A 144,179-nucleotide genomic window follows, 5' to 3' on the forward strand; every position below is an offset into this window, starting at 1 on the left:
ACAGACAAAGTAACACATGAAAGAAGGGCAAATTATATTTAAAAAAATAGGACACATGTACACGACAAAACCTAGATTGTTTATCTAGAAGGCATAATAATATGGATGATCAAGCAGTATATATACAGGCTAAGAGCTTTACAACAGAGGCAATAAATTGGTAGACAGTGAAAACAGCTGTCTTCCATACAAACTTTTTTTTAATGTCTGAGATAAAGCGTGTCAAGTTGGGGAAAAAAGTCTACATATAGACCTATGCATGTGTGTGTGTGCGCGCGGGCGCGGGCGCCCGCACGCACACACACAAACATATCTAGTCATTACATTAATAGGCTAGTGAATGTTTTGGAGAGCATCCTATTGCTGGAAGAGATACACACAGCAAGCCATAGAAGAAAAGCACAATTCTGTTTTCATAAACAGATACACATGCTAGGATCTTAAAGCTGGGAATTAAGAACATTATTAGCATTCATGAGAAATATTACAATTCATTGACTGTTAATATCTAGCATAGGAATAGGCTTGTACATGTATATGGTCTCATGGGCCTAAATGTAACTGTTTTTTTCTTAGCAATTCATTTAAGATTTAGACTTTTCTTCAAAATTCTTAGCTCATTTCCTACTTGCTTTGCTATGGCTAAACCCAGATCTTACTTAGGTTTTAAGGACCTCTAAAAAATTAAAGTGATAAAATATCAATGCAATATAAATTACAATACATTCACAGGAGGTGGTATTACAAAAAAAAAGCAAAGTATAAATGGGGAGGGAGGGAGTCCAGATATAAAAGTAAAAATACTGTCTTCCAAACTTTTATTTTCACACTTATTAAAATAATTTGCATGCAAACAGAAAACAATCTGTTTGTTTTGTAATAAATGATAACTATGCTCATCTAACATACCCTGGTGACTAACTTTAAATCCTAATAACTGAAATCAATATTACAGCAAAATGCTGTTCACTAGTATTTTCACAGTATCTCACTACATATAAAATATGCTTAAAAATGTCTTCAGCCTTATTATTCTAATTATCTAAACCTATAAAATCTTGACGTTTGGGAAATAAATGTGCCATTTTTATTTTTCAAAATAAATTATAAATAAAGCTTGAGATAGCTAAATCACACAAATGGCAATTCTTCTACATTTCAAGAGGTCGGCTCTTCATAGAAGAATGTCAAAAAATTTTTTTCACACTAAAACGATACACATGATACACATTTGAGTATATCCATGAATTTAAGTAACTATGTTACTTTGAATAGGGTAGGCCAAAGTGTTATCGATTCCAGGAAAACACAGGCACAAATTTAGTCTAAATGTCTAAGATATGAATAACTAAAATAGTACATTTTAGTAAAAATCAAATGTAGAGTTTTAAACATGAATGTTTTTGAATCTATATTATGGTTAAAAGTGGCAGCTGAGTTACAACCAGAAGTAATTTTGGTTTAGTGAAAAGTAGACTACAACAACAAAAAAAATCAGCTTGATCTACTGTCCAGTAACAGAAGTTAGTTCCATTAATAATTCACAATACTTTCTTAAAGCCTGAACATCATTTCTACTGCAAGTGAAAATTGCTTAAAGATGTTACTCCGAGAATACCCCCCACCCAACCCAACCAAAAAAGCAAAGTTATGTGTGTACTCCTTCCTCTGCACTTAAGGATTTTCAGACGCATGAAATGATTGAAAGCATGAGACAAATACATTAGCTTAGGAAATATCCTGGGATTACTAAGCATACATTAAAACGTTTCTTTTATCCCACAAGTCTGATCTATGCACAACAAATCGGTTGTTACAAAAACAGAGATCAATATTATCCTTCTCACCTCAAAAATCTAAGAATCTAATGAATTAGCAAATTTGCAATCTCTTAAATTTGAGGAGTAAAATTGATCTTGGAACTCAAGCTCACTTATGGAACCATGTGCACTCTACTTCTGTAAACAAGACCATACGGTTTAAAGTTTTTTTAATCTATAAAATAATGACTCAAAATATCAGTGTGCAGTGCAACCAGGTTCTATTCTGAAAGATTATCACAGAAGAACCCTTTGGAATGGTATAAGCAGAACCCTATTAAAGTTGATTCAAAATATTAGCTAGCCAAAACATTCCAACTCAAACTAGGTGCTGTGTTACATTTTAAAATTCAAAACTAGTCACTCACAGCTGTTAAATAGTAAGTGGTAGCAGAGATATATAAGTAGTAGATCAAGTCTACTTATACAAATATGTTCTTAGAAAAGCCTAATAAGGTAGAGCATACTAAAGAAAGTTTGTTAATTAAAACTATTAATTTGAGAGCCAATACAATTATTAACAACCTCTCAGCTTATAACTTATGAGTATTCATTCCTACCAAGCTTGTTCTATTTCTCCTTAGTAATGAATAACAGCATCTATTTTTCTTAATGTTTCCAGTAGTTGTAGTTAATAGAGGTAGCTGAGCTACTATTAAGTTATTCTTTGTGGATGAGGATTTTTCAAATGTTTAAGTTATTTTTTAAGCTACACAAGTTCTATTAATGCAATAAAATATAATAGGAAAAAGAAAATGGATGCAAGAAACTTTTGCATTTGGCACCTTGTCTAGATTGATACCTCAAGTATTCTTTTTTTAATAAAGTTAATGCACACATCAGGACACACCACAAAGATTTGCTACATATTTACAAGGCACCAACCCTTTCTCACCTTTAACATGAATTAAGCAAATCAATGAAAAGCATATTAAGAACCCCCCACCCCCCAAAAAAAACTGTAGTATAAATATATACTTCAGTTCAGTACAATTCATGAAAGTTTGGCCTGGGAAGAGTAAAATAATCCAGATCGTTCTTACAATATAGAAACTGTAAACATTTAATAGCTGCCTTTAGGATTGGTGTATTGTGCAAAAGTTATTATTACTGGTACAGGAATCAAAATGGCAAAAACAAACTATATAAAACTCTGTAAGAAGGTGCTATACTTCTGTGATACAAAAGCAAAAGAGGGATATTCCATTGAGATAAAAATGTCATGCTACTCTTAAGAAGCTGAATGCTCCCTTCATGTAGTAAATCTGTAGTGTGTCTGTGGTGTGTGTGTATGTATGTGTGTGTGTGTGTGTGTGTGTGTGTGTAGAATTTTTTAAAATTTAAGGCCTAATGAGTAAGGCTTGTTTGAACAAATGAAGTGTGGAGATCAAAAGTCTTGAAACAAATGTATACTGGCATAATGGAAAAGCACCAATGTGAAAGGAAGCAGAAGTCCCCACACAACTTGCTTTGTAGATTTCCTGGTAAATTCCCTGCAGTAGAAGGCCATTAAATTTTTAAAATTATTCTAAATTTATTAACTGTTAATAATTCCATCCCATGAGATGGCTAACCCTGGCTTTTTCTGTCATTTTACGGACTCTGCCTGATCTGGATGTACCAAGATTTAGAGGATCTTCAGTGGACACAAAATTGTCATTATCAGAATCATCATTATATAAAACAGTCCTCCTGCCTTGGTTTCTTGTTTTAATTCGAGGCAGTCTACTGAAACGTCCTGAAAACATAGTATCAAATTCATCATCTGCAACACGTGCACGTTTGGCTCTGGTGGCTCCTCTAGAAGCACCTCTTCCTCCTCTCCCTCTCCCTCTCCCTCTCGTGCCACCTCCACCTCTTCCTCGACTGCCTCGTCCCCTGCCTCCTCTTCCTCTGCCTCCTCTACTCCATCTACCCCATCTGCCCCATCTGCCTCTTCCTCCCGTGCCTCTCGTCTTCCAGTTTCTTTTTCCATTGGCATATTGCTTTCTGAGTTTTCTTTTAGGCCTAGTTTGTATGAATTTGCTATAGTCATGGTCTCCATCTACATAATCTTGATCTGTTCTGGAAGTTGATTCAGAGTCAGAATCAGAACCACAGGTACTTTCTGAACTTAAACTGGATCCTAACTCTCCACTCTCTGAGGAAGATAAATGTGATTTCTCTTTTGTTTCTTTTTTCTCTTTCTCTTCTCTTCCCATGCTCTCATCTTCTTCTGATGCACTAAGTAGTTTTCTCTTGATTCCTGCCCGGGGCTCTCTGCCATCACCATTTGTAAGGGGTCCATCAAGGGAGTGATCTAAATCAAGATGAATAATTTTTTAAAGTTAAGCTTTGACATTGATAAGATGGTTATTTAGGTTCAAAAGTAAAATAAAAAGTCTATCAAAATATATTTGGTGCCCAAAGATAGATGGGGTAAAATCATGGAGAGTGCTGGAGTATGAATTTAAATCTGTTTGAAATGAAAGATACTAAGGTTTTAATTTTTATCTGATTGCTTTTTGCAGGGGATGGGGGGAGTGTGGAGGGATGATGGGTGGTGAGGTAGCTAGGTAGAAATTTTAAGGGCTTGAACTCTAGAAGGAATAATCTGGGAACATGTATCAGAATAATTTTATTCATTCATTCAACAAATATTATTGATTACCTACTATCTGCCAGGCATTGTATGGATTTTGGAATATGGCAATGATGAGACAAAGTCCTTGATCTTTGAATTTATATTTTAGTGTGGAAACCCTGATAGACTATGAAGTAAACAAATAGATAATATAACTTCAAGTACTAATATGGGTTATAAAGAAAAAGAAAAGTGGTTAAAAAAAAGAGTGTGAATGTATGTATAGGGGGTATATTAGATAGGGAAGACTTTTCTGCTGAGGCAGTATTTGAGAAAAGAACTGAATGAAGTGAGATCTGGGGAAAGAACATTCCACTGAAGGAAACAGGAACCCAGTATAATTAGAGTAGAAGAGAAAAATAAGAGGTAGTAGGAGATGACTGCCAGTGGAGAGTTTTAAAGCTAGAGAATGACAGGATCTGATTTACATTTGTAAGAGTGCTATGGTTGCTGTATAGAGAATGGAATATAGGAGGGGCAAGATTGAAAGCAGAGATCAGTTGGGAGTACATTGCAAGTGGTCTAGGTAAGAGATGATGAGAGATGTATCAATAGAGGTGATGATAAGTGATTAGATTTAGAATATCTCCTTCTGGGGGAGCTACCAGAACCAACCTTTAAAGTTCAAACTGACAGGAATTGCTGATGGATTGGATGTCAAGTGTTAAGCACAAAATGAAGATCAACTCCTAGGTTTTATGCGTGAGTTAACTTGGTGAATGGTAGAGATATTTTGCTAGGTTAGAGAACAATGAAGGAGAATAGGTTTGGGCAATCTGGTGGAAAGAAAAAATCAAGATTCAAGATAGAAATACTACTAGAAATCCAAGTCAAGACATTTTAAAAAGAAAAAGAAAAAAAGCAAGTGGATATACCAGTCCAGAACTCAGGGGAGACTTGGATAGAGTTGGAGATATAATTTTGGAAATTTTCAGTAATGAGATAACATTTAGGGTAAAGAGAAATAAGAAAGCTCACGAGAGAGCAAGTAAAGAGAGAGAAGGTGGCTGAGGACTGAGACTTGGTATATTCCAACATTTAAAGATAAAGAACAATGGCAAAGATAAGCGAGGTAGGAGGAAAACAGGAGAGCGGACTGGAAAAATTGGAGAGAGCAGAGTAGGGTTGTATGGTAACCACAATTACAAGATTAGTCTAATAGTCTAGGTGTCATGGACTGAATTTTGTGTGCCCACTCCCCCCCCGCCAAATACATATGTTGAAGCCCTAACCCCCAATATGACTGTATGTAGAGCCTTTAAGGAAGTAATTAAAATTAAATGAAATCATAAGGGTAGGTGGGCCCTAATGCACCAGGACTTGCCTGTGTCCTTATAAGAGAAAGACACACCAGTGCTCACTTGCTCTCCCTGTCTGTGTATGCAAAGCAAAAACTCACACGAGGACACAAGGAGAAGGTAGCCATGAGCAAGCCAGGAAGAAAGCCCTTACCAGACACCAACCCTGCTGGCACCTTGATCTTGGATTTTGAGCCTCCAGAACTGTGAGAAAATAAATGTCTGTTGTAGGTATATGAAAAGGTGCTCAACATCTCTAATCATCAGGGAAATGTAAATCAAAACCACAATCAGATATCACCTCACACCTGTTAGGGTGGCTAATATCAAAAAGATAAAAGATAACAAGTGTTGGCGACGATGTGGAGAAAAGGGAACCCTTGTACACTGTTGGTGAGAAAGTAAATTAGTACAGCCATTATGGAGGAGGTACGGTACAGTACGGAGGTTCCCTAAAAAAACTAAAAATAGAACTACCATTTGATCCAGCAAACCCACTTCTGGATATATACCCAAAGAAATTGAAATCAGCATCTTGAAGAGATATCTGTATTCCCATGTTCAGTGTAGCATTATTCACAACAGCCAAGACATGGAAACAACCTGTATGTCTTTCTACAGATGAATGGATAAAAGAAGGAAATATTGCCATTTATGACAACATGCATGGAGCTGGAGGACATTATGCTAAGCAAAATATGCAAGATACAGAAAGAGAAATATTGCATGATATCACTTATATCTATAATCTAAAATAGTCATTCTCATAGAGGGAGAGAGTAGGATGGAGGTTGCCAGGGGCTGGAGGGAGGAAAAATGGGGAGGTGTTGGTTAAAAGTACAAAGATTCAGTTATTCTGGATATCAAATGTACAGCATGGTGACTACAGTTAACAATACTGTATTGTATACCTGAAATTTGCTAAGAGGATAGACCTTAAATCTCCTCAACACACACACACATACACACAAACTCGGTAACTATGTAGAGGTGATGGATATGTTAATTAGTTTGATTGTGGTGACCATTTCATGGTGTATACGTATATCAATATATCAAATTGTACACTTTAAATATATACGATTTTTATATGTCAAATGGTATCTCAATATGGCTGCTAAAAAATGAATATCTGTTGTTTAAGCCAATCTGTGGTATCTTGCTGTGACAGCCCATGTTGACTACTATACTAGGCTAGAGACTATGGGGATAGCAATACAAACTGTAGCAAGAGATTTGAGTGATACTAAAAAGTTGTAGAATTCACAAAACTTAGCAACTGACACTTATGAGGGATAAAAGGTGAGTCAAAGAACACTGTAAGATTTTAAGTTGGATGACTCAGAAGATGATGGTGCCATTAACTAAAATAGTGAGTGCAAAAAAAGAAGCAAGCTTGAAACATAAAAATGGATGATAAGCACTCAAGGGAAATTTTTTTAAGAAGTACTGGAAATGAGACTGGTAGAATAAAGAGATGTTAGGGCTAGATATATGAATTTGGAGTCATCAGCATAAAGATGATAGATGTAGTTATTAAATTCCTTTATTTGTAGAAGACAAAAAAGTGAGAAACTTCAAATAGGAGGCATGAAAGGCCAAAGAAAAGACAAAATATAGAAATATAGGAGAAACAGAGATATAGGATCAGTAGAGTATAGAATCCAGGCAGTGGAGTTCCTAGAGGGGGTAGTCAATAGCATGCAACGATATAGAGAGATCGAGGAGATGGGGACTAAGAAAAGGACACTGGTTGGTCACTGGAGATTACTGGTGATTCTGGGGAGAAAAGCTTTTGGAGAGTGGTATGGGCAGAGGCCAGACTACAAAGCATAAAGGAATGTTTAGATGGAAAGAAAATAGAAGTAGGAAGTATAAGCTATTCTTTCTAAAAGCTTGACAGTGAAGGAAAGGGCAAAAAGAGAAGTGGCATTAGTATGCAATGTGCAGCAGGATCAGAGGAGAGGGTAAAGATATAAACTGGAAAAATAAAGGCACTAATTATTTTAAAGTAATCTGAAGTTTCAATATTTCTCACATAACTGATATAAAATATATCTTTAGAACATCTATTTTTAAGTTATTTGATACTTCAATAACAATGGATAAGCTACTTAATCTTTCATTAAAAATGTATATAAAATAGAAATATATATTCCAATAAAGATATTTATAAGAGCATATTAATCATTCTTCACAAAATTCAAATAGATGAACATATTAGAACTTTCTTTGAACATGCTCAGGGTCCATAACATAGGACTAAGTATAAGAAGAAAGTCTGCATAGCAACAATAACCTTCCAGTATTTATAACTGATGCCCTCAGACATGGTCCAAAATGGATGTACCTGATAATGAATTATTAGGTCAGTGATTTCTTTTTAAGCAGTGAAAATTAGTCTTCAAATAAAAGTTATATGAAAGCTCATCACACGAAATAAAAAACAGAGTTGTTCTGGTTGAAAGGAGAAAGCTCTTCTGAGTATTTCTAAAGTACCTCTTTGGATTACCCAGAAATAGGTAGAACAGTCTGAAAACCCCTGAATTATTGAGACAGCAGGCCCCCGAAGGAAGAGAATATCTGAGTAACATAACTGGAAAACCAAAGGAAGGTTTTAGAAGTGGATGTTGACTGAAAGAAGGCTCACTTTTCAACACAAGCCCTTTTGTAAAATTGGGGTAGCCCTTAAAAATATGAGGCCTATTTAAAGGTGATTTTGGATTTTTTTTCCTTTCTTATTAATATGGTTTAACAATATGAAAAACCCTAAATGTGTCAAACAGCCTAGTTTTTATGTGCTTGGGGAAAGATCTTTTCATTTAGTTTTTTCTCCCTACTCATTTTAAATTTTATTTTAAAAGACTAAGATATGTTTGGAAATCTGCATATGAAATCCTATCTGACTCCAGTCTGACAATATTGAAATCCTCATTAACTATAAGAACATGCTAATTTTTACTACTTAAATACATCAGCTTTTAAATGATTTGTCTGCCATCATAAAGGAACAAAGAATAAATTCCCTGTCCATATTTATTTCTTACCTTGTTTAATCGGCAAAACTTTATTTCGAAATGATTTGGCTTTCCCTGGGTCATGGCTATTTCCACTTCGGCTATATCCACTGAAGCTTGATGAAGAAAATGGTCCATCCAGTTCATCATCAAGTAAATACAGTGACAGCCCTTCAGCAGCATCTGAAACTTACATTTAAAAAGATTGTAATGTTAACATAATTATGTTTTCAGAAAAATTAAACAGGCTCTTTTTAAAACTATATCTCAGTTATTTCACTCTAACATAAAAATTACAAATTGTTTAAAGAAAATATGAATATTTTGAGAACAAATGTTTTATTACATCATTAAGCTTTCAAGCACAGTTCGTCAGAAAAACTTGTCCAAGGAAACCACCTCCCCACATTATGAATCTTCAATTCTTAGGTTGGCAAATATATTATAGATGAGTGGTCTGAGATATTACAGATGTTAAAAATCATAAAGTCATATAATTTTAAAACTAAGTGACTTTAAAATTCATCTAGTCTTAACACCCTCACTTTAAAAATGAAGAAACTAAGTCCTATGACCTAATGTCTTACCCAGGGCCGCAGAGAACTGGGGATAAAATGCAACTTTTCTATTGATACATCCAAATCCACTGCTCCTTGCATTATAAACCATATTGCTTCTTCTATATTCTTTAGTTAAACTAAAATACAGAACACCAAAAACAAAAGGCATATTTACCAGGAGATGAGAAAGGAGAGCTAGTCCTGGCATAAGACACTGAGGTATTCTGGTCATTTTTAGGCTGTAACTTCATTTGTTTCTGTTTCCCTTTTGGACTATAAGTAAAAATATATAATAATGAACAAATTTTTCTATTAGCAATATATTATGATAGACAGTATGATACAAAATGCTTAAGCTAAGCAAAGAAGAAATGCAATATAATTTAAGTGAAATAATTCAAATTGGTAATAAGACAAAGTTAAATTTCAATCATTAAAATATAAAAAAAAAAAGGTTTTGGTATAGTAAAAGCCATATAAGCAAAGCTTTGGGTTACCAGCTCCACCTTTACACAGGTATAAGAGTTCTAACAACAACAACAAAAATCTCCAGCTTCCCCGGTGGCGCAGTGGTTGAGAATCTGCCTGCCAATGCAAGGGACACGGGGTCGAGCCCTGGTCTGGGAAGATCCCACATGCCGCGGAGCAACTAGGCCCGTGAGCCACAACTACTGAGCCTGCGCGTCTGGAGCCTGTGCTCCGCAACAAGAGAGGCCGCGATAGTGAGAGGCCTGCGCACCGTGATGAAGAGTGGCCCCTGCTTGCCACAACTAGAGAAGGCCCTCGCACAGAAACGAAGACCCAACACAGCCAAAAATAAATAATAAATAAAAATAAATAAATTAAAAAAAAAAGAATTTCTAAAAAAAACCAAAAAAAATCTCTTGGATTCCCTCAAAGTAGTCAATAAACTTTAAGAAGTGAGGTAATACATACAAGATGCTTTGAAAACTAAACTGCTATGTCAATGTAATATACCTAGGAGCTCTGCTACTAGATAATGAACTGCTGCTGCTTCTTAGACGTTTTCTGTACCGTGGCCTTCTCCTCTTCTGACTCTGGATTGCTGACTTATATTCAGAGATGATATTTTTAATATGACTTTCAAATAAGGCAGATAATCGCAATGTCATGCTATAGATCTGAAAAGGTAGAAATTAGTCTTGTTTTACCAACTACTTTAATTATATAAAAATAACAGGTTATAAACATGCCTGAACAATATCAATATCATCCTTTCAGACATAATATATGTGCTTCTTACACTTGAAAAATTCTTCCTGAAGAATTAAAACAAAATACCATTTTCACCTACAAATTAATAAAGATTTTTAAAAGATAATATCCAATGTTGGTAAGGGAAGGAAAAAACATTCTTATACATTGCCAGTGGGTATTTTAATCTGAGCAACATTCTAAGGACAATCTGCAATATTTGCCAAAAACCTTAAAATATATACATCCTTTGGCTAATAATTTCATCTTTAGGAATTTATCCTAAGGAAATATCAGAGAATTACACACACGAAATAATTATGTTCAAGGATGTTAAAGATGTTAGCCACAGCATCATCCATTTAAAGTGAAAAACTAAAAACAACCTAAATCTCTAGCACCAGGACGCTGGTTAAACAACACAAAACCACCTACACAAAACCACCTACTCTTCTGTTTTCAAAGAGTAATAATAAGATGGAAAAATGTTCATAATATATATTTTTAAAAAGGCTTCAAAATATAAAACCTACTGTTTAAAGATTATACAAACATTTATCAGTACACATGTAAATGTAGAAATAAATCAAGTGTGAAAAATTATGTGTACAGAAATCAGTGAAAATTCATTTCATATGAGGTGGAAGTGAGCATGTATATACCTACTGTGCAATTGATTTAAAAGTTAATCAGATACTAGTGATTAGAAAACACAAAAATTATTACTTTTTTGTTCTCAAGATGTTTAAGTACTGACAAAACACAGAGAAAGTATTAAATGTGAGTATGAATAAACAGTTATAATTTCCCAATATAGTTCACTAATTTGTTATAATAAAGGGAACATAAATATTCAGAGCTAATCTAAATATTTCATATAAATTAATCCTGTCAACCACTTTTATTTATCAAATTATTTATTGGACATATTAAAGAGTACTCAAATTTCTACCACTCCTTTCCTTGACTTCTCTCTGGCAAATATAGGTATTACTTAAGAGTAAAGAAGAGGCAGGTAGGAGAAAGGAAGAAGGGCTTAATTTCAGAATGACTATGCTAAATGTATCTTTAATGCATGCTTAATAAACTGTTTCAGAGAAAGTACTGAGAATCAAACTTTAGAAACTATGTCAGAATGGTAGTACATACTTGTTTAGCAATTTTAAAACTGGTGAAAGAAAATTGCCTGATATATATAACTAAACACTTAGGTAATTAATCCACCTAATATTGGTTTTTTCATACCCTTGACTTTTTATTAGAGGTATAAGCTTTGGAGTTGCTGAATATTTGGCGAACATCCTTATAAAATTCCAGAGGACTACCATAGTTTCCTGCTTCCAAAGTTTCTTTCACAGTGCTGAAGTCCATAGGAGTGTCTATAACATGATAATCCTACAAAGAAGAATGTGTTATTAAACACACAGGCTGGGTAACAACACTACATAATACAATGGGACTGAAATTTGCATCATCATGAAACAAACACACTGCTCTTCAATCTGCCAGTTACCTCTTCCTAGTCCCAAACCATCCATTTAATAGAAGTCTTTTGGTGGCTCAGGGAAACAGCAGGGGTCTGTGGGAGGGTCTTAGCCCTCACCCTTCAATGGAAAACCATATGACTCTCTCAAGGGACAGAATAGAAAATCCACAGCCACTGGCTTCATCTCTACATAGATGGGAATATCTTGGAAATAGGTAGCTAATTTGTGACATGGAACTATTTAATTCTGTGTGAATAATCCCATCTTCTACTTTCATTGAGCAATGTGCCAGGGAGTTGGCATGAGGGCATTCTACCTAAACTGTCATTAGTTGAAGGTCAAAATCAAATTGGTCATGTTTGTGCCTTTCTCCTATCTTTTTGTTTTTTAATAAATGTGACACTTGTGCTTCATCTAAAGTCTTCAGTCTCAGATTCATAATTAGTTTGATTTTTATTAGTTAGGGGTAGGAGAATATTCTTTCTATTTTAACCTAAATCTTTCAAGTCTAGTTAAGATATTCCTAGGGTTATCATATGGAATTATATCTGAAATTTATACTTATGTATACCACAACCACCAATAATAAACATGTTCTGGAGTGAAAACCATAGTCAATATTAGATCCTTCATCCTACTTAGAATCATTAAGAAATAAAAGCACAACATTTCTCTCAAAGGAGAAGCCAAAGGGCCAGATGAAGGGGCAGAAGAAAGGTATTATAAAAAGAGAAAATATTTTTCAAAGTATGAGGAACCACAGTTGATCTTAATGTATCTTCTTAAATTTTTTTGCTTAAATCATAAAAACCAAAGTATATTCCAACATAATATGGCTTATGAAACAAAGATTTTCATAGAGAAAAAATATTGGAACTTCATGTAATACAATGACCAAACTCAAAAGACCCAGTCAGCCTGCTGAATAAAGTCCCACTGGGAACAATCAGCTGCAATTACAGACATAATTATGTTGTGTAATTGATGTTTTCTACTCTGCTACAGTAGCTTTAGGCCTATAGAAACAAACAAACATCTACCCAGATGCTACAAAGAACTCTCCAGAGCATGTGTTGTTTAAAAGACAAAAAATAAACAACCAAAAACTCAAACAAAGGTAAAAAGATAGTGAGCAAAGTTGAAAAATAGCTTTACAAATTATAAAAGGTTTGTTTACAGTATTGGGATTTAAAAAAGTAAAACAACACAAAAACAACCAGAACATATATGCCTTTTAAGAGACTACTAGGCCTACCTCACAAAGAGATGGATCTTGTTGTCGTTCTGGAATAACTGACTCAGAGGATTCGCCCTCTTGCTCTTGATGGCCCTATTAGGGTAAAGAAGATATATTGTATTTCCAGACCACCACAACAAAATATCAAGACTTGCAATGCAATTATGATTTAAAGCTCAAAGATCCATAAATAGGAATTATGTGTTTACTGACTATAATTTAAGATGAAGGAATTCTACATTCACCATTCTCCTCTACCATGAAAAACACAAAACTAATTTATTCTACCTAAATCCCCTACAAAAACAAATCAAGTTTTGTTGAACGTAATTTTGTTCCTTATTTGAATAATATTTTTTCCCAACTGAAAACTGTGTATGCAGAGAATACTGATGTTTACTAATTTCAGAGGATGGTTTGATGTATTTCTGAAATATTGCTGTACCTTTTTTCTGAAAAAGCTAAAACAGATTTGCTATCTATACTAAAAGGTTATTCAACATATAAATAGATATACTCCTAGAAAAGGAATCCTGTAATTTAAGTTCTCATGCTTTTATCTTTGATGAAAAGTAATATGGTATATTGATTACTCTAAGTGATCATATTGAATAACTTATTTATTATAAATTAAATAGGGCTGACATATGTTATCAAGGGTCTCCAGTATGTAGAAGTTTATTAGAAGTTAATAAAATGCATTAAACAAATATGCAAAATAAAAGCAGGAAGGAAATGCAAAGATGTTTAGATTAAAATTTGGTTTACAACTGTGTAATTTACAAAGTATATGTCAGGCATTTTAAAAAGTCATGACTAATCACACTACCCACTTTCACAATTCAAAGATACACAAACAAAGAAGGAAGAAGGAAGGAAGGAAGGAAGAAAGGGGGGAAAGGGCTCTTAACTAGAACTTAGCATGGACATTTATGGGAAATTACGTATTGGTAATTATTTAAATAACTATACTTACTGGGTAGGAAAGAGGATCAGATGGCTGTCGAAATGGCTCTGAGTCTTCACGTTCATAAATGAGGCCCAACAGTTCTGTGCATTGTTTTCTCCAAGCATCAGGATCACACTTTAAAGACAGTCTTTTGCCTCGGCATTTGACCTGTAGATTTTAAAATAATTATATCTAAAAGCTCTTTCCTTAAGTCTTCATTGATTTTCTCCTGTCTTCCTATGTTAATATATATCTATATAAGATAGAGCAGCTGCTATTTAAAAGTTTCTTAGTTTAGATTAAACATCATTCTCCCTGGCAAAAATATAAACAAATAAAAACTGGATATTATATTCTTAGAAACAGCAAGAATTCTAGTATTCTGAATTCTCATTTTAAGAAAATCTACAAGGTCAATAATTTTAATACCTTAGTCTTTGCTGCTAGTTAAGAATATTTGACAATGGCACCATAATTTTCTCAAAATAACACTTGAACAATATATATATTCTTAAGTAAACCCTTTGTGGTCATAATATATTCTTGCCTTTACTATTTGATGCCTTTTTTACACAATCTGTTTCAGTATTTGAAAGGAAACATTTTCCTTATATACAACAAATGTTTGTCTAATTATCATAGAGGAGAAGTGTGCAGAACAGAGTTAACATAACAGACCTGAGGCTATCTTTAGCAGGGCTTGCTTATAAGGTTGGCCCTTGACTGGCGTCTAGGAACTTGATACTTGAACTCTTTCCTAAATAATAAAGGTGGTTTACTGTGCCCACACTGTTTGTACAAAGAATGTCACTTGTGCTGAACATTCACTTTCCTGTACATTTCCTATGCTTTCCTGCTTTCTGGGAGTCTGGAATCTTGGCAGGTGCTAGCTAGATGGGGTCTACATAGCAAGCTCCCAATAAATTCTTTGGGAGCTCAGTCTCTAATCACACACATGTTGCTACATTTTCATTGTGGGGAAAGAATGTACTCTGTGTGGCCCTTCAGAGGAGAGAGAGAACATAAAGAAACCTGCACATGGATTCCTCCAGACTCTGCCTGTATCTTTTTCCCTGTGATCCAGCTGTGTATCCTTACTGTGTCACTGTCATAAACCTTAGCGATGAGTTAACAAGTATATATACTGAGTTCCATTACGTCTTTCTAGCAACTCTCCAAATATGTGGAGTTGGTCTTAGGGATCCCTGACACAGGAAGCCTGAATTTTTTCTTATCAGCAGTTCATTTATTCACTTACCCTTCTTCCAGATGAAGTACCAGGACCATCTGAATCTAAATCAACCATTTCTGTATCCTAAAATTAAAAAGGAAGAGTGGGAGAAGATATTAAGTTATATTCAGTTTTACAAATTAGATAAAATTTACAAAGAAATGGCAAATATAATCAAAATTAACTCGCTCATTGGAGCAGGCAACAGAACAAAGGTGGGAGGGAGACTCACTCCAAACTTCACCTACATGCTACATACAAGTTGGAAAATATACTGGGAGAAGAAGAGTAAATGAGGTTTCTCTTTAAATCAGAATAGGAAATGAGGGGGAAAATGCAATCATTGGTATCTAAAGTTGTACCTAAATGTTAGTATTTTTTAAGAAAACTTATTTTATATGACATGCTAATTTAATATACTATAATCATGAATTACTCATGATTAATCTTTTGCTACTTCAAGAAATACATCTCTTTTCTATAGGGAAAATATGAATGTTTATTAAAACATAAGATTCAGTTAAGTATCCCTCTGAGGGTTAGTTTTTTAATACAAAAAGGCAAGGCCCACACACCACTATTAACTTGGTGATGGTGAAGCACACTGGTAATGCCTCGGAGAATCTAGAAAAAGGCTACAAATGAACTTATCTACAAAACAGAAATAGAGTTACAGATGTAGAAAATAAACTTATGGTTACTAGGTGGGTAAGGGTGGGGGAGGGATAAATTGGAAGATTGGGATTGACATATACACACTACTATATATAAAATAGATAACTAATAAGGACCTACTGTCTAGCACAGGGAACTGTACTCAGTACCCTGTAATGGCCTATATGGGAAAAGAATCTAAAAAAGAGTGGATATATGTATATGTATAACAGATTCACTTTGCTGTACACCTGAAACCAACACAACATTGTAAATCAACTATACCCCAATAAAATTTTTTTTAAAAAAAGAAAGCAAAGTAGCTCATGAGCCATTGGCTTCCCTTTCTAAAATTGCTGAATTACATTTTACTTTAATTTTCTATTCTAACCCAGAGTTCCATTCTGAGGTGAGAAACATCCATCCATGATAAAAACTCCCTGGGGGGTTAACATCCAAAAGATATAACAAAATAGGTATAGATTTTATTTCAACATAATAAAGGCCATATATGACAAACTCACAGCTAACTTCATGGTCAATGGAAAAAACCCAAAAGCTTTTCCTCTAAGATCAGGAACGAGACAAGGATGCCCACTCTTTTATTTTATTTAACATAGTATTGGAAGTCCTAGCTAGAGCAATCAGTCAAGAAAAACAAAGACATCCAAATTAAAAAGGAAGAAGTAATACTGTCTGTTAGCAGATGACATAATATTACATATAGAAAACTCTAAATACTCCACCAAAAAACTGCTAGAACTAATCAACAAATTCAGTAAAGCTGCAGGATACAAAATCAATATACAAAAATAAGTTGTGCTTCTATATACTAATAATGGGCTATCAGAAAGAGAAATTAAGAAAATAATGCCATTTATAATTGCATCAAAAAGAATAAAATACCTAGGAATAAATTTAACCAAGGAGTTGAAAGATCTGGACACTGAAAACTATAAGACCTTGATGAAACAGAAGAATACACAAATGAATGGAAAGATAGTCCATGCTCATGGATTGGAAAAATTAATATCGTTAAAATGTTTGTACTACTCAAAGCAATATACAGATTCAACACAATTTCCAACAGCATTTTTTGTAGAAATAGAAAATAATCTTAAAATTCATATGGAACCACATAAAAGAATTCTAATATCAATCTTGAGAAAGAAGAACAAGCTGGAGGCATCACACCTCCTGATACCAAACTATATTACAAAGATATAGTAATCACAAGAGTATGGTATTGACATAAAACACACAGATCAATGGAACAGAATAGAGCACAGAAATAAACCCATGCATATTGGTCAATTAATTTACAACAGAGGAGCCAAGAATATAAAATAGGGAAAGGATAATTTCTTCAATAAATTGTGCTGGGAAAACTGGATATCCACCTGCAAAAGAATGGAACTGGACACCTATCTTACACCATACATTAAACACAACTCAAAATGGATTAAGGACTTGGATGTAAAACATAAAACCATAAAACTCCTAAGAGAAAACACAGGGGGGTAAGCTGCTTGACATTGGTCTTGACAATGATGTTTTTGGATGTGACAAAATCCAAAGGTAATAAAAGGCAACAAAAGCAAAAATAAACAAGTGGGACTACATCAAACTAAAAAGCTTCTGCACAGTAAAGAAAACCATCTACAAAATGAAAGGCAATGTACCAAATGGGAGAAAATATTTGCAAATCATATATTTGATAGGGGGTTAATATCCAAAAGATATAAACAACTTGATAGCAAAAGAACAAAGAATCCAATTAAAAAATGGGCAGAGAAACTGAATAGACATTTTTCCAAAGGAGACATCCAAACGGCCAACGAGTACATGAAAAGGCACTCAACATCACTAATCATCAGGGAAAAGCAAATGAAAACCACAGTGAAATATCACCTCACACCTGTTAGAATGGTTATTATCAAATAGACAAAGAAATAACAAGTGCTGGCGAGGATGTGGAGAAAAGAGAGTCCTTGTGCACTGTTGGTAGGAATGTAAATCGGTACAGCCACTATGGAAAACAGTATGGAGGTTCCTCAAAAAATTAAAAACAGAACTACCATATGATCCAGCAATCTCACTTCTGGGCATATATCTAAAGGAAATAAAAACAAGATATCAAAGATATAAAGTTGTACTCCCATGTTCATTGCAGTATTATTCACAGTAGCTAAGATATGGAAACAATCTGTCTGTCAACAGATGAATGGACAGAGAAGATATGGTGTATATATATACACAATGGAATATTATTCAGCCTTAAGAAAGAAGGTAATTCTGCCATTTGTGACAATGCAGATGGACCTTGAGGGCATTATGCTAAGTGAAATAAGTCAGACAAAGAAAGACAAATACTGCATGGTATCACTCATATGTAGAATCTTTAAAAAAATAAAGTCAAACTCATAGAAACAGAGTACAGAAAAGTGGTTGGGTGGTGGTCCAGATGGTGGGGGGGAATATGGAGAGGGTGGTAAAAGGATACAAACTCCCAGCTAGAAGATGAATAAGGTCTGAGGATATAAGGATCTAATGTAAACCATGGTGACTATAATTGATAACACTGTATTGTATAACTACAATTTACTTAAAGAGTAGAACTTAAATGTTGAAAGAAAGGAAGGAAGGGAGGGAGGGAGGGAGGAAGAAAGGAAAAATAAGGTTGCTGAATTACATTTTACTTTAATTTCCTATTCTAATCCAAGTAATGCTACTTTGAGGAGGTATTCTTGCTACATCAAATTCTGAATCAAAATGCATTTATATGAAAGGTCAGAGAAAATATCAGGAATAAGAATGATACATTTTTCATTAGTTTCAGGAGGATAATATCTAATTGGCATATCTGAGTTTTCCTTAATATGTAAATAACATTTAACTTCAATAATACTTACAACATTTTATAGTCAAATACATTTTTGTGATTTTTAAAAACACTGGAGATTTACCATTCTGGGAATTAACAGTACAGAAAATATAAACATGTAAAATACCTCTGTACAATAATAGCCACTGCAATAAAATCCAGCATGTTTGAGTCACTCATCCCTGGGATGAATTGTTTTCCATTAAATATTTTTGAATTATCACTTTTCATTACTGTTTAAGCCTCTTATCTTGGTTTTTGCTTCTCTCTATCATAGACTCTAGTCACAAATAGCTTAATGTAAATTAGGGATATGACTGTGTGGGGAAATAAGATACATGAGGGTCTACTGATAATACTAATTCCATTTCATTAAGAAAAACTGGTTTATGTTTGCAAATTTTCATAAAGGAAATCAAATAGCAATTCCATGAAACTACTAAAAATGTAGACTTTCAAGTTTAAAATTATAAAATACTTAAAAATTTTATATATACTGTGTAGAAAATTAATCCCTACTAAAACTTCCATCAACTAACCATTCTTTTAAAACACTGTTTAGTGCCTTGTCCTGTTTTAAAGGGCTGGAAAATAAAGTATTGATTTCTCATCACTGAAACCCACTATGTCAAAAAGGATGACTGACCACCTCTCTCTGACTGTAGCACCACTACATTTTTGGTATATATTATCTACATATAGGTTAGAGTTTAATACAAAAAGATGCAGGTGTTCAGCCAGCTTTCAGAAATCAGCTTCACTGCTCATAGCCAGTTTTAACACTTACATATAATACTTATTGTACTTTAAATGACACAAAAGGAATTCATGCCTACTAATCATGCTGTGATTCTTACCTCCTCTGCATCAGTACTGTTTAGCTCTTCTGCTTTAATTTTATTATAAGTATCCAGTATATCAGTACAGCTCTGATCCCTGAGAAGACAAATAAGTTAAAATACATTTCAATAAATTTTAGAAGTCAGAAGTCAGCCTCTATGGGAGATAAAACTGCTTCTTACCCAATAAATCGAAGTAAGACATCAGTTACAATTTTGGCTGCTTTAACTATAGGACTGTCTGGCTCATTGAAAGTCCTAGCATTATGCTCAATGTAGCGTACTTCCCACATTAATGCTGATATTCTCCTATGAAAGAAAAAATACCCTGTTACTCTTGGTTGATACATTTAAAGTCTATTCTAGGATTAGACAACATAGAACAACTAGGCATTTAATCATGATATGTCAAAGGTGTTCAAATATATGTATGTGACTCAATATATGTGTGTGACTAATGTGCACTAATAAAGGTATACAGTTAGAGTATTTGAATCACAGGCAAGAGTTCAGAACCACTGGACTATAAACTTGGATATGAAAACTTGGAAAAGAACTGACCCACGGCATTGTGGGTAAATAGTGATTTGACCAAGGTCAAAGTAACAAAAACAAACAAATAGTGCTTTGATAAAGTCAACAGAAGAATGTTTCATTTTCAGAGAAAAGCAAAAAACAAAAAGGACAGATTTTTATCTCATTGCTTTTATGATATATACTATTGAATGAAATTATAGGTAAAGATATAAAATACACCCAACTGGTTATATTTATAACCATCTCATGGAATAATTGTGGTTAGGACACAGTAGACTCTAGGGTGAGAGAGGTAGCAAAAGCTGCCCTCCACTGCCTTCCCATAATCACCCCACTCCCAACCAAAACCAAGGAAAAAATAACTTGGCTTTTTCTATACACACTTTGGGGCTGGTAATTAAATCTAATTAACTGCTGCCTAATTCCCCAACAGGGGATTTAAAACATGCTCCAAGTCCCTGGAGCACCATAATCAGGATGAATCCACAAACTACTTAATCTGCCTTTAATAAGCTAAAATTAACTGTAGTTTTTGTTTCATATGTGACTTGTGCTAGTCATAATTTCCTCCCTGTCCATACCCCTTCTTACCCTGGAAGAGTGAAAATCTACTGAATAAAGGGAAATCAGTGTTCCAAATTTTCAGGAGAAATTTTGGAGTGGGTCTTCTGAACGGTTATTTTACACTATGAAAACAAAGATCTCAGTGTATCATTATGCAAAAAGGAAAGCAAAAGATATAAAACTATACAAGCTTTTAGGAAATGATAAAAACTAAACAGACCTGTAAAAGCGATTTTCAAGTCTCCGCCTGATGGTGTTGAGGTCTGTTGGATAAGCAACTACAGTACAATACAAGGGATAGGCACTGAGATCCACTGGAACAGCAAAAGGGCTGGCAAAATCTACAACATTTACAAAATAAAAAAAGACAATTATAAAGAACACTAACATTTCATGTTAACAAACAAAAACACATATAAACAAGAAGGGTGGGCAATATAATACTACATTTCTAAAATGCTGATGATTCAATTATGCAAAAACTAGACCAATACTATTATAATGTTATTCTTTTTATTTGGACATTCTATCTATGAATCAATCATGCATGATACACTGGTTCAAATCAGGTAAAAACAAGACAGAATTAAAGGAGAACTGTGTTTAACTTCAAATTTATGTCTTTTCTGGATAAATGTCAAATGTCTCGTGATATACTTCAGAAAATATAAGTAGTCATGGAGTAAAATATATTACTGCACCCACTGTCTTTACCAAAAAATCGATCCAAAGTTAGGCTCAGGGAATAGCTAGAGAGCCAAAATGACTCAAGAAAGTAAAAGACACCTATATGGCTGCCTTCACTATTACAGCCCCAGAACTGAAAAAGTTTGCCAGTCATTACTTTGGCCAAGCAAATAAAAATGTTATTATTAAAACTAGAATCACCGTGCCTCTTGAGTTAAAAGTATACCGTGAGAAAATGCATTTCCTTTTACAAAACTTATAATTCTGCTGGTTTTCCTTATTCCTTCCCATCTTCCTAATATTCTTTCACATTCACCATACCCAGGGAAAGAAGGTGGTTGATGCCCTGAATAACTCGTTCACATTCCTCATCTCTGGAATGAGCCCCCCACTCTCCTTCCTGAGGTTTGTATAGCAAAGCAGTCAATTCCTCCTGGGACACAGGAACACCAGCACCAACTTCATCTGGAAAGGCAGCTATGCATAAAGTGAAAAATCAGAAATAATTAGTTTCTAGAATCATGATATTGCCATTTTTCTTTTAGAAAAATTATTTCATTTTTTAAAAGCATATTTACTTCCTTCTGGAATTGGCTCCATATCCCAGGGACTCATCTTTTCTCTCTCGTTATTGTCCCAGCTATTAAAAAATAACAAGATACAAATCAAATTCAGATGACACTTTATATACTAGCATCATTTGCATTACTTCTTGGGGGTGAAATTTGTAAAGGGACAATACAGTTTCCTTGAAGTACAACTTTGCTTACACAAAGATAATAATAAGCCTCTAATAGAGAAAACATGGTCCATCAATATGAAAGAGAGTCATAAGCTTACTCTTAGTTCTGCTGGCCCTTTTTTTTTTTAATTCCAACCAAGCATACATTCAATGTTAAGCCAGGGTACGGAATAAAAAGATCTCTTTGGAAAATTCCATTCAGGTTAAAAAAGTCGATTTAATAGATCACTTCTTTCTATGAGATAACCTACTTTATTCTAACAGGTTGAGTATTATAGCTTCTCCAAAAGTTTATTATTCCCTTTTGATCTACAATATGGAGGCTAAAAGTCAATCTTCACGGAATAAACATTTGTTCTATCATTCTTGGGAAGAAAGCTTTATTTATCAGGAATCTTACAACTCTGGTATTTCATGAAGAACAAAAGTAAATTGTAGACAAACAGTATATCCAAACATAATGCAGTCACTCCTGTCTAGAATTCATACCATTAAATAAAAGACTATGTAAATATTTAGTATTATATTCCAGCTGTAACAATTAATTTAAACACTGAATTAATTTCAGTATTCTTCATGAAATAATAATTGTAATTCTTGTCTAAAACAGAAATACTTAAGAGAAAATACAGGAATAAGGGAGGCAGAAATAAGTCTTCAGTTCCTGCTTTGTGTTAGCATGCATACTGGACCAAAAGGTTTATCACCAAATTCCTTCCTTAAAGGTATTATGATTACTTCCTTACAGGTACAAGTCTTATAAGACTAGGTAAGGTAGGGTTTATAGAAAGTCCATGTAGTACTAAAGTATTATATCAGGTGTAAAAGACCATAAATATACTTACTGAACACTGTAACACTGGAAAGAACTATCAGGATACTCTGGTTGAAAAGGCTGCTGACTCTCCACGGTCCCAAACCACCAGGCGTCATCTATTATACTGCGGAATCTATCACCTACAATGTTTTTAGAAATTCTTAAGAGTGCTCTTGAGAATAATCACTCTGTTCCCACTCTAAACTGCTAGTTTTTGTTGAATACAGAAGCAGCATTGTATCCAGCATTATTAGAAGTTTCAATCTGAGTTTTCCATATATGTGAATTTTACATTTTACCCTCTTCAAGGATTTTGATTTCCAAATGCTAATAATTATTCTGAAATAAATCACATATTACCGCATATAATTTAACGTTTATCAATTACTTGGGATCATCATTAGACATACTGCTTTTTGTATTGCACATATGATACTACAGTTGTTTCTTCTATTTTTTGTTTCACCATTTTGTTTTTAAAAATCTCTTCATGCTAGTTTTGTACCTGTAAATGGCTAAGGAATACGAAACCAACCATATGGACAAAAATGTTTCTCCCACATAAGAAAGGAGAATTTAAAAGTACTAATAGCAGATAATAACATAGTGTTTGCTCTGTGTCAGGTACCATTTTATTCATATCGACCTTATAGGTATGTTCTGATGTGATTCCCATTTTACAGATAATGGAATTGAGGCAGAGAGAGGTTAAAATCTTGCCCAAGATTAAACAGCTAGTGAAGGGGGAGGAATAGAGGGGGAGAGAATAAGAAGGGGAAAGAGAGAAAGGGAGAAAAAGGGAGAGGGGGAGAGGGAGAGAGGAGGAGGGCAGAGGGGTAGATGGAAAGAGGTAGAAGAGGATGAAGAGGGAGCGGGAGAGGGGGTGGGGGGGGAGAAAGAGAGAGAGAGAGAGACAAAGGAGAGAGAAACCCACAATCAGTAAAGGTCTGTTAAAAGCCCAAGTGTTAAGTACTCCATTTCATGGCCATTGACATTTCAAGATTTTCTTTTTAATACAGATTTGTATTCTAATAGAGTAGGTATTCACAGAAAAGGTTTTATGCCACATACAATGTTCATAAAATCACCTAAACGTAACCGAAAAGAAAAATTTAATTTAATTTTTCTAATTTGGCTAACAGCTTTTTCAGTCTACCGGTTTCTTTCTGTTAAATCGGTTTAAAAGTTACTTACTCTACTTCAAACAATAATTATTCAGTGAGAATTCTATACTTACCAATCTGCCAGTTCCTTTCTTTGGCTTCATTATAAAACTGATGTAGCACAAGGAAGTCAATGACATCTGGCATGTCATGATACCTGAGGAGAAAGTAAAGTACATATGATTCAGTATACTGATATAACAGTATATGTTACTTTCTAAACATCCAGGAATATATGCTTAATGTGGAGGTATTGAGCAAAATGTTGCAAATCTCAAGGTCCCTGTGAATGCCTTTACTTAAATTAAAGCCCATCTGTTTGATCTGTTCGGCTTAAATATTTACTTATGACATTATTTATATCACTAGCTATATTACTTATTTACTTACTTATTTATTTATTTATTATTTATTTATTTTTGGCTGCCTTGGGTCTTCGTTGCTGTGTGCGGGCTTTCTCTAGTTGCGGTGAGCAGGGGTTACTCTTCAATGTGGTGTGCAGGTTTCTCATTGAGGTGGCTTCTCTTGTTGTGGAGCACAGGCTCTAGGCGCGTGGGCTTCAGTAGTTGTGGCACGCAGGCTCAGTAGTTGTGGCTCACGGGCTCTACAGTGCAGGCTCAGTAGTTGTGGCTCACGGGCTTAGTTGCTCCACGGCATGTGGGATCTTCCCAGGCCAGGGCTGGAACCCATGTCCCCTGCATTGGCAGGTGGATTCTTAACCACTGTGCCATCAGGGAAGCCCTATATCACTATCTATATTACTTTTATCCTGTCTATTTTATAAGATTGTTGTTTCTTACATTACCCAATTGTGTAACCAGGTCTTCAACAAAACTAATGATGCTTAAATGTCTTGAGGCAATTGATCACATACATAGTTCCATATAAAATTAATTGTAATAGCGCAACTCTAGATATGAGAAGAAGCAGCAAGGGAGAATATTTCCTGGATTATAAGAGTCTAGTAAAACAAATGATCCCAAGCCTAATCCAGAAATAGGACATTGAGTGGCCTATCAACAAAGTCCTTGCCTGACCTAAGAATAAGCCTTCGTAATGCCATGGGACAAATGGGTCATGACATTCTTCCCAAACCTTGGTTGAATTTATGACCAACAGGGGCTACTGTAAACAAAAATATGTTGCCTGCCACTCCAGTTCTACAAGGATCAAGTCATTAGCCACTGTAGTTGCTGACCTACAGCACACCCTGAAAGGAATTCAAGATGAAACATTCTGTGTTTTGGATATATGGGCCCCTAGATAGTTAAGATGCATATGTAATGAAGAATTTCAATGACCCCAGATTCTTGCATCTTCCCATATATAGAAAAGCACTAAAATCATTAACTGAGATATCTGATCCTTGTGACTAGCAATAACTAGCAGGATGTATGCTTGACTACATGTATTTCCCAGCCGCCAAAAAATCATATATACGCTGGCTCATTCCCTCCTACCTCTTGAGAGCAGTTTGTCAGAGCTATCTGAGAGGCTGTCTCCTAGACTATAGTCCTCAGTAAGTCCCCAAATAAAAGTGAAACCCACAACTCTCACATTGTACGTTTTTCAGTTGAGATATAGATAGATAGATAGATAGAGAGCTATTAAGTGGAGAAACAAAGCAAGAATTATACAAAGCAAGAATTCAACATTAAACCTTGGTCTTTAAACTCTAAAGCCTGTAGTGCTGTCATGTTTTCTTTCCCATTAAGACTTGTACTCTGCAGAATACATGATAGGGATTAAAATACACACACACACACACACACACACACACACACAAGATCCAAGATAGATACTCACTTAATGGAAAAAGATTCTCCAGTCATTTTGCCTGAAATGGGGTCCAGAAATGCAAGCTTCAAGCAGCATAGTGTAGGTGGTCCAACCTCATATTTGATTCCTACAATCTTAACAAATTCTTGTTCCTATTCATGAGAATACCAATAAATTATTACTTTCAATATAAATAATTGCCTAACATTTGCATATTATTTCATTATTATTTGAACAATTTAAAAATTATCTGAAACAACATTGTAAATCAACTATACTCCAATACAACTTTAAAAATAAAAATAAAAAAAATAAATAAAAATTATCCTAATACCCACCAGATACTAGGCACTCCACTAAGTGTTAAAGGTAATAAGACATGGCTCTTGACCCCTTACTAGCAATTTGTAGTTTAGTGCAGGGCTATAAACCAATGATAAACAGCAGAATCCCCTTGGGAACCTTTTTAAAATTCATGTTCCTAAACCTATTACTATGGAATTGAGTTCACTATGTCTGGGGTAAAGCTCAGTCATACATATTTTGAAAAAACCTCCCCAGGTTTTTCTCTGGGGAGTTAAGAATTGCTCTCCTGGTTAAGAATCACTCCTCTTGTCACTACTTCTCCCCTGAACTCCTTGATAGTCTGTCAGTGGGAGATCTTTGTGGCCGTCCTCTTGCCTCCTCCAGCCCCACAGAACCCTACAAGTCTCAGTCATGCGTGAGTGCATCTCCAGCCATGTTGGCCAGGCTGGTGTCCAGATCAGCAATTTCTGCTGGGAGCTCTACCGCCTGGAACATGGCATCCAGCCCGATGACCAGATGCTAAGTGACAAGACCATTGGGGGAGGAGATGACTCCTTCAGCACCTTCTTCAGTGAGACAGGTGCTGGCAAGCATGTGCCCAGGGCAGCGCTTGTAGACCTGGAACCCACAATCATTGATGAAGTTCGCACTGACACCTACCACCAGCTCTTCCACCCTGAGCAGATCGTCACAGGCAAGGAAGATGCTGCCAATAACTATTCCCAAGGTCACTACACCATTGGCAAGGAGATCATTGACCTTGTCTTGGACCAAATTCGGAAACTGGCTGACCAGTGCACAGGCCTTCAGGGCTTCCTGGTTTTCCACAGCTTTGGTGGGGGACTGGTTCTGGGTTCACCTCCCTGCTGATGGAACGTCTCTCTGTCGATTATGGCAGGAAGTCCAAGCTGGAGTTCTCCATTTACCCAGCCACCCAGGTTTCCACAGCTGTAGTTAAGCCCTACAACTCCATCCTCACCACCCACACCATACTGGAGCACTCTGACTGTGCCTTCGTGGTAGACAATGAGGCCATCTATGACATCTGTTATAGAAACCTTGATATCGAGGGCCCAACCTACACTAATCTTAATCGCCTCATGAGCCAAATAGTGTCCTCCATCACTGCTTCCCTGAGGTGTGATGGAGCCCTGAATGTTGATCTGACAGAAGTCCAGACAAACCTGGTGCCCTATCCCCACATCCACTGACCTCTGGACACATATGCCCCTGTCATTTCTGCTGAGAAAGCCTATCATGAACAGCTTACTGTAGCAGAGATCGCCAATGCTTGCTTTGAGCCAGCCAACCAGATGGTGAAATGTGACACTTGCCATGGTAAATGCATGGCTTTCTGCCTGTTGTACCATGGCGACGTGGTTCCCAAAGATGTCATTGCTGCCATTGCCACCATCAAGACCAAGCGTACCATCCAGTTTGTGGACTGGTGCCCCCCGTCTTCAAAGTTGGCATTAATTCCAGCTTCCCACTGTGGTACCTGGTGGATTCTTGGCCAAAGTACAGTGAGCTGTGTGCATGCTGAGCAGCACCACAGCCATTGCTGAGGCCTGGGCTCACCTGGACCACAAGTTTGACCTGATGTATGTCAAGAGTGCCTTTGTTCACTGGTACGTGGGTGAGGGCATGGAGGAAAGAGAGTTTTCTGAGGCCCGTGAGGACATGGCTGCCCTTGAGAAGGAGTGAGGAGGCTGGAGCAGATAGTGCTGAGGGAGAGGATGAGGGTAAAGAGTATTAACCTGTCTGCTGCAATTTTACACTATTGTCTTGGGACTATCTTATTTGTGTTCTGTGAAGCTGCCCATTGTGGCCCTATCTTGTCAATAAAAGTGATATTTCTATTTAAAAAAAGAAAAGAATCACTCCTCTAGCAGAAATACAGTTTGTAAGTAGGCAGGTGGACATGTTATGTATATGTTTGGGAAAAGGACTTACATTTATGAGTGCCTACAATATTATTTTATAATACCATCCTTATACATTGTTATTAGTCACACTTAACAGATGACAAAACTGAGCCTCATGGGTGCAGTGACTTGTTTCAAGTTATACACTAGTATATAGCAGAGCTGGGATTGAAATTCAGGTCTTATTCCAAAGCCCAGGCTCTTATACCACATATATGCTGCCTCCTAAAATTTCCTATAATCACAGGGTTAGAATTTAAAGTAGGAAATCATATGGTTTATTTATTCCTTTGACTCTAAAAAAAAACAAGAACAAAAACCTCAATTTTCACCTGATTCAGAACAGATGGTAGCACTCCTGTTTCCCAGGAGATGATTATGTAAAGCTCACTTGATAAGAAATTTTAGCACCTTACAACCTTGATACAATTTTTACAAGTGTCAAATCTTTATTTCAATAAATATACACATTCTCTCTTGCATCCTTCCTTTGAAGCATCATTACACAACAACCCTTCATTTACCTGGAAAACTATCATAAAATTGCCCTTTAGTCTCTTGTTCTGAGAGTCGAAAAAACAAAACGACAAAAACAAATGTAAACCTAAGTAGAAATGATGGTGTATGTATCTCTGTGTCTCTTTGTCTGTATTTATATAAGTATGAATGAATGAATGAATATGTATTTAGAGTGAGAAAATCCTTCTCTAAAAAATAAACATATCTGTTTTATTCAATGACATGTAGCTACATAGGTACTATATCAAAAGAAATAATAAATAAAGCACCACAAAGTCATGAGTTTCTTAGGATTTATGATATTTACAATATCCTAAATCTGCCAGAATCTCAAGCGTGTTTGTGGTCCACATATGCAGTCACAGTTTATAGAGCCTCTAGAACATACAAAGCTGCTGAGGAAAATATCCACACCATGGAACTACTGCTTTGCTCCAATTATATCAATAGAATTGTATATACTACAGGACCTGAAGCTTGAAGGAAATTAGGTCAAATAATCAAGACAACAGGTGGCATACAAATTTTGGGAACCATAAAATGTGACCCATAACACTCAGCTGTACAAGAGTATGGTACATCACTTTATCCTGGATGAACAATCAACAGTGAAATATCCAGAAACTGAGAATAAGCCTACAGGCTAATAACTTAATTCCCAAGATACTTCAATTGCATAGCTTATTAATTTGGTGAACTTACCCTGAGATCCATTTTATTCCATGGCTGTTTTTGTAGGTTAACGCTGTATATTTTTGATTTTCTTACAGCCCGTACATAAGCTTCATGTCCTTGCCTAAAATATATAAGCTAAAACAAAAAACATGAGGTATTAAACAGCAGCATACCATTTAACACCTCTATACGTCCCAATATATTCCTACAAATGTCCTCTTCTCTTTACAAAGAATATAAATAATTATAATTTTGAAAAAATTTATACAATAAAGGTACTTATAATCAAATAATGTTCATTCAGTACTCATGCCTATGTAGCTCTGTGTTAAATACTGCATAATAAAAACACACACAGTCCTTCTTCTCCTTAGCACCTTCATAAATTTCTGAAGAAACAGACTAATGACAAATGTACACAAAAGTGGTCATATTTTAAAGTAATATTTTTCAAACTGTAATTGACATTCTAAAGCATCAACATTTTAATAGCCTACACATTATATATATATATATATTTCTAACCACAGGCTACTAAATACAGTAATTTCTAGACAGATTAAAATTTTTCTTTTGTAAGAAATAATATCAGAACTAGCATGGTATGGAAGGAAAATGAATCCAAGTGCTTGATAAAACTGTTCACCTCTTTAAGACAGCATTCACTACCATATTCTGATTCATTAAAAAAAGTTTCTTTCCCACAATAATTTTTTTTCATCCTCACACCATACTGACAGGTTCAAATCACCTCCCAACCACAAAAATCTTAGCCTCCTTTAAGGTTCAGAATACTGGATCTGATTAAACAATCAGCAAACATTTCGAAAGTGAATGCCAACCCTGGATACAGCTTATTGTCCCAAACCTGTGCCCACCAGGGTAGAACAATGCCAGTGTGAATGGCCTTGCAGTAATATTCCCTAAATATCCCTGGGTGCACTCTGTACCTGAGAAGCTTAAGATCAGATTGCAAGTAGAATATGTAAGTAATGCCACCCTTCTTGTACATGTAGCTTCTTCCAAACAGCAGGCCTGCTTTGTAGGCGTTTTTCCCACTCTGCTTCCTTTATTTATTATTAATCCAAATACCCCACAATCATTACACAAAGGCAACCATGGGGACAGGGAAGAAGTCAGGAGACCTGACTGCTGTTGGTGCTACCCTTACAGGCCATGTGACTCTGGCCTTCCACATGCTCACCTGTCAAATGAAGAGGACACTCTGCTGGCAGGGGTGTTCAAAAGATTAATAACAATAACAAAGGACAGAGAGACTAGCATGCATCAGGTACTATCCTAAGTGCCCTACAAATATCCTTTAATTTAATCCTTCCCAGAGCCCTATAAGGTAGATACCTTTATCCCCACTGTGCAGTTGAGGAAACTAGGGCACAGAGAAGTAATTTGTCAAAATCTTATTAGGTTTCATGCACTCCAATGTCCATTGCAGCACTATTTACAATAGCCAGAAGCAACATGGAAGCAACCTAAATGTTCATCAACAGAGGAATGGATAAAGAAGATGTGGTACATATATATAATGGAATATTACTCAGCAATAAAAAAGAACAAAGTAATGCCATTTGCAGCAACATGGATGGACCTAGATTTGTCATACTGAATGAAGTAAGTCAGAAAGAGAAAGACAAATATCATTATGATACCACTTATATGTGGAATCTAAAAAAAAAAAAGGGTACAAATGAACTTATTTACAAAATAGAAGTAGAGTCACGGATGTAGAAAACAAACTTATAGTTATCAGGGAATAAGGGGGGAAGGAATAAATTAGGAGATTGGGATTGACATGTACACACTACTACATATAAAATAGATAACTAATAAGAATCTGCTGTATAGCACAGGGAACTCTACTCAGTACTCTGTAATGGCGTATATGGGAAAAGAATCAAAAAAGAAAAAAAAAAAGAGTGGATATATGTATATGTATCACTGACTCACTTTGCTGTACACCCAAAACTAACACAACATTGTAAATCAACTATACTCCAATAAATTTTTTTTAAAAAAGAAAAAAAAAACATATTTCCAATAATACTTTTAAAGGGGTGGTAGAGATAAATAGAAGAAAGTAACGTAAAAAATACCATACTATGGAGATTTTAAAAATACACTGACATATTCTACCAATCAACACTAAGTCAGAATTTCTAATAGTTAAAAATACAAGTAAAATTTTTTAAAGGTTTAAATATTAGTATATAAACACAACTGTAGTGGTAAAAAAAGTCATTACCATGCTTACCAATAACATGATAAGCATGTTATTCAGATATCCTTTATTATATATTTATTCCTGTACTCAACAAATATTGATCAAATATGTATGTACAAGGCACTGGGTGCTATGGTAACACATCAAAATAAAATCCTTTCCCTCAAGGATATGGACAGACATGTAGCTATATGAGTATGATACAAGGCAGAATATAGTATGTATCATAAGAGAGAAATAATTTAGATGGGAAAGCACATGAAGAAGGAGTGGCAAGCAAATGGTAAGTAGGGATAACATGCAGAAGAAGTTGGCATTTAAGTTAAACCTTGAAAAATGAGCATTTTGAGAGGCAATGACCAGTGGGTAGGGGTATTCCAGGCAAAATAATGAAGGCTTAACACTTAAAAGTAAAAAGTAATGCTGTCATTAAGAGATTGATTATATAAAAGTATGTTTCTGCCTTTATGGGTTCTTTAAAAACATTCTTTAATTCACGTATTTCACTGTCTGATTCACTTATACACCTTTTCCATTACCTGAACAACTGTCATTACCTAATACACATTAGTCTTGAAGCATATAATCATGCACTAAGTTTAACAAAATAAAGGGAAAGGTAAATATGGTCCTATAAAATAGAGAGTAGTCTCAGATCATAGAGTATACAGATCCTTATTCTGTTCTAAGATTTTTTTTTAAAATATTTATTTGCTTATTTATTTATTTATTTATTTTTGGCTGTGTCGGGTCTTAGTTGCAGCACATGGGATCTTTTGCTGTGGCGCATGGGCTTCTCTCTAGTTGCAGTGCATGGGCTCTCTAGTTGTGGTGCACAGGCTCCAGAGCGCATGAGCTCTGTAGTTGCGGCACACGGGCTCTCTAGTTGTGGCATGCGGGCTCAGTAGTTGTGGCAAGCAGGCTTAGTTGCCCCTTGGCATGCAGGATCCTATTTCCCTAACCAGGGATCGAACCTGCGTTCCCTGCATTGGAAGGCGGATTCTTAACCACTGGACCACCAGGAAGTCTCCCTGTTCTAAGATTAATCCAAAATTATTTCTCTTAAGCCTCCATAAAAAAAGGCAATAAATACAAGAAATAGAGATTTTTGGATATACCCCTAAGAAAGCTCTTCTAAGTTTTTTCATACAGCATTCATCCAGAGCATGTTTTACTAAAATAACCACACAAACGAGCATTGCTCAAAAGTCTGACACTTATAAGAAGACACACTTAGGAAAGGAAACATTTTAATAATATCAAAAGATATTATAATAATAAATAATAGCTTAATTGTAAGGCTACTTGGTAGCTATCTCTGGTACAAAATATCTATAGAAGACAATTATAGAAAAGTTTGGTAAAATTTTTATTGGTTCCAAGATTTTTAGAACCATTTCCAAGGTTTTGCTCCTTCTTTATTATGATGATAATATTACATTCCTACTATGGGTCTTAAGTTGAAAACTGTGGGTAAGCATTTAATCATTCAAAAATGAATGATTAGTCAATATGTCAGAGACTATACAAGCCAACTAGGGCTCAAAATATAACAATGCTACCATAATTTTCATAAGAAAATCAAATAAAAATTTTTCACTGTATAGAATTTAAATCAATTTTTGACTGACCAATCATAAATATGGCTGTTATTCAATCATAGGTTCAGTAGGAAGGCCTTGTTTGTGAAATGACTTTCCCGTAAGCATTGAAAGGGGTGATCATCCTCTAGAATATTTTCTATCAGGTTGAGCATGGGCTTCTTTTAAAAAAACAAAACAAAACAAAACAAAAACAGTATTAGGACTTGATTAGGATTCAAAATACCACTCAATTGGGCTTCCCTGGTGGCGCAGTGGTTGAGAATCTGCCTGCTAATGCAGGGGACACGGGTTCAAGCCCTGGTCTGGGAAGATCCCACATGCCGTGGAGCAACTAGGCCCGTGAGCCACAATTACTGAGCCTGCGGGTCTGGAGCCTGTGCTCCGCAACAGGAGAGGCCACAATAGTGAGAGGCCCGTGCACCGTGATGAAGAGTGGCCCCCACTTGCTGCAACTAGAGAAAGCCCTCACACAGAAACGGAGACCTAACACAGCCATAAATAAGTAAATAAAAATTAAAAAAAAAATACCACTCAATTATACTATGTGACAATTAAGATAAAAATAAAGACAATTATTTTCATGGCTTCACAAGCCAATCAATTTATCTCAATGTTCATTGAGCATCTACTATACTAAAGACTCTGTGTCAGGCCCTACAAAGGACACAAAAATTAGTAAGATTCAGTCACCGTCCACAATAAATATATAATTGAGCAGCACAGTTAAGACTGTGAACATATAACTATAATAGAATTGAGACTATAAATGCCCTAAGACTGATATTAAAGTGAGTACTCTTGAGGTTCCAAGAGAAAAACGTTATTTAACAGAAAACACTTACCTCGTCTCCCATCTGTGGGACAAACGGGGAACGTCGTGGTATGGTATCCAAGATCCACTGAGGGGCAAACCATTCTTCATTGGGCTCACCTGCCATAGAAACCAGTCCTCCTTTCTAAAATATAGTTCACAAACATATAAACTATAAATATATGAACAGTTGTAGAAAAAATAGCAGGTAGAAAATGTTAAAAACATCAGGTTATAATAAAACACAAAATATACAAATTTTAAACATTTTCTTTTACCAATTAATTATGCATAACTTTTGTACCAATAAAACAATCAAGTGAGTAACATGTTCAATGTTGGCTGACAGATAATATGACAGTATATACTATCTAAAAACCACAAATTTTACTCTTTATGTCCCTAGTATATCAAAGGAATTCAAATACAAGTAACACAATAACTTTTTGCCAATTAAATGATGACCATCAAGAAGATAATTCTGTCTACTAAAGCAAGAGGTTACAGAATGAATACAGAATCCATTTTTAAATTAATACTCAAGGAACTCTGTGGATTAAGTTTTTACATCATTCAAATGAAATTATAGTGGGAAAAAAAACCCCATCATTGGGATGAAATAAAAACATAAAGAAATAGAAGAAGCCCTACATGATTTATCATATCCTTCCATTTTACAAGTCAAAAAGATATAGAAATTTATGACTGGTGACATGACAAGAATAATCCTTTTATACTACAGTGGCTTATTTAAAAACTCTACTACAGGGGCTTCCCTGGTGGCATAGTGGTTGAGAGTCTGCCTGCTAATGCAGGGGACACGGGTTCGAGCCCTGGTCTGGGAAGATCCCACATGCCGCGGAGCGGCTGGGCCCGTGAGCCACAATTGCTGAGCCTGCGCGTCTGGAGCCTGTGCTCCGCAAGAGAGGCCGCGATAGTGAGAGGCCCGCGCACCGCGATGAAGAGTGGCCCCCGCTTGCCGCAACTGGAGAAAGCCCTCGCACAGAGACGAAGACCCAACACAGCCATAAATAAAAATTAATTAATTAATTAATTAATTAATTAAAAAAAACAAAAAACTCTACTACATTTTAACAAACAACTGTCAAAGTCTTTTTATTTAATGTTAAAATAATAATGAAAATATTCTAGCCTCTACTTTTGACAACAGAAAAATTTCAAAAAATCTTTACATCTTTTATACAATTTTACTTAGTTTCGCAGACAGAATATTATTTTTAGAGAAAAGTGAAGTGTTACTGTTAAGTATTCAAGTATCAAAGGCAAAAACCAAAACCAACAAAAAAAAAAAAAAAAGAAAAACAACCTGTAAACTTACAAACCTTCTTTCTAGTCTGTTTAGGTTTCTTTTGCCGTTCTTCAAGTGACTTCAAATTCTCCTCCTCAGAGCTGCTGCATATTTTCCGTGTTGCCTGTCTCGTTTGCCTTTTTGGAGGTTGCAAATTTATTCCAGCATCTGCTGTCCAATCAGAATATTCACTTGATGAATCACTGTATATAATACATAAGTTCAGAAAAGGAATAGTTTTGCGTCATGATTGAAAGATGATCATTTTGTAATCAAACAGCATTATAAATGACATGGTTTGATTTTCTTCTAACCAAAGATTAAAAAATATCAAATATAGAATTTTGATCATTACCTAAGTGATTTTAGTGAAATGCTTCTTGGATAAAGTATAATGCTTAGTTTCCCATAACAGGATTTAAAATTCAAAATTCCTGTCCAAATCACAAAAGCTTCTTTAAATAAAGATGTTCCTTATCCCTGGAAATGGTTAAATATAGTTGATTTAAACCTGAAATAAATACACATAGCCTGCCAAGGTGTAGAATCTTGGATTTACAAAGAATCTTATTTTACAGATGGAACTAAAGCCCATGATGACATGCGCAAAAAGATATTGGTAGAGCTAGGATAAAACAACAGGTCTCTGGGCTTCCAACTCAGTACTCTTTCTACTATAAAATACTATTTTAACTCTGGCTTTACCAAATTCCTACAAGAACATAATTTCACATTAAAACTGTCAAATTATTTTGACTAAATCAAAACCATTAAAACTACCTGGAGGAACTTTCACTTTGCCATTCAATAACAGGATCCTCTATAGAAGCATCACTTGTGCCAACTGTTTCATCTTCCTGCAACAAAGAGCCAGCAATTGAGATATATGGTTATTATTAACTAGCATATTATTAATTAGCATATATTACCTGTTTTATAACACTTTTTGTATTCCCCCCTCCAAAAAAAAGTTCTAGTTAAAAATGTATGTAATCATTTTTCTATATATACTTGTAACTCATAACTAAGCCTACCAAGTATTTAAAGATTTCTAGCATCTACTATCTTACTGATATGAGACACCTTTTCTTATTTCAAAGACGCAATAGACTCCTTAAGAAACACAAATATAACCCTCTTAAATTTTGTTAAAACCACTGTTTTCTTTTTTTAATTGAAGTATAGTTGATTTACAATGCGGTGTTAGTTTCAGATATACAGCACAGTGATTCGGTTTTTGTTTGTTTTTCTTTGGGGTACAGTTGCTTTACAATGTTGTGTTAGTTTCTGCTGTACAACAAAGTGAATCATCTATACATATATCCCCTCCTTCTTGATTCAGTTTTATATGTATATATATACATAAAAAATATATGAATTTATATGAATATATATATTCTTTTCCAGATTGTTTTCCCTTATAGAAAGCCATTGTTTTAAAAAATACCTACCCAAAAATGATAAAAATACCTATATGCCTCTACCAAGTTAATATAATTACTCTCCATAAAAAAGTTAATCATCTTTTTATTATGTAAGCTCTCAAATGTACCAAGGTAGAGGAAATAGATAACATCCTTGTGTACACAATCTCCAGTTTAGACAATAACTCACTGCCTATCTTGTATATATACCCTTACCAACTGCCTCATACCCCAGGTATTATTGTGAAAAAAAAGCATTTCCACTATAAATATTTATTAAGATTAGGATTCTTTTTTAAAACATAACCACAACACAATTATTACATTAAAAAGATAACAATTCTTTTTTTTTTCTTTTTTAATAACAGCTTTATTGAGATAGAACTCACATACCATAAACTTCACCCCTTCAGAGTATACAGTTCAATGGTTTTTAGTATATTCAGAGCTGTTCAACCATCACCACTAATTTTAGAACACTTTCATCACCCCAAAAAGAATCCCTAAACCCATTAGCAAGGACCCCTCACTCCCCACTACCTCAAGCCCCTGGAAGCCACCAATCTACTTTTGGTCTTGGTACTCTTGTCAAAGTACCCCATACTTTGAACAACAAAATCTGTACCAAGTAATCTTTGTTTTTCTTCTCTCTTCTTCTTTTTCATGTATTTTTAATTTTCTTAACCATCTTAAATTGCTACGTTGCCCTGAATTCCTCCTTGCCTATCTGTCTTAGTGACACTCATGCAACAGGACTCTTTAATCCATCTGCATTCAATGTCTTTTTGTTTTAATTCTTTTAAGTCCATGGCTCAGAGGCAACAGGTTTTTTTTTTTTAATTTTTATTGGGGTATAGTTGCTTTACAATGTTGTGCTAGCCTCTACTGTACAGCAAAGTGAACCAGCCATACACACACACACATCCCCTCCCCTCTGGATTTCCTTCCCATCCAGGTCACCACAGAGCACTGAGTAGAGTTCCCCATGCTATACAGTAGGTCCTCCTTAGCCATCTATTCCATACATATCAATAGTGTTTATATGTCAATCCCAATCTCCCAATTCATCCCACCCCCCCCCTTGTTATCCATACGTTTGTTCACTATGTCTGTCTCTATTTCTGCTTTGTAAATAAGATTGTCGATACCAATTTTTTCAGATTCCACATATATGTGTTAATATACAATATTTGTTTTTCTCTTTCTGACTTACTTCACTCTATATGATAGTCTTGAATACGTGATCATTCTTTTCAGATCAAGATTTTCATGGGTGGGGGGAGAGAAGGAGTGATATTATTGATAAGAGTTAAAGAATTGTGAATGGTGGGAGAAGAATGAGGGTACCATACATTATCAATGCATAATTAAACCCTCATTATTCACTTAAATACTATAGTTATTAAGAGAACAAAAGGAAAGGACTGGAGAAGAGAGGAACATGAGGAAAAGAACTGCTATAGTCTTTATTTCATTACCATGGAAAAGGTAGGTCTGAAAAAAATCATCACTCAGTAATCTCCATGATTGGTAAAGTCAACAATAACAGAAAACATGTATATTATGATTACACAGTCAACAAGTTCTGGAACTGTATAACTAGTTATCTCAGTTAATATTCCATTTCTTTCCATTTCTAGGCAGATTTGCTCTCACTCTCTTTTCTTACTGTCCCAAAGCCAAACTTTTCCTGGCATGTTTGATACCCTCAACGAAGATAATATCTTCGGTACAAATAAGAGAAGATATCTAAAGGAATTCAATATAATGCTCAAATTTGCCTATTAAATGCCTTATTAATAAATAATACTCATAAGAAAGTCATTAAAATAATTTTCTGTTAAATTCACCCTTAAAAGTAAACCCAAAGTTTATCAAATTGCTATTTCTTTCGTGATATGTCGATTTTCAGCCTTTCATAGAAAAAAAGAACTTTGAAAAGGAATCTAGGTATCAGATATGCCTTAACTTCTTTGTGATTTTACAAGGTCTCGGATATTGACCTCATTGACAGTCTCATGTTATTAAACCTAGTTGAAAAATTTAAAAAAAAAAGTAAACCCAAAGTGATGACACTAACTGGGAAACAAAAAATTACATTGAGTAAATAATAGCAGATATCTAACCTCTGAGGAGCTATCTGAGTCTTCCTGTACACCTGAATTTTGACATGATGCTTGTGAATTATGCTCTATGTTGGATCGTGTTTGGTAAGTATGCTGGCGTTTGCGTTGCGTCCTTCGTAAAGACCGCCCACAGCTAGGCGGATAATCATTCTATAAAACAGAAGGAAAATAAATTTTAAAAAATGAAAGGCTCAGTGAATATACACAAAAGAACATATATAAAGCAAATCAATTGGGCTTGATTTGGAGTGAGGGTGGAGGTGAGAGATAGGAATAAAGTCCCAAAAAGAAAACCCAAGATATATTTTTATACTATGTTTTTACATAAAAAATATACTTCATTTTTATATATTTAACCCACTTCCATTAATACAGATTACTTTCCGTATTTTGAAAACTTTGTGATCAAATTAAAGATAGTGCTGAAATTCTAAGCTGCAAGAATCTGCCCACTCAGAATTTACATATACTATATTATCTACAATTTATTACAGGATGAAGCAAGATATCTATATCATATGTATGTGTATATATAATTCTTAATATAACATGTATTTCTTTAGTTCTATAAAAAACTACATTTAGTAAACGAGTCAAAATAAAAATTTAATTTTTAATAACAAAAATGTAAAGTAAAAACTGTTTTATTCTACCCTTTACAAGTATAAAATATTCTTACTGATATACCATATGTCAAAACTATAACCCTAATATGTCATCAGGAGTAAACAAGCTTAAAGGTCTTCTAAATCAGTATCAAGGGCCAGTTTCTTATCTTACATGTAAATGTTTCTCATTTTCAATATAAATAAAAATGTTTACAGATCCAACTACCCTGTTTATTAGTCTCAGACAAGTCTGATGTTTGACAAATCAGCTTAGCAGGAAAAAAGAATATAAATCATGGATGTGAGTCATTCAAAATCTCTAAGAAAATAATCTTATCACAGAACATCATATACGCTAATAAAATCTGAACATAAATTAAGAAAGTGGGTATCAAAATGATCTAAGAATATTTAGAGATATTCATATAATAATTACCTGAAATTGTATTTATCAATACTGAAAAGACACTTAAAATTCAGTACCCATTGCTTATATTTCCTTAATAAGATTAAAATCAACCTAGACTTTCCAATTTACCAAACTCTTCAGGAGTTACAGTTATTAGTTCTGGGAACAAAACTATATTCTTATGCCACTAGTTTGTTCAACCTCAGAGTACTAGTCAGGGGTTTAAAATGCACCTAATGGAGTACAGGAATCTTATTCCCTGATTAGCAGTTTCTACTGGGAATATGAATCTTCCTAATGTATATAGAACAGATTTTGCTCCTGTCTAATTAGGTAGGCCAGAAGTAAGCCTAGGGCAGGGGTCAGCAAACTTTTTCTGTAAAGGGCCAGAGTACAAATATTTTGGCTTTGCAGGTCATATGATCTCTGTGGCAACTACTCAACTCCATAGAGCATGAAAGCAATCATAGACAATATATAAATGAATAGGTATGGCTGTGCTCCAATAAAACTTTATTAATAGGAATAGGCAGTAGACCAGATTTAGTCCATGGGCAGTTTGCCAACCTCTGCCCTAGGGTATCTGAACATTTGTTTTACATTGTGATTAGTGATCCAGCATTAATTTTAAAGTTCTACTTTAACCATATGAAAATGGTATTTTAATACAAATATCTTATACCTACAATGACCATATATCCTAGATTTGGGGGGATAGTTCTAACTTTGTGTAATTTTATCCTTATTAATAATAACCATATATCTCCATTTGGGGTTTCAAAAAAATAGTTTCCCTATATACAGACACCTATCGAAATAATCCCTTAATACATAACTGCCACCTTTCAAAAACCTGGTATCTGCAAATATTTACAAATAGTGTATTGCAAAGTACTGCAAAGCTAAACTTACCCTTTGGGTAGCATAAGATGGCTTCTTCTTCTTTTCGACTGTATAAAGACTGATTTCTAAGTCACCTTTAGCAGTTCGACATTCTTCCTGAACCCTAATAACAAATCAAAGATCAAAGTAACAGAAAATCATCAAAGAGCAAACCAATGGTTTATTTATTATTAGAGAAATGCAAATCAAAACTACAATGAGGTATCACCTCACACCAGTTAGAATGGGCATCATCAGAAAATCTACAAACAACAAATGCTGGAGAGGGTGTGGAGAAAAGAGAACCCTCTTGCACTGTTGGTGGGAATGTAAATTGATACAGCCACTATGGAGAACACTATGGAGGTTTCTTAATAAACTAAAAATAGAATTACCATATGATCCAGCAATCCCACTACTGGGCATATACCCAGAGAAAACCATAATTCAAAAAGACACATGCACCCGAATGCTCATTGCAGCACTATTTACAATAGCCAGGTCATGGAAGCAACCTAAATGCCCATCGACAACGAATGGATAAAGATGTGGTACATATATACAATGGAATATTACTCAGCTATAAAAAGGAACGAAATTGGGTCATTTGTTGAGACATGGATGGATCTAGAGACTGTCATACAGAGTGAAGTAAGTCAGAAAGAGAAAAACAAATATCATATATTAACGCATATATGTAGAACCTAGAAAAATGGTACAGATGAACTGGTTTGCAGGGCAGAAATTGAGACACAGATGTAGGGAACAAACATATGGACACCAAGGGGGGAAGCGGCGGGGGGGTGGGGGGGGGGGTGGTGTGATGAATTGGGAGATTGGGATTGACATGTATACACTGATGTGTATAAAATTGATGACTAATAAGAACTTGCTGTATAAAAAAATAAATAAAATTCAAAAATTCAAAAAAAATAAAAATTAGATAACAAAAACACCTTTAAATATAAAATTGGACATTTTAACCATTTTAGGTATGCAATTGAGTGGTGTTAATGACATTTACAATGTTGTGTAACCATCATCACTATTTCCAAAACTTTTTCATCACTCCAAACATAAACTTTGTAACCATTAAGCAATAACTCTTTATTTCTCCTTTCACCAGTCCCTGCTAACCTCTAATCTACTTTATGTCTCTATGAATTTGCCTACTCTAGATATTTCATATAAGTGTAATTATACCCTATTTGTCCTTTTGTGTCTGGCTGATTTCACTAAGCATTATATTTTCCATGTTTATCCATGTTATAGCAAGTATCAGAAGTTTTTATGGCTGAATTACATTCCAGTGTATGTATATATCACACTTTATTCGTCCATTCATCTGTTGACAGGCACTTGAATTGTTTCTACAATTCAGCTATTATGAATAATGCTACAATAAACATTGGCATACAAGTATCTGAGTCCCTGCTTTCAATTCTACTTCTAACGTTTTGAACAGAGAATTATTTCATATTGTTCTACTGCCAGGGGGTAGCATTCAGTTCATATATTAGCTATGTCCCCCTTTTCTTATTACTGCTAAAGAAAGAAAAGGTGAAACCAAATTAATTTTGCTACTTGTTGGCTCAGCTGGTAAAAAGGTTTCGCTAGGAAGATATCAGGATTTGAATGGATTTTCTATGATCTCTGTCAATGTCCTTTCTCTTTTCCAAATCTATTTCTAGTTGCTGTGCCTCATCTGGAGTCAATATTACAGTAAATGTTAAGGTTTACAAATAAGGATAGGGATTCTAAGTTTGAAATTCATCCTAATGAAATTATTTCATCCAAAGAAGTCTACTTAAATGATATTTCTAAATATACGCTAAGCACTGGGTCTACTACATACCTATACTGCACTCCCAAACTGCTCCAATTCTGAGTTTCCTCAGAACCACTGTTGAATATTGGGTCCATGTATCACTGACATTTAATCACATATGGCCTCATGTTCTTATTTAATAGTATTTTTTCATATCTTCTAACCTAGACTATAAATTCAAAGAAGACAGAGATTATGTTTTTTCATTTTTCAGTATTCCCCAAAACATTTACCACAAAGCTAAGCAAATTTAAGATAATCTTTAAATAGTTGTTATGGAATAAACTAATGAAATAATGTGGAAAAACTAATGCATGGCTCAGCTAAATTAAAGAAAAATACCTTAGTTATTAGCCTAACATAGTACATTTCATTTTTTTTAACATCTTTATTGGAGTATAATTGCTTTACAACGGTGTGTTGGTTTCTGCTTTATAACAAAGTGAATCAGCTATATGTATACATATATCCCCACATCTCCTCCCTCTTGTGTCTCCCTCCCACCCTCCCTATCCCACCCCTCTAGGTGGTCACAAAGCACCCAGCTGATCTCCCTGTGCCATGCGGTTGCTTCCCACTAGCTATCTATTTTACATTTGGTAGTGTATATAAGTCGATGCCACTCTCTCACTTCGTCCCAGCTTACCCGTCCCCCTCCCCATGCCAAGTCCATTCTCTACATCTGTGTCTTTATTCCTGTCTTGCCCCTAGGTCCTTCAGAACAATTTTTGTGGGGTTTTTTTAGATTCCATATATATGTGTTAACATATGGTATTTGTTTTTCTCTTTCTGACTTACTTCACTCTGTATGACAGACTCTAGGTCCATCCACCTCACTACAAATAACTCAGTTTTGTTTCTTTTTATGGCTGAGTAATATTCCATTGTATATATGTGCCACATCTTCTTCATCCATTCATCTGTCGATGGACACTTAGGTTGCTTCCATGTCCTGGCTACTGTAAATAGAGCTGCAATGAACATTGTGGTACATGACTCTTTTTGAATTATGGTTTTCTCAGGGTATATGTCCAGTAGTGGGATTGCTGGGTCATACGGTAGTTCTATTTTTAGTTTTCTAAGGAACCTCCATACTGTTCTCAATAGTGGCTGTATCAATTTACATTCCCACCAACAGTGCAAGAGGGTTCCTTTTTCTCCACACACTCTCCAGCATTTATTGTTTGTAGATTTTTTGATGATGGCCATTCTGACTGGTGTGAGATGATACCTCACTGTAGTTTTGATTTTCGTTTCTCTAATGATTAGTGATGTTCAGCATTCTTTCATGTGTTTGTTGGCAATCTGTATATTTTCTTTGGACAAATGTCTATTTAGGTCTTCTGCCCATTTTTGGATTGGGTTGTTTGTTTTTTTGATATTGAGCTGCATGAGCTGCTTGTAAACTTTGGAGATTAATCCTTTGTCAGTTCCGTCATTTGCAAATATTTTCTCCCATTCTGAGGGTTGTCTTTTCATCTTGTTTATGGTTCCCTTTGCTGTGCAAAAGCTTTTAAGTTTCATTAGGTCCCATTTGTTTATTTTTGGTTTTATTTCCATTTCTCTAGGAGGTGGGTCAAAAAGAGTACATTTTAATTTACTTACTCAGAAAGAACGTTACCATATTGACTCACCTACTAACCCCATTATTTAGTTCATTGACCACCACTCTTCTGCTCCATGCCATGAGATCTCTTTCAGTGGCCATCTGGCTTCTAGGAGCATTGTTATGCATTTGTCGGACACCTTCAATTTGACCACTACGTCGGAGTCCAATGTTTGGGGAAGAAGATATGTCCATATTTGGATTTCTCAGAGCTAAAACAAAAACAAAGGAAGGCACCACTCTCTTAGCAAAGGCACCAAACTCTTCCAGATCAGAGCTCTAAATAAAATAGGAGATTCAAAGACAGTACTGCTGGACAATATTGCTATGCCTTTTTTATACATTTTCTGTACCCCCTTTATGGTTTTTACAGTCTTATAGATAAAGCAGGCACTCAATAAATGTTTACTATCTCTATAGCTCTTTTAATATTTTTCAGAGGATTTTCACAACTGTCATCTACTAAATGCTCAGTAAATACAAAAGGTGTATTTAACATATTTGGTAGATTCATAAATGTTATTAGTACTAGTTCAGAAAGCAGCTTTTTAATCTAAATTCTACCTTTATTTAGCCCATTAAAAGGTTTTTGAATAGAACTCCAATAAAGCTTTCAAAAATAGTAAGAAAAAAATTATTTAAAAAAATTTTTAAACTATCAAAATTTCATTTTCAAAATTGATAAGGAATGAAAGAAAGGGGAAATAAGCAATAGAAATTTTACTTTTGTTTTTAATCCTCCAGTAAGGTCCCTGTTTATTTTTTTTGTAATTGCAAATAAAACAAAAATGGAAACTGAAACATTAAACTGTTAAGATAAGCACCAGGAAAAAAAAAAATGAACATTGCAAAGAGAAGTCAGTGGGGTCCCTTTGACTAACAGCATTTCAAATCTAACCACAGAAACCTAGTATTGAATTGCTGACCTCTAAATCAGGGTTCTAAGAAATTTTTATGTCTTAGGAACAAAAGGCCTGGATATATAGGATTATCAGCCCACTTCTTATCTTGTTCCAGGTTAAGGAAAGCTTATCTGAGCTAGGTGCTCCAAATGACATGAACAAAGAATGTTTTTATTTTAATTTTATGGGATACTAAAGAAATCAGGAAATGAGTAAAAGACCATGTGAATCACCTCAAATTTAAATCACCTTATTCATTTCTGTGGACTCCAAAATGTCACAATACCCAAATAAATGACCTCAATTATGTAAATATAAAAAGAAACACATTTGCCAATATCCCGCATGAGGACTGCATTTTAAACAGAACTAATAGTTCTTGAAAAAAGTAAAACTGACATAGACTAAGATTATATAAAACTCAGATGCATAGACACATTTCATGTAAAGTGAAGGAAGACATACAATAGATTGGAATAATACTGGTAATTAGAATCAAACTTGTCAAAGTCAATTAAAAAGTTGTATCTGTATTCCCTAAGAAGAGGGCTTCTTGTCTTCCAGTATATTTTTGTAAACTCGAGAGACAGATGATATGTTGCTTCCTTTTCAACAAAAGAGGGCAAATTTTTTTTGGTATTAATTTTTAAACTTAAAGTGGCTTTAATTTTGAAAACTTTTAGGTTGGTTCCCCTAGAAGGGGCTGGACTTATTGTAGCACCTTGCTTATTACAACAAAAGTAAAGACTGCAAATACATAACTGAGTTAACAGAAAACAGTACATTAAAATACACCATCTGTGGGCTTCCCTGGTGGCGCAGTGGTTAGGAATCCGCCTGCCAATGCAGGGGACGCGTGTTCGAGCCCTGGTCCAGGAGGATCCCACATGCCATGGAGCAACTAAGCCCACAACTGCTGAGCCGGCGCTCTAGAGCCCGTGAGCCACAGCTGCTGAGGCTGCGTGCCACAACTACTGAGGACCGCGTGCCTAGACCCCGTGCTCCGAAACACAAGAAGCCACCACAGTGAGAAGCCCGCGCACTGCAAAGAAGAGTAGCCCCAGCTCACTGCAACTAGAGAAAACCTGCACGCAGCAACCCAACGCAGCCAAAAATAAATAAATGAAATAAATTTATAAAAACAAAATAAAATAAAATACACCATCTGTATTCCTTAGGAGATGCTAAATCACTTTAGCCCCAAATGATAATGAGATTATGGCACTTTAGTGTATCATATCACAATTGTAAATTAACAAAAATGTTGCTTTTATTTAAAAACCTAAAATGCTCCTCACATGTAATTACTTGGTACAAGTAAAATAATTAAAGTACATTCATCATACCTTTTACAAATATACACATACTTACCACCATTAGCAGAATATGATCTATTAATTGGAAAATGTGGAACATCTCCTTCATTAATTAGCCTCAGATCTTGTTCTCTTTGTAACTCCCTGATTATTCCATCAAGAATGCTCTCATCTTGGTCGTTGGTTTGTTGCCCAATTACCTGTTCTACTACTTCACCATCACCTTAATTAGACCAAAGATATAAAGCCACAAAATTATTTACATTTCAGTGTACCATAAATATAGTAAAATCAAGCTTAATCTATAAGTTTCTAGACAAATAATTTTAAAGGGATTAAAATGAAAATAAAACGTATAGCAAACAAAATATTTTCTAAAGAACTATTACATATGTCAGCTTGTGTGTTTAACTTAACCAATATCCCCAAACTAGACATTATTATGAGAGCCTTCTCACCTTAAAGAAAAATTATTAAGTTATTAACTTAAAAATGAATTTTCTCTATAGAATATTCCAAGCTAAAAGTTGGGAGTAGAGATTTGAGTAAGGTTTTAATAAGTTCAACTGAAAATACCGAAAATGCTTTGCATCTTTCGTGAGAATTTCCTTTCGGAAAGAAATCAATTATGGTCTTTCAAATATTGTCTCTTTTGATAATACCTCAGTATATTGATGAGTATAGAAATTATTTCTTATAATGAAATTCAACGATTACGTCTGAATAAAAACTTATTTACTTCTATGATCTTTTTCTTTCTTAAATACATCTTAGACCTATTTTTCATCTTGTCCTCTAGTCAGATTAAATGGCATCTGGTAGAGTAGCCAAATGATCAGGTCTTATAGGAAGTAAAATATGAATTACAGGTTTTTTTATTCATATGCTTTCAGTTTTATCTCCTATTAATATTCATGCTTTTCCCCCTTATTTAATAAATATGACATCAAAGAAGTAACTATTGGCACATGTGTAACACCATTTCATTGCTCTACAAATCTTTATGAGAGAGAACATAAAAAAGGATATGCAACATTTCATTCTAGAAAGGTCAAGTCTTAATTCCCTAGTAAGGATATAAAATTCCATTTGCAGGAGTTCCCTGGTGGCCTAGTGGTTAGGATTCAGTGCTTTCACTGTGGAGGCCTGGGTTCGACCCCTGGTCAGGGAAACATCCCGCATGCCGCATGGCACAGCCAAAATACAAAAAAAAAAAAGAAAAAAAATTCCATTTGCAAATAAATAACTCATTGCCTCATACTTGGAAGAAAACCTACAAGTAACAAACTAAGGTATGAAGCCATTCTGGTGTGGGAGGTGGTGTGGAGGCAGTATACCTAAGGGAAATGTGCCAACCAGAAGAGTTGCTTTAATAGAGAATAGCTTATTTCAATGTCTTTTTCTACTACGTTCCCATCATGCATCACACTCATCACTGCTTCTTCAATATCCTCCAAGATTGAGTGTTATTTAAACACTCAGTGTCCCCCACCCCAAAACTCAATAATTCTTTACATTTCAAACATGAGGATGGGTAAACAGCCACTTCCCAGTTTGTAGTTCTTGAAATTTCCTCTTCTTCAGTCCATTAACTATGTACTCTCAAATTAAAATACTAATACTATGAGCAGTGGAATTTCACCAATTATAAAAGCTTGACACATTAAAGTTAGTACATTTAATCATCACTAGAAGTCAATACGATAAACAACAGGATCATACATATGTTCAGGGTTCTAAGAAAGCAGGTCAACACATTCTCTGTTTGAGTGTACTCTTGTTTGTCCTAGTCCATTTATCTGTGTCCAGGTGAGATAAACAGTGTAAAAGTACTCTGGTAAGGTAAAAAGTTCTATGCAACTGAAAATTAATAAAGTATTAGGTAAAATATAGTATAACCTACTACAGAGTTTAGCATGGGGATATATTATAGAGAGAACAGGAGCAAGTATAACATTTTGCAAAATGTTTTAAATTTAATTTTGTAGAGAACATACCATTAGCCACATATCCCAGCTGTGGTATAAGCTGTTCATCTTTACAATTTTCCCGTCCTGGTACTAGCCTTTGGAATTTTGTGGGATGAGGATTTCCATCAACATCCACCAAGAATGGGGGAGGCATGAGATGAGGAGCTTGTTGGGTTTGTTCATCCAATACATAGTTGTTGGCATCACGGATAAGAGGTCGATAATCCGTATGGAAGAACATCTGATCTGGAATCTTTATGACAGATTTTTAGTACTTAATATGCACAGGAAATTTATAAATAAGCATTTATTTTCATTCCTAGAGCGCATGTGTTTTTCAAATCAGACAATTTCTGCATTATCTTTATAGTCTTCTATAGTCATATGTTCCCTCTAGGTAGAAGTGAATCACCTAGATCATAATCCTATCTTTTCCCCACAAAACTCTACAATCTATATTACTTTCTGGCCCTCCAATATAGTATTTTTCCAATTAGGATAAGAAGAAGCAAAGCAACAACACAGTAGATAAAGTTAGTTATTTTTTAAGTTGTAAAAAAAAATACAAAATTTTATAACTATTTTTCTTGCTTATTTTTATTCAAATAAGAATAGATGGAGTATAATATAAATGGTGAGGCAGGTAAATATCAATTGCATGAAAGACACTCAAAGGTGATACAAGTATTGAGCTGAACTCAAAGATTCTAAGCTCTTTTCCAACTCCAAGATTCTATAATCTATCCTAAAGTCACAGCTACTAAACTATAAGAAACCAATTAAGTTAGCTTCCAAAGTATTTTAACAAGATCAATAATAGGTAAAGTAGCCAAGAAAGAAAATAAGCATTCAGTCACCAGCTGTTTATTCCCAATTTAGGATAAGTAGAGGATGTAATCTGGTAAAATTGTTCTCTTATTACACCTGAAAGGCAATACAGAGAATATGTTCTAAGCAAAAGGATTTCCTAATGAGTTTTTTTTAAAATTTTTTAAAAAATTTATTTATTTTTGGCTGCGTTGGGTCCTCATTGCTGTGTGCGGGCTTTCTCTAGTTGTGGCAAGCGGGGGCTACTCTTTGTTGCAGTGTGCGGGCTTCTCATTGCGGTGGCTTCTCTCGTTGCGAAGCATGGGCTCTAGGCGCGTGGGCTTCAGTAGTTGTGGTGCACGGGCTTAGTTGCTCCGCGGCATGTGGGATCTTCCCGGACCAGGGTTCGAACCCATGTCCCCTGCATTGGCAGGCGGATTCTTAACCACTGCGCCACCAGGGAAGTCCCTCCTAATGAATTTTTATATCTACATCATCCTATATCTTAATAGTAATTTGAACTGCCAAGCTTTATGTTCTGTCAGTGATGAAAAATTTTACCAAAAAAGGCGACTTTGTTATTTTATATCTATTGACACAGAGTGACCCTTATTAACTGGAATACTTCAAATAAAATTTATGAATGATACAATAAAAAATTGCAATCTACAACAAAAATTAAATATACTAACCTTTTCATAGTATTTACTGCATCCAAATCCAAAAAGCAGCAAATGCCCATGAGAATCAGTACAAGCAAAATGGTTTCCATCTGGTGAAAATTTACAGTCAAACACTGCACCATGGCCTTGACCTTCAATCTAAAATTTAAAAGAGTCACTTTAAGTCATCTTAAGAGGTAATTTTCAAATAATAAGTGGTCAATAGCTTCTGCTTGCTAATATCTTGGATTATGTGATGCATCAACATTCCAATGTACTCTCTGACTTCTGTAGCCAGAACCCTACTGTAATAGTAAAGCTCTAAAAGAAATTAGGGAGAATTTCACATCAAACATTACTAGCAATGTCATATCTGAAGAACTGCATGAATGACTGAGGAGAATAAAAAAGACCTAAACACAACCAAATTGACAAAGGTGCTATCTCAGCAAAGTCAAGATATTATCTTCATATTTAAATTGTAATGCAAGTTTTAAAAGAACCATCCTAAAATTAAAGTACACAAATCAATCTCACTAACACAAGGCAGAGGGTTATTATTAACACCCTGAATCTGTATAAAGCCTATAAAGGGAGCTCAAAGGCCAACAATTTAGAAACGTTTAGTCAGAACTATTCTTCAGAAAGGAACACTAAATATGGTGAATATGAGTATTCCCATCACCACAGGAGGGTGTTCTACTGGAAGAAGAGATGGCTCACCATATTTTTCCATAGTTTGTACGAAATATATCTTAGAAGTATCCATATGTCCAATTCCATGTGTGCCAAACAGCTTTCTGATTACTAACTAAGCTATATGGGGTTTACCAGAGACAGATACAATACAGTCACTGTTGTGATTCATTAATTAGGATTATAGTTTAAACATTAACTTTTTTGTGATTTTGGTTAGTGTTAGCTCCAAATGCTTATTAAATTTGAGTTTCTAGAATTAAGAGCTGGGAACAAGAATTTGGAAACTGCTAACACCACAATAACAGAGACACCCTGAAAGGCATAATTCTCAACTGGCCTTACTCTTGGGTCTTGAGTCATTCTCTAAGTTATTACATGGATTTAAACAGATGACAAGAGGTTCCTTGGCACTAAGTATACTTTAATTACCAAGTTGTCACATAAGAGAAGTCTGTTTTAATATCAACTAAGCATAGATTTCCCTTACCATGTTAAAATAATTCCGAATTTTGGTCCCCCGGTCAAGGTCCCAAATAAAAATGTTCCCATCATGACCTGCCGAAAGTATGATCTTTTGGTCAAATGGATGTGCTTCCAAAACAAATACTTCATCATCATGTCCCTGTGACAAAATCAATATTAAAAATGAAAAGCAACACTGAGTATCTGGCTTATTTGGTTAAAAGATCTCGGGAGTGTGCTATCAAATCTGATTCAGATGAATTCATGTACACAAATTTAACAGCATTTACTACATGCACGCTATAAGAAATAGTTTAGAGTTCCTTATATATTTAAATGCTGATTTCATAAAATATTCAATAGAGAGAAGACCTGAAAAGATGTTTAAAATAAAGACAGTCCAAATCAGTTACAGTTCATTAACCAGGTCCCTGAAGTGGAATTCTTATTTCTAGGACTCTGCTATTAAAAGGTTACAAAATATGTGACAAACAGAATCTTTTATTAACACCCAGTTCTAACACAGTGATAACAGACAAACCTTCATTATTCTTCATCCAGCACTCTCTATCACTGGTATTCATATTGTATTGTGGGAGGCCCCATGGTATATTCAAACAAGCTATAGTTTGTCCTTTTTATCTTTATCTACTTTAAAGTTGAAGGTTTCATCTAATATGCTATCTGAAAAATGGGTTTGCTGCTAAAAAAAAAATAAGTTTGAAAACCAATGCTCATGTTTCCCTGACAATAAATCAAGTAATATCAGTATCTCTATAGACCTTAGATCAGGAGTCTGCAAACTATAAACTTCAAGCCAAATCTAGCCCCCAGATGTTTCTGGACATACAGCCTGAGAGCTAAAAATGGTTTTTACATTTTTTAACAGGTAAAAAATGAAAGAATATGCAACAGAGACCATATGTGGCCTGCAAAGCCTAAAATATTTACTATCTGGCCTCTTAAAGAAAAAGTTTGCCAAAACCTGATTTAGATCATTGTTGATTTTCCTAAACTCCTGACTAGAGAGTACATCATTAACAACAGGCTCAAAGTCTTATAAAAGCATGCAGGACATCCTGAAATTGGATTTCACTTAGGAACACGTCAGCATATTACACATCAGGGGCTTCTAGAAATGATCATATATTGTGAACCTAAAAAGTGCATTTTATCCCAAATCACTGTATACAAAAATAGAGTATCCTACCATATTACCATTATGGACAAAAATTTAAAAGTAACTTTAGAATGGCTCAAAATGAAAAGTGGAAGATGAGGAGGTAAAATCGATTACAATAAATATCATCAGAAAATTTTTTTCCCAATGACTACCAAAAAAATTATTTATTTATCACAACAAAATCTCTTGCTGAATATCTAATTTGATATAGTAAATACTTCCTCAGTTTCCTAACCAGTAAATAATAAAATTACTATGTTAAACTCAAATGATAGTGATACAACTACATTAGTGTACATTAGGAAAGAGAGGCTTTTAAGTAGGGGGTTGCATTTTTGGCCAAAATGACATAGTCACTGGGTCATGGGAAACAAAACCTAGTCAGCTTCAGTAATGTCTTAAGATTTATCATCTGCCCTATTTTTATTTATCAAGCACACCTCTATTTCCACCACTACCACAGAATCCAAATTATCATCATGCCCCATCCTATCACAGAATCCTACAGTATACCCAGAGTCATTCTTATCTCATTCCAATCTATTCTCTCTACTCTATTGCTAGAATTACTGGGTATTTTTCAAAAGCAAAATTCACATGCTATTCCTTTGCTTTTAAACCTTTTCATGGTGTCCTGTTGGTCTCAGGATAGATCCTGCAAGACCTTGTACGGTCAGGCCCCTGTCCATTTCTCCAGTCCTATGGGGTGACACTCTTTCTGCTCTCTGTGCTCTAGCCAAAAATTGGCTTTCTTTCTCCTCCTTTCTACCTCAAGACCTTTGTACATGCTTTTCCCTCTTCTTAGAGGGACCTTTCAACCTTCTCACATATGTAATTTACCAAATATTGACCACACTGAGACAGAAAATAAACAAAAAAATACAATAAGAAAATATCAGATAGTGATAAACACTATGATGAAAATAAAGCAAGACAGTGACTGGGAGGCTACTCTAGATTGTTTGATCAGGGAAGGCCTTGTCAAGGAGGTGACATCTAGGCTGAGAGCTACAAATCTTAACCCAAACTTCACTTCCTCAGGAAGCTTTTTCTGACCCTTCCAGACCAGGTTTGGTCATCCTATTAGAAACTTGCTTTGCACTTTTCTTTCTTAGCATTTATTTATTAAATGCTTGTTTCTTTTTTTTTTTAAATTTATTTATAAGCTGTAAACTCCAGGAGGATGGGGACCCTTTAATTTAACATTTACTCCTAACTCAATGGTTGGCACAGTGGATACTCAGTAAGTATTTGCTGAATGGAAGAACTTTACGCCCTAGTTAAGACCCTGACATACAAATTGTTAACACATAAAATATAAATTCTATACCAAAACTAAGCAGATTTGACTGTTACAAGTACTAAAAATAGTCTGTTCTAAAATTTCTTCATTAAAATTCACTGGAAACAGATGACCCATGAGTCAGCCCATGGGAAGTGTACCACTAAAGAGAACTCTAAATTAAGATATTTATTAAGACAGAATTTTTTAAAACCAATGGCTACAACATGGCCTTTGAAGCTGTGATTTTTAGAGATAAAGACCTGTAGCCACTGGCCACATGTGGCTACTAAGCATCTGAAATGTGGCTAGTGAAAATTGAGATGTTCTATAATTGTAAAATACACACTAGATTTCAAAGATTTAGTATGAAAAAATGTGAACAATTTCATTAATATGTCATATTAATTACATGTTGAAATGTTACTATTTTAGATATACTAGGTTAAATAAAATATATTATTAAAATTAATTTTACCTGTTACATTTTACTTTTTTATTGTGGCTACTAGGAAAATTAATATTATATACATGGCTCATATTATCTTTTTATTGGACTGTGCTGACATAGACAAACATTTCCTAGTAAGTAATAAAGCAAACAGTAAAGGTTTTTCCACACATATTAATAGAAACTTGTATCAAGGAACAGGGAAAGCCAGAATGAGATAAGCATTGATTTAACAGAAAAAAGGAAGAATCTAAAACTCCCCTAACACAGTGTTAGGGTTTTACTTAGGATGGAGGACTTGGGAGGTATATGAAAGATCAACTGCAAATCCTCCCAAAATTAAAAAAATCTTTAGAAATCTCAGAGGCCTTAGAAAAGATTATCTCACATAGGCATCAAATAAGGATGATACTATGGCATACAACAAAGAAATGAGTCATGAGAATTGGTATCTAGTCCCTATCATTTACTACTGTGCAAACCATATGGCAATCTCTTGGCCCTTCTGAAAGTACTTATGAATCGATAATTGAAGCAGATAGGAAATAGGCTTTTAAGTAGAGTTCAACTATGACAAATTCCTTTTTTTAAAAGAAAGAAGGAAAGACACCATTTTCTCCTACTTCTTCCTCTTACCTCTACTTCTTGCATAAACTAATCCCCAAAGGTAGAATACAGGATACCCTTGTTAAAATAAAGTCAGCTCTACCCTTAAAACATTAACAACAAAAAATCCCAACTCATGCTAAAAACAAAATAACTTACATACCCTTGACCACATATGATAACATAATGCATAAATAAATATCAGACTTGGAAAGGATCTTAATAAGTTTTCATACTTGCTTTTAGCAGCTACACCATGTGCCATCCCTATTTTGTAGATATGTCAACAGAGGTACCTTGAATAATTACTTCTCCAAAGGACAGTAAGCCATAGAAAGTAAATTAGAACACTTAAATTTCCTGTCTTCTAGAATAATGCCCTTTTTGACCATTTTAATTATTCCAAAAGTAGAATACTTACAGATAAAGTATGAAGAAGTTGGCCTGTGATAGAATTCCATACTTTCAAAAGGAAATTGTTCACTGCAGTAATAACTGTGGTATCATAGCGATCCCAGGCCACCATAGTCACCTTAAGTTTAGTGACCTTGTCTTCTCCAGATGGCAAATTATTCCTAAACAAAATGATTTCAGGTTCATAAATTTTGAACAAAGGTGCATCTAACATAGCAAATTATGGCAAAAATCTCTCCAGGAGCATGCAACTTTTTAAATTAAAAACTCCTAAACTATACTTTTAACTATTCATGAAATAAAATAATACGAGTAACACATAGGGCAATACCCATAAGCTTATTATAGGGAGGAAAAAAAACACAATATGACAAAAATTTTATTGTTAGTTACATGAGAACAACAACAAAAAAGTAAAATTAGAAAGGAATCTGCAGATACCTTGAAAAATAAAGTACAAGGTTAGATTGGCTACCAGAAAATATGAAGAAAACATATAATGGACACTTTATTCTTAAATATTCATTTTTGAAACTAATAGGTCTTATAAAAAAGCAGTAAGAAATTCAGTAACTTTTGTTTTAATTGAATGACATTATCAGTAGCTATGACCACAAAGTTGGTTCTATATTGTTATTAATGGGAAGATAATTAATTTCCGGGTCATACCCTAAAGGAATTGCAGTATCCTAAAGAGGAATTATATATCTTCCAATGAACAGTGAAGATGATGAAACAGAATTCTGATTAATTGTATTTATAATGTCAAGTAGGAATGTTAGCAATATGAAATATAAAGGTATCCTCAGTAAGTCAGAGAAATATCTAAACATACGATGACACTTAATAGGGACAATCCTCAAAGTAGAAAATAGTATAAATAGATATAAAAAATGACTTAATAGAAAATCAGGGCAGAGAATGATTATATGGGCATTAGTAAAGCACAGAGATCTTTGGATCACAAGAGACCAGAATTTTCAATGAGTCAGCTATGTTCCTATCATCCAATCTGTCCATCAACAGCAAAAGGTAATAGTGCTTAGAGACTATATACAGATGCAAACTTCACATCTACCAATTAACTACAAATTAAAAAGATATTTATTTTCATTATTAAATAGAATTCAATAATGTAAAACATACTATACCATATGAGAACCACTAAAATATCTAACATCCAATCTTACCCAGTCATTTTAGTAGCCATATCTAGCACTATACTCTTCCACTCTTGTTGCTGATATTGCCAGATTCTTGCCGTTCCATCTCTACTTCCACTAACAAATCTTAAACTGCAAAGAAACAGTTAAAATATCCTTATTACCTTCCTCTAAAATGGAAATCACTATTTTTCTAATTATAAAAGTAATACATTCATCCTCATATATTTCTGCGGAGAATAAAAATGGTACACTTTGTAAAACAGTTTGGCAGTTCCTCAAAATGATAAACAGTACCATATGACTCAGCAATTCTACTCCCCCATAAATATACAAGAGCAATGAAAACATAAGTCCACACAAAAACTTGTACACGAATATCCATGACATTATTCATTATACGCCAAAAAGTGGTGACAACCCAAATGTCGATCAACTGATAAATGGATAAACAAATTGTCGTATATCCATACAATCGAATGCTTGACAGCCACAAAAAGGAATCCAATTCTTATACATGCTCCAACATGGATGAATCTTGAAAACATTATAAGTGGAAAAAGTCACAAAAGACCAAATATTGTATGATTCCGTTAATATGAAACATCCAGAATAGGCAAATCTATAAAAACAAAAAAGTGGATTAATGGTTGTTCAGAGCTGAGGGTGGAGGTGTAAAAAGATTGGGGATTGAAAGCTAAAGGGTATGATATGGGAATTCTTTTTAGGGTGATGACAATGTTCTAGGGATATGGATTAAGAGATACAAACTACTATGTATAAAACAGATAAGCAACAAGGATATAGTGTACAGCATGGAGAAATATGGCCATTATTTTATAATAAACTTAAATGGAGTATAATCTATAAAAACATTGAATCACTATGTTGTACACCTGAAACTAATATAGTATTATAAATTAAATATACTTCAATTAAAAAATAATAAAATAAAATTGATCGTAGTGAAGGCTGCACAACCCTGTGAATATACTAAAAACATTGATTTTTATGTGGAATGTATCTCAATAAAACTGTTATAAAAATACATTCATTAACCTATAAATCTATCACTGTTCATAATTTAGTTTCTATTCTTTCAGACTTTATTAAAGACAGATATATATATATATATATATATATATATTTATATATATTTATATATATATTTAGATATTCCCCCTACAGAAAATAGAATTACACTACATATAATGTTTTATAATGTTTTTCTTTAATTTAAGTGTACAGTTTGACCCCTGAACAATGTAGGGATTAGAGGCACCGACCCCCACACTGCCACACAATCAAAACTTTGCGTGTATATTTTGACTCCCCCAAAGTTAAATACTATTAGCCTACTGTTGACCAGAATTACCAATAACATAAACACTTGACTAACACTTATTTTGTGTGTTATATGTGTATCTACATATATTTTATACATTCATGACATACCTTTCTCTTAATTTTTTTGATATTTCTAGGCTACATGGTTTGTCTGAGTTTTTTCAAATTGTCACAAATCTCCAAAACTTTTTCTAATGTATTCATTGAAAAACAATCTGCATAAGTGGACCTGCACAGTTCAAACCTATGCTTTTCAAGGGTCAACTGTATTTTGTAGATATATTTCTATGTTTACAAATATAAAAACTACCATCACTTTCAATAAATGTTCAACAATATGGATATATCAAAATTTATTTAATCAACCTCCTAATGATGAATATTTTTACTGTTTCTAGTCTTCGCCATTATAAATAATGTTGTGATGAATATCTCTATACACATCTTTGTAAAACCTTATATATATCTTTACTGAGTCAAAGGGTAGGCACATTTTTTTTTTAAAGAAAGAAAAGCTTTATTCTGTCTCAGCTTCAGGTTTGGCCACAGATGCACACACTGGGAGCTGTCAAATCAATGACATTTTCCTAGTATAACAGTATAATGGACTCTTTCATGAAGAATTTATACTCTCTTCCTGAATCTTTTCTCCCTTATATTCCCCCTTCAGGGTAGGCACATTTTGAAAGCTTTTGACATACTGCCAAATTATTTCCCTGAAAAGTTTTTTTAAAAACAATTTACAGTATCATCAAGGTTGTGGGGGAGTGTCTATTTTCCCTAAACCCTTGTCAATATTGGGTGTTATCATTTTTCAATATCTTGTCATTCTGAAAGAAAAAAATTGTTACTGTTATTCTAAATTGCATTTCTCTGATTATTAGTAAAATTGGACATCTTTTGATGTATTTACTGGCCACATAACTAATTAAGATAAAATAATATTTCTCATTTAAGGAAAAAGGCAAAGAATTAAAAAATTCATATACTCCTAGAATGAAAGAATAGTAGCTGTACAAACCTTCCAGTGTATAGCTCAGTAGGGTGCAATAAACCAACTTAAAAATTATTTTAAGGATTTTTCATTCCTAATAAAAACATCACTCTTTGTGGACCATCATTATTTACTCTCGCATTTAACAAAGATTAACACATTCATCATAGTAATCACCCAGTGTTTGAAAAGTATTTAATAATAAAACATGGTCACCCACATAAAGTCTTTATAGACAGATAAGGATACAAATTTATGCTAAGTGGTTGAATTTTTAAATCTATTCTAGGTCAATTTGTAGGCCAGGGCAGAAGATTATCACCTTCTGGGGACCAGACATTTGAGAGGGTACATGAATACCTGTATATAATTTCTGAGTTTACAGACATAGGAAATTGTGTATCATATGAGTAGTAGAGACAGTAAGCAATACAGATGCTCAAAGGAAGACAAGACAGCTAATATCTCAAGCAGTCAGGAAAGGCTTCAGGTAGGGTATGAACCTTAAAAGGAAGATAGAACTTAGAGAAGAAAAAGAAACAGGAGGCAGAAGGAAAATAAAAGGAAGGAGAGCAGAAGGGAGAGGGAGGACATAGGCGGTATAGAAAAGGAGTGAAAGGAAGTAGGGTATGATTATTTCTGGTGTGAGGTAAAGTATAAGTGAAAGAATGGATAAGAGAATGTATATGGGATGTAATAATAATGATGACTAAATCAATTGGGCTGGATCTAAGTATTTAAATGGGGAATAGTAGATAAGAAAAGAATGTAGGTATAAGTCAAGTTGAAGAGAATTCTGAATGCCAGGCTAAAACATTTGAATTATAAACAAAGAGAAAACACTAAAGATTTCTGAACAGGGCAATGTTAATCTGACAGAGATGGACTAGATACATTTAGAAGGGAAAAGAAAACTGAAGGTAATGGGTCAAATAATGGAATTCTTGACTAAAATGGGTGATAACAGAAATGGAAAAAGGAAAATCACTAATAAAGGAAGAAGTGATAGACTATGGCTACTACTTGGATGGGAGCTTAGAAGAGCTGGGGTAAGAATGTCATCAAAGACAGACAAGGGCTTTCAGCCTAAGTGACTGGACAGAAAAAAAAATGTAGTAGAAGTAGTGTTTTCTGAAGAAATACAGGTAAAATATGTGAAACATCTGTTTATACAGATATGTACTACATAGTTACCTGTCTCCATTGTTACAGAACTGAACAGCAACAACCTTGTCCTAAAACATAAAACAGATTTTTGGTTAGAATTAATTTATTTTTAAAATGAATAAAGTACTCTTCCTGCCATATTCACATATGAAAATATCATGGAGTAGATATTTTAATGCTATAATTTTCTTTAAAAAAACCCTCTAATTTTCTTTAAAAAATTAATGAAGGCTGAAACAATACATTAACTAAGGAGGAATACTTATCAGCAGTAATTTGAGATAAACCAGACATAAGCAAACCTGTTTCTAAACCATAATCTCAAGAGACAGATAGTTCTGAATAGGTGATAGTTTATTATATCCCCCATAATAAGACAGCACACTAATCTAAAATGCCAACTTAAAATAATTCATTTAATAGTAGTTGAATTAAATTCCTCACTTAACATTTTTTTTTAATTTTAGAAAACAAATCAATGATTTCCTGTTTCTTACATGGTTTATTTAACTATTTTACAATGAATTCATTTGACTGTCTTTAGGTTCTATAATTTAGATACTGTTGTTTGAACCTTTCTTTACAATGACTAAACTATACTTTTACAAATATAATGTGCATTGTAGTCATTATATTATAGTAATGTACCTTCAAATGTTGGAAACATTTTCACAAACCACAATTATTGAACTACATTTGAACGTAATTTTTTAATTAATTTTCTTTTTTTATTTGAACTTAATTTTTAATAAAAAGTTCAGATACTAAATGTCTTCGTATTTAATTATTTTTTCATTTTAAAAACGTATTAAACCGTCTTCATATGTTCAGACGTATCTGTGATTCACACTGTTCCATGATTTCACTGAGTATTTATCTGACAGATTCGGGATTCTCACTGCCAGTTGCAATAACTGGTTTTAGATGTTCTGGAAGGACATCTTACTTTCAATGACTAACAGCCACCACTGATTTCAACAAGGAATGTTTAAGTTTTCTGACTTTTTCTTAGCTAGGCCCTTGCCAAAAAACCCCTACCAATCAGTTTTTCTTCATCTTTTCCCCCCTCAATTATTTCCCATTCATTTATTATCTCCTCCTCTCTCAGCTCTCAATAAATTTGACTGCACTGTATACACACCTTGCTTGGGTGGTAACTGTAAAGATGCCTCCTTTGTGTGCTCTAGCACAAGTGGATTTTTCCCACTGGATAGTCTCAGATTGAGATCTTTATATATTTCCTAAGTTTTTCTCTTTCACAATTTACATAATATTCCAGGATTTTAGTATCTAGGAATAAGTAACAGCAAGGTGAGAGCTCAGCTAGGTTCAGTAACTTTTCATAAGGAGAATATCCAATTATGTTTATATGGTAAGACAAAAGCAGGAGGCTGTTTCCAAAAGCTCAAGGAAAAGGTTTCTAACAGGGGTCTCTTTTACTACAAATTTCGGGAACATGATTGATTCTGGAACTCACAAAGTATCTTTTTTTAAAAGTCATCTTTCAGGGAAATTATGTGTGTTTTATTGATATGTACTAATACTATTCTAAATAAAGTGTCAATAGTAGTAGGAACAGTAACAGTAAGACTTGTAAAGCTGAGTACTTTCAAATGCTGACTATACAGCTTTGACAATGAGGAACATGAGATATACAGTGAGCTGAAACAGAAATACTCCCATATTCAACAGTAAATAATTACCTGGAGAAGGTAAGGAAATAAACAGAAGGAAGAAGTGAAAGGTACACAGGGATATGAATAAACAGTAGTGGCTCCAAGATTCCTGAAAATGTCACAGGAGAGTGGAAAGAGCTTGGGAGGAAAAATGCCAGGCACCAATGGCTGTCACCCCAGCATAAAATTGTAACTAAGTGGGATTAGATTTCAGGAGTCTGATGGCATTCTGAAAATAATCAAACTAAGATCGATGAGCTAAATTCAGTAAAAAGAATTTTTTTCCTAAGACATACTTTAATGTGTCTTTTAATAAGTGTATAGACTTTGAAGTAACAAACACTCATATAATTAATAAAATAAAGCAAGCTAGAAGAGGATTTTTATAAATTATTACTGTAATATATATTTTTCCCTTCCCATACAGTCAGATAAAAATTGTCTTAAATACTACAACCATACTAAATCCAGAATTTCACACTGATCTTCATTACTAAAGAGACATCTTACCATATAGGTTTCAGTACCAATCTATATTAAATTAGGGTAGAGATCAGAAAAGAAATAAAACCAATTTTCCAGGGGTGTTTAAAAAGAAAGAAACATATTTAAGTTTCTCATTTTGTTCTTACCGTATGTGACTCTAATTCAGCAATTTTCTCAGGGATCTCAGAACCCAAATAATATATTCTAATCACATGGTCAGTGCTACCTGTTGTAATGAACATACCACCTAGAGGATTAAAAAACAAACAAACATTGTACCGAAGAATTTTAAAAACCCTCTGATGGCTTCCTTAGTTATACGTTACCTTGTTAATTAAAAAGCCTTCAAAAAACATAAGGTTATTTTCTAACCATTAAAGACATATTAACATTTCTGAGGAAAAGTAAGTAAAATTCAAGAAAAACAAGAGGAATATTTAAAGAACAACTATACCATTCACCCAACAAAAATCCACCAACTATACACTAAATACAGGCCTTTGGATCATAAACATTAAAGGCATTGAGGAATTAATTTCTTCATATTTTATGTAAAAACATAATGTTCCAAAATTATTTATAAAATAACCTATATCTACAATTCTCTGTATAGTGGCTATAGTGGTTGAGTGTGAAAACTCAGCAGCTTTTGGGATGATGAAAAAAATTCTAGAGATGGATGGTGGTAATGTATGTAGAACAATGTGAATATACTTAATGCCACAGAACTGTACACTTAAAAAATGTTCTTAAAATGGTAAATTTCATGTTCTATTTTACCACAACAAAAAAGAAAAGGTTAACCAGCACATAATTCTTAGCAGTAGAAAAGCACTGTTTACATACTGTGAACATGTCTTCTACATGGAGCCACTGTAAATGTTTTCTGAAAAGTCAGGGCAGGATTTTAGTGTTGAATTGTGTATGAGTATTGGGTGAAGGCTTTACTTTTTACCAACTAAATTCTGCATTATATAAAAACATATTAATTGTAAATAAGAAAACAACTCAAAATCTATTACATGTTAATTAGAGTCTACAAAGATCTGTCTATTATAACATATGGTTCGCATTTTTAGTATGCTTCCATTAATTCTCAAACATATGCATTTTTTCTCCACAAAATTAAAAAATATTTTACAATTGAAAAATCTTTTATAACTGGATTATTCAATATTTTAGATACTCAAAACATTCAATTTTTACACATACCAGAACTGAAAGATGAACAAGATATCTGAACTCCAGGTCTAGATCTCTCAGTAAATTTCATGGGGCGATCTCTAAGAGAAAAGTAAGATGTTTTTATTTTTCATCATGGTCATTTAATGTGCAAGAATTTTAGCACACTGCTAGATAGTGACAGATTTATCATCAATATTATAGAAACCACAAAACTGAAGTAGTAAGTACTATTCCCATTATTGAAGTTAAAAATACATTTAAACTTACAAATATACTTTATGCTATCAGTATTATTATGTTAGCTTTACAAACAAATTACCATGTTACTTACTACCATCATGAAGAAAGGTTCAAAGTGTTCTTACCAGAGTAAGAAATGAAACAAATACTCCTTATCAAAATTTTGTGTATAAATTAAATAGTCTCTTCAACATTGGTTTCATAAAAAATTTATTCTAAAATCTCTAACATCAAATTGAAGTAGGTATGGATATGTACATACACACTCATACATATATAAATTTATATACTTACATACATGGACTATCAAGAATCTCTCAAGGTGATAAAGAAAAATTTCTAACCCAATTCTAAACTTACTTAAACTTCATTGTTTTTACATGCCATTGCCAGAAACAGATAGTTCCGTCAGCACCAGTAGAAGTGAGGTATCTGGTTGTGCCTTTAGTTGATGGACAAAACTGGAAAAAAAATTTTAATTAAAATAGAAACCTTTCATGTTCAAGCTTAATTTCAGTTTCAAGAAATTAGTTATTTAAATTTCCTAGATTAATGAATACCTTATAAAAATTCAAAATATCAAAAAACTAGAAAAGTCACTCATTGAATTTAGGATAAAATATTTTAGCTCTAAAGATAATTATTTTAAAATTATTCAACATCATACTTTAATATGATTATTTTCCTACTTTTAATGGAGGAAAAAAACAAAGTCATTACTAGTTAAACCATTACAAATCTGCTGAATACACGCTTATATAGCAACCATATAAAATTTTTATAGTTCACATGAAAAAGGCATGCATCAGAAGTAAGTCTAAAACAGTGATAAGGAAGTTAATGTCTAAGTATTTGGGTTTTAACATTTTACTTTAAACTCTAATTTCAATGAAGTATGATAGAAATTTCACCATTCTTAAATTTAAATCATCTTCATGTGTTTTAATGGATAACATAAAATAGGTCAAATGTATGTATGTATCATTGTGGAAAAAAGAGATTAAAAAAATACACTTGAGTTGCCAATTTAAAGTATGACTACTATCTGATGGTCTTTATCATGTAGGATTCTCAGGCTCTAACTCTCAGTATCTTACAGGTCCTCAGAAGAGAATCAGAGAAGGGAAAAGCCACTAGGCTCCTGATACCTGGGACACAGGAAAAGGCTGAAAATCAAACCAGGGTCTCTAGCATGCTCATGAGCTTTAAAAATCCCAAATAGGGAATTCCCTGGCAGTCCAGTGGTTAGGACTCAGAGCTTTCACTGCCATGGCCCAGGTTCAATTCTTGGTCGGGGAACTAAGATCCTGCAAGCCGCTCAGCATGGCCAAATAAATAAACAAAAATTAAATAAAAAATAAAAAAAAATAAAAATCCCAAATAAACATAATGAATACCTTCCAATGAGATGAAAATTAAGGATCACTGGATTTGAATAAATTCAAATCAAAAGAAAATTATCATTATAGATATTAGAAGTCATTTATTTAGTTTTCTTGTTTGGAAGCACAGAACTTCTAAAGACTACAGAGTTTAAATCAAACAAAAAATATCAATTAATATTATCCATTAATAGTTGATGAATAGTAAAGAAATCAGTACTGAGGTAGCATGCTTATATTTTCATTTCTGACATAGAGAAGTGTGCAATAGAAAGCTTAATCCACAATCTATAGTAGGGGTCTGCAAATTAAGGCCCACACACCAAATCCAGCTTCCTGCCCGTTTCTGTAAATAAAGTTTTATTGGAACACAGTCACCTTACACTGTCTATGGTTGCTTCTGCATTGCAAAGGCAGAGTTAAGTAGCTGCAACAGAGACCATATGGCCTTCAAAGCCTAATATATTTACTATCTGGCCTGTAAATTTGCTGATCTAGGATCTATAGGAATGAGACAATAAAATATGAAATATAATGATTTTATTAAGTTTGAAGAAACACTAAAACCTTTATTATGCTCATATTTAAAATGTTTCAATCACAAAGGGGAATTCAGTACATTAATGTACCTTAACTGGATTGTTTTTAAATGAGAAATCATGTTTAAGATTATAAAAACACATATGTGCATTTCTGAATACAAATTAATACACAGTTATTGAAGAAAAGTTAGAAAATATAGAAAAACAGAAAAAAAGCTATTTATAATTCCACTACCCAGAGGCAACCACTATTAACATCATACCATTTTACCTCAATTTTATTAAAAAAGAAAGAAAGAAAGAAACTGAAAGAATAAAAATACACTATGATGTTAACAGAGACAGTCAATTAGCAAAGAATAAAGCATATAGAATGCATGCTAAATGATGATCATTACTATGAACAAAAATGAAAGAGTGCTGGGGGGGTAATGATTTACAATTTTAGAGTGGTAAGTTTGTCAGAGAAGGTCTCCCTGGAAAAGTGACAGACATTTCCATCACTTAGAAAGTAAGGGAACAAACCATGTGACTATCCAAAGAGGACCAATTCAGAGACATGAAACAGCAAGAGCAAAGACAGGAGTGTAGCTAGAGTGGTCTAAAAAAGCAGCTAAAGCAGAATGAGAACAGGAAATGAGTAGTAGGAGATAAGGTCAAAGAGAGCAAGGGGCTGAGTATGTAAGACCTTGTGGGTCATTGTAAAACCTTCAGCTTTAACTCTGAGTTTGGAGGCTATTAAATGTTCTGAGCACCAGTGACATGATTTAACTTCCTTTTTTTTTAAACTTCCATCTTAAAATCACTCATGCAGCTACGCAGAGGCTAGACTGGGACAGGAAAGAGGGATGGGAAGAAGCAGGAAGATCAGTTAGAAGTCTGTTCCAAAATCTAGGTCACAGATGATAGTAATTTGAAATAGGGTAGTAATGATAGAGGTCATGAGAATTTGTTCAGATTCTGGATGTATTTTGAGGGTAGAGCCAACATGGTTTGCTAACAAGTTAGATATGGGCTATGAGAAACAAAAAGTCAGGGATGACTACTCTGAGCAATTGGAAGGATGAAATTGTCATTTGTTTAGATGGGGAAAGCTTTGGGAGGAGCAAATCTGAAGAAGGAAGACAGGGGTTCAATTTTGAAGATGTTGAGTTTGAGATGCCTCGTAGACATTCATGTGATGATGCCAAGTAGGTAGTTGAATGTACAAGTATGGAGCTAAAAGATAGGCCCCAAGATGGAAATACAAGTTTGGAGTCATCAGCATACAAGATGAAATTTAAAGCCATGAGAGTTGATGAGATCAGTAAGGGAAAAAATGTTATAGAAAAGAGGTCCATACAAAAACAAACCAAAACAAAAAACAAAAACAAAGAGGTCCATGGATCTCTAGGGCACTTACACACATAAATCAAATGAGACAGAAACTAGCAAATGAAACTATGAAGGAGCCAAACAGTTCCATAAACATTTCCAGTATAAACAAATATTCATAGTTTTTTATGTTGTATGAGACTATCTCCAAATTCCAGAAACAGTCTGTCAGACAGGATGGTGGGAACACAAGTAACTAGTAATATCCCAAAACAAAATCCAAAAAATAATTTCAACTAATTAAAACTTTGACATAAAAGTGTTCAAATCTAATATATGTTGAATCCAATTCTTGCTAGGGCCTCATAAACAGGTGATATATTATTTAAATAACACACAAAAAATTGACTGGCATATTTATTAGTGATTAAAGAACAAAGAAAAGTGAATGGGAGTAATTATCTCATCCGCAAAAGTAATCTCCTTGACCAAAATAAAAGACAGTGTCAGAAGGATTCCTCTGTTTTGCTGTCAACACAAAGAAGAGAACAAAGTTCTTTGGGGAGTATCCAGGACTTTCACTACCAACATCTGGTAAAAACACTATATGGACAAATATTTAAAAACTCAATGTATTGCATGTCAAACATCAAGTTGAAATAAGAAATGACTGAAACTAAGAATAAAAATTTTCCTAATATTAAACTATGCATACACACACACACACACACTAAATCTGAACTGATAAACATTTTGCATTAAATATTAACACAAAGTATGCCAATATTCAAATTAGAAGCTACTTACATCCTACCTAAAAGGTACTGGTGTTGTTCCTTAAGGCAATTCCAAGTCTCTTCCCTTCTTCACAAATACAAATGAGATAAAGAAGATGTCTTACACTGCATTTGAAAAACCTTTTCAATGACCTTTTTACTTATTTCTAAAGGGAACAGATTTATATGAAAAGGAAACTTTAAAAAATACCTGTCTGCAAGGTAGGGACAAAGCCCTTAAGAGATCAATATTTTTCTGTTGCCATTCTTTGTATAATCCACACGATGTAACAAAAAACAAGAGAATTCTCATTCTTATTACATATACTAGAGGTATCTTTTTATTTTTCTTACCTGTATGGAAGTAATAGAAGCTGAATGTCCCTGAAGGACTGCAACTGGTGCACAAGTTCGAAGACACCACACTCTTACAACTTTATCACAACTGCCTGCGGCAATGAGAGTGTTTTCATAGTTAACAGCCATGTCAGAAATTTCAGCAGAGTGCCCTCGAAGTGTAGCAAGAAGGCGCCCATCATCTGTTGCCCAAATTTTCACCAAACAGTCATCTGAACCCTATAGCAACACAAAAGGACAGAAGATTTACAATAAAGCAGAAATTCGCTCCCTCCCCGCACAAAAAAAGCAAAAACAAAGGAGAATTTTATTAAGTTACTTCTAAGCCTTTACTTTTTAGTCTCTTTTCTTCATATAACATGGAGTGAGTAGAAAATATAAAATATGTCCAAATGATAGCACTGACAAAGCACTGTCGAAACTGATAATGGCATATGTGAATAATTCCTCAAAACTACTACCAATCCTGACAACTCAAAATATTTTTTACTTTTAAGTGATTTGGCATTAACTGTCTCTGCCATTATTTCTTTCCTTACACCTGACAGCCTTTTTTCTTAATTGCTTGAATATTTTTTTTCTCTACAAATACTTAAAACTTTAACCTAAAATCTACATGCAAACATGAGACTTTGTTAATAATCTCTGGGGAAAATATTATGTGGAACTTCCCACTGAGAATTTCAAAAGAGCTTTAAATAGTAAAAAGCAATTCTACTGTGGTAGATAAGCTATTTAATAATTATCTGTTTATAAAAAGATGAAAATCATCATCCTCATCTTCATCAACACCCATATACTTAGGTGATGCATTTTGGAGTCATGAAAACATCAATGGAAGAGTCTGTAATGAACTCCAAGAAGTCGAACTTCTCAAAATACAAACCACTTCCTTTGTTGTAGCCTAGGAATTTAAAAAGAAAATTATGCCATTACCTACACTTCTACATTAACTTAGTACTGAAACAATAAGACTAAGCCTTTACTTGGAAATATTAGTGTGCTATAATTTTGTACTCAAAAGCACACAATATGATCTGGTTAATAAAAATCCAATTTTAAAAATAATTAGTATTAAATTCAAAGAGAGATATATATAATAACTGTAATCTTCATTACTAAACATGTAGTTCAACTATTCAACTATAAGGATGATGTAATCATTAACTAAGCAGAACTGGCACCAATGGAAAATGCATTTTAATAAATGTTTGCTAAAATGGAATGAAACCAATTGAGTAGATAAACTTGTTTCACATAAATTAACCACCTCTAGAATATAAGGCCTTCTGAAGATTTAATTTTTTTAAATTAGATTTCCCAAATGATAGAGGTCATTATAGTTCATCCATTTACTTATATAGAAAGAGAAAAGATTTTCAATTTCCACTCATCTTTTCTTGCATGCATGCGTCTAAAAAGGAAGAACTGCTTACAAAGCATAATTCAATGCCATGAAGCCTAGCTTCCATTGTTGTAAATCTCTAATATGCTATAGTATCATTAATTTTAAACTCACTGTAAAAATTCTTCTCCCACTTCGGTCAAATGCTACACAGTAGACAGATGACAAGTGCCCCAGAATTCTCTTATGCATCTTAATGTGCTGGTAAGCAGATGAAGGGAAAATATGGCTGAAGCGACTACATCCGGTTAATTGCCTGGCAGAGGTGATATTCACTGAAAAACAGAAAACACGGGATTCACTTCTTAAAACCTAAAAGTGAAAACTACATTTAACATGAAGTTAAATCATCAGTATTATGATGAAACAAAACAGGGTACACACACCACGGCAATTCTACACTGTGAGAAGTCTAAATTCCATCACACATTTCACGATTTTATGAACTCAAGTTCACTACCACAAAGCACTAAGAATACTCTTCTTTCAAATCCCAGAAGTCTGATTTTCTGTTTACCTTACTATGGTTTCCCAAGTACAATCCCCTTTTGCCTTTCTTGGTATACTTCAGACAAAGACACTGTAACTTTAAATATATATAGGTAAATCTTACCATAACATGAAAGAATTTTAGAATAAAAACGGTATTTGGTTAAGTATAATACATCTTAAAATGTATATAGGAAATTTTATGAACTCCTGTCCTACCTCCTCACACCCATCCACCCTGTAAACAGCTGCGCCTAAAAATTCAAGAGTAATACAAGAGATGTATACAGTAAAAAGAGGAAGGAAGCTATAATACCACATAGGTTTTCAGTAACAAACAATCCTTTCTAGACTTGTCTATAGGTTCTCCCCCTTTTTGGTTTCAGAAACTATTGACTCTCCCTCTAATCAATGAACTTTTGAGAATTCATCTCTTATAAGGTCATCTTAGATCCTGTCTCCTTTTTTGTTTGTTTGTTTTGTGTTCTGATTTTCTTAAAAAGCAGCCAGAATAAAGCATAAATCTGCAAAATTCTCCTCCAAATACCACCTGGATTCTACTCACTTCCCTAAAATGAAGATCTTGTTCCCTATGTAAGGATATACAAGCACCTACTTGCTCTGTGACATTCCACCAGTCTTCCCTTATACACTGAAAGTATTCAGCATCCCACATATTATATTTTAATCAAAACATAGAAGCCTTAAAGGTTAAAGTGACCTTGAGGCAAGGCAAAATTTTACCATACTTCATAATAATATAGTATAAATAATAATAGCTTTATGTTGAAACAAGGCAAAATTAAGGCAAGAATTGGGTTGTAGCTAGATTAGTACAATTAGAAGCATGCCACAATCAAAAATAAGAAACCTTTCAACATCTCAATCTTAAGAGCAATGAAGTCTTTTTCAGGCAATGGTCAATCTACTGGCCACCTTAAACTGACAAAATGACAAAAATTGAATGATGAATAGCAAAATCCAACTTTGAATGCAAATCATAAGAACACATTAGAAATCTGAGTATTTATGTCGAGATGCTGAATAAATAATGGTGGAAAATCCATAAGCATCAGTACTAGGTAAGAGGTTTCCTTTTTGGCAGTTGCTTCCCATGCCAACCTCTAGAAATGGCCACAACTCTAAGATGGGAAGAGCAGGCACCGTAACTTTCGTACTTTAGCAATCTTCCCTCTCCAGTCAAACATTTCTTACTGCTCTGAGTTCCTTTAAACAATCAACCATTACTTCTGCTTTGCTTTTTTACATTCATATTCTGTAAATAAATAGAGGAAAAGGTGTGTTACTTTTAAGGAAGGATTTCTCAACCTTGGAACTATTGGCCTTTGGAACTTTGGGACTGAGGATTCTTTGTTGTGGGGGGCTGTCTGTCTACTGTAGAATGTTTAGCAGCATACCTGGCCTCTACCCACCAGATGCTATTAACACCCCACCAACAACAACTTGTGACAAGCAAAAATATCTCCAGACATTGCCAAACATCTCCTGGGGAAAAAAACTGCCCCTGGTTGAAAACCAATTTGAAGTTTAAAAACAAAAAACACCATCAACATGAAGAAAAAAATCAGAGAAGCAGAGATAGAGAAAGAATCAGAATTACAGAATATATGATGGACTATTCTGTAAAAATTAATAATTAAAATATGAAAACTCCATCAATGTGGAACAATTTAGGAACTACAAAGCAAAAAATATAAAATATGAACTTGTAAGTAGGTGATGATTTAAATTATACAAAAAACGCATACATATATGTATAAAGACTAGAAAGAAAAAGAAAAATGAAACCAACTGCTTTGTGATAAAAGTATAGATTTTTTTAAGTTTCACTTAACACTCTTCTAATAATACATTTTTATCTTAAACACAAGTTTTCTATTAGGTTCTCTAGTCCATTAACAGCTATTCAAAAAATTCCTATATAAGGTATATCACATATTCGACAGCAGGATCATCAAATATTCCTTCTTTCCTATCTCAGCGATTTTTGTTTATTCATATAGCACCTGAGATGATAATATTTATACATTTTTCTCAGTCATTTGGTAATGTCAACAGGCCTTAGGCTCTATATACAATAAGGAGTTCTGTCAACACTCTTTTGCATGTATTCTCCATTTAGCCACTATTTTTCAGCACTGATGCTTTTTGCTTTTCTTACATCTCTAAAGAATCCTTTATCAAGAACATTTTCTGAAATTTGTAATGGCTGATAACTGACTATAAAAATACAATTAAAAAGAGTTCACTTTTGACCAATCCTTGAGTATTTTACTAGAAAGTAGATCTCATTCTTCTAGCATAAATATTATATAGCTCCTTCGGGGGAGAGGGATGCTTAGAGTCCTTATTCCTTTCCTCAAAAGTAGTAATAAAATAAAGGGACACACACACACAATTATCACTGTGTTGTATTTAAATATCTCTGTCAAGATTACTATGAAAAACTATATGCCAATAAAGTGGACAACATAGAAGAAATTGACAAATTCCTAGAAATGTACAATCTCCTAAAACTAAACCAGGAAGAAATAGAAAATATGAATAGACCATTGGTAACCAATCTAGTGGTTACCAGTGGGGAAAGGAAAGGGGGAAGGGGCAAGTTAGGGATAGGGGATTAAGAGGTACAAACTACAATGTATAAAATAAATAAGCTACAAGGATATATTGTACAGCAAAGGGAAACATAGCCAATATTTTATAATAACTATAAATGGAGTATAATCTATAAAAATGTTTGAATCAGTTATACACCTGAAACTAATATTGTAAATCAACTATACCTCAATTAAAAAATAAATAAATAAAAATAAAACAGTCAAAAATAAAATAAGGGACTTCCCTGGTGGCGCAGTGGTTAAGAATTCACCTGCCAATGCAGGGGACATGGGTTTGATCCCTGGTCAGGGAAGATCCCACATGCCACGGAGCAACTAAGCCCGTGCACCACAACTACTGAGCCTGTGCTCTAGAGCCTGCGAGCCACAACTACTGAGCCCATGCACCACAATGAAGAGTAGCCCCTGCTCGCCACAACTAGAGAAAGCCTGCACGCAGCAACAAAGACCCAACACAGCAAATAAATAAATAAATAAAATAAAATATATACCCTTTTTAAAAAAAATTTAAAAAATAAATATCTATCAAATGTACTATTTGAATGCATTGTTTCTTCTTCTATTATAAGCAGAATGCAAGATTAGAGATGAGCAATTTAAACTTTCACCCTAACAAAGTAGAATGAAGTATTAATGAGAAACAACTACAAATAAATAAAAAAAGAAAAATCCCACAATCCTATGCCAATATATCCACTATTCATTATTGCATTCTCAATATTAAGCCTTCTAAAATCTACTGTATTTCAAAGGTATGTAATAAGTTTTAGTATATATAATTAATTACCTTGATTACTTATTTAAGTATTTCAAAAACACTATAAAGAGTAAACGTTATCTCAGCTTCAATTTACTAAGGAATGTAGCTCTCAAAGTTACGAAAGTGAAATGACAATACAACCCTCAAAACACTGGTTAGAACGGGGCAATCAATCAACATAATTTTAGTCAGAACAAAATGCCTGCTTCTCCATCCACTGTTGTTAAGGATCTGGCAACCTTGAAAAATAGTACACCTTAATTATGACACCTTTCTATCTGGGGAGCTGATATGGTTATAGTCAGGTTCGAACAATCAACTACAGAGCATTTTCTCTTGAGTACTGATGTGAACATGCCAACCTTGTCTTGAAATACATTAAGAACTTTTGAGAAAAACATCTTTGATGTCACAATAATTTCTTTGTATTTAGCAATGCTGACAAATTCAATTAGTAGATAAATTAGTCAAATATACATACATATAAAATGTATTTAAATACAAAATATTACATTCAGAATCCACTATGTCTCCTAAGTTTTTTCTTTAAATCTTTGTAGGATAAGCTTCCAAACTGTTCTCTAAAAAATGATATATGAACTAACCCAACAAGAGACCAAAATGCTTAAAGATTCAAGTAATAACAAGATAAGACTTATTCAGTGTATTTTATAAACTTTTTAAGTCACAGAGATTAATAAACAGCTACAAATGGAATAATTGCTTTCTCTCTTTAAAAGGTATTTGTTGACAACCTACTATGAGCTAAAGCACTGTGACAAATACTAGAATACAACTTATAAACGAGTCAAACAAGATTCCCATCCTTGTGGAATTTACATTATTCCACTGGGCAAAAGCTTTCATCATGTACTCAATTGCAGGAATGAATAAGATACTTTAATGAAGTGATCTGCAGAAATATATATCTCTCAAAATGTGTTTTTCTAATAAGTTCTGCAAGTGATGCTGATACTGTGCCAAATTTGTGAACTACCAATTCTAGTCCAACTTCCCTCCCCACAAAATTATCCTTTCTATAATGTATCTGGTAGATAGCCATTCAGCCTCTGCCTATCCACTTCTAGTAAAGAGAAGATTATTTCTCAAAAATGAATGATTTATATGTTGAGCTGCTCTAATTTTGCAGAGACTCTACCTTTAACTGAGCTCAATTTCTTTCCCTGCAAGTTCCAGAGAATCATACAGGTTTAGCCCTTGAGAGCTACACTTAAAAAAAAAGTCAAATCCCTTTGTTATATGGTAACCCATGAAATATTTAAATCATTTGTGCCTTAAGTCTTCTCTCAACATGTGAAGTCCCCTCTATATTACTCACAGCCATAATTTACAAACACCTTTCTTTCCTATCATTCCCTATAGAAAAAAACATTCTTTCACCATAAACGTTACTGTGGTTGCTTTTTTCTGGTAAGTCTCTAGTTCATCAATGTCTGAGCCTCTTAAAACAATACGAGGACTTCCCTGATGGTCCAGTGGTTAAGATTTCGCACGTACAATGCAGGGGGTGCGGGTTCAATCCCTGGTCAGGGAACTAAGATCCCACATGCCGCATGGTACGGCCAAAAAAAAAAAAAAACAAACAAACGAACAAAAAAAAAACAACTGAGCAAAATATCCCCAGTGGTCTGATCAGCACAGAGTACAGGGGATTATTTCCAGCTATGCCTCTATAAATGCAATTTAAGATTGCAAAGACTACACTAGTTTTCTAAAACGGCTGCCTTACACTGTCTAATAGTCAGATTAAAGTTAGTTTGACATTCTTTTCTAGTAAATGTATTTAAGGTCCTAGTGATCACCTCCTTCTTTTCTAAAAGTACACAAACCACTTATTAAATAAGCCTGTCTAAAATTTTCTTGGGGTTAAAGCTAAGTTCACCAATCAGTAATTTAAAGATCTGTTCTTTGTTCCCTTATTGTATACTTGTCCATTGGTCATTTCCATTTCTCTTGTCTACTCTGATTTCACAAAGAATACCTGCCAGTGAAAACTAGTTCAGTATACTGTGACCTAATTCATTTGGGACTCTTAAAGCAGCTAGGTACTCATGCATCTTGGGTTTTCTTCTCTTTTAACCATGCTAGCTCTATCCTTTACAGTTTAGAGATCTTCCTCTTTGATAGAGAAGACTAAAGCAAAATATAATTATCCCCAGCACTTACATTTTAGTTATAAATTTATTCCATCTATTCCTTTTTAATAAATCTATAGGTTCCTTCCCCATATGCTAATTAGAACTTTAAAGGTGTTTTGGGGGTATTCTTATATGGATTGAACCATATGAAATTGTTGATATTCAACCATTTTCTACAAATAGAAGTAGTAATTTTAAATGGCTCAACATAATAACTAAATTGGAGTGGGGAGGAATAAAAGGACATTCATTATTAGTTTGATATAGATATCCTGCTTTTTTACCTCTCCATTAGGAAAGCATCATCCATACTGTACAGTCTGTAATATAATCCAATATAAATTTCTCACTCAGTCTCTACACACTGTTTTTCATAGCACAGCCACATTTTGGCCTATGGATTTGTAAATACATTTAACATGCACTGCTACTCCTTACCTTCCTATTAGATATGTTTGTTTAGGACCAAGTATCGCCACTCATCACATTTTAAGAACTAATACCATTACAAGTTTTGAATGTCTTTATGTTAAATTTTCTAGTTCACTTTGTTGCGTTATATCTAATATTTGTAAATATTCTGCCTAACCTGTATGTTTTCTATCATGAATTACTGGTCACTTCCTCCTTTATGGATCTTTTCCCTATGTTATACCTGCTATACTTCATCATATCACTTTTTTTTCTTATGGGTAATTTTACTAGTGCCAGTAACAAACGGTAAAATTAACTTATTTTGGCTTAATTTCCTGTGCTTTCGCCACATCAGTTAGAAGTGGTAATGAACAGTAAAAGGGAGAGAATACAAGGTCACAGTTATCCCACAAGAAGACTCAAATTTTATGAAGAACATATTAAATAATTAATTAAAACTGAATAAAATGCACATAAAGATTCTCCTGAAATCTATTTTTTCTATTAATATTTTAAATGCTATTTAATTACCTTTAGAAATTAATAATACTGAATGGTCTTTGAAAAAAGGAATAGAATAATATCATAATTTGAAGTGTATAATATTCTAGTGTATGTTGGATATTAATGCACCATTTTATGTAATCAAATTCTATTTGTTTCAAAATTACAATATGGAACACTGTGTCCCAAATTAATAAGGTTAGAATCAGACTGACTTTTTTCATCTAGTCTTCAATAACAGCTTTGCCTTCCTCACTTTTTGGCATCCTGAATTATAAGGATGTGCTTCTTTTCTTACGTTACTCTTTTTTTCACTGTCCTCTCCATTAGTTATCTATCCCACCATTTTATAGGAAAAAAAGTAAAATCTACCAATAACCTATAAAATTCTAGTGTTAGAAAAAAGTGTGTGTATTTTAGAACATTTGTTGAGTGTGGCACAAGATATACTATTTATTCTCTTGACTTCAAAGGTTAGCACTAGACCCTCAAATATTGAAGGGTGATTTAAAAAAAAACTTAAAAAAATTAGAAGAATCAATAACAAGGACACTTAACAACAGTACATCCAAATTGAGGACTTATTACAGGGTTGTTGTACCAAAAAAACTGTATTAGTACATCAGCTTATTCCTACAATAGTTCAAAACCACACAGTTTGTTCTCCTAAATTCAGTCAATCACATCAACACACTTAGGTCAGTAAGCAAAAAGAAATAGAAGGATCATTGCAAGTGCATAAATTCTGTGAAAAAATACCTCAAAGCACATTTCCTTCTATTATCTTCATACATGAAAGATAGAACATTATTAGACCAAAAAATGATTAGGAAGCCTATGCTAAAACATACTGAAACAATTATATAACAGGTAGAGGACAAAAACTGTAAAGTAGTAAATAAGTTTAAAATTAGGGAAAGTTGTAATAAAGTATAAAATATTTGTTATTTTATACTAAATTTAAGGTTTTATATTTTATATACTTAATAAAGAAAATGTTGAATTAAAATGAGTATTTCTTATAGAATTTCATACTCCACATGATTTCTTGCTAAGACACAGCTATCAGTAGCAGAATCCAAATTTAAAGTGCATTAGGGGAATGATGTCAGCATCATGACAGTTTAGTTTTTCTTTTTTTCTCTCCCCTCTGATGAACAACTAACTGGGCAATAATAGCTGAGAACATCCCAATCATGGGAAAGGACTTGGACATACAAGTACACGAAGCTAATAGAAAACCTTATTACCGCAACGCAAAAAGACGTTCTGTAAGACACATTAAAATGAAAATTTCAGAAATCAATGATAAAGAATATTAAAGCCAGCAACAGTAAAAGAGAAAGTAACCTACAAAGGAAACCCCATTAGCCTATCAGCAGATTTTTCAGCAGAAATTCTATAGGCCAGGAGAGTGTGGACTGACATATTCCAATTATTGAAAGACAAAAATTGCCAGCCAAGAATACTTTATCTGGCAAAGTTATCCTTCAAAAGTGAAGGAGAAATAAAGGTTTTCTCAGCCAAACGAAAGCTGAGGGAGTTCAGCACCACTAGACTTGCTTTGTAAAGAAACACTAAAAGGAGTTCTCCAACTGAAATGAAAGAACTAAAAAGCAAGATGATGACATATGAAACACTCTGGTAAAGGAGAAAAATGGACAGAATTAGAAAACTGTAATTCCATATTAGAATGGTATGTTAACCACTTAACTTTAGATACAGGTTAAATGGAAAGACTATTAAAAATAACTATAACCACTATAATTTGATAATGAATTCACAGCATAAAAAGAGGTAAATAGTGAAATTGAAAATAGAAAAGTGGAGGAGAAGGACTCCCCTGGTGGTCCAGTGGTTAAGACTCTGTGCTTCCATTGCAGGGGGCATGGGTTCAATCCCTGGTTGGGGAACTAAGATTCCACATGCTGCATGGCACGGCCAAAAAAAAAAAAAAAGAAAGAAAGAAAGAAAGAAAAGTGGAGGAGAAAAGGGGTGGAAATCTTTAAAGGTGAATGAAGATAAGTTGCTATCAGAATAAAATGGACTGTTTTTTCTTATCTTTAAGATGTTTTATGTAAGCCTCATGGTAACCACAAAGCAAAAATCTGGAATAGATGCATTAAACTAAAAATAGGAGAGACAGAGCATTCCACCATGGAAAACCAACAATTTACAAGGCAGGCAGAAACAATGGGAAAAAGAAACAATGGAGACATAAAACAACCACAAGGCAAACAATAAAATGGCAGTTGTGAGGCCTTACATATCAATAATCACTCTAAATGTAAATGGTTGAATTCACCAATCAAATGGCATAGAGTGGTTGGATGGGTAAAAAAACAAGACCCAACTACATGCCATTTACAGGCAACTCGGTTCAGCTCTAAAGACATATAGGCTCAAATTAAAGGGATGGAAGAAGATACTACTGGCAAGTGGAAACCAAAAGAAAGTGGGGATAGCCATATTTATCAGGCAAAGTAAGACCTTCAAGCCAAAAATGATAACAAAGACAAAGACTGTCATTATATAATGATAAAAGGAGTCATTACATCAAGAAGGTATAACAATTGTAAATATATGTGCAGCCAAAATAAGAGCACCTAAATATATTAAGCAAATACTAACAGGTCTGAAGGGAGAAACAGACAACAAAACAACAATACTAGAGGACTTTAATACCCCTCTGTCAGCAATGGATAGATCACCCAGACAGAAAATCAATAAGGAACGGTTGGAATTGAACATACTTTAGATCAAATAGACTTAACAGATATATAGAACATTCCATCCAATGGCAGCAGAATAAACAATCTTCTCAAGTGAACATGAAACATTTTCCTAAATAGATCATATGATAGGACACAAAACAAGTCTTAGCAAATTTAAGACTGAAATCATTCCAACTATCTTTTCTGACCATAATCGTATGAAACTACAAATCAACAACAAGAGGAAACCTGGAAAGTCTACAAATATGTGGAAACTAACCAACACACTTCTGAAAAGCCAATGGTAAAAGATAAAATCAAAAAGGACACAAAAAAACTATCTGAAACAAATGAAAATGGAAACACAACATATCAAATCCTATGAGATGCTGCAAAAGCAGTTCTGAGAGGAAAGTTTATAGTGATAAATTCATGTATTAAAAAAATTAGAAAGACTGGAAATAAACAACATCACTTCAAGAAACTAGAGAGAAGAACAAAGTAAGCCCCAAGTTAACAGAAGGAAGGAAATAATAGATATCAGAGTGAAAATAAATGAAATAGAGACCAGAAAAACAATAGAAAGGTTCAACAAAATTAGGAGCTGGTACTTCAAAAAGATAAACAAAATTGACAACTTTAGCTAGGCTAAGAAAAAAAAAAGTGAAGACTCAAAACAATATTAGAAATGAGAGACATTACAACTGATACTGCAGAAATACACAGGTTCATAAGAAACTACTATGAACTATTATATGCCAACAAATAGATAACCTAGAAGAAATGGATAAATTCCTAGAAACACATAAACTACAAACACTGATGCAGGAAAAAATAGAAAATCTGAACAGATCAATAACAAGTAAAGAGACTAAATCAGTAATCAAACACCTCCCAACACAGAAAACCCCAGGACAGGTGGTTTCACAGGGAAATTCCACCAAAAATTTCAAGAAGAATTAATGACAGTCCTTCTCAAATTCTTTCAAACTGTAGAGGAGGGAACACTTCCAAACTCATTCTATGAGGCCAGCATTACTCTGATACCAAAGGCAGATAAGAGCACCACAGGAAAAAGAAAACTACAGATCAATATCCTTGATGAACACAGATGTAAAAAATTCTCAACAAAATATTAGCAAACGGAACTCAAGAACACATTCAAAGAATCATAGAAAATGACCAGGGCTTCCCTGGTGGCACAGTGGTTAAGAATCCACCTGCCAAGGAAGGGGACATGGGTTTGAGCCCTGGTCCGGGAAGATCCCACATGCTGCGGAGCAGCTAAGCCTGTGCACCACAACTACTGAGCCTATGCTCTAGAGCCTGTGAGCCACAGCTACTGAGCCCGCACGCCACAACTACTGAAGCCTGAGTGCCTAGAGCCTGTGCTCCAAAACAAGAGAAGCCACTGCAATGAGAAGCCCGTGCAGGGCAACAAAGAGTAGCCCCCACTCCCCACAACTAAAGAAAGGAAAGCCCGCATGCAGCAACAAAGACCCAACACAGCCAAAAATAAAACAAATTAATTAATTAATTAAAAAAAGAAAATGACCAAGTGGAATTTATCCCTAGGATGCAAGGATGGTTGAACATACGCAAATCAATAAATATAGTATATAACATTAATAGAATGAAGCATAGAAATCACATAATCATTTCAATAGATGAAGAAAAAGCATTTGACAAAATACAACATCCTTTCATGATAAAAACTTTCAACATATTGGGTATAGAAAGAGCATACCAACATAATAAAGGCCATATGCAACAAACTCATAGCTAACATTATATTCAATGGTGAAAAATCGAAAGCTTTTCCTCTAAGACCAGGAACAAGACAAGGATGCCCACTCTCACCACTCTCATTCAGTTTAGCACTAAAAGTCCTAGATAGAGCAGTTAGGTAAGACAAAGAAATACAAGACATCCAAATCGAGAAGGAAGAAGCATAATTGTTGTTATTAGCAGATGATATGATTTTATATATAGAAAATCCCAAAGACTCAAGTAAAATATGTTATAAGGAATCAACACATTCAGTAAAGTTGCAGGATATAAAATCAACATAAAGATATGAGTTGCATTTCTATACACTAATAATAAAACATCTGAAAACAAAACTATCCCATTCACAATAGCATCAAAAACAATAAAATACCTAGGAGTTAATTTAACCAAGGAAGTAAAAGATCTGTACAAAAATAAATAAATAAATAACTACAAGACTTTGTTGAAAGAAATTGAAGATACAAACAAATGGAAAGAAATCCCATGTTCATGGATGCAAAGATTGTTAAAATGTCCATGCCACCCATATCTATCTGTAGATTCAACACAATCCCTATCAAAATTCCAATGGCATAATTCAAAATAAAATTCAAAATTCAGAAAAAACAATTCCAATGGCATAATTCAAATAAATAGAAAAAGCAATCCTAAAATTTGTATGGAACCACAAAAAAACCCAGAATAGCCAAAGCAATCCTGAGAAAGAACAAAGCCAGATATACCACACTTTCTGATTTCAAACTATACTACAAAGCTATAGTAATTAAAGCAGTATGGTATTGGTATAAACACAGACCCACAGACCAATGGAACATATTGAGAGTCCAGAAATAACCCTCCATATATGGTCAACTAATATTCAAAAACAGAGTCAAGGGAACCAAGAACACTCAATGGGGAAAGGATAGTCTCTTCAACAAATGGTGCTGAGAAAACTAGATAAACACAGGCAAAAAAAATGAAAATGGACCCCTATCTTACACCACTCACAAAAATTAACTCAAAATGTACCAGAGATCTGATACCATAAAACTTCTAAAAGAAAATGTAGGGAAGAAGCTCCTTGACATTGGTCATGGCAATGATTATTCACATATGACACCAGAAGCATAAACAACAAAAGCAAAAATCAACAAGTGGGACATCAAACTTAAAAGCTCCTGCTCAGAAAAAGAATCAAAATGATGAAAAGACAACCTACAGAATGGGAGAATATTTTTGCAAACCATATATCTGATAAGGGGTTAATATCCAACAAATATAAAGAACTCATAAAACTCAATAACAAAAAATCTGATTAAAAAGTGGGCAGGGGCTTCCCTGGTGGCGCAGTGGTTGAGAATCTGCCTGCCAATGCAGGGGACACGGGTTCGAGCCCTGGTCTGGGAGGATCCCACATGCCGCGGAGCAACTAGGCCCGTGAGCCACAATTACTGAGCCTGTGCGTCTGGAGCCTGTGCTCCGCAACAAGAGAGGCCGCGATAGTGAGAGGCCCGCGCGCCGCGATGAGGAGTGGCCCCCACTTGCCGCAACTGGAGAAAGCCCTCGCACAGAAACGAAGACCCAACACAGCCATAAATATAAAAATAAATAAATAAATAAATTAATTAAAAAAAAAAAAAAGTGGGCAGAGGATGAGTATAATTTTTGTGACTTTCTGTCTGAATTAAAAAAAAAAAAATCCCACAAGGACTCAGAGGCAAAGAATATACAAATCAATTTTCACTGCAAAGTAAAGGAGCTGTTACAGTGGAGGATTACTGGACTGAATGTCAATATTATGACATAGTATGAGTGTGTTTCATGTTTGGTAATTGCAATCATTGTTGCTTTTGTTGTGGTCATCCATGTACAATGCTTGGTGTCAGTCTATTTATCTCTTGTAAAAATAAAATACAGTGTGTGTGTGTGTGAAAAAAAAAAAAGAAAATATATAGATGGCAAATAAGCATATGAAAAGATGATCCACATCACATGTGATTAGGGAAATGAAAATTAAAACAGTGAGATACCGCTACATACCTTTTAGAATGGCCAAAATCCGGAACACTGACAACATCAAATGCTGCTGAGGATGTGGATCAATAGGAACTCTCTTATGAAAGACAAATACCATATGATATCACTTATATGTGAAATCTAATTAAAATATGATACAAATGAACTTGTCTATGAAACAGAAACAGATTCACAGATATAGAGAACAGACTTGTGGTTGTCAAGTGGGATGGGGTGGGGAAGGGCTGGATTGGGAGTTTGGGATTAGTGGATGCAAACTATTATACACAGAATGGATAAACTGTATAGCATAGGGAACTATGTTCAATATCCTGTGATAAACCATAATGGAAAATAATATGAAAAATAATGTGTATATATATATATATATATATATATATGTATATATATATATACACATATATATAAAGCTGAATCACTTTGCTGTACAGTAGAAATTAATCAACACAATACTGTAAATCAACTATACTTCAATAAAGTAAATTTAAAAATCAAAAAAAAACAAAAACAAAAACAAAAAAAAACAAAACAAAAAAAAGTGGGCAGAGGAACTAAACAGACATTTCTCCAAAGAAGACATCCAAATGCCCACCAGATAAATGAAAAGATACTCAACATCACTAATTGTCAGGGAAATGCAAAGCAAAGCCACAACGAGATATCACCTCACATCTTTTAGAATGGCTATCATCAAGAAGACAAGAGATAACACACACTGGCAAGGATGAGGAGAAAAGGGAACTGTTGGTGGGAATGTAAGTTGGTTCAGCCACTATGGAAAACAATATGGAGGTTCCTCAATAAATTAAAAATAGACCTACCAGGGAATTCCCTGGCAGTCCAGTGGTTAGGACTCCACGCTTCCACTGCAGGGGTCACGGGTTCAATCCCTGGTTGGGGAACTAAGATCCCACATGCTACATGGCAAAGCCAAAAAAAAAAAAAAAGAAAAGAAAAAAAAAAACTACCATATTACCCAGAAATTCCACTTTTCACTATATACTCAAACGAAATGAAAACAAAATATTGAAGAGATTCACTCTCACTTTTATTCTGGTATTATTCACAATAGCCATGATATGAAAACAACCTACGTACCCATAAGAGATGAATGGATAAAGCAGTTGTGGTATATATATATACAATGGAATATTATTCAGCCATGATAAAGAAGGGCATCTTGCTATTTCTGACAACATGTATGGACCTTGAAGACTTTATGTTAAGTGTGATAAGTCAGACAGAGAAAGACAAGTACTATATAAAGACAGTAAGGTGGTGGTTATCAGGGGCTGGGGACTAGGGGAATAGGACAGATGGTTAAGGGTACAAACTTAGTAAATAGTAAATAAGTCTTTGGGATCTAATGCACAGTATAGTGAATATAGACAACAATACTGTTGTATAATTATCAAACTTGCTGAGATTAGAACTTAATTATTCCAATCACTAAAATGAAATGATGATTACGTAACGTGATAGAGGTGCTATCATTACAATGTCAATCATATTAAAATATGTAAATGTATCAATATGTTGTACACCCTTAAATTTACAGTTATATGTGTAACAAATATATTTCAATTTAAAAATGTGCATTAAAAACGCCCATTTTTGTAAAAAGCATAGGCTCAAATAAGCATTTGATTCAACCACAGGAAGAGACATTTGCCCACAGGTACGATTAGAAATGTAATATTTGTAATAATTTTCTGTCTTATGAAATTTTTCATTGAGATTTACATTTAAAATGTAACTGAGCTTTGTGCTCTTTAATTCTAGACACAGGAAATGCAGGAGATTGGAAAAACAGCTGCCTTTGGCAATAAGAAAATGCAAACCTGCCGTCTATGACAACATGGATGAACCTGGTGGACATTATGCTAAGTGAAATAAACCAGACGGAGAAGGACAAATATTACATGATTTCACTCATATGTAGAATCTTTCTTAAAAAGTTGAATTCATAGTAACAATAAGTAGAATGGTAGTTGCCAGAGGCTGGGGGGAGACGGAGGAGGAGATACTGTTTAAGGAGTACAAACATTCGGTTTTAAGATAAGAAAATTCTCGGGGGCTTCCCTGGTGGTGCAGTGGTTGAGAATCTGCTTGCCAATGCAGGGGATATGGGTTCGAGCCCTGGTCTGGGAAGATCCCACATGCCGCGGAGCAACTAGGCCTGTGAGCCACAACTACTGAGCCTGCACGTCTGGAGCCTGTGCTCCGCAACAAGAGAGGCTGCGACAGTGAGAGGCCCGCACACCGCGATGAAGAGTGGCCCCCGCTCGCCACAACTAGAGAAAGCCCTCGCACAGAAACGAAGACTCAACACAGCCAAAAATAAATAAATAAATAAATTAATTAATTAATTTTTAAAAAATAATGTTAAAAAAAAAGATAAGAAAATTCTGGAGATCTAATATACAGCTTAGTGACTACAGTTAATAATAATCTACTGTATACTTGAAATTTGGTAAGAAAGTAAATCTTAAGAGTTCTCATAACACACACAAAAATGGTAACATGATAGGTAACTGACAGGTTTATTTTTTATTGTGGTAATCATTTCACATGGTAGACATATATCAAAACACCAAGTTGTATAACTTAAATGTATACAATATGTATTTGTCAAAAATAAATAAATAGAAAGGAAAAATGCAAGCCAACACTAGTGAAGATTCTGAGAGGCTAATCACCATTTCTGAGGCCCTAGAAAGTAATCTACACACAACCATGATTTACCTTTCTCTCTTTGAACTAGTGTATGTTATAGAATTGTGCTAGAGCTTGAAGGGACTTTAAAGATTAATTTTTACTCTAATCACTCATTTTACATATAAATAAACTATGATCCAGGTTGATGAAGCAAATTTTCCAAAGTCATACAGGTGATAATTAACAGAGAAGGAGGGTGCTTGAACTTATGTCCAATGTTCTTTTTTCTTATACCACAGCTACCTCTCAGTTAGTGCTTTGTGTTTAAACATATCAGCAATGTTTACCCCCCACCAAATAAAGGATACTGATGGGTCAAAGCAGTGAACTCACCCCCTTGTTTTTCTGGGTACCAAGTCACTATTTAATATAAATGAGGACATGTGTTTGACAGAAAAGGAGAGCGGGGCAAAGGATATATACAGTAGTAATCCTGTGGGAAAATCAAAGAGCCAGGCAAGTAGCTCAACAGGTGTTGGCAGAATGGGTTCTACCAATTCCCCCTATTTTGGCAGAATGATGGAGTAAACAGGCAACATAGTATTGAGAAAAGAACAAGAGGCCTAGCTTCTTCCTTATCTATAAAATCTATAAAACAGGCATAATACCACCTATCTAAGTGACATGAATTTTGTAGAACATCTAGCACAGTAGGCTTAGTTTCTGTGAAACTTAGTTCCTATTCTTCTTCCCTTTCCTTTCCTCTCTAGAATTTCAATGCTCTCACATTCCAAAATGGGTAGGGTGGAGGGAAGAGGGAAACATTTGGTATTAGATTGGTTACTCTAATGATAGTAATCTCTATGATAAAGAAAATAATAAAATATATACAAAAATATTATATTATCCATACTTTGCCAACCAGAGTAGACAAAAAAAATCCCTTGTTATATAATAAAACTTAACATTTATTTAATACTTTTTATGTGCCAGGCACTATTCTAAGCACTTTATATGTTTAACTTATTTAACCCTACAAAGTGAGTACTATTAACATCCCCTTTTTAAAGACATGGAAACTGAGGCATAAAGGGGTTAAATAATTTCTCCAAGATCCCAAGCTGGTAAGTGACAGAGCCAGGATTCAAATCTAGGCAATATGACTTCAGAGGCTGATCTCTTAACCAATATTGTATAACAGTTTTTCTGAAAATGAGAGAAAAAATTTTAAAAATTATCATTTGCACCAATAGGTAAACTGTGTTCCAAACCTTCTAGCCCAAACCAACCCAGATCATAATTACATCTGCCAAATCATCTAATCCCCAAACTATAGTATAAAAAAGCAAGATAGAATATGTTTAAAAAGAGATTGAAAACTCCTAGAAATAATAGGTGGGCTCAGCAAGGTCACAGGAAATAAGATCAACACACACAAATCAAATGCATTTCTATACACTAATAATGAATATGCAGAAACAAAAATTAAAAACACAATACCATCGAAAGGGGTAGGGGATTAAGAGGTACAAACTACTTTGTATAAAATAAATAAGTTACAAGAATATATTGTGCAGCACAGGGAATATAGCCTCTATTTTATAATAACCACAAATGGAGCATAATCTTTAAAAATTGTGAATCACTATGTTCTACACCTGAAACTTACGTAATATTGTAAATCAACTATACCTCGATAAAAAATAATGTGTAAAAAAACCACACACATTTATAATCACTCCAAAAATTAAATACTTGGATATATACTTAACAAAACATGCACAATATCTGTATGCTGTAATTATAAAATGCTGATGAAAGAAATCAAAGGAGACCTCAATAAATAGAGACATACCATGTCCATGGATTGAAGTCTCGACATAGTAAACACGTCAATTCTCCCAAATTGATTTATAGGCTTAATGCAATTCCTTTCAAAAGGCTTTTACAGACATTAATAACCCTGTCCTAAAATTTATATGGAATGGCACCGGCCCTAGAATGTTGAAAACAATCTCGACAAATAATAAAGTGAGAGGGATTACTCTTTCCAACTTTAAGCCTTACTATGTAACTACAGTAATCAAAACAACGCGGTCCTGGTAAAGAGATAAACAGATAGATCAATGGAACAGAATAGAGGACCAAGTAGATCCACACAAATAGTAACTGATGTTTGAAAAAAGTACAAATCAAATTCAATGGAGGAAGGATATCATTTTAAACGAATGGTGCTGGAGCAACTAGACATCCATTGATAAAAAATAATGAATTTCCACCTAAACTTCAAACCTAAACTTCTCCCAGTTTACCAACCCAGCACCTGTGCTTACGCTATTCCCTTAGCCTTATGCCTAACCTCTGCCATTTCAGCTTGTCAATATCCTTCTTATCCTTGGAGGCATAGTCTAAAACCATTCTTTTTCATGAAATCTTTCTCAATCACTTCAGCTAAAACTAAATCCTCCTGTTTCACTTCTTATCCTGGTCCTTGTATTAGTTATCTGTGCATGTCTCTGATCTAAGATTACAAGCACTTTAAGGATAGAGATTAACATCTAATGTATCATGTACTGACCTAGCTCAGTCCCTTGGAAGCAAAAGACCCTCAAGTATTTGCTTAATTAATCTGGTCCCACCTTTCCCAAAATATCCAACTATAATTCATACTCCTCCAGGGCATAAATTTTCCACTTAAAATCAGAGAAGCCTTCTTTTCTGTCCTATGCAGATATCCTCTCATCTGTAATGTTCCACCTTTCAAGTTATAATTAATCCTTCAAAGTTCATCTCAAAAGTCACTTATTCCTTAAAATCTCTCAGTGTTTCTCTTAATCAGTTTCATCTCTCCTTCCTTCCTTAATGCCCATTACTGTATTTCCCTTAAATCACTTAGTCTATGTCTGCTTTAGACAGAACATTTGTGCCTCCTCCACCAAATTCATATATTGAAAACCTAATATCCAATGTGATGGTATTAGGATGTGGTACCTTTGGGGAAGTAAACTAGTGACTTTATATAAGAGGCCTGAGAAAGTTCCCTTGCCCCTTCCTCCATGTGAGGTATCTATGAACCAGAAAGCCAGTTCTAACCTGACACCAAATCTGCTGGTGCCTAATCTTCGACTTCTCAAACTCCAGAACAGTGAGAAATAAATTTTGTTCATAAGCCACCTCGTCTATACTATTTTGTTATATCAGCCCAAAAGGACTGAGACAATGCCTTGTACTATAATCATAGTCCAGTATCTGTCTAAACCTCCCCAAAGAGTAAAATTCTTGACAGCAAGGACTGCCCTGAACATTAGAAAAGGTTTTGCATATATTTGGTGTTCAAGTATTTGCTGAATTGAATAAAAATTATTTTTAGTATTCAACCTTCCAAAACCATTGAGAATATAAATTCCATAGTAAGTTTGATAGGGAATATTGATCAAATCTGCAATTTTCTTCTTATGACTTACAAGATATCATTTCTGATTCTCATTTCAAGATATCATTACTGCCTCTCTAAACCTTGCCTTCTTAGTTTCTTATATTGTTTTTTCTACCCTGACTCACCCTTGATGAAATGCTAACAGTTCACTCAAATTCTATCCTGGGATTTCTTCTCTGTTTTCATGCTGTCCCTGCAATCTTACTTACCCATATACTAATTACTGCCAAATCTTTATCTCTAACTTACGTCTTTCACCTGAGCTCCTGGACCACATTTTCAACTACCTAATGGACATCCTTCCCCTCTACCTAGATGTACCACAGATGGAGAGTTCCCAAATCACATTCATTATCCTTCCATCACAAGTTTTCTATATTCTCCCTCTCCTCAATTTTGTTACTAATAGTTTTACTCTTCCTCTTTTATGCCCCACATCCAACCAAACTGTATTATTCATCTCACCTCCAAAATTTTGCTTGAATCAATCCAGTTATGTCCATTTCTATTGCTACTACCCCCACACTCATCATCTCCTGTCTATACCTACAGTAAGAGCCTTCCCTCTGATTTCCCTGCCTGCCTCCTCCATTCTCTCTCCTCTCCAATTTATCCTATATTCTGCTACCTGAGCTATCTTTTCAAAATAAAAATCCAATCATATAATTTTCCCATTCAAAATTACCCAATGGTTCTTCAGTACCTATAGGATAAAATCTAAATTCATTAGTGTAGAACAGAGGTTGGCTAACTTGGGTTCATAGGCCAAATGCAGCTCACCACCTATTTTTGCAAATACAATTTTATTAGAAAACAACCATGCTCATTCATTTACATATTATCTAGAGCTGTTTTTACACTACCACAGAGTGGAGTAATTGCAACAGAGACCAAATGATCCAGAAGGCCAAAAAAAATTGACTATCTGGCCCTTTATCCAAAAATTTTGCTGACTCCTGGCATGGACAGTTCAGAATAATTGGACCCCAACCTCCCTTTCCAGTTTCATCTCCCACCACAAACTCTAGGCTCATACAAGGGGTTCTATTATGGCAACTAGGAAATATATATTACTTACTTTGCTGAGATGTTTGTGGAAAGGGCACTGGATTTGGAGACAAAGAACAGGTCCTGAAACTTAAGTTTAGATACTAAAAAAGCACCCCACTACAGTTGCATGTGAGTTAGATAATCTTTTTGTGATGATAACTCAAATACCAGATCTTTAATCTATGAGTCATTATTATCACTATCAACATTATTATCAGCATGTGTGATCCAATATCATAATTACAAGTTACATTTGCATAACATTTTAAAGCTTATAAAGTAATTCCAAAGACATCTCATTTGAGTTCACAGTAATCCTGTGAGATCTGAAGGCAAGCATTTTCTTCAATTTGTAAATGAGGAAATTAAAGTCCAAAGAAACTGTCTTGCCTAACATCAATACATAGCAGACCCTTGGTTCAATCCAGGTCTCTTGATTCTAGTTCAACAATCTTACTTTTCAATGCTGTCTATTTAATGACATTATAGAAAATATATAATGAGCCTGAAATAGGAAATAACTATAACATCAAAAATTCTACATTATATTCCTCAATCTTCCCTCTACCTGCAAAAGACACTGAACAAAATCGGCAGGGACTCTGGTATCTACTAAATTGGGTTTTACTGGAAAGTTCACCAAGAATCAAAGAGTTGGTTTGAGATGGCCACATCAGAGTTGTTAAACCACTCTTCTACTCCACTCATTCTCTATTTACAGTGGACAAAAATCTGTTTGTTTTAAAATTATTGTACACTGGCATGGAATTTTGAACTGGTGTTAGAAAATGTTTGTAGACCAAAACAAAAGATTTTCAATTCAACAGACTAAGAACATCCAGAAAAGCCCTTAAACACAATTAATAACAAATTGTTGTAGGTTGACCATGTGTTTTTAAAAGATTTATAAGAACACATGTTGAAAGAATCAAAACCTATCTGGGACTGAAAGAGTAAATATCAGTTAGGACTGAAAAAGAAAAAAGTGGCCCTGCAATTAATCAGGCTGGGAGGACAGACACAGATAAAGCCAGCTGAAAAGTTAACAGGAAACACTGTTTTTCCCAAGGTCATGCAGCAATTGTAAAATATCATAGCGACCCCTTCTTTGGGTGATTACAGCTTTCTTACCAATGATGCTCCCATCCTCACTTTGGCATTTTCATTTATTACTGGAGCGAGATACTCAATTCCTAAACCACCCTGCTTCATGACCGCACCCAACCCTTAGTTAATCCCCACTTCTCTCAATTTACCTCAGAATCAGCCACCAATCCAGAACTAATCCTGGCTTCCTTCAGACACTCCTCAAAATTCTTCAGTGGTAAGCCAAAATTTACTAAAGACACTTCCCTCCTCCCTCTTGCCCAGAGGCCTTCCACGGTGCCTCAGGAGTACACTCCCTCACTATGAGTCAATAAATTTGATTTTGTCAAACTACAGGCTTGTTCCTGGTGGTCTTTGTTTGATGAGACTTGCACAAGGTAAGTTATTTTGAATTACCCTACACATTCAGCAGTTTAGTACCGACCAAAGCCCTCCCCGCTACAAAACAAAAAAAAAAACAAAAACAAAAAACACTTGAACTGGACTTCCCTGGTGGCGCAGTGGTTAAGAATCAGCCTGCCAATTCAGGGGACACGGGTTCCAGCCCTGATCCGGGAAAATCCCACATGCTCCGGAGCAACTAAGCCCGTGCACCACAAGTACTGAAGCCCACGCGCCTAGACCCCGTGCTCCACTACAAGAGAAGCCACTGAAATGAGAAGCCCGTGTACTGCAACAAAGAGTAGCCCCTGCTTGCCACAACTAGAGAAAGCCTGTGCGCAGCAACGAAGAGCCAACGCAGCCAAAAAAAATTAATTAATTAATTAATTAAAAACACAGAAAACACTTGAACCTAAACCAGAAAATCACTAACCACAAGAAACTTTCACTGCCAATAAGGATGAATAACTCACTGATTTCTACTGCTTATATCACAGGAAATATCTGATCAATGATGCTAAGAGATAATAGCATCTACCATATCTTTGTCTGCCAAAGCCAGGAAACTACCATATCTGCTGGGAAAAAGAGTATATCATCGTGCTCGCTTCGGCAGCACATATACTAAAATTGGAAGGATACAGAGAAGATTAGCATGGCCCCTGCACAAGGATGACACGCAGATTCGTGAAGCGTTCCATATTTAAAAAAAAAAGAAAAAGAGTATATCATCAACTTGGCATCAAGCTCCAGATAAAAACCAGATGTGTACAAATTGGTGATATTATTCGATTTTTAACACAAATGAGTCACGTAACTCTTGAGCAATTTTATCTGTCACCTACAATCTAATAATATGCTATACAAAGTGTTCATGAAATCCTTGTGTAATTTGCTAACTTTTAATTTTTAAACTTTAATACAGATTATATAAAAAGTAGAATATTTACAATTCTTCTGCAACTGGCATTGATAGATAAACTGAATTAATTGTTTTAAATATAGGTCAAGCTAACTTCATATCCATAGAAGCCATAAACAACCCAGAGAGTTTAAAGGTGCCTCTTTACCAGTAATGCTTTGGAAATAGCAGGTCTAGCTATTTTAAAGAATAATCTCAACCCCTTTGCTAGGCCAGCCCTATGAGAGGAATGAAGGACAAAGGACATTATTACCAAAAGCATGTTCTAATATGATGCCTATAGCATCAAGAAATGTTTTAAAATCCACTAAAACAACTTCATAATAATAAAGCAAAGTTGTGACCTTCTAAGAAATAGTAGCTACATACCTACCTCAAAGACAAACCTCAGGAATGTGGGGGTAGGGTAGAGGATGAAGCAGGGAGAGGGGTGCTTTCAGCAAAAGCTTAAGACAATCAAAACAGTACCAGGCTCAACCAATAATTGCTAACCAAATAAAAGACTTAAGGCTTTATACACACAAGGCAGAAAGGATTATTGTTCACAGATCAGACTTCTTACACCACACCCATCACCATCAACATCATCTTCAAAAACAGTTTTTCAGGAAACAAGCTGTATTTAAAGAGGGCTAAAATATTCTTGGATTAGTCTTTTCTCTTTTACAAAAAAGTCAATTGATTAACATTTGTAGTTTTATTTTTTAATTTTAATTAAAAAATAGAATAATAGCATATATACGACCTTATGATTGGTTAAAATGCAGTTGAACATACCAATCAGCTCCTATAGGTAGAGAGGACAATAACAGACCAAGAAAATACTCTGTCAAGAACGTTGGAAATTGACTCATGAAATTCAGTGTTAACTCCAGATTTAAAATGACTAGTGTTTTCTGTGTGAAACTTGGTTTGGGATTTCCCAAAATAGCTCTAACAACAAATTAATATAAAGTCTTAAAAGAAGCCAGAAAAAAAGGGCAAAAATGAATTTTAATAAAACCTGAAAACTGTAGTAGAAGCACAACAGAATTATTTCTTTCATGGATTTGATGCTACTATGAATCAAATTATATCTCTGAAACCTTAACCACACAGAGTAACAGCTTCACAGTCTTTAAGGCTGATGTCATTCCCACCCCTTAACACCCATCCACAGTACAATTTAAGTAAACCTAGTAAGTCCTACAGGCTATTGGTATTCATGGTCATTGAATGTCTTATTGCTAGGATAATATCATATAAGATATGGCAAAGAAACAATATTTCTAACTCCATTCAGGCTTTCTGCAAAGTTCACTTAATATAATTTGGGAATAAATATCCTAAATTTTTATTTTACTATCTTCTTCTAAACCATTTAATTTGATTTGGTTATTATACACAGACATTTTAGACTGCCTTTTCCTCCAAATAAACAAATCTAAACTGTTTTACAGCTTCCCTTTGTGAACTATAAAGTTCTATTTCTATAAGGTACTGGGTAAAATGTATAGAACAAATACTAAAAGATCCTTTTAGAATACTCTGGTGCATGTTGAAAGAAAAAGCTAAAGAAATGACAAAGAATAATGAGGAAAGGAAAAAAGTGTTCTTAATAGGATTAAACAGAAATTATTTTTTCATTATATTTTACATGATCATACTAAGACACAACAAAATCTACTTTCTTTCAAATAAAGGAACTAAAATTATTATCCTAATATTAATACAATATTGATTCCAGAAATGGATACAAGGGGCTAGAAACTCATACAAGCTATATAAAACCATAAAAATGCCTTTAAAAGGGATGCTTCTGTTTCCATGTGGCAGCAATCATAGCACTTCCATTCATTTAATATTTAGTGAGCAGTCACAATGTAGCACATACAAAAGACTCTGAGTTTATAGTCCAGTTCTAATTACTTGCAGGTGTGACAAGAATCCCTTGCTCCTCTCCAGATACAAGAAAGTAATAACTTTAGAAGCAACTTGCTTCATGCATAATTATCAAGTACAAAAAGGAGGAAGGTGAAGTGGAGGGAAGCAGGCAACAAAAAGCAAGGCTTGGCCAAAGTGTGATGCATGGGCAAGAGATGAGAACTACATAAAATCAGAGGGAGGATGACAAATATTCCTGGCAGAAACCCAGCCAAACTCAACCAAATAAAGTTTACCTTAGAGTACTTTCTTTCAATTTACATTTACATATTAACAAGAGGTAGATTTCCCACCTCCAAGTGAATTCTGGCTTTAAGTTGACATATAACCATACAATGGCCAATAAGTCAAGAGCCAATCAATGCTAAATGGAAGCTTATGGCAACAGATAAATATTAATTTGGCTACAGAGTTAATACAAGCCTCCTGAGTTATATAAGTTGTAAATTACAGGTCTACTATGTAAATTACAGGACATTGCTATATGTCAATTGTACTAAAGATAAAAGGGGTATAGAAAGGTTTAGAGTCTTACAGCATCATGCCCTTGACTCAGTTTAGAAATACAAGCATGTACATTTGTTCCTTGGGTATAATGTTAAGTCTCAAACTAAAATGAACAAGCCATCTTGCTGCCATTTCTATGGATAATTTTATGAAAATTGTTTAGAATGTGATAATTAGGACAATTTCTGAAACTTTTACCATGATGGGTAATAACTATAATACTAGTTCTTCTAAATATTCATTTCAAACAGACATGAAACAGATTTTTAAAATTATTTCTGTACTGACAAACTCTCAAAGCAGAGTTGTACCTGTATGAAATTATATTTTCAAGTTTTAATGTGACCACTACAAAGTTTCCAAAACAACGACTAATTTTTAAAGGGATGAAGAAATAACAATACGTAGTGATTATAGTGCAAGATCTCAAACAATACTACAAATATTAATTACATATGCCCTAGGATTTCTTTGAGTGGCATTAGGTATTAATACTGTTTTGAAAGAAAAAGACTCACAGACATAGAAAACTTATGGTTACCAAAGGGGATGGTGGGGGGAGGAGGGAAGAAAAATCAGGAGTTTGGGATTAACATATACACAATACTATTTATAAAACAGAAAAACAACAAAGACCTACTGTATAGCACAGGGAGCTATATTCAATATCTTGTAATAACCTATAATGGAAAAGAATCTGAAAAAGAATAGATATACATATATATGTTACTGAATCACTGTGCTGTACACCTGAAACTAACACAACATTGAAAATTAACTATACTTCAGTTTAAAAAAGTTAAAAAAAAGAATAAGACAGGGACTTAATATGAAAAGTACTGTTTTGAATTTAGTTCAATTTTTTTCCTCTGATTTAATTTGACACAATGCAAAACCAACTTGATTAGTCAAGCATACAGCTAATGAGGTGGCATGACTGGAGCTTAGACTTGTAATAATGTAAATATAGGCATTGTTGCTCTTGCCCTATAGGAATTTGGAAATTCATTCCTGGTAAATTTAAGTACACATATATTTAAAGTATTACAGCTGTTAGTCTGGAAAATGTAATCTGGGAATTAACTCCCAAATTCCATTCCCATGCTCCCTCTCCTCCATTTCATTAAATTATTAAATAACATTGCTGATTAACTGCACAAAAGATGGGAACATTTGAATAAATAATCCAATATAGTAGAGAGTCCAGATAAGGTCAGAATTTTATTGGTTTTGGCCAAAGACAATTGTAAAACTTTCATTGGAAAGAAGTGGCACAAAGTGATCTTTAAAGTGAGTTACTAAAATCATAATAGGAAAAGCTAAAGGCAGTTTCTAAGTACAAAAATTGGAAACATTCCAGGTTAAGTATATAAAGTGAATCATTAGGCAATATATTATTACCAAATTATGCACCTATCCAGAGGGCTGCTTACGGATTCCCACACTGGTCTAGATCTGCACTGTCCATTGGCTATATGCAGTTACTGAATGTCAAATTACTTAAAGTTCCATAAAATTAAAAACTTAGACCTCAGATACAATAGCCACATGTGACTAGTGGCTACTGTTTTGGATATCACAGGATAGAACCTTTCCATTATCACTGAAAGTTCTATTGGGTAGCACTATACTATATAAAATACCAGTTAAAATGAGTGCCAAGAAATAACTGGTACAATTCCAACTATACTGACTAAAATTTTAAACGTGGGACATATCTATTTACGATAAAAATTCTACAGAGTAGGGATAGGGACTTCTCTGGTGGTCCAGTGGTTAAGAATCCACCTTCCAATGCAGGGGATGCAGGTTCGATCCCTGGTCGGGGAACTAAGATCCCACATGCTGCGGGGCAACTAAGCCTATGTGCCACAACTACTGAGCCCACGCACCACAATTACAGAGCCCACACGCTTTGGAGCCCGTGCACCGCAACTAGTGAGCCCCTGAGCTCTGCAGCCCGCACACCACAACTAGAGAGAGCCCACGCAATGCAACGAAAGATCCCGCGTGTCACAAATAAGACCCGACGCAACCAAAAATAAAATAAATTTTTTTAAAAAATGGAAGTAGGAATAGAAGGGAACATCCTCAACCTGATAAAGAGCATCTACAATCATACTTAATGGTGAAAGATTGCCTGTTTTCCCCCTAAGATCAGGAATAAGGCAATAACATCCAGTCTTACCACTTCAATTCACCATTGTACTTGAGGTACTAGCAGTTCAAGGCAAAAAAAAAAAAAAAAAAAAGCACTATAAGGCATAAAAGATTACAAAGGATAAAGTGAACCTGTCTTTATTTGTGGACAACATGATCATCCATGTAGAGAATCCCAAAGAATCTCAAAAAAGAAAAAAAAAGGCTATTAGATCTAGTTAGTGAATTCTGGCTTAGCAATATACAAAAAAACCCAAAACTGTTTGTGTTTACTAACAACAACTGGAAACTGAAATTTAAAAATATACAATGTAAAATAGCATCAGAAACCCTTAGGGAAAAATTTCACAAAACATTGCTGTGAGAAATTTAAAAAGACCTAAATAAACGGAGAATTTTACTATGTTAATGGAATGAAAGGCTCAATGTTAAGATATTAATTTTCCCCAAATTGATCTACAGATTCAATGTAATCCTAAACAAAATCTCAGTTGCTTCTTTTTATAGAAATTGAGAAGCTAATTCTAAAATTATACATTGCTAGTAGGAATACAAAATGGGATAGCTACTTTTGAAATAATTTGATAGTGTCTTAAAGTTAAACCTGCACTTACCATATGATCCAACAATACACTACCTAGCTATTTACCCAGAGAAATGAAAACAGATGTTCATGCAACAACCTGTACAAGAATATTTATAGGCCTTTATTTATAATAGCCAAAATCTGGAACAACCCAAATGTCCATCAATAGATGAATGGACAAACAGAATCCAGTGTATCTATACAACAGAATACAACTTGGTGAAATGATATGCATGAATCAAAAAAGAATTAGGTCTAAGTGAAATCAAACAGACACAAAAGGCTACATACTATATAATTTCATTTAGATGACATTCTAAATAAGGCAAAAGTACAGTAATAGATAAGTGGTTTCCAGGGATTGAGGAATAGGGGATTGACTGCAATGAGGCATGAAAGAAATTTAAGGGGTGATAAAAATGTTCCATATTTTTATTGTGTTGGTGGTGGTTATACAAATGTATTCATTTGTCAAAACTCATTGAACTGCACACTTAAAAAGGCAGAACTTGGGAATTCCCTGGCGGTCCAGTGGTTAGGACTCAGGGCTTTCACTGCCAGGACGGGTTCGATCCCTGTTGGGGGAACTAAGATCCCACAAGTCATGTGGCGCGGCCAAAAAAAAATGGGGGGAGAACCTTTTTATGTGAATCATACATACACCATAATATACTTGACTTAAAAAATAAAAGTGATGTGGCTAATCCTTTATCTTTTGAGTTCTAAGTGTAGATCTGTTATAAAAGGAAGTATTGGTAACATCTGACCATGAAATGTTTTTTTTTTTTCCCTTTGGCCGCCCCACACAGCTTGTGGGATTTTAGTTCCCCAACCAGGGATTGAACCTGGGCTCTCAGCAGTGAGAATGTGGAGTCCTAATCACTGGACCGCCAGGGAATTCCCCATGAAATAGTTTAGAAATAGACTGGAAGGCAAGCAGTGTAACGTATGCCAGTCACATACTTCTCTGGGCTTTGGATTTTTCTGCTGTAAACAGGGGTTTGCAACCCAGTTTCCCAAATCTGTTCCCAGGAAACTTTCAGAATGTTACAGGTGTTCTGGGAGAAGGGTTTCCACTGTCAAATTACTTAGATAATGCTCCCCTTAAGGTGATTCACAATGCATTTCAGCGTATGAAAGGATCTGAGCAGTCCTACATGCATTCATTTGTTTCTGTATTTTTTTAAACTCAGTGTTTCCCACATTTACTTGACCAATGAACCCTTTTATCAAGAAATAGTGTTGCTAAAAGTTCTTTCTAGTGCTAAGATTCTTTGATAAAACCTTCAAGACTTACCTTCATGATTAAGTTTTATTTATACAGGGAAACTATAAAACTGATTTTAAAGTAGCTATGGAAAGCTGTACCCCACAATGAGAAAACTGTCTCAAATAACAAATTTTAAAAGATTTTCTACTCATCTTGTTTACTTTCATAGTCAACTCCCCTAAGTTTTTATCAGATTCTGAATTCTAAATATGTTGAACTTAAGTATCTTGACTAGTATATACTACATGAAAATACATCATGATTGAGTTATCTCTATTTCAATAGCTCCTCCCCAAATAACATGGCAGATTTAAGAATGTGAAAGCATCAGTGACAGGGACACTAAAATTCCTAAGCAATTACCATTATGAATAACAAAACGATTAAGTCAGAATGTAAAGCATTTACTGTACAAAACCAACAGAAGTTTGAATGTATATGCATAGTAGAAAGAATTTTTTAAAAGAGAAGGAAAGAGGGACTTCCCTGGTGGTCCAGTGGTTAAGACTCCATGCTCCCAATGCAGGGGGCCTGGGTTCGATCCCTAGTCAGGGAACTAGATCCCACATGCCACAACTAAAGATCCCACAAGCGGCAATGAAGATCCCATGTGCCACAACTAAGACCGGGTGCAGCCAAATAAATAAATATTAAAAAAAAAAGAGAGAAAGAGAAGGAAAGAAAGAATAAAGAAATATTGAAAACCTAATACTCTACAGGCTGTGCTTCACATGTGACCACTGAAGGAAGTATAAAGCATATAAACAATGTTGATAGTACGACTAAGACTATTATATCTTTTGAACATAAATAAATGCATGAAAAATAAAAGCTATCTCAATTTAATTCAATAAATTAATTATGAATAAAGCTAAAGGGAAAAGTGAACACCAGAAAATTCTGGATGGTAAACAAACTGCCCCTGAAAATGAAAAAAAAAAAAAAAAGTTAAAAACACCATGTCCAATTAGACCCAACCCAGTAGTCTACTTTTTCCAGTAATATCCAGGCTATGGAAGAGTAGTGTTAGCAATATATATCAAAGAATCCAATTTATCTTAATAACACTTATGAATCTTTATCAATGACTTCATCTAAATATTTTTAAAAATTATTTCTAGTCTAAATTTATTTAACCTCTTTGGGTAAATAAGTTCTATAAGCTAATTATATAAAATAGTATTTCTTAAAAAAGGTAATCTTATTTTTCAATTTGAATTTAAGGCATATTCTCTAGGCACTAGGCACTATATAAAATAATGTAATTTTTCAGAAGAGTGAGAAAATAGGAAAATAGGAAAAGAGTGGCAGTTACTCATCTAGCTGCTTGGTTCTATACATTCTTTGCAAGAATTAACTTTAGTATAAATGGTTTTGTTAGCTAGATCTCCTCGGGAACCACTACTATTATTTCTTCATAATGGTCTGGCCAGAGATGACCCATGAATAATATGAACGGGACATGTGAATTTCAGTAAACTACAAGTGGGAAGGGTGATTTTTTTTCTTTTAATAAAGACATAAAATTTATTACATCATTATAAGTTTGGCAAGCAGCTATAAGCATAATGTACTTTTGCTTCCTTCTGAAATCTATCTTTACATAGTTCCCTGAAAAATCTTTGAGCTCAGCACAGAAGTATGTAAATAGACATCCATATGGTAAAAAACACCTGAAATATATAAAAAAGGAAATGCTTCTGCTAAGAGGAAAGAAAGAAAGAAAGAAAGAGAGAGAGAGAGAGAGAAGGAGAGAAAGAGAGAAAGAGAGAAGGAGAGGAGAGAAGGAGAGGAAAGGAGAGAAGGAGAGAAAGGAAGAAAGGAAGAAAGAAAGAAAAGAAAGGAAGAAAGAAAGAAAGGAAGGAAGAAAGAGAGAGAGAGAGAAAGAAAGGAAGGAAGGAAGAAAGAAAGGGAGGGAAGACAGGAGAGGAGAGGAGTGGGGGAGAGGGAGGGGAAGGGGAAGGGAGAAAAGGAGGAGGGGAGGAGGAGGGGAGGGGGAGGAGGGGAAGGGGAGGAGGAGAGGAGAGGAGGGGAGGGGAAGGGAAAGAAAGAAAATGAATTTTAAAAAAAGGTTACCTTTTACAAAACCATGATTATATTTGCTTTACATAAAAATGCTTTAAAAAATCTGGACCAACCATGAAACTCTTCAAGAATGTAAGCAGTTTGTTTATTCTTCAAATTTAATTCTGGTACGTATTTTTGGCTGTATAATGAGTTCAGGAAGGAACAAATTAAGTATATGTTTATAACTCATATGGACATTACTCACCCACATTTGGAGGTTTCACATAATTTACAGGTAGTTCTGGAGGTCTGCCTCTATGTAGAGCTGCAAAAGCAGAGCCATTCCATAGTGTACTCTTACAGTCTATACAAAAAGATTCAAAAGTTAGTCAAGGCATAGAACAGTTTTTTTTAACTGTACCCCAGAGGCAAATGTCTGTTTTCAATTTTATTTATTGAAATACATTTTTAACTATTAAAACCACAATAAGAAATAACATGCATATGCTTAAAAGTGTTATAATCTATATTATGATAGGTAAACACCAATGCCTTAATATTATCATCAGGATGTTTTATTTCCATGCTGATATAGAACCAAAGCTTTTATTATACATATATTTGAACCTTATGTAAATATGTCATGGATTAATAAGGTTTTAAGTTTACATTGGTCCCCTTCTTGATCTTTAGGCTTATACACATCTTCTCATATAAAACTGTATAAGCAAGGAAATGAATACAGCACAAGTATGCCAGGTAAAATTCAGAAACATTTATACTTCGTGTATGCTCATGTTATGGAGCGCCTGCCAGCTGTGCCATAACAGGTAACACTGCATATCAGATGATAATTGAGTAAAAATAGTTGTGTTTTTTATCTTTAATGTTTATGTCAAAAAATTCAAGCAAATACAAAATATTCCTAATAATTCAACTTTGAAACAAAAATATTCTACTATTCTCTTGAAAGGTTTCAAATTAACTGAATTGAAGAATTTCCTTAAATTATAAAATGAGATATTTAAAAACTGATATCATTTATGTAACTATTTATATTTGTAAATTAGGATTTTTAAAACATTATGCTAAAAAAACAAAACATAGAAATAAATTGGTTGCTAGACCTGAAGTATTTAATTCACTAAGGCATCCTAAACGCCTAATTTAACATTTTTATGTTCAGAAAATTCTATCTATATAATTTACATATGGTGGTTCCGTGTAAAACTTTGGGAGAAATCTGTAAAAGAATGAAAAATAGTGGAGTAGAGAAACTGTTACTGAACGCTGATGGATTGATTTTTTTTAATATTTTTAATTATAAACATAGTTACATATCATAATTTTCATTTACCTGTTATGAAATACCCAGTGTGATTAGGATGATATCAAGACTCAAAGATTAAGAACATCAAAATGCAATGAAAGAATACTTTATGTATTTATACTGTACTAATCAGAGCAGCGATCTTTTGAGATTTCTATTCCACAGGATTACAAAGAGATTTTATATTCTTTACCTCTACAGTATTCACTGTTTTACAGAAAAGGGCTCCATTTAGGCCTCTAAAAATGTACTTGTACACTAGGAAAATAAAAACAAGATTGGCAAGATAAGAAAAACTAAAAGAAAATTAGTATTTAGAAAAGCATGGGAACATTTAATTAACATAAAAATATACTACTCTCGACTCCTTCCTCTAAAAACTGTAAAAATCTTACCTTTGGCATCCCGTAACAGAGACTGCCGACCAACACCTAGTAATGTCTGTACCCCAGGAACACTCTGAGGGATCTCCTTATCTAGTAAGGGACCAATCCGCTCACAAATTTTAAGGAGGTAGTCTGGAGGAATGTGTGCATTGGCTGCCACCTAAAAAGCATAAGTAAAATACAGGAAAACAAATTTGGTTTAAAAACATTAATCTAGTCCATTACCAAACTGTTCCATCATGGAAAAAAGTACAATTTTAAAACACACAAGGAAAATAACATTTTAAATATTTAATACTTCAACCAAATTTAAGAAACAGCTACAAAAATTAAGCATCATTTAAACAAATGATAACATGTAAATGACATGGCAGTTTAACTTACTTTTTCGTGCCTTGATTAAATCATTTGCTTAGCTGCTAATCTAATGCAATAAGCATTACAAAACAGCAAAAAGGAGCATGCCTAAAAATCAAAGAAGTACAAAGATGATGGGTAAACTCTACTAGTACTTGATCAGCAGTGATCAAGAATCAGAGAATCTAGATTCTATATAAATGATAAGAATGCAAACAAAAGGTATTACTTGCACCAAACTCTCACTTAAGTCCCTTTAGGATTAACAGGACACATTTGCTTAATTAAAGCAGAACTCTTTCTCCTAAAAAAGTTAATTGGTTTTCAAAAGAGTATCAAATTAATGCTTATTTTAAATACCATGTTCTAAACAAGCTATGTACTCAAAATTCATTGAAACATTAACTCATTTTTTTCTCCAAGTGCTTTATTTATTTATTTTAACATTAACTCATTTTTAAAACACAAGTAAATTTCTGAAGATGATTAACAAATGTAGATAGGGATGAGACAATAAAACAACGAAACTGGTTTTCATTTTTTATCTAAGCTAATGTTAAAGTTACTGATGTGTTTCATAAATACCTAATTATTAAAACAGTAAAGAGTAAACTAGAATATTAAAAATCCTTAGATAAAAAGAACATCTACATTCTCATCTTGACAAAAGGCCCTAAAATCTACTTACAGTTACAATGCCAATTTTTATAAGTGCTACAGAGAGAGAAATATATATATACATATATATACCTACCATCACATAGGACACATATCAATATATTACCACCAAGTCAAAAACAATATAACACAAAGGAATAATTTTGTAAATCATCCCTAATGATCACCAGAAGAGATTATGTGTGTTCTTGATAAATACTGGTTCACTGAATCAATGAATGAATAAAAACCAAAGTCTATCTATAAGCAATATCATATGAACTCACAGAGGAAAAATCTTTCTCCTATCAGGGTGCCTTTTTTGTTTTCTTAAGAAACACAGGTCAAATAACTACAATCCAACATGTACTTAGGAATCTGGGAATAAATGATTCTACTGTGATTTTTAAAAATTATTTCCTGCCAATTATCTTTCGTAAGTCCCTGCAAAAACGAATTTTAATCTACCAAAATCACTGGGGCCTGGCAACTGTCATGATGGTCAGGAAGAATGGCAACTTAATGGGACTTCCCTGGCACAGTGATTAAGACTCCATGCTTCCACTGCAGAGGGCACGGGTTCGACCTCTGGTCAGGGAACTAAGATTAAAAAAAAAAAAAAAAAAAAGGAAGAATGGCAACTTAACCTGATCATTTGCATCTACAAGGTTTAGCTTCTGGATTGGGACAAAGGATCAAGCAAATTCTTTCAGTTATTTCACACATGTCTAGTTTTGTTCTCCAAGCAATTAACTACATAGAACTAAAATATACAGGTAATATTAAAGTCAAAGTACGTGATGATTCAATCTAAAAACTTTTTTTTTTTGTTACCTAGAGACACTGATGCCCTAAAATCCTAGTTTGTAATTCATTCTCTCCACAATAGGGCATTCCTAAATAGGCCTACATGCAAATATAGTTAGTACTCCTAAAAACATATATCTCAAAGAAAAAAGCCTTAACATACTGCATATTAACATCTATAATAGTTTGTGCCTTTTTTCCCCCAACACTGTCTTGTATAAACTGGGCTTCTGATATCAGTCATTACTTTTTCACCAAGTAAATGTTATAAGGCTTTACACACAATGGTAGTTAATGTCTTTAGTGGCATTTTCTTTTTTATCAATTTTCTTTTCCTCATTTCATTACCATCTCAAGAGTTATTCACTTGTTACACAAATCTAACTACCCTCAAACTTGCAATATATATATAGAAACATATAATCCAGAAAATGGGGGTTCTCTGATATGAATTTTTAGTATTACCCTCTTAAAGAAACCTGTCAGAATTATATCTTAAACTGAAATCTTAGGCCCCCTGGCTACTTCATTTTATAAAAACAGTGATGTTTGATTTTCAGCTAGTTATATAAATTTTTTATCAATTCCTCAGTAATCATTTAAAAACACAGAATCATTAATTAAGCAACTAAAACAGGGCTCATCTACTCTCAAATTCTCCCCCTTGAAAATTGGTATTATAAACTATTAAAGTTTACAAGTTTGTTTTTCACCCTATGCAATAGAAAATTGCTCAATTTCTAGGCAGTCCCATTCAAAAATCCATTCCTCTAAAATCAATAAAAATTTGATTGTAAAACAGCACTAGAGAAACAGAGAGTCTATCAACACAATGGCAATAACAATACTTTTGAGTTTGAACGTGCTCTTTTCCTTTTAACAATATTTACAGGCTTCCAGACTATATCGGCACAGTTCTGGCAATGATAGTGTCTTCTAAATCAAACTTCAGGACTTATAAGTGGTATTAAACATTTACTTCAATCCATTTGCTTTGCCTAAAGCTGGAATTCCTTTTTTTTTAATTTTTTAAAAAATAGGTATTTATTTATTTATTTGGCTGCGCCTGGTCTTAGTTGTGGCATGCGGGATCTTTAGTTGTGGCATTCAAACTCTTAGTTGGGGCATGTGGGATCTAGTTCCCTGACCAGGGAGATCAAACCGGGCCCCTTGCATTGGGAGCGCAGAGTCTTAGCCACTGGACCACCAGGGAAGTCCCCAAAGCTGGAATTTCTTAAAGGTGATCTTTTTAGGCATAAGAACTCTTATCCACCCTCAGTAATTACATTTCTAAGTTTTTAAAAAATTATTAGAATTACATGATTACATGTGAATATAATGTAATATATAATAAAATGTAATATTAAAAGTATGTATTAAAATATTCTATGAAATTTGTGGCTTATTAAAAGCCACTCTTTTTGATTAAAACTCAAAATATTCTAATTTCAGTTATTTAACCAAATTTCTTTCTGGAATATAATGGCCAAGAAGTAACACAACAAGCACTTTGAAATCTGAAGAAGAAAGGCATTCTCTAAAAACAAAGTTCAAGAGCATAATACAAACTTTTGTATTATTCTGTAAAATAGCTCCAAGGAGTTAAATTATAGAACCTTTGAACTGGAAGGATCCTTATATACAATCAACTTAATTCTGCATCTTACAGTAGGAAAAACAGATCCAGAGAAGTGAAGTCCAATGGTCACAATGAATGGACAGGAATCTGGGTCTCTGTGCCCACTGTTATTTCTATTACTGTCCCATTAAGGCAGCTGGAAAATCATGAAAGTAACACAAAGACTGCAAAAAATTAAAACTATAAATTTGATAAACTGAAAGAAATTAAACGAAGCCTAGATTATAAACCTTCTTGATAGGAACACTGGCTGACCTAAAGAGCAAATCTAACAACTGAAATTACCACACTTGAGAATCATTATGACAACTGAGAAGACTAGAGAGCTCACTGAGATGATCCTACTACTCATAATTAGTTAAAAGGAAGCCAGCTGGGCACTGAATAAAATACAAAAGGTACCTAATCTCAGGGGACCAGACCTGCACCAAGAGCTACATTTGAAATACTAATTTTCAGATAGCCATGATAGCATTCTTACTTTGGCTTTTCGAAATAATAAGATCAGACAATTAACTAAAAAACAAAGAAAATAGAATTGTGTGTTTTGTTTTCTAACTAGAATCACTACACAGGTAAAATGAAGAATGAAACTGAGACCATATGCTGAAGAAGTAAAATGCAACACTTTATCTGAGATTTGAAATTTTTTTGGGGGGGGAGGGATAGAAAATGCACATCCATAAAGTTAGTCACATGACTTTTTGATATTTAGGGACAGGAAACAAAACAGATTTTGAAAAATACACCAAGGCTTTAAATATATCAATATAAGTATAGTAGAGATAAGCACGGTACTTTGAAGTCTAAGAGCCTGGATTACTCAGGCTCTAAAATTTACTAGCTGTTACTCCTTCTGGCAGTATGATACAGTAGAAAAGACTTAGATTTGAACTTTTTCCAGCATCCCCAGGATCCTACTTATATGACCTGCAAAGTTATTCAGTGTCTCTGAGCCTGAGCTTCCTCATCTGCAAAACAGGGAGTAATGATAACCACCTCATATTATTTGTAAAACAAAAACAAAATCATTCACTCATGCATTCATTCATTCAGACATTTGAAGTATAGGGATATAATGGAAAGATTAAACTGCTGCCCTAAGAAAATCCATAATCCCACTGGGGGAAACAAACTAGTAGCTAGAAACAAATCAAATCTACAAGCGCCCAGAGGTTTAGTACAGAGAGCTAAGGAAGCAAAGTACAGAACCTAATTTAGCCTGGGGGTAGGGGTTCCTGTCCAATTTCACACCTGAATTCTAAGTGAAAGTTAACAAGGCAGACAAAAGGAAGGGAAGGCATTCCAGGCAAAGAGAAAGGCACCCCCACCTAGTAAACACACTTTGCACAGTGACTAGTACATGTATCTCCTCAATGTTTAAGATGCTCCTCCACAACATTAAGTTAAAAAAAATAAAAATAAAAAACTCTATCCAGAGTATCATCTGATTTTGAAGAAAAAAAATGTTCATACTTGTACAAAAAAGATGAAAGAAAACATAAAAAATTAAGTTTATTTTCTGCTTGATACTGTTCAGTAAAATATAAATGTCTGCAATAATCCAATATTATCTTTACAATTTAAAATTTGAGTTTTAATGTTTGCTGAATTTGAAGGAGGAGAAACGAAAAACTGGGAAGCAAAGGAAAGAAAATAGGCCTTTCCGTTGTAGTAATACCACTGGTTAACAGGGTGGGCTACAAAGTGTTAAGACTTCCTATCATTTTCTTTTGAAAATATTAATCATTGTTCATAGCATTTCTTTTTATTTTTATTAGTTTTAAGCTTTCCTCAGGAATGAGACAGGCAGAGCAATCCACCTAGGGCTCAAGTATTCTCTGGTTTATACTGCCTCAAGAAAGCACTAAAAGTACTATAACCCTGAGGTCAGATGATATCAAGTCAAGAACAAGGGACCCACCCACAGTCTAGAAGTTTCTCAGTAGAGAAAGGTCCAATAAAAAGAACTCCATACTAGCTAGCAGATTAGTAAGCCTAAAAAATATATATCATGAAAACACTTCTAAGAGCTTCCCTGGTGGCACAGTGGTTGAGAATCTGCCTGCTAATGCAGAGGACACAGGTTCGAGCCCTGGTCTGGGAAGATCCCACATGTCGCGGAGCAACTAGGCCCATGAGCCACAGCTACTGAGCCTGCGCGTCTGGAGCGTGGGCTCCGCAACAAGAGAGGCCGCGACAGTGAGAGGCCCACGCACGGCGATAAAGAGTGGCCCCCGCTTGCCACAACTAGAGAAAGCCCTCGCACAGAAACGAAGACCCAACACAGCCAAAAAATAAATTAATAAATTAATAAATTAAAAAAAAAAGCTACAAACATCTGTGACTTATAAAAAAAAAAAAAGAAAAAAAAAGAAAACACTTCTAAAAAAGTTAAGAAAATTGAACAAGTAATAACTAAGAACCAGCTAATTATAAAGCACCATGGTAGATACTAAAAGGCATAAGAAAACATCTTCAATAAGGTAATTTAAAATACAAGAAATAAATTGTCAATAATGTATAGAAAATAAGATTAGGATAAGAAGAGATCAGTCAGAAGGGTTGAGGATCCCTGCAACAAGACATGGGAAAAACATACCTCCCACTTCTTAAAAATGAGTTAATATTATACCAGTATCATATTGAATTACTTTTCTGTAATTCATAAAAATGCAAATAACACTAAATATCTTTTCACCTAGTGATCATTCCTTGCTTAACACAGACGCACTTCAAAGACACTCATTTTGGGCTCAATTCTGACACTTTTTAAATGCTTTTTTAATGGTACTATTTTATATGCCCCTTACCTTATAAAAAATATTAGGAAAATTGGGTGGTGATAATTAGCCAATTACCAAAGAAAACATAAATTCTGGTGTCATAGTTCTTCAGATTTTAATGCTAACCATTCAAACTCTCTGTCCTATATTTAAAATGTAGTAAAATGTAGTAACCAACTCATTTGCACTCATTTGCATTCTTTCATATTTAACTCATTTGGTCCACACAACAACCTTGCAAAACAGGTAGGGGTTTTTATTTTATAAATGAGGAAACTGAATCTCTGAGAGGTTAAGTAACTTGCCCGGGGTGGCTCAGCGAGTAATGACTATCTCCCGGACTAAATCTTATGGCCTTTTCTACTACCCACAAAATCCTATTTGAGAAATGTCAAACAAAGGCATCTCTAAAATATGACACAAACACTAAGTTGACTTTAAATTACTATTTTGCTCCCTACAAAAAAAGTATTAATCAGTCGATAACCAACATCAGTAAAACTTCAACAAAAACACACAAACTAAACTAATATTCAAATGTCACAAAGGTGCTTTCTGGACAAAATTTTATAAGAAACATTCACCCAATCCAAATTCTTACTCTTCAACAGCAGCTCTCTTCATTTCCTTAATACCATCTTATTTGTACTGAGATACCAGTTTTCCTAGGACTGATGCTAAATCTCCAAAAGGATTTTAATCATTGAAAGTATGTTTCTAGAGCCCAAGTGTGGAAAAAAAAGCCAGTCATCAATCCAGATGAATAGGTAAAACAAACATGTCATAGAAAGCAAGAGCGTACACGTGGCTCAAGCCAACCAGTAGTGAGGAATACCAGTTTCCAGACATTGACTGCTGCCTGCCATAATACCTATCAGTTAGCATTATATCCACACAGGAGTCAAGCAGCACATGCTTTTTGGTTTCCCATGATGCATTCCGTTCCTCCTAACTATGGCTGTGTGTCCACATAACAGTTAATAAATCACACATGCTTAAATTGCTTCCACACTTAGAGATGCAATAACCATGCTACCAACACTCAAAGATCATTCTACAGTTCTAATAGACAATTTAAACTATTACTAGTAACTAGAGAAAAAGAGCTGGGTAAGGTAAGAAAAAAATGCAGGTATGTCTGGAATTCAAATACAGTGTTTTAAAGCAGTTGGTGAGGATCAAATGAGATAATGTGAAAACATTTTTAAACTCAAATATGTTAAATGCAGATGTAAATTCTTATAATGACATATATCACCATAGATGTACTATTTTTAAAGACAGCAGTTAACATACGATCTTGATCAAAGTTTTTTAAATAGCAGAAAACTGCTTCAAGTCTTTTGAATATAAAATGAAGGTAATAAAATTTATGTCACTCCAAATGTAAGCACTAATTGGTGCTTTCAATTCTACAGGTGAAAAATGCTGAATAAATGTAAAAATATATACCACACCTAAAGATAATTATGTCTTTGGTTCAGTCTTATGATAGGAGTACCCATACAGTGATTCAAAAATCTTAAAGCATGCCTTTAAAAAATGTTTCCAACTCACCATTCCAATATATAAAATTTGTATATTAACAAAACTGTTCATTTGTTTACACACACACACACACACACACACATGCCCCTCACTGCTCTGTTTGTCATCCCCAATAAAGCTCCAAGGAGGAAGCAATAAAATAGTCAACAATTCAACAGGGTCACCACAAATGAAAGGACATCTGTATTTATTTATATTATCTACCTTAAGATGTAAGAAGCAAATCTAATTCTATTATGCTGTAAATAACAGTCAAGCAGAAATAAAGAAAAATACTCAGATCAAACTTCAAAAACAATCACCCTGACTTCAAATCTCTCCCTGTATCATTACAAAATTATGAAAATTAATTTAGAATTTTTTTGAATGTCATAATCAAAAACGTTACAGTTCAACATAAACTGACAAACATTTCATGTTCAGACTCATTTTTTTAAAGGCACTTCAGATCTTGACACGTCAATACTTGGCTGCAAGCAGCTTTTACAAAAAAGCACCTTCCCGTGTGTTCCAAATTATAAGTAAAACACTAAATCAGATTTAAGAAAGAAAAATAGGGATTTCTAGGCTATGCAATAGTAACAGTAGTAATGAAGTGTTGAAGAAATCTAAGTTATTATCTTAATATTCTTCTGGATAAATCAAGTTAAGCAGTATAGACAATTCAAATGAAAATATACATATGGACAGAAAGGCAGGATTTTTGTTTCAAGTATGTAGCATACATGACTGTGCAACTTCAATTCAGTATTTTGATATCCTTGTTTATAGTCCTTCACCTCTTCATTATGCGTTTGTCTTCTTTCCTTTTTATATCCCAGTACATCTTCAGTTTGAAGTGCTGCTATAAAATTATACTAATTAATACTTTGCCCTAAATTTCAATCCAAACCATGTAGCTAAATCAAAGACCACACTGTATAAATCCATTGTTCTAATAGCACTTTAAAAAATACTACCCCGGGACTTCCCTGGCGGTCCAGTGGTTAGGACTCTGTGCTTCCACGGCAGGGGCACAAGTTCAATCCCTGGTGGGGAACTAAGACCCTGAACGCCCCTTGGTGTGGCCAACACAACAAAACAGAACAAAACAAACCTACCCCAAGAAAAAAATCCATCTCTCCTACAATGAAGCCACTCAAAATCTCAAGTCAGATTTGAAATAATTTGTATCAACAATACGACTGATGAATCTAGCAATCAAACACTGCACACTCAGTTCTCAGCCACTTCTTTTCCTTCCGTTCAATTCTCAGCCCTGCCTCATCTTCCCTTACAAAGAAATCTATAGGTAGAGAACAGACATATGACTAAAAATAAGACCATACTATCAAAATGTAATATCCCTACAAAAATTGGATCCTGGTGTGGAAAAATAAAAACCTATATGTACAATACAAAAAGTAAATTAAAAACAAAAAAGATAACACTAAACCATAGATAACAGTCAAACAATAGAAGAAATTCTGTATATATAAAAATTAAAAATGTATAAGGAATTATAAAAACAATAAATTAAAAAGATAAAGGTGAAAATCAAGTATATGTAGGGATATACAAATGGATTAATGACAATTAAAAAAATAACTTGTTAAAGTTTAAGCCTCACTAATAATGGGGAAAAGAACCAATTAGGTCAACTGAGTACTATTTTCACCTATTAAAGCCACCAAAAGATTTTTAAATATTTTAAAAATTCATTCTAAGTATCTAGATGGTTACATTATAAATTAGGACAATCTTCTGGAGAGCAATTTTATAATATATAACAACAGCTATAAAATGGATGAGTCCCTTGACCTGATAACTCCACTTCAGAATATAGCCCAGAAAAACAACTGAAAAAAAAAGAAAAGAAAAAAAAGGAAAAAAGCAGAAAGACTACTTAACTATGCAAAGATATTAGTGAAAAACTGGAAGTAACCCAAATGTTCAACTAGCAATTGAGTTCTAATCACAGCAACTTAAAAACAACTGAATCTTTCCTTGCCATTAAAATAACAATGACTATTCAAATATAGATAACTATATGTAAAAGTGTTAAGTAAGAAAATATAAAGCATAAAGTGGACATTGATTACAATTACATGAATATATGCCTTTACAATATAAGGAAAGGAAGTCTAGTAAACTGGGCTTTGTTTTTTTTGTTTTTCTCTGTGTGAGTGTGTGTGTGTGTGTGTGTGTGTGTGTGTGTGGTTAGGAGACTATTTTTAATCATTTTGATGCTCATTTACTTTTTGCCACTGTCAAGTTAATTTTTAAAAAGCTTTTTCCTTTTAAAAAATGTTACTTGCTTAAAATGGTCTACTTAGAAACAAATAAATACAAACAAAAATATTGTCAATACACCTCAGTATAAAACTCTATCTTCAAAACCACATTAGTCATAAAGTATTAAAACATATTGGTAAGCACTGTTGTTTTTGCCCTTTTTTTGAAAGAACTTCAGTCCAACAAAAAGTCTGACTACAAATTAAACTGGTAATACATGCAGTTTTTCAAAAATATTTTTTATCATCGGAGAATTTTTTACCATTAATATTACAGATGCTGGAGTTTATCCTTATCACAATTATTATACCATTTTCTGTGCTTTGCAAAACTAAAAAAATTTAGTCAGTAGATTTGGTGATAATTAGCATGGCCTCATTCTTGTAATTTAATACACAGAAAAATATCAAATGAACACCAAAATAATTTAAATATTGTCCTGTTGAAAGCAAATTTTAAATCATTTTATTTATATTTAGAGTCTACCATACCCCTCCAACTTTCTTTAACTTTGTCTGATTTTCCTCTGTTTGGATCTTACTGGAAGGAAAGATAGCTGAACTTAGATTTTAGTAACATCACCCCTTTCTCCTTTCATTTCCTTCCAATTTACTGTGCCAGTGGCTAACACAAGGGAACATCCTCCCAAAAATAAAAAGGATCACCTTTTTGTGTGTGTCAATGCCGAACAGAAGGTGCATTTACACTATGAATTATATTTGCTGAACAAACAACAGTCAATCCAATGCTTTTGGTCCTTTACTAAAGTATATTCTATTTTAAAATATGACCATTGTTGTTTCCTTGTAAATCCAAAATCGTGTTTCGTCAATTCTCAAAAAGCTCATAATCCACAGTTCTTATTTAGTGAAATTGTTAACTGCATAAACGCGATTTAATAATGATTTGATGAGCTATTTTCTACAATCTGAGATATACAACGATTATGCTTTTATTCCGTAGTCGATTATCTAACCCCCGGCAAATTTTGAAATTAGCTTGATGCTATTATTTTTAATTGTGCCGATTTTCCCTAGTCCCTGGTCCGTCAACTCCCCTCCTGAACCCCGTCTGCCTTGCGGCCCGCCGCCCCCAGACCAAAAAAAAAAAAACAGCCTGGCCTCAGTTCCCGTATTTCAAGCCAGGACCAACCAGAAAGCAGTTTTCTTCCACTAATCCGGAACTCCGGGCTGTTACCAACGCTGTCATTGGCCAGCGTCAGTCCTTGGTACGTGCCCCAAGATAACCCCCTGGTTTCTCTCCCTTTTCCCCCTACAATGGGCCTTTCCCGATGTTTGTAACATATTCATAATCCACAATACGGCATCTCTGATAACCAGTTCACATTCTTCAAAGTTTTCGGGTGGAAACAAACGAGGCCAAGGGGAGGGCAAGATACCCTTTCTCTGACTCGCCGGGAGGGGGGAAGGGACAGTTCTTCGACTCAGCACTGAGCTCCAGAGCCGCGTAGGTTGAAGGGTTGGGGGCGGGCTGGGGGAACAAGGTGGGGAGGGAGTGGAGAAAGAGTTGGGTTAAGTTGAAATGAAAACTTTACTCACCAGATCCTCGAAGCTTCTTCGGTGCTCTCTCCCCTCCCAGTCTAAGCGGCGCGGAATAAGCTGGGGGCCGGCGAAAAGAAAGGGGGGAGGGGGCAACGATAAAGGCCAAGCCTCTACTCTGCATCAACCCGACCCAGTTTGGGTCCGGGTCCTCGACCCTTGGGCGTCTTTATTTCTGTTGGCCTGATAGCTGTTGTCTCAGAGCTAGACGAGTGTGGGGGGAAGGAGGACGAGGGGGAGGAAATCCTGAAAAAACACCTCCCACAGGCATAAAGAGGGGGCGAGTTAAGACCCCAGCGATATCCGCCCCTTTTGAGGGAAGAAGCCGGTTCACCACTGTGACAACAGCTATGAGTGCCCAGATCCAAACCTTCCTCCCGGCCCTAGCCCTCCACCCCTTACTTGCCCTTCCTCCAGTCTCACCCCAACCGTCCCCACCTCTTCCCGAAGGGGCTGCGTACCTGATGCTCCTCGAGCTCCTGCACTAGCACCTGAGCAAAAGGGAAACACGGATATGAGGGCAGCTCGGGCCATCAACCCATTCCTCCCTCCCCAAACTGAACCCAGCCGCTGACGGCAGGGCTACTCAAGGCCGGCCTTTCCCTCACCCACAGCGGAACCGCACACGCCACTGCCTCGATTTCCCCACTGGGACCATTCCCCAAGACTCCCAGATCTCCATCCCCTTCTCACCTGAGCGGATTTGTTGCAGGGTCCGGACTGCAAGAATCTAGCGATCAGGTAATACAGCTCTGAGGAAGAGGGGGGGGAAGAGGTTGAGAGGGAGGCAAAGAAGAAAAAATAGAAGCTTTTTCAAAAGAAACTGACAGCCGTCGCGCTAAGCCCCCATCCTCTTAGCCCCCGGACACAGCTACCCACCGGCTTCGATCTGGGTAGGTGCCGCCGCCATCCTTTTCCCGAGGGGGTTTGGGGGATTTGCTCCAGAGGGGCTGGCGGGGGCGGGTGGGGATGCTGCCTCTATTGTGGTGAAGCCCCCATGCCCAGGAGTCCCGCCGCTTCCGCCGCACTCCTCGTCCCAGTTTCGGTCTCTCTCGGATTCATCGCATCACGTTTCGACCCATAGATATTCTAGCCCAAGAGCTGAGGAGGCGGAGGAGGAAGGAGAGGGAGAGAAGAGGAGGGAGGAGCCGAAGTCGCGGATGGGTGGGCGGGGGCAAAGGGGGTGGGGAGAGGGGAGGGTAAAAACTGTGAGAGGGACCTGCAGCGCTCGTTGCTCACCGCCAGAGGCACTAACGCATCCTCCAGTCCTCAGCTCTCCAATACAGCCGACAGTTACCTAGCTACCGCTCCCGGAAGGAAGGGGAGGTGCTAACTGATGGCAGACGCTCTGGCAGCTACCGTAGAACTCAGTGGTGACGTTCCCTTTGGCGAGTTCCACAGTGGTTACCCTTCCTGTGAGGGTAATCGGGCCCTTTCCTGTTGAGGACCTTTCCCTCTGGCGTGATCGTGAGGAACATGTGAGGAGCCGACTTGATTCAGCTGCTTTCTTCAATTCCCTCCCGGCACCGAGGAGGCTTTGGTTTTTTTGTCTCTCTTCCACCGAAAGGAGGCTAGCCGCTAAAGGATCTCGTGACTGAGAAAGAAAAGGAGCCCCTACTACGTTGTCACTTGTTTCTCTTTAAAATGATTTTTGCACCAGATGAAAATGCTGTGAACTTAGCAGTCCGGAGGGCAGGGCTCATATTGTTATAGAGAAAGAGCAGCTCTCAAAACGTCCCCTGATTCTGATAAATCTTCAGGAAGAATTTGCTGTCAGACATGAAGCATTTTATTTTGTCCCCTTCTGAATGTTTAACACATGCCATATCTGTCCCATTCCTATAGGATAATTTTCAATTGTGTCTTCAAATACTGTCAAAATGTTTTACGTTAACCATGGATTTTTATGTATTATTGCATATCTGTATTCAAGGTAGTTTTCTACAGGTTTGGGGCAACTTTCGTTATTTAATATATAACCCCTAACTCTTAGTACAGTACCAACTTTCAGTAGTTGGTTACTGAAATCTTAAGTGATCAAAGGATTTGTAGAGTAATTGACACACATATAGTAAACAGTCTACTTCCCTACTTTCCCTCACGTAATATATTCCCACCTCAAGCCCTGACCAAAAAGTAATTAATAGAAGCTGAACCTGATGAGACCAGAAATGCTGTTTAAGCTGCATGTACTGTTTACATTGAAATATTCAGATTTGAAGGTTCACCTTTTAAGGTTAGGGCTGGATTCTTAGGAATTTGATTTCCTCACTCAGAGTTCAGCCATTGACCACAGTGTGCCTAGAATTGCATTATACTGGCATAAACTTAGCCTAGGTTGGTTAGTTCTCACTCTGGCCATTATTTTCCCCTCAGAAAGAAAGAACCACACAAGATGTGATATGATAGGTCTGTCTTTGGTCATTATGCTGTAGTACTTGATAAGACAAATGCCATTAACTGAAAAATATTAGATATTGAAAAGATCTATAAGCCCTAGATAACTCATTGCAAGTAGCTTAGCAAACACCAGACTATATTTTACAGATCAAGTATAATATATACAACAGTTACCATTAAGCCATTACAATGTACTAAGCACTTCACATATTTTACCTCATTTAATCTTTATAATGACCCTAGGAGGTAGTTTCTATTGTTATCCACATTTTACAAATTATAAAAATGACTATATGACTTTGGACAACTCACTGAAATTCTGTGAACCTTATTCCTCATCTATAAAATGTAATAGTACTTGCCATGACCACTTCACAGTAATTGCTGTAAAAGTCATGTGAATATATTTGTGTCATATTTCAAACTGTATAGGGCATTGTTATTTCAGTGATTGCTTCAATATCAGTCTGGGTGCAATCAGGAGAGAAAAGGCACACAGTAATTTGAATAGAGAAAGTTTAAGGTACAGAATTATTAACAATAACAGAAGATTGGAGTAATGAGGAATTACCTAGTAAGGGGTAAAGAGAACTCTAAAGAATATAGGAATAGAAGACATAATATATAATATAATAGCAGATAGTAATAGCCACTAACCCTAGAGCTGAGAGTACTCTCAATCCCTATTGCCCACCCAGGGCTAAGATCCAGACCTTATTGGAGAGGACACAGCCAACCAAGGCTCATTCAATGGCAGGAAAGATGCTGTGGTACCTTGCTGAAACTCCAACTTCTGGAACTTTCTAGAAGCCTACCTTCTGGAATCAACCCTCTAGGGTACCTGGGAAATAATGTTCACAGGGAAATGTCTCACCAGAGGCACCTTACTACAAAACCACCAGAGGCAAGGTGCCAGGGGAGGCTGCTGGGTGCTACCAAAAGCATGCACCACAGGAGCCAGGCACTAGAGAAAGCTGCACAAGCTGCAGGAGCAGCCTACTCCATAAGCACTCCAGAAGCAGGACGCAAAACCTTTTCTTCTTATACTGTATTTCCAGTTTGCTCTACTGACGAAGCTTCAGTTCTCACTGACCAAAGGAAAAATATTTAGATAGCCCAGATCCATTTTCGTAGAGCAGTCAGTAATGGAGAATTTGGAGATGATGAGCAACAAATCAATAAACTGGCACAAATTCCCTACTGTTTTCTCGACTGTAAGGACTAGGTTGATAAAAGGAAAGTTATTAAAATGTGTGTGTTAACATAAAAGTGTTCATTTGTTCTTTAGGATAAGCCAAATGCTTTGAATTATTTTGTTGCAATTAAAATCACCAGTCTTAACCCTGTGGCCAAAGGCTTAATTGGGAAGGGAAGGAAATTTTTCTTTTTAATTTTATTTATTTATTTATTTATTTATTTATTTATTTATTTATTTATTTATTTATGGCTGTGTTGGGTCTTCGTTTCTGTGCGAGGGCTTTCTCTAGTTGTGGCAAGTGGGGGCCACTCTTCATCGCAGTGCGCGTGTCTCTCACTATCGCGACCTCTCTTGTTGCGGAGCACAGGCTCCAGACACGCAGGCTCAGCAATTGTGGCTCACGGGCCTAGTCGCTCCGCGGCATGTGGGATCTTCCCAGACCAGGGCTCGCACCCGTGTCCCCTGCATTGGCAGGCAGATTCTCAACCACTGCGCCACCAGGGAAGGCCCGGAAATTTTTATAAGCTAAAGCAAATATGGATTTACATAGAAAATATCAGGAATGTTTACCTGATAGGTATTAGTTTCCTAGGACTGCCATAACAAATTACCACAAACTGGGCGGCTTAAAATAAGGGAAATTTATTTTGTCACAGTTCTGGAGGCCAAAAGTCTGAAATCAAACTGTCGCCAGGCCAGAATTCCTTCAAAATCTCTGGTGGAGAACCCTTCTTCCAGCTTTTGATGGCTCCTGGCATTCCTGGAAATTATGGTAGCCTAACTCAAATCTCTACCTCCAGCTTTACATGGCCTTCTTCCTTGTGTGTCCCTGTGTTAAATCTCCCTCTCCTTTTTCTTACAAGGACAACAGTCATTGGATTTTGGCCCCATCCCAAATCCAGAATGATCTCATCTTGAGAACCTTAACTTAGTTACATCTACAACGACTCTATTTTCAAATAAGGTCATATTCACAGGTACTAGGGGTTAAGGCATGGACATATCTTTTGGAAGATATATAACTAAACCCACTAAATCATTTATTTTATTCTGACTCTTTAAAAATCACATTTTAAGGGAAGATCAAAGTTGAAAATTTAACAGTTCTCCCCAGGATGGCCAGAAAAGAAAGAAAGAAAAAAAATAGGAAATTCTGAGATGGAGGGACAGAAGTAGTAAATAAGAAGATTAAGGGACTTCCCTGGCTGTCCAGTGGCTAGGACTCCGTGCTTTCACTGCCGTGGGCCCGGGTTCAGTCCCGCAAGGGAACTAAGATCCCGCAAGCCACTCAGAGTAGCCAAAAAACAAAAAAACAGTTTAAAAAAAAAAGATTAATATACCAAACTCTGTAAATAAATAGTTGCTCTCTTTTCCTGTCTCGGTTTCTTAAAATAACAAAATTATATAATGTAATTATTAAAATAATGTATTCTTAGATCAAAAATATATCACATACATTATAACATGTTGACATATTTTAATACATTGTATAGGTGTGATATGCATAACAAAAATAGGAAAAAAAAGAAGGAAGAGGGAATAGAACTATATAGGAGTAACATTTGTATATCTCAAAAGAACTGATTTAGTATAAAAGCGAACTACATTCTGTTAAGAGGTATACAATCAACCCTAGATGAACCACTAAGAAAATAACTTTAAAAAGAGTGAAAAAATAATTTAAAAAATTAAAAAGTTCAAAAAACGAAACAAAAAAATTTTAAAGTTCCACTAAGGAATATTTACTTAATGCAAAAGAAAGGGGAAAAAAAGGAAGAATAGGACAAAAAAAGACATGAGATATATAGAACAAAAATTAAAATGGCAGACATAAATCCAACTATATCAATAACAACATTACATGTGAATGGATAGGTTTCACTTCTGGCATGACAGACAGCATGAAGAGCTTTGTAGACCAGTGAACCTAGTAAAAATTATAAAATATAAACAATCATTTAAAGTTTCTGGAAATGGTCCTAATGTCATAAAATAAATTTTTTTAAAAAACACGTGTTGAAGAAATCTACTAAAACTTTTTAAAAAATATTTATTTATTTATCTATCTATTTATTTATTTATTTTTGTCTGTGTTGGGTCTTCATTGCTGTGCAGGCTTTTTCTAGTTGCAGTGAGCGGGGGGCTACTCTTCGTTGAGGTGCATGGGCTTCTCGTTGCGATGGCTTTTTGTTGTTGTTGTTGTTGCAGAGCACGAGCTCTAGGCATGCAGACTTCAGTAGTTGTGGCACACAGGCTCAGTAGTTGTGGCTCGTGGGCTCTAGAGCACAGGCTCAGTCGTTGTGGCGCACAGGTTTAGTTGCTTCATGGCATGTGGGATCTTCCCGGACCAGGGATCGAACCCATGTCTCCTGCTTTGGCAGGCGGGTTCTTAACCACTGTGCCACCAGGGAAGTCTGAAATCTACTAAAACTTTAAGAACAGTGAACATCTATTGGATTTAAACCAAGACCAACTCCCTTCCCCCTGCTACTGAAGCTTATCAAGATGGAAACTCCACTGTAGAGTAGAACAGCCAAGAACAGAGGCCTCCCTCTCCCCCTCCTTTTCAGTTGAAGGGCTATATTCTTGTGTGGGACAGGACATAAGTGTTTCTCATACTTCTCCCAACTACCTGTTGCTAAGGCTAACTTCTGAATAACCAAGAGCTGGGAGCTCCCTTCCTTCGCCCAGCCCCCAATCATGGGACTAGATCTTGGACATGATGGGTGGCAATGAGAATATTGAGGCCTCAATCACCTTTGCACCATATTGAGGCACAGGACATATATGTTAAGAGAGGCAAGGCAAAGAGACCTGGGCCTGCTGCTCCCCTCCTACACTGAACACTCATCTCCAAAAGCAGAGTTGTCAGAGAGAAGTGTGTCATTGTCCTGGCCCTCAGTACCAGAGCTGTAGCTCAGAAATTTTTCCCTAGGGGAGAAACAGGGTTTAGAAGAGAGCTGTGAATCTTTCCCCAGAAGAACTGACTTTGCAACAGAATGTGAAGAAATTCAAGCCTAAGAGCACTCTACAAAATGGTGAAGGTTGTGGTAAAAGAGAATTGGAAAGAAATTGGTAGATTCATTGGAATTATAGGCTAAACCATAGGCTGGTTAGTTTGCTGAAGAGAAACATAGGAAAAAGACAATTGAAAAAAGCCCTCTTGGGAATTCCCTAGTGGTGCAGTGGTTAGGACTCTGCACTCCCACTGCTGAGGGCCCAGGTTCGATCCCTGATCAGGGAACTAAGATCCCAGAAGCTGCACAGTGCAGCTAAAAAAAGAGAAAAAAAGCCCTCCTGAGGTCAGAGCAAATCTAAAACACTAGCTTAGGGAAATATCTCTTCAAAGGAGCCCAAATTTGACTGGATCAGACTGTGAAGCAATAACGCCCAATGGTATTGTTGAAAACAGTAGAGCAAACAGCAGGCACTTAATGAAATTTAAGAGCTGGGAGCGGTCAGGGAAAGAGACAAAGAGAGCCCTACCAAAATTAGTGTCATCCCAGGGTGACTATGTGCATACTCAAGGCTGCACTTTCTGAGGGGCAACATCAAGGCCTTCACACAGTGAAGTAAACAAGCACATAACAATAACAAGACCTGGAGGTGGAGGAGAAACCAGTACCCAGGGTTGCTACAATATATTATCTAAAACGTTCAGTTTCCAATAAAAATTTATGAGACATGCAAAAAAATAGAGACATATGAACCATACACTAGAAAAAAAGGGGGCAACAAAAACTGCCTGTGAAAATGGTCAGATTATGTTAGATTTAATAGACAAAGCCTTCAAAGTAACCATTATAAATATGTTCAAAGAACTAAAGGGAACTTCCCTGGTGGTCCAGTGGTTAAGAATCCACCTTCTTATACAGGGGACAGAGGTTTGATCCCTGGTCGCGGAAGTAAGATACCACATGCCTTGGGGCAACTAAGCTTATGTGTGACAACTACTGAGCCTGTGCACCAGAACTAGAGAGAAGAGCCCACGCACCACAATGAAAGAACCCGCATACCACAATGAAGACCCGATGCAGCCAAATAAATAAATTAATTAATTTTAAAAAAAAGAGGTGCAAAGAAACTTTAAAGAAACCATGACTAAAGAAGTAAAGGAAGGTATGGCATCAATGTCACATCAAATAGAGAATATAAATAGGGATAAATTATATTTAAAAAAAGTGAAATGAAGATTTTGGAGCTCATAAGAACAATGACTGAAATGCAAAACTTACTAGAGGGAACAAGAGTAGATTTGAACTGGCAGAATAAAACATCAACAAAGTAAAAATAAACAAGTAGGACTACATCAAACTTAAAAGCTTCTGCACAGCAAAGGTAACTATCAACAAAATGAAAAGGCAACCTACTAAATTGGAGAAAAATATTTGCAAGTCGTATATCTGATAAGGGGTTAATATCCAAAGTATATAAAGAACTCATGCAATTCAATAACAAAAAGTAAACAATTTGACTTAAAAATGGGCAGAGAGGGAACTCTCTGCTGGTCCAGTTTAACTGCCGGGCCCCGGTTTTTTGTTTATTTAATTAATTAATTAATTAATTAATTTTTGGCTGTGTTGGGTCCTTGTGGTTGCACGAGGGTTTTCTCTAGTTGTGCTGAGCAAGGGTTACTCTTTGTTGCAGTGTGCAGGCTTCTCATTGCAGTAGCTTCTCTTGTCGCAGAGCACGGACTCTAGGCACATGGGCTCAGTAGTTGAGCTCTAGAGTTGCCTGTGAGCCACAACTTAGTTCCCTGATCATGGGCTCAATAATTGTGGTGCATGGGCTTAGTTGCTCCGTGGCATATGGAATCTTCCCAGACCAGTGCTCGAACACATGTCCCCTGAATTGGCAGGCTGATTCTTAACGACTGTGCCACCAGGGAAGTCCCCAGGCCCCAGGTTTAATCCCTGGTCAGGGAACTAAGATCCCACAAGCCATGGGACACAGCTCCCCCAAAAAAAGGGCAGAGAATCTGAATAGACTTTTTTTCCAAAGAAGACATGCAGATGGCTAAAAGGTACATGAAAAGGTGCTCAGCATTATTAATCATCAAGTAAATGCAAATCAAAACCACAATGAGGTATCATTTCACACATGTTAGAATGGCTATCATCAAAAAGACAAGAAATAACAAGTGTTGGCTAAGATGTGGAGAAAAGGGAACCATTGTGCACTGTTGGCGGGAATGTAAATTGGTGCAGACGTTTTGGAAAACAGTATAGAGTTTCCTGAAAAGTACTAAAAATAGAGCTACCATATGATCCAGCAATTCCACTTCTGAGTATTTATCTGAACAAAATGAAAACACTAATTCAAAAAGTTATATGCACCCCCATGTTCATTGCAGCATTGTATACAATAGCTAACACATGGAAACAACCTAAATGTTCACAGACAGATGAATAGATAAAGAAAATGGAATATCATTCAACCATAAAAAAGAATGAAATCTTGCCATTTGTGACCACATGGATTAATTTTAAGGGCATTATGCTAAGTAAAATAAGTCAGACAGAGAAAGACACATGTGGAATCTAACAAAACAAACAAACAAATGAATGAGCTCATAGATACAGAGAACAGATTGGTGGGATTGCCAGAGGCAGGGTGTGGGTGAAAAGAGTGAAGGGAGCAAAAGGTACAAATTCCCAGTTATAAAATAAATGTCATGGGAATGTAATGTACAGCATGGTGACAATAGTTATAATACTGTATTGTATATTTAAAAGTTGCTAAGAAAGTAGATCTTAAAAGTTCTCATGGGGAATTCCCTGGTGGTCCAGTGCTTAGGACTCCATGCTTCCACTTCAGGGGGCACGGGCTCAATCCCTGGTTGGGGAACTAAGATCCTGCACACTGCACAGCCAAAAAAAAAAGTTCTCATTGCAAGAAAAAAACTTTTGTAACTATGTATGGTGACAGATGTTAACTAGACTTATTGTGATCATTTCACAATATATACAAATATCGAATCTTTACATTGTACACCTGAAACTAATATAATATTGTATGTCAATTATACCTCAATTAAAAAATTAACAAATGATGAAAAATTGATAGAGTTTATAAACTCTGAAGAATAGAGGAGGAAAGAATGAAGAAAAATGAAGAAACCCTTAGAGACACAAGGGTCAATATTAAGAGTACTAACATATATGGATTGGGAGTATTAGAGGGAAAGAAGAGTGAGAAAAGAGAGTAGAAAAAAATATTAGAAGAAATGATGGCTGAAATCTTTCCAAATTTATTGAAAGACATTATTCTAAACATGCAGGAAGCTTAGTGAACTGAAAGTAGGAAAAATGCAAAGAGATCCACAAATAGTCATGTTATAGTTAAAATTCTGAAAGACAAAAACAAAGTCTTGAAAACAGTAAAAGAAAAATGATTCCTACCTTACAAAGGATGATTAAAAGCTGATTTCTCATTAGAAACAATGGAGGACAGAAGGCAGTGGGACAACGTATTTAATGTGCTCAAAGAGAAAAAGAAATCAAAGGAGAATACTATATCAAAGAGAGCTATCTTTTAAAATAAAAGTGAAATAAAAACATTGCCAGATAAACAAAAAGTGTGAGAATTTGTTGCTAGCAGACCCATATTACAAGAACTGTAAAGGGAAGTTATTCAGGCTGAAAGCAACTGAATCCAGACAAAAACTTAAATTATTCAAATCCACATGGAAAACAAAGTGCAAATGTAAAGATTACTATGTAATTATAAAAGACAGTAAAAATACATATTTCTCCTATATTCTTAAATTATTTTTAATTGTATAAAATAAAATAATGTGTAGATAATCTATTGTTTGGCATATCACATATAGAAATGTAATATATTTGCCAATAACAGCAAAAAGAAGGTGAGTGAAAAGAAAGCTGTATTGGGTTAAGAACATGATACCATGTGGTACATCAAATCTGTAGGAACAAATGCAGAGTGCAAGAAATGACAAAAAATCAGGTTAATATAACAAAAGCTATAAATATATACTAGCTCTTCTTTCTTCTCTTAGCTTCTTTAAAAGATATTAAATTATATAAAGTAATGATTATAACAATATATTGTTTGGATTGAAAAATGTATAAATGTAATATGTTTAACACCACAAAATGGGGGAAAATGGAGTAGAGTCATATAGAAGTAACATTTCTATATCTCAGCAGAATTAAGTTAGTACAAATTTTAAGATGATTCTGATGAGTTATGATGTACACAGTAAGCTCCAGAACAACCACAATGGAAATAACTCCCAAAAATATAGTGACAATATTATTAAAGTAATTTAAATGCAGCATCAGAAAATATTCACTTTAATGCAAAAGAAAGCAGTAAAGAAGGAGTAGAGGAACAAAAAGGAACAAAAAGTAAAATGATACAACTGTTGGTGAGAATGTAAATCAGTGCAGTCAGCATTGAAACCAGTATAAGTTTCCACAAAAAATTAAAAATAAAACTACCATATGATACAGCAATCCCACTTCTAGGTATATATCTGAAGGAAATGAAACCACTGTCTTGTACAGATACCTGCACTCTCATGTTAGTAGCATTATCCTCAATAGCCAAGACATGGAAACATCCTAAGTGTCAATCAACAGATGAATGGATAGGGAATTCCCTGGTGGTCCAGTGGTTAGGACTCTGTGCTTCCACTGCAGGTGGCCCAGGTTCGATCCCTGGTCAGGGAACTAAAAACAAACAAACAAACAAACAAAAAACAGACAAATAAAGAAAATCTGATATATATATATATGTAATATAACATTATTCATCCATAAGAAAGGAAATCCTGCCATTTGCAACAACACGGATGAAACTTGAGGGCATTTGGCTAAGTGAAAGAAGTCAGGCAGAGAAAGACAAATACTGTATGATCTCATTTATATGTGAATCTAAAAAAGCCAAACATAAAAACATAGAGTGGAATGGTGGTTGCCAAGAGCAGGGGAAATAAGGAGATATTGGTCAAAGGGTACAAACTTTTAGTTATAAGATAAAGAAGTTCTGGGAATCTATTTTTAAGTAGAGCCCCAGGGTGTCAGATGGTGAACCTCAGTTCAACAAAAGACCAAAAGGAATTAAAACAGAGAAGTTTTTGGAACTTCTCTGGCAACAGAGTTGTTAAGACTCCACCCTTCCACTGCAGGGGACAGGGGTTCGATCCCAGGTCGGGAATTAAGATCCCCGCAAGCCACGAGGCTTGGCCAAAAATAAGTAAATAAATAAATAAATAAAAACAAAAATAGTGAAGTTTATTACTCCAGGTCCTAGAAGAGGTACACAGCATGCCTCAAGGGACAATGTGGGAGGTCAAAGCAGAGTGCAGTCTGAGATAGAGCAGCAGGACATAAGATCCATGCCTTTAACAGAGTCTGAGGGTGGAGCACTTTGGCATTCCCAGGCTAAAGCCAGATTGATCAATTCAAACCAAAAAGAGCAGGTGTTTGGTAAGTTTTGCAAGGGTTTTCTCTAAGGGGTGCACGAGGGGAAGGCTCTGGAAGATGGTGGGGACTGTTTATCACAAGGGCCTTTGGGACAGTCATATCAGGAACTTATATTTGCTTGTGACTCTGCAGGTTGTTTCTAGGCCAGGTGTTCCCAGGAGGAGCTAGTGTCAATTCAAGGGTCCTGCAGGCCACTTGGCCATGCAAAATGGATACCAAGGAAGCAATGTTGTGGAGTAGTTTAGCTAAACTCTCAACACTAATGTACAACATGGTGATTATAGTTAACAATACTGTTTTGTATACTTGAAAGTTGCTAAAAGAGTCAATCTGAAATGTTCTTACCATAACAACAACAAAAATAGTAATTATGTGAAGGATGTGTTAACTAACCTTATACGATAATCATTTCACAATATATATTTATATCAAATCATCACATTGTACATCTTAAACTTACACGTTATATGTCAATTATATCTCAATAAAGTTGGGAAAAAGTAAAATGATACATAAATCCAAATATATCAGTAATGCCATTAAATATGAATGGGTTAAACAAGCCAATGAAAAGGCACTTTGTCATACTGGATTAAAAACATTATCCTAGAGACTGACATACAGAGTGAAGTAAGTTGGAAAGAGAAAAACAAATACCATATGCTAACACATATATAGGAATCTAAAAAAAAAAAAATGGTTCTGAAGAACTTAGGGGCAGGACAGGAATAAAGACGCAGATGTAGAGAATGGACTTGAGGACATGGGGAGGGGGAAAGGTAAGCTGGGACGAAGTGAGAGAGTGGCATGGACATATATACACTACCAAATGTAAAATTGATAGCTAGGGACTTCCCTGGTGGTGCAGTGGTTAAGAATCCGCCTGCCAATGCAGGGGACACTGGTTCGAGCCCTCACCTGGGAAGATCCCACATGCTGCAGAGCAACTAAGCCCGAACACCACAACTACTGAGCCTGTGCTCTAGAGCCCGTGAGCCACAACTACCGAGCCCACGTGCCACAACTACTGAAGCCCACGTCCCTAGAGCCTGTGCTCCTCAACAAGAGAAGCCACCACAATGAGAAGCCCACGCACCGCAATGAAGAGTAGCCCCTACTCACCGCAACTAGAGAAAGCCCGTGTGCAGCAATGAAGCAAAAATAAATAATAAATAAATTTTAAAAAATAATAAAATAAAATAAAATAGATAGCTACTGGGAAGCAGCTGCATAGCACAGGGAGATCAGCTCAGTGCTTTGTGTCCACATAGAGGGGTGGAATAGGGAGGGTGGGAGGGAGACACAAGAGGGAGGAGATATGGGGATATATGTATATGTATAGCTGATTCAGTTTGTTATAAAGCAGAAACTAACACACCACTGTAAAGCAATTATACTCCAATAAAGATGTTAAAAAAAATTATCCAACTGTATGCAGTCTATAGGTGAAACACTTTTAATTCAAAGATACAAATAGATTAAAATGAAATGGATGAAAAAATATATATCATGCAAATAGCAACCACAAGAAAGCTGGAGTGGTATACTAATATCAGAAGAAATAAAATTAAAAACAAAAAATGTTACTAGAGATAAAGAGGGACATTTTCTAACGATAGAAGTTTCAATACATCAGGAAGAGATGTATTCTAGGCCATAAGACTGACCTTAATAATTTTTAAAAGATAGAAATGCAGGCAGTCCTCAACTTAGGATGGCACTACTTATGATTTTTCAAATTTCCGATGGTGCAAAAGCAATATGCATTCAGTAGAAACCATACTTTGAATTCTGAATTTTGATCTTTTCCTGGGCTAGGAATATATAATATAATACTCTCTTGTGATGCTGGGCAACAGAAGTGAGCTGTGGCTCCCAATCAGCCACAACTCCCAGTCAGCAATGCAATCACAAGGGTAAACATCATATAGTTCTGTACCCACACAGCCATTCTGTTTTTCACTTCCAGTACAGTATTCAAGAAATTACATGAGATATTCAACACTTTATTATAAAATAGGCTTCGTCTTAAATAATTTTGCCCAAGAGTAGGCAAGTGTTCTGAGCATGTTTAAGGTAGGCTAGGTTAAGCTATGATGTTCAGTATGTTAGATATATTAAATGCATTTTTGACTTACAGTATTTTCAACTCATGATGGGTTTATCAGGACATAACTCCACCGTAACTCAAGGAAGATCTGTAATACAAATTGTGTTCTCTGACCAAATAGAATGAAATTAGAAGTCAATAACAAAGAAAATTGGGAAAGTTACAAATATGTGGAAATTAAACAGCATACTCCTAAATTACCAAAAAAGAAACCCAAAAGGAAATTTTAAATTTATTTTATTTATTCACTTTTTTGATGAAAACATTGAAATTTTATTTGTCCAAAGGAGTATTTATCTGATGATTGTTACATTTAAATAAATTGGATTTCTTTTAAAACGGAATTGGAATATGAGCTACATTTCTCTTTTATTATGAATCAAATTTTAAGGACAGTCCTGGTCCATGTTTCAAGAGGTATATACATGAAATGCCTGATATTCTGATCTTTTAAGGAAATTAGTCTTTGAGGAAATCAGTATCTAATGATAAAATAAGATGTTTATAGTATGACTTCAAAAAACAGCAAAACCTTCAGTAGAACCTTCAGATTTTCTTGCATGTGGTTATAGTCTCAGTAAATGATTGCTAACTAGATGAACAAGAAGAGAAAGTATTGATTCTTTTCATTGACTTCAGTAGTAATATTTGTACAGAATTTCTCAAAACTTTTCATTCAAATTCATTTTGTAGACCTCTAAGGGTATCTATGAAATACAGAAATATACCTTAAATCATTGATTGACTTTAGAATTATATTACTCTGCTTCACAGTGTCCTCTATATGAAATAATTTTCAAACAAAAATAGTGTTACCCCCTCATTGTTCACTACTTGGTTCTGAATTACTTTTGAAATATCTCCAAATGTGGTTTCACCCTCAAAATATTATGTATCACCTATCATTGAGACTGTCCAAAACTATTTAACATAAGCTTGGAAAGCATTATAAAAACATTTAGAATGTGTCCTAGTGGCAGTTTCACCAGAGCAAGTGCATAGCCATAGTCCTGTAGCTTCTTCAATTGCATTAAAAATTATTTTAGATTAATGCAATGAAGCAAAAACTTATGAAATCAGCTAAAGCAGTGCTTAGACGGAAATTTAAAGTTGTAGATGCTTATATTACAAAAGAAGAAGGATCCAAAATCAATAAGCTAAACTTCCACCATAATATCAATACACTGGAAAAGAAAAGCAAATGAAATGCAAAACACACAGAAGGAAATAATGAAAATTAAAGAAAAAATTAATAAAATAGAGAATGGAAAAATGGTAGAGAAAAACCAATGAAAGCAAAAGTTGATAATGTGAAAAACCAACAAAACTGAGAAAACTAGATAGGCTAACCAAGAAAAAAATGACCAAAATAGGCTCATATTACTAAAATCAAGAATGAAAGATGAGACATTATTGCCAAGCTCACAGAAACAACAAGTAATCAACTTCCAGCTTCCAACAAATAAAGCCCAGACTCAGTCAACTTTACTCCTGAATTCTAGCAAACATTTAAACAATTAATGGCAATTCTTCACAAATTCCTCCAAAATATAGAAGAGAAAATAGTGCTTTGTAAATCATTCTATGAAGTATTACCCTGATATCAAAAGCAAACACATCACAAGAAAATTATAGACAATATCTCCTATGAATATTGTCATAGTTAATTTAATGTGTCAACTTGACTAGTCATGGGTTTCCATATTAAACACTACTGGGTGTGTCTTTGAAGGTGTTTCTGGATGAGATTAACATTTGAATTGGTGGACTCTGTAAAGTAGATTGCCCTTCCCAATGCGGGTAGGCATCATCCAATCCATTCAGGACTTTAAAAGAACAAAAGTCAGGGGAAGGAGAAAATTGCCCCTTTTTTTCCCATTTCACTTTTTGAGATGGGACATCTCATCTCATCTCATCTTCTCCTGCCCTCTAACTAGGATTGCACCATTGGCTCCCCTTATTCTCAGGGCTTCAGACTTAGAGTAAATTACACCACTGTCTCCAAGCTGGAGACAACTGGGACTTCTCAAGACTTCATAATCATGTGAGCCAATTCCTAGAGGAACAGAATTTTATGGGTGTGTTTTCTTTTTTTTTTTTAACATCTTTATTGGAGTATAATTGCTTTACAATGGTGTGTTAGTTTCTGCTTTATAACAAAGTGAATCAGTTATACATATACATATGTTTCCATATCTCTTCCCTCTTGCATCTCCCTCCCTCCCACTCTCCCTACCCCACCCCTCTAGGTGGTCACAAAGCACAGAGCTGATCTCCCTGTGCTATGCAGTTGCTTCCCACTAGCTATCTATTTTACGTTTGGTAGTGTATATATGTCCATGCCACTCTCTCACTTTGTCACATCTTACCCTTCCCCCTCCCCATATCCTCAAGTCCATTCTCTAGTAGGTCTGTGTCTTTATTCCCGTCTTGCCACTAGGTTCTTCATGACTTTTTTTTTTTCCTTAGATTCCATATATATGTGTTAGCATACAGTATTTATTTTTTGCTTTTTGACTTACTTCACTCTGTATGACAGACTCTAGGTCCATCCACCTCACTACAAATAACTCAATTTCGTTTCTTTTTATGGCTAATATTCCATTGTATATATGTGCCACATCTTCTTTATCCATTCATCCGATGATGGACACTTAGGTTGCTTCCATGTCCTGGCTATTGTAAATAGAGCTGCAATGAACATTTTGGTACATGACCCTTTTTCAATTATGGCTTTCTCAGGGTATATGCCCAGTAGTGGGATTGCTGGGTCGTATGGTAGTTCTATTCTTAGTTTTTTAAGGAACCTCCATACTGTTCTCCATAGTGGCTGTATCAATTTACATTCCCACCAACAGTGCAAGAGTGTTCCCTTTTCTCCACACCCTCTCCAGCATTTATTGTTTCTAGATTTTTTGATGATGGCCATTCTGACCGGTGTGAGATGATATCTCATTGTAGTTTTGATTTGCGTTTCTCTAATGATTAATGATGTTGAGCATTCTTTCATGTGTTTATTGGCAATCTGTATATCTTCTTTGGAGAAATGTCTATTTAGGTCTCCTGCCCATTTTTGGATTGGGTTTTTTTTTTTTTTTTGTTATTGAGCTGCATGAGCTGCTTGCAAATTTTGGAGATTAATCCTTTGTCAGTTGCTTCATTTGCAAATATTTTCTCCCATTCTGAGGGTTGTCTTTTGGTCTTGTTTATGGTTTCCTTTGCTGTGCAAAAGCTTTTAAGTTTCATTAGGTCCCATTTGTTTATTTCTGTTTTTATTTCCATTTCTCTAGGAGCTGGGTCAAAAAGGATCTTGCTGTGGTTTGGGTGTGTTTTCTAAAGTGGTTCAGGGAATTTACTCTCTAATCCGATTAGATTCGAAGATACTAATGAGCAAGGAGCTAGGTAACTCTGTATATGATAATTTCCACTATTTTTGAAAAACTAATAAGTATAATGATGTTGGTTGATTGTTCCTAATGTCGCTAATGGTGAAAGAAAAGGAGATCAGGGATTCAAATTCACAAATTCAAGAGGCATAAAAATGACCTAAGAACTTCTATTTGTGTCATGAAGGAGACTTTATCGCTTGTAGCTGCAGAGATGAAATTGCTAAAATTCAAATGTAGAACCCCATCCTGTGACTGGTTGAGTTACAATGCAAGTTGAACTCCCAGCCTTGCAGGGTGTCTACTGTTAAAGTGAGGGCATGGATTGAGAAAGAATGAGATCCCATAAATTGTGGGAAGATCCTGATGAGGCTGAGGACATTGGGCCCCTAAATTCTGATTAATCTTATTTACCAGTCGAAGAGACCTCCCCACCACCAATGGAAAGTGTCCTCCTCAATCCCAGCAGAATTGGCCTCCCAACCCCCATCAGAAGCAGCCTTTCACCTCCAGAAGAGGCAGCGAGGTGGCAGGGGCATCTCTACCTTGATTGGTATCAGTTTTTCCACCAACAGCAGTATCAGGCTTTCTACCTCCACCTAAGTGGATTAACCAAACATTGCCCAAGGAAACTAAAGACCTTCCCTAAGGCAGTTGTCATGTAAGACAATGGTGATTCTCCTCAGGGCCCACCCCCACCACCACTCTTTGCTTCTAGACCTATAACTAGACTCAAGTCCCTGCAGGCTCCTAAAGATGAGGTACAATGTGTGACCCATGAGGAGGTATGTATTCCAAAAGAACTACTTGAGTTTTCTAATTTATACAAACAGAAGTCTTGGGAACATGTGTGGGAATGGATATGAAGGATGTGGTTAATGGTGGAAGGAACATAATGAATCAGGTCAAATTTATTGATATGGGCTCATTAAACAGAAATTATGTGTTTAATGTTGCAGCCCGGGGAGTTAGCAAATACTCTGTTTGTTTGGTTTGTTTGGTAGGGCTAAAGTGTAACCAGCATGAGTGAATTAAAAATGCTGGGCATGCCTTGGTTTAACAGAGGAGGGGCTACAAAGGCTTAGGGCTTAGGGAGACTGGAATGGTGGAGTGGATTTGTCACTTAAGACCAACCCACCCAAATTGGGAGGGTCCAAAAGACATACATTTCACCAATGCTGGGAGGCATATATTTGTGAGGAGAGCCACAACATCCTTGAAGAGCTCTGTGATCACTCTTCTTTATAAGCCAGACCTCACAGTGGAAACTACAGTTACTGAATTGGGAAACCTAAGTGCAGTGGGAATAATTGGATCCCCAGGTGACAGAGGCCAATTGGCTGCACTCAACCATTAAAGGCAATGTGGGCATGATTGTTGTAATGGACAGCAGAGTTAAAGCTGCAATTACAAAAGTATGACTTGCCCAGACCTAGAGCATTGGCTAACTGATCATGGTGTTCTTAGAAGTGAAAGAGATAGGAAGCCTACTAAAACCTTACTTGATCTATATGAGCAGAAAAGTTCTTAGTCAAGTAAACCAAAGTCGAACCTAAATCATAGAAACAGAGAGTCACAATCACTCAATTCCCAGAGGAGAGAGTTTACAGATCCATAAACCCTTGAATAAAGGGGAGGGCACCTTCCTTCAAGGAAGGACCTTGTACACTCCTGAAAATTATACTGTTAATCTTTCTCTCAGCTTTACCAAAAAGGACCTATGGCCTTTTACCAAAGTAACTGTATACTGGGGAAAAGGAAATAATCAGACCTTTTGGGGACTACTGGATTCTGGCTGTGAACTGACATTGATTCCAGGAGACCCAAAATGTCACTGTGGCCCTCTAGTCAGAGTAGGAACTTATGGAGGTCAGGTGATCAACAGAGTTTTAGCTCAGATTTGTCTCACAATGGGTCCCCAAACACATCCTGTGGTTATTTCCCCAGTTCCAGAATGCATAATTGGAATAGACATACTTAGCAGGTGGTAGAATCCCCACTTTGGTTCTCTGATCTGTGGAGTGAGGGTTATTATGATGTGAAAGACCACATGGAAGCCCTTAAAACTGCTTCTACCTAGAAAAGCAGTATATCTAAAGCAATACCACATTCTTGGAAGGGTTGAAGAGATTTGTGCCACCATCAAGGAACTGAAAGACATAGGGGTGGTAATTCCACCACATCCCCATTCAACTCTCCTATTTGGCTTGTGCAGAAGACAGACGGATTTTGGAGAATGACAATGGATTATGATAAACTTAATCAGGTGGTGACTCCAATTGTAGCTGCTATACCAAACGTAGTTTCATTGCTTGAACAAATTAAAATATCCCCTGGTACCTGATATGCAGCTATTGATCTGTCAAATGCCTTTTTCTACATCCTTGTACATAAAAATCCACCAGAAGCATTTTACTTTCATCTGAGAAGGCCAACAATACACTTTCACTGTCTTACCTCAGAGGTATATGGACTCTCTGGCCATATGTCATAATTTAGTTCTCAGTGACCTTGATCAACTTTCCCTTCCACAAGATATTACACTATTCCATTACACTGATGACATTATGTTGATTGGACCTAGCAAGCAAGAGGTAGCAACTACTCTAGCTTGTTGATAAGACAGTTACATGTCAGAGAATGGGCAATAAATCTGATTAAAATTCAGGTGACTTCTACCTCAGTGAAATTTCTAGGGGTCTTGTGATGTGGGGCATGTTGAGAATTCCTTTCTAAGGTGAAGGATAAGTTGTTGCATCTGGTCCCTCCTACAACCAAGAAAGAGGCACAACACCTAGTGGGCCTCTTTGTATTATAGAGGTAGCATATTCCTATTTGGGTGTATTTCTCTAGCCTATCTACCGAGTGACCCAAGAAGCTGCTACCTTTCAGTGGGGCCCAGAACAAGAGAAGGCTCTGCAACAGGTCCTGGCTGCTGTGCAAACTGCTCTGCCATTTGGACCATATGATCCTGCATATTCAATGGTGCTTAAAGCAGGTAGGGATACTCTTTAAAGTCTTTGGGAGGCCTGTCTAGGTGAATTATGGTACAAACCTTTAGGATTTTGGAACAAGATCCTGCCATCATCTGTAGATAGCTACTTTCCTTTTGAGAAAGAGTTCTTGGCCTACTACTGGGCCTTAACAGAGACTAAATGCTTCACTGTGGGCCACCAAGTTACCATGTGCCCTAAGCTTTCAATCATGAACTGAGTGTTGTCTGACACACCAAGCCATAAAGTTGGGCATGCACAGCAACACACCATTATCAAGTGGAAGTGGTATATACAGGATTGGGCTGAAGCGGGCTTTGGAGGCACAAGTAAGTGACATGGAGAAGTGACCCAAATGCCCATGGTCTCCACTCCTCTTTTTTTTTTTTTTTAATCTATTCCTCTTAAACTACAGTAAGTCCCCTGCATATGAAACTTCAAGTTGCGAACTTTCAAAGATGCATATGTGCGTTAGTATGTCCAATCACATAAGTTAGTTCATGTGTCTGGCGTACATTGTCACCTGTGTGCATCCTCTACAAGTGGTTGTGCTTTTGTGTACTTTACTGTACAGTACTGTATAGAGTACAGTAGTACAGTATCTTTATTTCAAGCCCAGGAAAGAGCTACTACCCAGACATCACTGGATCATTTTTTCAAGAGGGTAGATGGAATTGAATCCAACAAGGAACCAGAAACTGTGCCATCAACCTCAGGCATGAGTGAAATTGCAGCTTGCCCTCCATCTCCTATTGCTGATGATCCTTCAGCTCTACCATCTCCCACCTCCTCTCCCTCCTCCAGTCAGTAGCTCTTCTTGCCTGTTCACTTGATGCCAGCCCCTGTATGCCAGCTGTTGTACTATACTACTGTACTTCTCAAGGTACTGTACTGTAAGATTAGAAATTTTTTCTTTGTATTTTGTGTTTGTTTTTTATGTATTATTTGTGTGAAAAATATTATAAACCTATTAGTACTATACAGCCGATTGTGTTAGTTGGGTACCTAGGCTAACTTTGTTGGACTTACGAACAAATTGGACTTACGAATGCACTGTTGGAACGGAACTCGTTCGTATGTAGGGAACTTACTGTAGAGGATTTCTTTTTTGAATTTTGGCTATTTTTTTTCTTTAGTTGGGTACAAATTATATAGCATCATTCAAAAAGTTAATAGTCACAATTTAAGGATTTCTCCCTTAAAAATTGTCCACTTATTTAACTATTAGACATTATCAACAAATATGAACAGAACAAGTCATACTAAAGTTGCATTCATATCTGACTAACTGAGAACTTTCATTATAAAAAAAATATATAATTTTCTACTTTCAGCAAAAAATTTAAAGAAGTAATTTTGTTTTACATTTTAGGGAATATCTGAGAGGCAGGACATATATAGTTCAATCTCTGTATATGCAGTGAATCTGTAGAATGGCATCCCACAAAACACAGTGATAATCTAAGAGCCTACTACAGAATTTTTAGTCTTCAGAGAAATATTGTTGATTTCAGCATTCTTATTTACTAATGTAAGACAAAATTTTCACCTTAAGTTTTGGGGAATTCTGATTAATCAGGCATTATAAGCCATAATTCCTAATTCCCCCAGCTCTCTGATTAAAATGAAAATTCACTGTGATTAATTTTATATACATTAAAGTCCATATTGCTCATTCAGTTTATTGTTTCACATTTTTAAATAGTACAGCTGAAGTCAAATCACCTAGTCCCCAAATATCACCTCTTTCTTCAAAGTGCATCACAAACAAAAACTCCCTACAAAAGTGTCTGATGTGAATTTCTTATTCTGAGTAAACTTGCTTTCTACCTGAGCTAACGATATCAAAGTACACTTTGCCCTTTGAAATTCTTATGAATTTGCTAGTAGTTTTATTTTTCTGAAAATAGCTCTTTCCAGCATGATGCAGCACAAATAATGAATGGTGTGAGTGTCAGAAAAATTTTGTTCTAATTCTGGCTCAATCATTAACGGTGTGAACTTAGGCAAATCATATAACTTATTTAGGCTTAAAAAAAAACCAAAACTATAAAATGAATATATTCCTCCTAGCTCTAAACTTCTGTGACTATAATCTTTACTTCTACTCCATTACTTTATCCATTTCAGTTTTCAATATCCATCCAGTGAAGATGCAAGTCTCTTATTTCTGTTACCTCCTTTAAGATAACAAATACTCGTCCAACATATCCCTACCCTACTCCATAGTGCTCTCAATTCTCCTGCATTTTTCCTTTTCTCTCTTCCAGGGTGCTTTGTGGAGACCCTGATGCTTGTAGGCAAATTCCACTTTTTTCTAAAACCTGTTTGTCAGCCTAACAAAATCTCATTCTCACAAGAGGACATCAACTTCTCCAGTTTTCCTCACTGGAGATTTCACCTGCAGACTCCAGTGCATGTGGCTTCCCCAGTGCCCAGCTTCTGCAGCATAAGGGCAGTTTCTCCAGTGCTTGGCTCCTGTAGCACGTGTAGCCTCCCAAGTACTTAGCTCCTTCAGCAGAGATGGCTTCTCTACTGCTCAGATCCCACAGCTTCCCTTGAGCACTTACCCCCTGGGCATTTTTCTAGCTGATACCTCCACATGATCAGCTGTCTAAGGTACTCCAGAGGGTGGTTTCTGGTAAATCTTGGAAAGCAAATTTCCAGCAAGTACCAGCATAACACCACAGTGACTTCTCTGTCATGGTAGTGTCCACTCCAATAAGGTCTGGATCTCAGCCCTGGGCAGGGGGTGGGGTGGGGATGCTTTACTTTGGGTGCTCTATCTCAGCCCTAGGAGTAGTAGCTATTCCTTATTTCTGCTATTCTTACATTCTTTAAAGGTTTTACTTCTTACTAGCCAATCCCCTCTTATTCCCATTCACTGTTGTAGTTAATAATTCTTTACCTTAAACTTTCCCTATTCAAATTACTGTGTGGGCCCGGACTGATACAGATGATTCTATGTCTTTGTAGCTTAATTCAGTCCTTAATTGTTTGCAATCAGGCTTCTATTCCAACTGCTACTGAAAAATGGTGAAATCCAACCACCTTTCTCCATCCTGCTTTTTGCTGCTTGTGGCAGAAACTTCTTGAAACTCTTACCTAGGCTTCCATGATATTATATTATTTGAATTGTCTTCCAAAATTTCATTTTTTCCTTCTGTATTTTCTTTATTTACTCAATTTCTGCTCATACTTCTTAACTGTCACTACCAAAGTCTGACTAGCCTTTGGCTACTTTCTGTTTATTTCTCTTCTTTAGATAACTCATATTCTCATGGTTTCAGCTAACATCTCTGATATAATTAATTCCAATCTATGTTTGTAGTCCTCTCATTTCTCCTAACTTTAATTCTATATCATTTGTTCTTTTATTCAACAGATATTTACTGAGTTCCAACTATGTAACAGACATTGGTAGATACTGGACATACAAAAGTGAACAAGGCACATTTCCTGCACACAGCAGGTTTATTGACTGGTGGTGAGCAATAACAATAAACAGAATATTATTATACAGTGTGATAAGTGCTGCAATTGAAGTAAAGAGTACTATGGGAGCATAAAAGGACACCCAACCTAATCTTGGAGGAGGTCAGGGAGGACTTCCCAGAGGAAAGATGTAATCAGAGACCTGAAGGATGAGCAGGAGTTAACCAAGTGAGGGGACTTGAAAGGGAGGAAGAGGTTAGAAAGACAATTTCAGGAAGAGAGAACAGTATGTGCAAAAGCCTAAGTGTCATAGAGAGCATAGAGTTTTTGGGAGACTTCAGTTAGTTCAGATCATAGAATTGTAGATCAATTAGCCAGACCATAAAGTTTAAGGGGAGAGTGGCTAAAATGAAGCAGAGGTCAGAAATTCAAACTGTCTACTTCTTAGACATTTTTCTTGTGATGTTCTGCAAACATCAAACTCACTATGTATGGGTAATAAAAAACACATTTCGACATCTTTTGTTTTCCTTAAAAGTTCATCCTTTCAACTTCTAACCTCTTATTTTTCTGTTTCTCTACAGAAATCATACCCTTTTATGCCAATTTTTCTACTATCAAGATCATTGCTATTCCTTTGCCTTTGACTATATTGCCTCCACTCTGAAACTTCCACTTTCATCCTCTCTAGTCATTCAATTTTATTATTTATTTATTGTCTCCCTCTTTAAAGGAAATTTTCCTGACCTATTTTCAGTACAAAATCATACTTATGTAGTATTTTTCCCTCCTATATCATTAATTATTTATTTCATGTAACCATATACTGTTGTACCTTGCTCGCTGATTGTTTTATTCACATATTTCTGGGTGCTGTGCTGAACACAAGAGACCCAAGAGTGAACAAGATAGACAGGACTCCCTAACTCCCTAACTATCCCTTCCTCTCACCTTTCCTCCCTGGTAATCATAAGTTCATTCTCTAAGTCTGTGAGTCTGTTTCTGTTTTGTAAATAAGTTCATTTGTATAATTTCTTTTTAGATTCCACATGTAAGAGATATCATACTATATTTCTCTATCTATGTCTAACTTACTTCACTCAGTATGACAGTCTCTAGGTCCATCCATGTTGCTGCAAATGGCATTATTTCATTATTTTTAATGGCTGACGGGATGGGAGTTTGGGAGAGAATGGATATATGTATACGTATGGCTGAGTCGCTTTGCTGAATGCACCTGAAACTATCACAACATTGTTAATCAGCTATACTCCAATATAAAATAAAAAGTTAAAAAAAAAACATAGACAGGACTCTTGCCCTCATGGAGATTATAATATACTAGGGTTTTCTGAATGCATGTCCTACCTTTTCAGCTATACTGTAAGCTCCTTGAAGTCAAGGGCTATGATCTAAAGTTTGTGGTAAATGTGTCTGAGCTCAGAATAATAGAAATGAAAAAAAAATCAAAATGAACAGGTGAAACGCTTGAGCTTAGTAACATTCTTAACAATATCCCTAGGTAGTACGGACACATTTTCTAGAAAATGGGGCATTTATCTAGGGTATAACATATTCTAATTTTTAAATACTTTACAGATGATCACTCATTTTTTCAAGTGCATATCACAGCAAATATCTTAAACATTTATCAATTAAACATGTATTCACCTATTAATTTATGATAAATTCTAACTTCATTACGTTAATCCAACCTCATCATTATTGACATTTTGGGCCAGATAATTCTTTGTTGTGTGTTTGTATGTTGGGTGGGGGCTGCCTGTGCATTGTAGAATGTTTAACAGCATCTCTGGCCTCTTCCCACTAGATGTGTGTAGCACCCCTCCTACCCTAGTTGTGACAACCAACAATGTCTCCAGATATTGCCAAATGTCCCCTGGGAAGCAAAATCACCCTGGTTCAGAGACACTGCAACCTTATTCTGAGATTCGTGGTAAACAGTTGCATGGTGACCTTCAGTCCAATATTCAAAATAAGATCTCTGTATTTGCATTTTAGCAGAAGTCTGAGGATTCCCCACACACAAATCACAGTTGCTTTTTATACAGGGTATATTATACTCAATAAATGTTCATATTTTTAGAAATGAATGTGGAATTTACTCATTCTTTGGTATTCCTTATCTTTCAGGGAAAAACTAACGTTTATTAGCTATACATTGTGATAAGTGGTCTACATGTATTATCTCACTTTAATTTCTATAACAACTCTGAGAAGTTGGTATTATATCTACAGATGAGAAAACAGGTTCAGGAAAATAAAGTAATTAAAAATTTTTTTTAATTGAAGTATAGTTAATTTACAATGTTGTGTTAATTTTTGCTGTACAGAAAAGTGGCTCAGTTATACACACATATATATATATTCTTTTTAATATTCTTTTCCATTATAGTTTATCCTAGGGTATTGAATATATTTCCCTGTGCTATACAGTAGGACCTTGTTGTTCATCCATTCTATATGTAATAGTTTGCATCTACTAAACCCAAACTCCCAATGCATTCCTCCCCCCACCCCCCTCCCCCTTGCCAATCACAAGTCTGTTTTCTATGTCTGTGAGTCTGTTTCTGTTTTGTAGATAGGTTCATTTGTGTTATATTTTAGATTCCACATATAATTGATAACATATGATATCTGTCTTTCTCTTTCTGACTTACTTCACTTAGTATGATAATCTCTAGTTGCATCCATGTTGCTGCAAATGATATTATTTTGTTCTTTTTATGGCTGAGTAGTATTCCATTGTACATACGTACCACACCTTCTTTATCCATTCATCTATCAGTGGATATCTAGGTTGTTTCCATGTCTTGGATAGTGTGAATAGTGCTGCTATAAACATAGGGGTGCATGTGTCTTTTTGAATTATAGTTTTGTCCTGACATATGCACAGGAGTGGGATTGCTGGTTCATATGGTAATTTTATTTTTAGTTTTCTGAGGAACCTCCATACTGTTTTCCATAATGGCTGAACCAACTTACATTCCCACCAACAGTGTAGGAGAGTTCCCTTTCCTCCATGCCCTCTCCAGAATTTGTTATTTGTAAACTTTAATGATGGCCATTCTGATCAGTGTGTGCTGATTCCTCACTTTAGTTTTGACTTGCATTTCTCTAATAATTAGCAATGTTGAGCATCTTTTCATGTGCCTTTTGGCCATCTGTATGTCTTCTTTGGAGAAATATCTATTTAGGTCTTCTGTCACTTTTCAATTGGGTTGTTTGTTTTTTGGTTGTTGAGTTGTATTAGCTGTTTGTATATTTTGGAAATTAAGCCCTTGCCAGTTGCATTATTTGCAAATATTTTCTCCCATTCTGTAGGTTGTCTTTTTATTTTGTTTATGGTTTCCTTTGCTGTGCAAAAGCTTGTAAGCTTGATTAGGTTCCACTTGTTTATTGATTTATTTTATTTCTATTGCCTTGGGAGACTGATATAAGAAAACATTGGTACAATTTATGTCAGAGAATGTTTTGCCTACGTTCTCTTCTAGGAGTTTTATAGTGTCATGTCTTATGTCTAAGTCTTTCAGCCATTTTGAGTTTACTTTTGTGCATGGTGTGAGGGTGTGTTCTAACTTCATTTGTTTACATGCAGCTGTCCAACTTTCCCAGCACCACTCATTGAAGAGACTTTTTCCCATTTTATATTCTTGCCTCCTTTGTCAAAGATTAATTGACTATAGGTGTGTGGGTTTATTTCTGGGCTCTCTATTCTGTTCCACTGATCTGTATGTCTGTTTTGTGCCAATACTACAGTGTTTTGATTACCGTAGCTTTGTAGTATTGTCTGAAGTCTGGGAGGGTTAGGCCTTCTGCTTTGTTCTCTAGGAAACTCAAATAACTTGTCTAAATTTATACAGTTCATGGTGTAAATGAGTTTCAAATCCAGAACTCTGACAACAAAACCAGTTTACTTTCACACTTACTGACCTTTCTTTCATCTGAGTAATTCACCAGTAGGAATGAGTTATAGAGTAAAATTTAATACCAGCAGAAGGTGGTGGATCAAAAAGTTTCCATTCTTACTTTGGGGGAAACTGTTATTAACTTTCTCAATTTACACCCCACCATCTCAGTTTTCATGTTGTTTAATGATACAAACTACCAGAAACTCATCAGTTTCTCATAACAGCTTTCTAAACGAGAAGGGAAAAGAGATTGATCTCCACTACATGCAAATAAATCAAGGGTGTTAGAAGGATAAAGATCTAGTTACTCTGTGGTAAACACTTCAGTAGTATTACAGAGGTTTCAGTGGTTTTGTTGATCTTTTTTCTAGTTGAAAATAATGTATGTTTACTTATGATAGAGTTTAAAGGATAGTGTGCTAGAATGAGAAAGTACTATTCTGGAAATCAGGAGATTCCAGAGATTTTAGTTTTGGTTCTTAATGTAATTAAGACCCTGAGTAAGTTATTCCTCTACTCTGGACCTCAGCTTCCTCACTTGTAAAAGGAAGGGTAGTAGCCCATATGATTTCTAAGGTCCTTTATAGCTCTGACATTCTAAAAAGATCTGTGTTGTAGAAAACTCCTCTGAAAGAAATAGAAATCATAAATATCATATATAATACTATTAAGGCTTCACTGTTTAAGTAAAAAATAATTGGAATTGGGATGATTGTAGAAATTCAAAATTATATACAATCCTAAAGTTGTTCGTTCCTTAGGGTTTTTTATTTGATTGTTTTAGATATGATTGTTATTTAACTCCATTCTTGCCTAAAGACTTTTTTTTCTCCTCACATTTCCTCTAGATGGTGCTCCATAACCAAAAATCACTCCTTTTAGGCTAGAAGCTATTAAGAAATAATCTTAGTCAAGAGCACGCTCCCCTGTGTCTCCAAATTCTCTATTATATTTTATCAGTGTCACAATTTACAGGATACCAGCACTATAAAGTATAAACATATTTTTCTAAGTTTTACAAATGTATTTAATATAGCACAAAGCACCGTCGGTATGGAATAGTACCATCTGTTACGCTGTGTACTGATCTCATATCTGTGTTATGGAAGCCAGGCATTAATTGGTGTTAGAAGTTTAGTATTCTGTTGATCTGCTAGATAGTGTGTACATCACTTATAAAATGAAGCTTTTGGGAATTCCCTGGTGGTCCAGTGGTTAGGACTCCACCTTTCCACTCAGGGGGCATGGGTTCAATCCCTGGTAGGGGAACTAGGATCTCATAAGCTGCTTAGCATGCCCAAATAAATAAATAAATAAAATGAAGCTTTTAGAAACATAGGACAGGAGACACATAATTTTTCGAGGCAGAAGCTCGGTGTGTCTCCCTTTGCCTGACAAAGCAATAAAGCTATCCTTTAAAAACAAAAAGAAAAACAAAAAAAAAACATAGGACACTTTGAGTTAAATTTTCTTTACACATATTCAACAGATACATAATGAATATTTTAAAGGCAAATTTTTACTTATATGTTATGTATTTCTTATTATAATATTTATTATTTCACAAAAGTATTAAAACTTCATACATAGGAAAGATCTTAGACCAGATAATTTTTGACTTGTATTTAAAAAAGGGTCATAAATGTCTTTTAATTAAAAAAAAAAAATACTGTTGCATTTAATGTCTTTATTCTTAACTATTTTATCATTCTTTAGTTCTCTACTCTCTTTAAGGAACTAATTATTTCTGTAACTCTAATCCCTTACCATCACTCTGCTTCTCACTTTAACTCTGAATGCCAATGATGTAAATTCCTTGGTATCTCAACATATTGAAAGTACCAACTTGAAAGATGAGTTGTCTCTGAAGATTTTATGTGTGGGTTTTATCAGATACGATTTTGTATTTAGCTGACATTTTTAAAGAATTACTCATTCAGCAAATGTTAAATGTAACCAAAGTTGAATGTTTTAATTTTGTGTTCATTGATTGTTAGAGAATTTTAAATATAGTGTAATTAATTTCTTTTTTTACAATTTTTATTGGAATATAGTTGATTTACAATGTTGTGTTAGTTTCAGGTGTATAACAAAGTGAATCAGTTATACATATACATATATCTACTTTTTTTTTTAGATTCTTTTCCTATATAGGTCATTACAAAGTATTTTTTAAAACATCTTTATTGGAGTATAATTGCTTTACAATGGTGTGTTAGTTTCTGCTTTATAACAAAGTAAATCAGTTATACATATACATATGTTCCC

The 144,179-nt window shown here is 35.1% G+C and overlaps 1 protein-coding gene, 2 non-coding genes and 1 pseudogene across 4 annotated transcripts; 3 read left to right on the forward strand and 1 right to left on the reverse strand.

Annotated features, from left to right (window-relative positions):
• Positions 1-1,425: 1,425 nt before the first annotated feature.
• Positions 1,426-115,102, reverse strand: BRWD3 (bromodomain and WD repeat domain containing 3). Of its 2 annotated transcripts, none has more exons than XM_068533344.1 (41): positions 114,884-115,102; positions 114,698-114,756; positions 114,466-114,495; positions 114,005-114,064; positions 102,387-102,537; positions 100,927-101,025; positions 69,277-69,437; positions 67,755-67,976; positions 63,747-63,847; positions 63,174-63,244; positions 62,108-62,208; positions 59,827-59,867; positions 56,319-56,423; positions 55,136-55,289; positions 51,218-51,352; positions 50,062-50,190; positions 48,590-48,815; positions 46,648-46,815; positions 44,403-44,586; positions 40,971-41,064; positions 39,042-39,191; positions 36,272-36,348; positions 35,526-35,694; positions 34,214-34,327; positions 29,556-29,663; positions 26,131-26,255; positions 24,399-24,481; positions 23,190-23,301; positions 22,181-22,242; positions 21,924-22,079; positions 21,136-21,256; positions 19,998-20,123; positions 19,833-19,911; positions 15,465-15,521; positions 14,234-14,374; positions 13,276-13,350; positions 11,779-11,928; positions 10,297-10,460; positions 9,494-9,591; positions 8,789-8,941; positions 1,426-4,119 (listed from the first exon to the last, which is right to left on the reverse strand). In XM_068533344.1, the coding sequence occupies exons 1-41, from the start codon at positions 114,912-114,914 to the stop codon at positions 3,365-3,367; spliced, it is 5,397 nt and encodes a 1,798-aa protein (XP_068389445.1). In that variant the 5' UTR covers positions 114,915-115,102; the 3' UTR covers positions 1,426-3,364. The 2 variants fall into 2 exon arrangements, with proteins under 2 accessions (XP_068389445.1, XP_068389444.1); XM_068533343.1 differs by having other exon boundaries at positions 8,789-8,947.
• Positions 26,821-28,165, forward strand: LOC137756705 (tubulin alpha-1C chain pseudogene; annotated as a pseudogene).
• Positions 91,887-91,993, forward strand: LOC137757558 (U6 spliceosomal RNA). Its single transcript, XR_011072398.1, has one exon. It is a non-coding gene; the product is annotated as a U6 spliceosomal RNA (small nuclear RNA).
• Positions 115,103-125,226: 10,124 nt separating the features above from the next.
• Positions 125,227-125,299, forward strand: TRNAG-UCC (transfer RNA glycine (anticodon UCC)). The gene has a single exon. It is a non-coding gene; the product is annotated as a tRNA-Gly (tRNA).
• Positions 125,300-144,179: the final 18,880 nt, after the last annotated feature.

Source organism: Eschrichtius robustus, chromosome X, assembly GCF_028021215.1.
Source record: "Eschrichtius robustus isolate mEscRob2 chromosome X, mEscRob2.pri, whole genome shotgun sequence".
NCBI lineage: Eukaryota > Metazoa > Chordata > Mammalia > Artiodactyla > Eschrichtiidae > Eschrichtius > Eschrichtius robustus.

Coding starts and splice junctions, on each gene's coding strand:
- BRWD3 (XM_068533343.1), bottom strand. CDS start 114,914: ATGGCGGCGGCACCTACCCAGATCGAAGCCG. Junction 69,438..100,926: donor TGTGAAACCTCCAAATGTGG/GTGAGTAATGTC, acceptor TCTGTTTTTCAG/TGAATATCACCTCTGCCAGG. Junction 21,257..21,923: donor CAACCACCTTCTTTCCCTGG/GTATGGTGAATG, acceptor TAAATGTTGTAG/ATTTTGCCAGCCCTTTTGCT.